The sequence below is a fragment of the Phyllostomus hastatus genome, unplaced genomic scaffold, assembly GCF_019186645.2.
Source record: "Phyllostomus hastatus isolate PE091 unplaced genomic scaffold, TTU_PhHast_1.1 phas_contig_16, whole genome shotgun sequence".
NCBI classification, from domain to species: domain Eukaryota; kingdom Metazoa; phylum Chordata; class Mammalia; order Chiroptera; family Phyllostomidae; genus Phyllostomus; species Phyllostomus hastatus.
The window spans coordinates 30597581-30719476 of NW_025333643.1; the positions used below are offsets into that span (position 1 = coordinate 30597581).

Consider the following 121896-nt stretch of genomic DNA (forward strand, 5'->3'; position numbering starts at 1 on the left):
GAGAGATCTTAGGGCCTGAAATTTTAGCACAGAGAGAAAGTAATGTGCTAATGTGCTGTGCTTCACAGAGATCACAAGAGCAGTTAGTTACCCCGAGGCCACTCTGGAACAGGCTGTGGCCTTCTGACTCCTTTCTTGGGGAACTTTCTAGGGGAAAATTTCTTCTGATTTCACAGTGGCAAAATCTTTGTTCTTCCTTTCTCTTTCCTACAGTGTCATGATGGTAGAGAGAGAAATGATCACAATGCTTTACTTATTACTTTTTTCATCAAGAGGTAAAGTCTATTTCCTTACTCTTAAATCAGGGCTTGTAAAGTGCTTTAATCAGTGGAAATGACAGATGTGATGACTTTCAGGACTGGCGATGTCTATTCATACTGCTACCTTCCCAACACACAAACAAGCCTGGGCTAGTCTGTTGGGTGATTAAAAAAACAAAACAAAACATGTGGAGAGAATACCATGCATTTTAGCCAAACCTTTATAAACCAGCAGCTACAGCTGATCGTGAGTGAGCCCAGTTGAAATCAGCCAAGTGCAGCCCAGACCAGAACTCAAATTGATGACTTGACAAAATTGAAAGCTAAATAAATAGCTGTTTTGAGTTGGTCAGCTTTGGAGTAGTTTGTTACACAGAAAAAGCCAACTGATACAGCCACTGAGCATATTTGAAATAGATTTAAGCACATCTGAGAGTACAAATATACTGATGAAGCTTGATAAGCCCCACAAAGGCAGGTGCCACATCTTTTTTCATCACTATGGTAGCTCCATGTCCACCACAGTGCTGGGCACATACTAGGTGGTGCCTAAACAATAATAATGACATATATTGAATGCTTACTATGTACCTGGCACACACTATGCTACATGATTTTACATTGATTATATTATTTTATTATAAAAAGAATAATGCTTCCAATACCACTTCACCAACCCCGCCCCACCCCAAAAAAGATGTTTACATCCTAATCCCCGAAACCTGTGGGTGTATTACCTATATGGCAAAGGGGTTTTGAAGATGTGATTGAGTTAAGGATCTTGAAATGGAGAAATTATCCTGGATTTTCTGGGTGAGTCCCAAGTAATGTCAAGGGCCTTAAAATAAAGAGGCAAGGGGACTGCACTCAGAGAAAAGAGATGTGACTATGGAACTAGAGGTTGGAGGAAGCTCCTTAACAATGGAGGAAGGGCCACAAGCTAAGGAATGTAGGCAATCCAGAAGCTGGAAAGCTCAGGGGATGGGCTCCTCCCCTGAAGACTCCAGAAGAAATGCAGCCCTCAAAATATATGTCAAACATATACAGATACCTTGAGCTCAGCCTTCAGGTCTCTAGAACTTCACAAGAATAAATGTGTGTTGTTTTAAACCATTAAATTTGTGTTCATTTGCTATTGTAGCAGTAGGAAATGCATACAGATTTAATCCTCACAATACCTTATAAAGCACTATAGTCATCATTTGCATTTGACATATGAGGACATTGAGGCTCATATATCAAATTGGAGGTTAAGTAATTTGCCCAGCTGCTAAATGGCAGAACTGGACCAAACCTGTTCTCCTAAAATTTACACTGTAGAGTTGAAACAGCATGCTGATTCTGCCCCCTTAAAACAGATTGATGATTAATACAATCCTTGGGTTATTTTATAGAGACAGAATTGCACATGCGCCACCCATTCTCAAGAATATTTAGTTCCTGGAACTCACATAACAGAGCCCTTTATAAAGCAAGAGTTCCTTCAATAAGGAAGATCAGGGGCCTAGACTGAATATGGAACTGACAAATAAAATCCTGCCAGATTGGAATTACTTTGTGCTTTCTCTTACCCTTTACCCTACACCATAATTGGACAACTTCCAAAACCCTCTAGTAAAATCTTGCTCTTCCAGCACTACCTCATGCCACCTGTTTTCCCTAACCCTTAAGACTGTCCAGACCCCAGATCCAGAAGGCAATTTCAGTAGTGCCTCCTGTCTCATGTGAGTCAACTCAGCAATAAAAGCCTTTTCTTTTCTCAAAAGCCAGTGACATAGTTTTGGCTCCTATTGTGTCAATGCAGTAGGCCCTTGCTTGGTGACAAGAGCCTCCCAGTGAGATAAGGAGGGAGCACTGGGTGTGGAGTCTAGATGGGTTGCACCTCTATAAAAAACAGGAATGAGGAATCAAATCACATGACTTTGAAACACCCCTTCCTCTGTTGATTTTCTGTGAATTTTAAATATTGAATTGGCATATTTTAATGATAGGCTCACAACTCATAAGAACCAAGCAAGACTCAAAGGGACTGAATCATGCCTAGAGAAGGAGTCAGAAGAAATATCTAGAAATACAGTGTGGACCATATCAGACTAGGACTTTTGAGAAATATGAGGTTGTCAAAATCCTCGTAAGTAGCACGTCTGGCCCCTGAAATTCATTGAGTGAGTACTTCATTTGCCTCCCTACAATCTATTCACCATCCTTGTGTGTGGTGGCTCCTGGCTACACTGATGCAGCCCCAGCCCCAGGATTGGCTATGATTGGACTAGCCCTTCAGTGTAATCTCCTCTCCCCTACCTCAATGACTGATGCAGATACTGATTAGTGTGATAACCAGGCTTTTGTTCAGTGATTAAAGAAAGAAAAGCTCTCTCTTGCTCTGAAGAGCATTGGATATGGGTTTGAGGCCTGGGGCTGCTGCGGCCATTTTGTTACAATGAGGAAGCCAGTTTGGAAACAAAGAACCCAGAGAAGGGCAGAGCTGAGAAAACTACAGAGAAACTTAGCCGGATCCTTGATTGAGCTATTCCCAAAATCTAACCCACCTCTGGACTTCTAATTTATAAAAACCTAGTAAACTCCTTTTGTGTGTTAAGACAGTTTTTGGTGTTTTTTAAAACATTTCTGTGTGATTTAAAGCAAAACTATCCTAACAGACACCAATCAGTCACTTCTGAGCTACCTATGTAGAAAAGGAGCAACAGCCATCTTTCATAAGATTTAGCTTCCTGGGAGAATCATTTGGTTCCAGGTCATCTCTTTTCGCACATCTGTCACCTTCCCTATAATCAACACCAGCTCCCTGTGTCCTTAATATCTACTATGAGTCTGGTCTGCTCATTTCAGAGATAGTTTTTCTGCTTTTTATCAGCACATATTTCTTTGCATTCTGCTGTACCACTGATGTCCACTTTTGTTTTGAATTTATTTATCATGAATCCTGGCTGATCTGACATGCCCATCCCAGCTCAGCTTGAAGCCTCTGCCTAGACACCACGTACTGGTGTTTACCTCTGAGCCCAAACTGTCTCTCAAAGCAGGACTGGGAAGGCCTGACATTCCCACTATTTGAACCCTCTGAGTGATGGAATAGCCCCACAATAGAGGATAATGCTTCACTGTCCACATTGGATGCAATGTCAAGCAAGCTAGAGTTATGAAGGGAGCAATCTGTGTTTCTGAACATCACCAAACAGAGGCTAGACTGGCCCAAATTCAGGATGCTATCAAAAGCAGCCCCATCTAGGGTAGAACCAGGGATGGATCTATGTTCTAGTCTCAGCACTTCCAGTAAAGACCTATGAGATCTCGGCCAGTTTATTTAAGTTCTCTTGGCCCTATACCAGGAATTTTTTGAGTCTGAAATTCATGTAGGAATTTCATAGAGCCAAAGTTTTCTAATGAGAGTGTCTGTTGTTTTTCATTATATTATCAAAAGAGTATATAACACTCAACTTTAAGAACCATAGACCTATTTATACATAGAAAGTTTCTTTTCAGCTTTGGCAGTCCGTGATTCTAGATGAGTTACTACAGTGGAATCCCTCTTAAGATCACATTCAAAGGCAAGATCACATTCATATGGTGCAAATCATAAAAGATAAGATCATTGAAGTTCTTAAATTTTATATAGAATTCAAAATTGTACGTAAATTCAGATTGCATGTATTATCCTGTATAGAAATTCTTAAGCATACCAGTTTTGGGAACCACTGAGCTAGGCTTGAAGAATGAGAAATTTGATATAAGAGTGTGCAAGTTTGTCCTGAGAAGAAGGGAGAGTATGAATAGAGACATGCAGACATGGATGTGGGATGCTGGGGGACTGGGGAACAGTCTGTGTGTGTAGAAAGGCAAATTGTTGGGAGATTGGAATGGAAAGAAAGGTGCACCTGAGTGTTCAAGGCTTTGTGAACTTTGTTAAGGGCTTAGAACCCATGCTGGGAGGAAGGGCAAAGGATGTGTACACACAGTTGGGGCATCCAATAAAGCTTCTCTGGGCAAACACAGCTCTGGGCCTCTGGGAAAGACTGCAGAACAGCTGGATCTCAGATGGCTTGGGGACAGCCTACCTACAAAATCCCTTTAGCTCTGTCCAGAGGATTGGTTGGAGAAAAGTAAAGCCTTTCAGAAGTTAAGCTTGCTCATCCAGGAGTGGCTTATTGAGTTAACAGTGTAGCCCTGTGAGAAATCAATGGAAACTCTTTTTATTCATGCATTTCTTATCTATTGCTGCACAACAAAGAATCTGAAACTTAGTGCCTTCAAATAACAAACATTTACTCTCTCACAGTTTCTCTGGAGCAGGAGTGTGGCTGCTGCTTAGCTGAGTGGCTCTGGCTCTGGGTCTCTCACGAGGTTGCAGTCAAGATATCACCTGGGGCTGCATCACCTGAATGCTTGACTGGGGCCTCCTGGTGGCTCTCTCACCTGGTTGTTGTCAAAAGGCCTCAGTTCTTCACATATGGGCCTCTCTTAAGGGTTGCTTGAGTGTCCTCATGATATGACAGCTGGCATCTCTCAGAGCAGGTGATTCAAGAGAAAGCAAGAAGGAGGCCAAAATGCTTTTTATGCCCTAATCTTGGATGTCACACACTGTCACATCCTCCATATTTCATGTCCCTAAATCCAGCTCACACTTAAGGGAGAGGAATTAGGCTTTACCTTTTGAAGGGAGGAATATTAAAGAATATTGGACATATTTTAAAACTGCCATAACCCAATCTAGAATAATAATTTTTAAGAATGTGCTTAGGTATGGCAGCCCAGGTGGGATTAATATTTCTAGGTTAATGGTTTTCAGATTTTGGTGTACACATGAATCATTTGGGGTGCTTGTTAAGACTAAAAATTCCTGTACCCACCTTCATGATGATTTATATTAGGAGTTCTGGAGTAGGGCCCAGAAACTGACATTTTTTGATAAGTCCCACAGGATATTCCAATGCAGGTTTCTGGGGTCTGGAAATCTGCATCTAACAAGTCCCCAGTGTTATTCTGATGCTGGTAATCTGTAAAATTGCAACCATTGAAATTGGAAGTAATCACCAATTGAAATGGCAGTGTCAGAAATTCTAGTACAATTGGGAATAACCATGTGGATATTCTGGTCAAAGGCTAAAGTAGAAATGGAAGAGCTCTTGGGCACTCCCTGTGCGTGTATGTGCCCATGACAGACAGAGCTCAGCAATCACAACAGGTTTCCATCTCTCCTGGACAGAATCCTACAAATTTTTTGACCCTTTACTCCAGATAAATACTCCTGTTATTCAGAGTTGACATGAGACTTGAGGCTGTTTACCATCCTGGATCTAAGGCCACCAACCAAGGAATCTGCTTAGTTCAGACATGTGACATTAGTTTGGAAAATTCTGGCAAGAAAGATTTCTCCAGCATGTTCTCAGAGGAGCTAAGCATAACTTTTATTCATTCCATAATTGAATGAGGATGATGGAGTGGAAAGGGACTGGCACTTGGTGGGCAGGGGTTTGGGGAAGCCTTGACAGAATTAGCCTGATATGACTCAAACACTAGAACACTTGAGTAAGGGTCTCACACAGAGACACATGATTCCCCCTTGATGAGACCAGCATTTATTACGTGACTCAGAAGGTGGCTTTTTGTTTAGCACTGTCTGGTTCTTCACCCAAGCTCTCAGGAAATTTGCCAGGAGTCCTTCTGAGTTCCCATCCATTGTCTTGGTCTCTCTTGCCCTCTTTTTATGGGATGGTTTATGTCTCTCCTTGGCCCTGGAAGGGAACCCACACAAGAGTTGCTAGGCAGCTGCTGGAGGCTTTCTGTTTTAAGCTGGGTCACTATCATCTCCATCGTTATTTCCCAGGAGAAGCCACGACTTTGGTGGTCACAGAGCTGCTGCCTAGCCTGAGACATTATTGTTCCATCAAAGGGCAAAGAGCAAACAGAGCCATCACACTGCATGAGGAGAGGTGAGAGTTAAAGGCCCACTGCTAATAACTGTGGCAGAGTCCTGTGTGCACATGCCTCCTACAGTTCACCTGCACAGTTCAGGGACCTGACCTCCCTGAGGGTGGCTGTGGCCATAGACACATTTCTCCACAGGTTTTGTGGTCTTCATGTGTCAAGTTTTTATGGAGCCTCAGAGTCAAGGAAGCCGTTCCTCACAAGGCCTGGCATTAGCAGCAGGAAACCTTCCCTGAACTTTCCTCCCTCTGCTGCTGCCTCTAACTAAACCGTTTCCAAGGCGATTGTAACTATATGATTTTCTTTTCTTCTCCTCCTACTTAGTCATGATCCTTGTTTTTAAGAAAAGTCAGAATAAAGATATGGAAAAAATTGAACCTACACCTAAGGTGACTATTAACATCGCAAAATATTTCTTCTAGATTTTTTTCCCTCCTTTCTCTGCATGTGTGTGTCTATGTGTGTGTACTTATAACTACTTACATTTTGAATGGGATAATTCTTTGCTGTGGGGGTGTCCTGTGTGTTGTGAGATATTTATCAGCACCCCTGGCCTCCATATTTGTGACAACCAAATATGCCTCCAGATGTTTCCCAATGTCCCCTGAGGGGTAAAATGACCTTAGTTTAAAATTATTGATTTTGTACACACACACAATTTATAAAATGAAATCATATTGCAAATACTGCCTTATCATCTTTTTAAAAAAACTTTAATGTCATGAACTTTTTCCATGTCAACTACTAGAAGTTTACAGCATGATTTGTAATGGTTGAAGAGTTGACCATCAGTTAGATTCACATATGAAGTAATTTATATCACCAATTCACCCACTATTGGACCTTGTATATAGAACTGAAATTATACTGCACATCTGCATTATGAGCTGCCTTTAAAATTTAAGATGTCATGCAAATACCATATGATTTCACTCATATGTGGAATCTAATGAACAAACTGAACTAAATAGCAAAATAGAGACAGATTCATATAGAAAGCAGGATGACAGGTCTGAGGTAGGGTAGGGTTAGAGGGTGGAAGGATTGAACAAAAAGGAGAAAAAACATGGACATGGACAACAGTGTGGTGACTGTGGCAGGGAGGGTATTCTAAGGGGTTAAGTGGTAATGGAAAAAATACAATGAAAAAGAAAGAAAAAAATTAAGATGTCATGAACAGCTTTCCATGTCACTGCTAAGGGTTCTTGACCAAATTAGCCAACTCTCTAAGCTTCTATCTCCCCATCTGTAGAATGGGAATGCACTGTGAGAATGTGGTACCAGAATGGGCACCTGTGCCCACCACAGAAAACTCCCTCAACAGAGGGATACAGCTATAGTTAGAGTCTTTGTTAGGATCACTATGCCCTGGTTCTTAAGTGGTTATTGGTGGCCATCCCTCATATGGAGACACTGAACATTGCATTAGTTCCTGTTGTTGGATTTTGGGTAGTTTCTGAATTTCCATCATCATGAATAATTCTGCCATTAATATTGTCAGTGTTGACCCTGACATTAGTATCTTTATAGTGTCCTCTGGAGTCCCAGGAAACCAGTAAAAGAAAATAAGCTAACTCACCTGTCATAACTTGGGACTGGGAAGCAAATGACAAATTATTTTCTCTAAAACTGGAGGCCCAGTTTTAGAAACATCTCTGAATGTTAGGCCCTACTCTCTCAGGCATTGCCGGGTACCAGCTTTTTGGTCCTGAGTCAAGGTGCTACCATAGGGCTCCTAGGTTAAACACTGGGTGCTTCTCTTTCCTGATTTTATATCAAGTCCAAGCTCCCTTTTTCCTACCTTGAGATAACTCCAGGATTCTAGTCAAACACCTGTGAAACTCCCCTTTTATTCTTTTCTATTTGTTTTTTAAGTTATGGGTATGCAATATTTGATGTATACAATATGTGTGTGTGGAAACATATTTGTACAATGTAAAGAGCAATATGAAATCAATTCCCCTGTATCTACCACCCATGCCAAAAAAACACAGAGCATTCCATACCCAGCCAGAAGCACCCACCTTCTGTAGGCAGCTTTCTGGGGGGCTATGGAGTAGAAGGGAAGGGTCCACAGGGAACAGTGGAGTCAGCAAATCAGACTGCACCCTGAGTTGCCCGTTCTTGCCTCTCCAGGTTCCATGGCCTGTGGCACATTAGTTAACCATGAGAACTGGGGTTCCTTGTCTTTGAAATGTAAGTTGGCTGTACAGATTGGATGAGATACCTCTTTTCATAAACCCTTGAGTCTGGTGTCTGGCACAAAGTGGGTGTCAAAGCACAGAGGCTATTGTTGTTATTATGGTGGAGAGTTTCTGGATAGATACTTTAGAAATGTGGTCCTCACCTGCCTCTTCCAGCTCTTGGTTCTGTAATTCCATGGGGCAAGTTGTGGGCCTTGGTTTCCTCAAGTGGAAAGTAAAGAGCACAGGTTTGCTACAAACTTGAAGATTTCCTTTCTATTTACCTCTAGCCCTTTGTTAATTATTAAGCCAAAGAAAATGGGTTATGATGAAACAAGAACTCAATTCAAGGCCTCAGTGAATAGTGCCCTTAGCTGAAACCTAGATAAAGATAATGTGATTGAGCCCTGGCTGGCGTAGCTCAGTGGATTGAGCACAGGCTGTGAACCAAAGTGTCGCAGGTTCGATTCCCAGCCAGGGTACATGCCTGGGTTGCAGGCTATAACCCCCAGCAACCGCACATTGATGTTTCTCTCTCTCTCTCTCTCTCTATCTCCCTCCCTTCCCTCTCTAAAAATAAATAAATAAAATCTTTAAAAAAATTTTTAAAAAGAATTAAAAAAAAAAGATAATGTGATTGATCCAAGGTCTGGTAGCTGCAGTAATAATCTGTTTGATAGTGGGGATATTTTAAGCACTTATTCTGGGGACCCTGTGTTACAAGCTGCACGTGGATCTTTGATTTCACTCTGAAGAAAAATTACTGAATACATTCTGTTCTTTGATGCCTATTTTATAAATGTGAAAACTGAGACTCAGAAAGGCTACACAACTTATCCACAGCCACACAGCACACTAGTTTTTTTCTAACAGTAAACCTGTGCTGGTTTACTGTTAGAAAGGAGCACATCACAGACTCAGACTTCACTGTGCATTCAAATCATGTACAGATCCTACTAAAGTGTGGATTCTGATTCAGCAAGTTGGAAATAGGACCTGAGATTCTGTATTTCTAACACATTCTCAGGTGATGTTCATGCTATTGGTGTTCTCACCACCCCCTTATTTATTTATTTACTTATTTATTTATTTTAAAAGATTTATTTATTTTTATAGAGAGGTGAAGGTAGGGAGATAGAGGTAGAAAAACATCGTTGTGTGAGAGATATGTCCATTGGTTGCCTCTCACACACCCCAGCTAGGTAGGGGCTTGGCTTGCCATCCAGGCATGTGCTCTGACTGGGAATCAAACCTTTCAGTTTGAAGGCAGCACTCAATCCATTTAGCCACACCAGCTAGGGCTTCATTTATTTTTTATTTTTTTTGCCTTTACATTTTTTTTCAGTAATAGTTAACATACAATATTATGTTAATTTCAGATATACAATCCAGTGATTAGACATTATATTACTTACTAAGTGATCATCTCAATAAATCTCGTACACACCTGGCCCCATACATAGTTATCACAATATTAACTATATTTCCCATGGCTGTAAAGTACATCTCCATGAATATTCTGTAACTACCAATTTGCACTTCTTAATTCCTTTACCTTTTTCACCCATCTCCACAGCCTCCCTCCCATTTGGCAACCATCAGAATATTCTCTGCATCTGTGACTCTGTTTCTATTTTGCTTGTTTGTTTATTTTGTTTTTAAATTTAAATTATGATAGATATGTATTTATTGCTGTTTTATTGTTTATATTTCTGAATTTTTTTTCTTACTCTTCTTAAAGAAGACCCTTTAACATTTCAAGTAGGACAGGTTTGCTAGTGATGAACTCTTTTAGCTTGTCTGGGAAGCTCTGTATCTCTCAATTCAAAAGGGTAGCTTTACTGGGTAGAGTAATCTTGACTGCAGGTCTTTGCTTTTCATCACTTTGAATATTTCTGACCAATCTCTCCTGACTTACAAAGTTCCTGTTGGGAAATGAACTGACAGACTTATGGAAGTTCCCTTGTAGATAACTGATTTTCCCTTGTTGTTTTTAAGATTCTCTCTTTGTCTTTAACCTTTGTTATTTTAATTATGACATGCCTCAGTGTGGGCCTCTTTGGGTTCATCTCATTTGGGATTCTCTGCCCATTCTAGACTTGTATGTGTATTCCCTTTACCAAGTTAAGAAAGTTTTCTGTCATTATGTTTTCAGACTGGTTTTCAGTTTCTTGCTCTCTATCTTCTTCTGCCAGCATCCCCATGTTGTGAATGCTGATACTCTTGAAGTTGTTCCAGAGGCTCCTTATACTATTCTCTCTCTCTCTCTCTCTTTTTTTTTTTAGATTCTTTTCTCTTTGTGCTGTTCTGATTGGGTGTTTTCTATTTCTTTATCTTTCAAATCTCTGATTTGTTCCTCTGCTTCACCTACTCCACTATTGATTCTCTGTAATGTATTTTTTATCTCAGTTAATATATCCTTTATTTCTGAAATTTTTTATTGTTTTTTAGTTCTGTTTTTATCTTTTCTACCTCTTCATCAATATTCTCACTAAGTTCATCTACTCTTCCCCCAAGTTAATTGAGCTTCATATAACCAGTGTTTTGAACTCTGCATCTAGTAGATTGTATCCGTTTTTTTTCTTTTTATAAATTTTTGTTCTCTTCTTTCATTTGGGACCTGTTTATCTCTTCATTTTGGCAGCTACACGGTATTTGTTTTTGTGTATTAGGTGAAGCTGCTACATTTCCTGGGCTTCTTATAATGGCCTAATGTAGTAGATGTCCTATAAGGTCCAGTAGCACAGCCCACCTTTTTACTTGAGCTGGGCATTCCAGGTCAACCTTCCCTACACCCCTCCCTGTGTATGCTGTGTATATCCTCCTGTTGTAGTTGAGCCTTGATTACTGTTGGCACGTCAATGGGAGGGAGTTACTCTCAGGCCAATTGGCTACAAGTACTGGCCGTGACCACCAACTACCTTGGAGGATCAGCTGTGCAGGGGCCCACCCCATGTAGCAGTACTTTCTTCATCATGGCTCTGGTGCCCACTGAGCCCATCCCTTGAGTGTGTTGCTTTTCGAGGTTGTTGGGTGGTGCTTTGACATGGTCTAAAGCTGCTTACCAGGTGTGCTGGCTCTTGGGCCTCCCATGATGTGCATGCCAAGTTTACTGATGACTGTGTTCTGCCCAAAGCCACTTGCCATGAGCTACAAAGTGATCTGGCTGCTACTTGTGCTGGTCTTGGAGGAGCTCAGGTGAGGCCAAGCAGCTAACCAAGACTGGCTGCTGCTATTGCTGGATCTGGAGCCACTTAGTGAGAGGGCCGGTGCACTCTGAGGCAAGATGTTGCTTGTCTGAGAGATTTTTGGAAAGTCTGAAGCATGAGTCAAGACAGGCCAGTCACATGGAAAAGTCACTGGAAACAGCTTGGGTGGGGCTGAAATTTGGGTCACTATTCCCATTTTTAATAAACAATTTATTTTTATTTTTAAAGTTTATTTTTAAGTACAGTTGACATACAATATTATATTAGCTTCATGTGGACAGTGTAGTGGTTAGACATTTGTGTACTTTACAAAGTGGTTACCCCAATAAATCTAGTACCCACCTGGCACCATACATATTTATTATAATATTATTGACTATATTCCCTATGCTGTACTTAATATCCCAAGACTATTTTTGTAACTACCAATTTGTACTTCTTAATCCCTTCACCTTTTTTATCCTAGTCCCCCTACCCACCTCCCACCTGGCAACTATCATTCTATTCTCTGTATCTATGTGTCTCTTTCTCTTGATTGTTCATTTATTTTGTTCTTTAGATTCCACATATAAGTGAAATCACATGGTATTTGTCTTTCTGTGTAACTTATTTCATTCAGCTTAATACCCTTTATGTTCATTCATGCTGTTACAAATGGTAATATTTCATTTTTTTTAATGGACAAGTAATATCTCTTTGTATGTATGCACCACCTCTTCTTTATCCATTCATCTATTTGTGGATACTTACATTGCTTCCACATCTTGGCAATTGTAAATTATGCTAAAGTGAACACATGGATGCATATATTTTTTAAAATTAGTGGTTTAGATTTCTTTGGGTAAATAATCAGGAATGGGGTTATATAGTAATTCTAATTTTTTGAGGAACCTACATACTGTTTTCTATACCAGTTGCACCAATCTGCATTCTCACTAATAGTGCATGAGGATTCCCTTTTCTCCACATCCTTGTGAATGCTCGTTTGTTGATGTATTGATAATAGCTATTCTGACAGGTGTGAGGTGATAGCTCATTGTTACCACCCTTTGGGTAGTAAGGCTAATCTGAGAAGGGGTGGGTCTTTAGACTCCTTGATTTCAGTGAACATAAACCTCATATTTTGGGATATGCTTCTCCTTGGTTACCTGAAAATACCAGGTGAAGAAGGAAAGAGGTTTGGGAATACATATATGGGTAGTAAAAACTAAAAACAAGACTAAAACCATGATTAACAAAACTGCAGGGGCCTTGTCCTCTAATTCTCCTGGTTTAGAACTTGCCCATCTCCAGCATTCAAGCACAGAGCATGTCCTTGGTGCCAGTCCAGGGAAAAAAAGGAATGTTTTCCAGTCACAGGCTTTGCCCCAAATGAACTCTGCTCCCAGGGCCCATCTGCCCCCACAACATGATAATCAGGCATGGCCTTTCTACACAGGTGAGATTAGAATACAGTAACCATTTTTTAATTTAAAATATTTATTATTTTAACATATTTAAATATATTTATCTATTTCCACACCCTCCATGCCTACCTACTGTCTCCAGGGCCGCACATAGTAGGTCAGTAAGTTTTTGATAACTGGCAGATTTCATGTTGGGCTTCATCTTTCATTTGATTTAGGCTGGCCTCCCTGCACATTCCCACAGCATAAGAACCTTGAAGGCAGTGGTTCTCTGAGTCTACCTTAGAGCATCCATATTGCCTTATAAGTACTTGGGAAACATATTGACTTTGTTGAATGTCACAGTTACACAGGTGGGAGTCCTGCAGCTCATCACTGGGCATGTGATCTTTTAGTAACATTCCTGACCCCCCCACCCCATCCTCTTTGCTCTCACCGTGGTCCTTGCTGCTCTCTAGGTCTTCAGAGCGCTGTTTGGTTTCTCACTGTTGGTGAGCATGCCTCTCCTTTTGTAGGATGGAATTGTCTTTCTTCTCTAGCCCTCAGAGTGTGTGTGGCCTCTTCTACCATAACCTTGGTATCACTCACTCATTAGCTACTAAACTTGTCTGCTCTCTCACTCCTCTGGGCTTAATCGCCCACCTTTCCTGAGGTCAACTGACTTTCAAAGGTAGTAGAAATCTGTTAGTGACCAGAAAACAACACTAGTAGACAGAGGCTCTGAAAGAGTCTGAAGTCCTGAAAAGATTTTGCTGTGGGTCCAAGTGATAATGTCCATTTGTCTCCCGATCTGTTTCTTTATTCCAAATCCCTGGAGCCCTCCTCTTCTCTGTTCCAAACACTAAGTGCTTCTAGTCCCAGGGAGAAAAACAACATATTGGAAATCTCCCTGCAATAGGGAACTAGCACAAGACATCCCTGCAAAGCCCCAGGTTGTAGTGTAGCAGAGTGGAATTTTGGTTCTCAGGTGATCTGAAGTCTAGCTTGCATTTCTCCCATTCCCTCAGACTAATAGCTCCTGCTACAGATATGCTAATTATTTGAGAAATTCTGCTTGAATCTTGAGGTTTTGGATGAATAGCCTTTTGCCAAAGGTTCTTCTCCCCAAGAAGTGGTGGAAGTTGTACAAAATAATGCCTGTTTATTAAAGATTTGCCAGAGCTTCAGGACTGGATTTAGATCTGTAGAGGTCAACAAACTGACTGGAAACAAAGAAATATAGAGATTTTGTGCTCTTCCTTGGATTCCTGTTTGCACCCACATATAAGCTGTTGTTAGTCACCTCTTGCCCTGCCCATTTCTCTTTCCTTTGACATAAAAGATGCCTGAATTCTGGGCTCTCTTAAGGTATATTTAAGGAAACTCTGAGGCCTCCATCTTCTTGAGTGGGTACTTTCTTGACAGTAAACATTTCCTTACAACAAAATTTGACATTTTGAATATTGGCTTTTTGAAGCATCAAGTAACACAATCTTTGAACTTGTGATAATAGCAGACCCAGCCCTGATCATTGCTCTGAGTAGTGCTGATAATATATGGAGGATGTGTTTTGACTCTTCAAGGCTGGGTAGGTCCATGGTATTCATGCAGACAGAATAATATTCATGGAGCCATTGGGATGTCTTGCATGCCTTTATTCATGGGTGGGTGAGACACACACACTGCAAGCTGTGTGTCTATCTGCATGTCTCATGTCATGGCTCCTGCTTCCTAGCTTGGCACCCATTGTGGCACCTGTCCCCTTGCATGTCTCTCATCATCATTGCCCCCAGCAGGGAGTCCCTACCTGTTTAAGTACAAGTGGGGAACAAAGCCAGCAAGATGCCAGAAATTACATAACATAACATAATTCTGTGCATGCAAGCCCACTTCATGTTATGGGAACAGTTTTTCAGTCCTAATCTCAAGGCTATGAGAACGTTAGTTGTCAGGCCCCTCCAAGGCTGTGGGAAAACTGCTTCCTTTAGCTACCCAGACACCTGGATGAAGAAGCCAGACTGCCTCCACTTACCCTACAGAGGACAAGGAATTTATTTACATCCAAGAAGGGCCATTTTTTATTACATCCCAGGAAAAGTAAAATTAGGGCTCCAGTCACTGCTTCCAACTGTGTCTAGGTCCTCAGTAACAAAAGAGAGCCATTTCCTGATGATAAAGATTAGTTTTGGCCCTGGCTGGTGTTGCTCAATGGATTGACCACTGGCCTGCAAATCAAAGTTTTGCTGTTTTGATTCCCGGTCAGGGCACATACCTGGGATGCAAACCAGGTCCCCCATAGGGGATGCTCAAGAGGCAATCACACATTGATGTTTCTCTCCCTTTCTTTCTCCCTCCCTTCCCCTTTGTTTAAAAATAAAAATAAATAAACCTGTAAAAATAATTAGTTTTGAATTTCTTCCTATGGCAATATTTACTTTTTCCATACTTTAGTTGAAACCTTTGCTTTGTATCTCTCGCTGCTGCAGACAGGGACTTGGGACACAAATTGGGATGCTACTTTTTAACCCTACCCCTTGGTGAGGTCCCTAAGCCCTCCACCAAAAGCAGATGATTAACACTTCTCCACCCCCTGGTCTTGGCTAATCTATCAAATTTTGTCTTTTGAGGCTGAATTTAGTGGCTACTTGCTGTATCCAGAGGGCATTGTTTTAGAGCCAGGTGTACTGTTGAATGTCAGTCATACACAGTGTTTACTGTGGCTGCCACCAAGGGCCTCTGCTTTATCTCTTCTTGTGCCCATCAAGTCTGGGGGGATTCCCATATAGACTATTACAAGAAGGAAGTCTTACAGTTAGATGTGTATGTGTGGAGTCCAGCAGAAGAGCAAGACATTTAGTTTGTGTTCCCAATAAGTCATCCTCTCATGCATAAAAATGGGCATTTGGAAGCCCATATTGCTCCAGTATCCCTGAATCCTTCTCTCCCTTATCCTCTTCTCCCAGTCCTGCCAAGGACCCTGTGTCAATATCCTCTTTCTGCTCTCCCCTCCCAGGGTCCTGGCTACAAGATGAAATAGTGACAGCAGTTCTGTCCTGTGGAGTGTTATTTTGCAAATGCGGACTCTGTAGCTTCCTTTTCTGGTAATTTTCATCAGTGTAGAAAAGAAAGGAGGAGGGATGGAAAACCTTGTCTTCCCCAATGCTGCTAATGCTGCTTCTGCTGTGTCCCATGCAGTGTGGAACTAAAGAGTGGGACATCATGGGACAGAATGGAAGAGACAAAAAGGAGAAATGGCCCAGTGTCATACCAGCACTAACTGTCTGATAAGTGTATAAATGAGCAGGGTTATGGCAGAAAATACCTCTCAGATCTGACATGTGTTACAAGTTGACAGAGTGATATGTGGTAACTGCAGGTGCATCTATAAGAACTATAGATACTGTATCCTAAGAAGCTCATGGGAATTAGTACTGCTGACTGGCCTTGGGTTAAGTCCTTTAGTTTTCATTCCTTTAACTGTGCCACAAGACCTCCAAGTGTTTGGTCAATATTCACTGCCCTTGGTAAACCTTCAAGCTTGAAAAGGCCATCAGTGAGCCAGGCCATACTCAAATGCCAACATGCTTCCACAGACATGTGACCTGTGTAGTCACCCAGGCTTACTCTCAGAAGGGCCCTACTCTGGGGCTAATACTCTGCTGTACCATTTGAAATTCATAATAAATTCTGAAGAAGGGAACTACATTTTCATTTTGAACTGGGCCCCACAAATTACATAGCCAGTCCTGAATACCAAGAATAGTCATTGGATTTTCTGAATCTTGTTTTGGGTTATGCTTTCTTTCCCTTCTAATTAAGACAAAACTCTGGTAATTAGCAGAACTACTAAAAATTAGGACCTGGAACAGTGGTGTAAGCTACTTCCTTATAATAAATTCCTTAATATACAAAAACAACAAACAAACAAACATAAAACAAATAGGAACTGGACTGACAGCTGCATGCTTAGTCATCACAGAGGGAGAAATCACTCCCCCCACACCTATTCCTGGGCTGTGTGGGAAAGGGGACTGAAAGGTGAGGGTGAGGGGTTGTCAGAGGATCCAGTTTTGTGACTTTAGCCATTTGTTCTAGGACTCAGAGATTCCTGCAATGCTCCACACTTGGTGACAATATCTATCCCTCCACCAAAAGCAGATGACTAAAACTTCTCCACCTCCCAGTCTTGGGGAATCTATCTCATTCTGACCTTTCAGCCTGAATTTAATGGCTATTTTCTGTGTCCAGAAGGCACTGTGTTATAACCAGGGGGAGGGGGGGGGACTACTGGCATGGTGTAAAGATTGTTCCACAGCTATAAAGGATGAAGTCATTGGGACAACTGGGAAATTTTGAGTATAGACTGTATAATAGTATTATTATGTCAGTGTTAAGTTTCTTGGGTGTGATCATGAAATTTCTGTTTATGTAGGAGAATGACTCTGGTTTTAGACACATACTAAAAGATTTACAGGTGAAATCTCATGAAATGTGCAACTTACTTTCATATGGTTAAAGAATATATGGGAGTTTTATATGGAGGAAGGCATGTTTATCTTACTAATGTTTCCCACTGAAGAATGTGTGTGTGTGTGTGTGTGTGTGTGTGTGTGTGTGTGTGTACACACTATATATATCTCCTGAATATAATGCATTATAAAATTATAAAATATAACAAAACTAAAATATATGTTATATAATCATAATATACCATTTATACAAATATATAGAGAGAGTTAGAGAGAGAAGGAGAATGGGGGAGAAGAAGGTAAAGCAATGGGAAAGTGCTATTGATTGATGAAACTAGCTGAAAGTACATATATTCTTTCAATTTTTCTTTGGTTTGAAATTTTCTAAATAAAACACTGGGAGGGAAGTACACTCTTTTTCCCAGTGAGGCTGTCATCACTGTGAGGCAAGATGTCCATTTGTCTTAGTTTGGTTTTCCCCAGAAGCAGATGCAGAGATAAAGATTCAAGTGCAAGTTAATTACTTGGGGAATGACCCTGGGAAACACCAGTAGGGAAGTGAGACAAGGGGTTGCTGCCAGTGAAGAGAGCATTACCAAGCCAGCTACCTCTGAGAGTAAAGGGAGCTTTGTCTTTTGAGGAACTCTGAAGTGATATAAAACAACCCAGAGGAGATCTAGGGTATTTCTAGATGTGCAGTCACAGGTTGGGGGCTGCTTTCACGGGTGTGGGCAGGGGAGACTATGGCAGCCAGAAAAGCCCGGACACAGCCATGGTAAGGTCTAGTGTCTGCTCCATCCATATCATCCATTCATTCTGCCATTCAACTGATTTCTACTGTGACTCCACATGGAGCCAGGCCTGGTGCTAGGTGCTGGGAAATAATACTCATCCAGACAGATATAATTCCTGCTCCCACAGAGAGTAAAAACAAAAAGAAAAACAAACCAAAGCCAGGTACACAGAACTTTTAATGTTGGGAGAATTACAATGATCTGTTCATTTTATCCTCAGGCTTATACTAAACACCTACTATGTGTTGGTCATAATTCTAGATATGGGGATACATAGATGACATGAGAAGTGGAGGCCCTCAGGCAATTCATAGTTGTTGTATTTTTTAAGGAAAAAAATTATAATTAAAGTCCTACTAATCCAGCTGGATGATGAAGCACTGAAATTCAGCTTCAGAGATGCTTAATGAATAGGCCCATCATTTATATTTAGTTGGAGAAGCCTCTCCTCCCTCTCTCATTACCCCACAGCCCCCAGGAAGCTAACTTTACCCATGGACTGACCCTGACAAACATCTTTCAATTAATTGAATTTGCTCCTAAAGCAACTGCATATGGACACATTCTGTTTGGCTCCCTACCTGAGACCCCAGCTCTTTTGGATTATGTGGCCCCTGTAAGAGCTCTGATGGGATGGAGGGGCCTCCAGAGGAAGGATGAGGACCGCCACACAGGGTCCACCCATAGAAATCACACTGCTTCCATCTCTGCCCAGTGACCTTTGATCTCAAATGTGGTCCCTTTAGTATGCAAAAATAGAGACATTAACAAACTGGTGCAATTCCTTCCCAAACGCCAAATGAATTATGTGTCCAAGATCTGTCATTTAACTGATGCCAGAATGTTGTATGATTTCAGCATCAAGCACAATGCTCTCTAGTTACAGCATCCATCAGGATGAAACACAGAAGCAGGGATGTGGCATGAGCTGCAGACATTAAACCCTGGACTGTAGCTGTTGTTCAGAAAAGCAAGTTATCACTTGGAGGCTAGCAGACCTATTATTCTGAGTTGGGGCAGCAGCAGGTGAAGGGGCAGCTCTGGGCAGCCCACGCCTAACACTGTTCAAGATGCTGAGAGCTCGGCAGACTTCTTTTCCTTCTCCTCTATAAAGAATCTGTCTCTAAGTCCTGTGAGACCTGCATCTATCTGTCCAGGCTTGCATCAGCTCTTGGGGCCAGACTGATGAAGCTGGCCCAAGACCCATCACCTCAAGACAAATGTCAGCAGCAGCCCTTAGCTTGTCTTGGGATTCAGGCCTTGCTTCTGTCTTGTGGAGCCTCCTAACATGCACATCTGCCCCTGGGGGCATCCTTGCCTGAGGCCTCCAGTACTCCTGTGATTTTCAGGATGAAACCTTTACTACTTGACAAAGCTTCAAAAACCCCCAAAGCTTTTGCTACCCACCTTGTGCCTCCCTTCCACCTCTACACCCAGCCAAACCCAACTGACTTCTGTTTTGAACACGCGAGTCATCTGCAAATGCCATTTCCCTGTACCTGGAAAGGACTTCTTTCTTCCAGTCCCTCTCACTTTCCCACATTCCTCTTTTCATTGAACCAATTTTTCCTCCTCTTTCTAGACTTGGTTTAGATGCCACCTCCTCCAGCTTGTCCCACTACTCCCTGCTACCCCATCACAGCCTCACCTCATCAGTGGGGCAGGCATGCTTCAGGTCAACTTCTACATGCGATGAGTTCCTTTTCTTATCTATAACTGGCACTGTTTCACAGATCTTCTGGTGTGGAGCCCAGGCTCAATAAATGTGTGCAGAAAAATGGGTGAGTAAATGAGTGAACATGTGTTAAAGCATGAAATGGGTTCTATATAATGCTTCCCACCACCTGGTTACCAGTTTGCAACAAATTAAGTATACAAATTGAGAGTAAGTGTTCAGAAACCTTTCTAAAAACTAACTAAGTACTTGACGCCTGTTCAATCTAATAATAAAAATGTTGAGCTTATATTTTATATGCCTTTGTTTTATATATTTATACATTTTTTCTATTAATTAATTTTCACTGTAGTTTATAAAAGTATTCTGCAGTGAATACTTCTATATTCAGTGAATTAGAATTCTAAAAAAGTGATTCTTTAGTCCAAATAATTTGAGAAGTACTGTTCTCTAGCCTCCCTAGTGTGACACAGAAGTGGGATGTGTGTGCAGGGTGCGGGTATTGGGAGATGAGGACAACAAGAAAGGGAAGCATTAGAAGCTAAACTTGGTTGAATCTATATTTGTAGGGAATGCTTTTCCATATGATGTCATCAGAAAACTTTCTTGGAATCAAACAATCCAGATGATAAACCACTCATAGAACAGTCTCATGAGCTCTGAGCCCCAAAAGGGAGAATAAATTGTGGCTATTAAGATCATTCTATTTGCCAAACTGACCCAGACAGCTCCATGTCACAGAGCCCACACCATCAAAATGTTTCCCTCTTAACCACACTGGAGACATAATTTTTAAATTTGTTTCCTCACTTTCCCCAAATCTGGCTTCCATTAGAGAACTATTTCCTAAATTAACCTCTGTGTCCTCTCAAGTAAAGAATGTGAGAAATTTCCACCAAATTTTTTCTTCTGTTTCTAACATGCCACATGTGTTTAAAAAGAGGCAGTAATTTCCAGGCTAGAATTGGTAGTGAAGTGATCATTTTGGCAACTCTGTTCTTTGAAAATCTGCACAAAGTTGTTTTTTTTTTAAAGATAGGCATCCTTTTGCTCCCCAAATGGTCACTCACATTGCCATCCTGAGGCCAATGTTTTATAGATGCTAAGGAATTTCACATTAAATCACCTTCCAAGTGTTGAGCAAGTGGAAAAGTGATGTCTATGGAGCCAAGAAGCTATGTGATAGGACACCAAGGTAACAGTTGAACCTTATCTGTATTCATGAGGAGAAATCAAATAAGTCAGTGGTAGCCCCAACAATATTGAGTTATCATTCTCCATACTTGTTAGGAAAAAGGTCAGGACATAGAGTGGTGACCATGCATTGAAGGTTCACATTCAGTCTCCCCAGAAAGGGCTTTCTTAGTCTAAATCAGATACATTGGGTTATTCCTCTATAGGTCAAACTAAATATATGTTGGTGAAAAAGTTCAGGACTCAAAGTGTAATTTCAGAAACCCTGGACCAAGTTGTTCACTCAAGCATTTAGTGAAATGTGCACAGACTATGACCTGAGAATGAGAATCACTTCTCTTCTGCATAGACTATTCCCATTCTTATGTCCCCACCCTTTCATATATTAACTGTGGGCTTGGCCATGAGACTTGATTTGACCAATGAGACAATAGCAAATGCTACCCAAGCAGAGATTTGGAAAGCACTTCTGCCTTGGCACTTGCACTTTTTTGCCGCTCTTTGGAACCCCTACATGAATAAGCCTTGACTTGCCTGCTGGAGGATGAGAAGTCACATGGAACCGAGACGAGCCGTACCAGCTGAGGTCCCTCAAGGCCAACTAACCTGCTTCATGCCAGATACGTGAGTGAGGCTGGGCTACCTCCAGCTGCTCCAGCTGTGCCTCCAGCTAACCACAGAGACCATCAGGCTAACCCAGACAAGAGTACCTACTTACCTGACCCACAGAATCATGAAAACAACCCAAAACAAAACAAGTATTTGTTGCTTTAAGCCAGTAAAGTAATTTGTTACATAGCAAAAGACTACTGATATTCATTCATTCATTCATTCACTCATCAGTTTGTTCATTTAACAAATGTTTGTTGAGTCACTGTGCTAAGTACAAAGGCAAGTGAGCCTCAGCACCTGGGACTTATGGATGTAGCTCATTTGTCTCTGTATCCCAGGCCTACTGCAGCCTGGCATGTAGTAGACACCAAACACTTTGCTTTATAGACACATGATTTGGATTAAATCCCAAGGGAGAATTATAGATTTCAAGTTTTGAGTGCATATTGCTTGATTCAGCAGTTTCACTTTTGAGAATTTAATTCAAGAACATATTTTCAGGATGTGTGCAAAGTTTAACTGCAAGACTGTCTTATAGCCCAGTTTACAGTGACTTTATTTGATTTGGTTGAAAACATATTAGTTGTAACAGCAATCTGGTGTTATGACAATTTGGTTGTAAATAATATTACCAATCATGGGTATGGGTAATTTTGATCCATGGTGGATCATGGTGGGGTAGCTTTATGACTTTTTTGTATCTTTAGGTACAAGTTAAGTAAATAGTTTTTAGAATTGTTGGAGTGTTTTGTCCCACCTTTAAAGTTTCTAATTCCCTTTCAGCTGATTAAGCATGCCTTGGGGATGCTAATAATAATAAGCAGAATACAAGTTTTATGTCTATTAGTAGGGAGTTGATTAAAAGGTAGCACAAGCATAAAATGGATACTTAGCATTATATGCATTATGGGAGAGATATGCTAGATATATGCCTCTACCTATATCAAAAGATGGTCAGGGTTCTCCAGAGAAACAGGAGAGAGAAATTTTTATAGAATTGTTCACATGACTTGTGGGGGCTGTCAAGTCTCAAATTGGTCAACCTCAAGTCTCAGGGTTGAAAAGACTGAAAACTGAGACAAGATTTCTATGCTACAGACTCAAGGCAGAATTCTTTCTTCTCAAGGAAAGCTCAATTTTTGTTCTCAATGTCTTCAAATTATTGGATAAACCCCACCCAAATTATTAAGTTTAATCTTTTCAAAGTCAAATTCTTATATATGTGAATCACAGTTACAACATACACTTACAACAGCATTTATAGTGTTTGATCAAACACCTGAGCACTGTAGCCTAGCCAAGTTACATAAAATATAATCATCATCATGATATAAGTTGAAAAATATTTGATTACAGAATAAAATAATTTGGTCTTATTTTTAAGATAAAAATAATAATATATATGTCCAGGAAAGAAATCAGAAAAGGTACACACTAATATGCTAACAATGGCTGCCTCTGGGAGGGTTATATATTTCTTGGTTGCTTTCTTTTCTGCTTATCTAGTTTTGCTGTATTGCCTGTAAAAAGAACTTTGTTATTGAAGGAAATAAATAAATAAAGGGAACACAGAATTAAAGAAAAGAATCTTGCCAATGCCTTTCAGCCAAAAACTATCAGGAACACACCTGTTATTGAAGAAGCTGTGTTTGTTGCTGCAGTGAGGAAGAATGCATACCATGGGTGTTAGAAACATCTAATATGGGATTTTGGCTTTAGCTGGGTAATTTTGGGTGAGGTTTAAGGAAGCAGGCTCAGACTAAATAGTAAGAAAGAAGGGGCAATTCTATGACTGGGTATCACAGTAAATCTTATCTATATGGAGGGCAGACTAAACCTATAATTGATACAACAGCAGCAGTCACTTGTGTTAGCCAAGACAGGGAAATGTTTGGTACTTTGTGGGTTGCATAGTGACTGTGTTGTTTTTATTCACTTTATCATGGTCACAGAAAGAACTTGCCTGATGTTGATGTTCTGTGAGATTGCATCTGTCCAATGGGAGAACAACATAGCCTCAGTGTTTATGAGCAGTTGCTGTATATCAGAGGTTGTTTTTTCACTTCCTCAACCTGGATAGGGATAAGAGTAGGATCTGCACTTGCATTTTTAAAAATCCATTTTATTTTTAGTAACTAATTATTTTTATTTTTTTACAATGTTTTACTGGAAGTTTTTATTTAGCAAGTGGCAATAAGATGAATTTTTAATCATTCATGCACATATCATAAATTTTGAGTGCTCTGTACAAGGCATGAAGTAACTAACCTGTTAGAGTGTTTCCATCACTTAGGTGATGGTAGTGTAAGTTTTCTCATTAAATAAATCCCAAACAGAGCATCATTAATTAGAAATATGAAAACATTTAACAGTAGAAAATAGAAAACAAACAAAACTATGCTGTACATACACTTGAAACAAATACAAAATGATATTAAATGTAAACTGTGATTAAAACAAATTTTTAAAAATTTAAAAAATGTTAAAACTATCTATTGAAGATTCAAATCAGTCTTTTCTTATTGACATTAAAAATCACTTCTTAAATATAGTCTTTGTCTTCAAAAATATAGTTTATGCCCTACCTGGGTCGCTCAGTTGGTTGGAGCAACATCCCATACTCCCAAATGTTGTGGGTTTGATTCCTGATCAAGGGCATATATCTAGTCTGTAGGTTTAATCCCCAGTTAGGGTGCATATGGGAGGCAACTGATTGATGTTTCTCTCCCACATTGCTGTTTCTCTCTCTCTCTCTCTCTCTCTCTCTCTCTCTCTCTCCCCCCCCCTTCCTCTCTCTCTAAAATGAATAAGCATATCCTCAGGTGAGGATTTAAATTATGTGTGTGTGTATACACATACATCTGTGTGCATATACATATATGCACACATAAACACACACAAACACATACAGATTTTGTTTAAAAATAAAAAATAAATGATATTGCTGAAGGATTCATAAAAACTTGCAAAACCATTCCAGGTAAAATTTCACCTTGGCACACAAAAAGCTGTTTTGTATGTATAAACATAGTGACTATAAATTTTCATTATCAACAAATTCAACATTCTGACTACACTGACAGCTGAATCAATTTCCTTTTGGCTAACTTGCTGTTGACCAAATTGTCTGCTCTCATGAGTGACAGTAAAACATTAGGAATAACCTAAACATCCAACAAGAAGTTTACTAAAGAAAGCTAAATGAGCCCTGGCTGGTGTAGCTCAGTGGACTGAGCGCGGGCTGCAAACCAAAGTGTCGCAGGTTCGATTCCCAGTCAGGGTACATGCCTGGGTTGCAGGCCATGACCTCCAGCAACCACACATTGATGTTTCTCTCTCTTTCTCCCTCCCTTCTCTCTCTAAAAATAAATAAATAAAATCTTAAAAAAAAAGAAAGCTAAATGAACCATGGTTTGTCAATGCAACAAATGCCATGTATTCATTTAAAGCAATGAATTTATGCTAAAGGAACACATTTACTTCTAAAAGAACAAATGAATTCCTCTAAATATCTTAGAAAAGAGTTACAGGTACAAGTAAGCCCAATTGAGTTGACCATGCAGCAATCTCTAGGAATTTAACCAGTAGCAATGGACACACTCTTTCTTTTAAAAATCACCCACACTTCACTGTTTATTCAGTTCATCAAACTTAATATTTCCTAAATTGTCTTTGCTGGATATTTCAGAACATAAGCATCAAATGGAAAGTAAGTCCACTCAGTTCTAAAATGGTAAGTGCTATACCAAGGACATACCATCTCTTCAAATCTCAGGAAGAAGAGGCTGAAACATCAACTGATGTCAATCCAGTGACAAAGTGCTTTTTCCTTGAGAGAGATTTTGCTTTTAATTATCATGCCTTTCTTCTCCTGGACTTTGGCTTAAAAATCTTTTTTGGAAAAGCTTTGTTGAGATGTAATGGACATACGACAAATCCACATTTGGTGAGTTTGATATATTCATGTAGCAAGTAACTAAAACCACATTTGAAAAGATGAGTATGTCCATTCCCTCCTGCTCTTTATTCTCTTTCCCACCCCTTCCCACCCACTGTTCAGGCAACCACAGATCTGCTCACTGTCATTAAAGTTTGCATTTCTTTTTTCTTTTTTAAATTATTTTATCGTTGTGCAAGTACAGTTGTCTGCATTTTCCCTCCACCACACCCCTGTGACTCCAACCATCCCCACCCCCCTCCTCTGATTCCACCCCTTCCTTGGTTTTGTCCACGTGTCCTTTATAGTTGTTCCTAAAAACCCTTCCTCCCTTTCCCCCATCATTCCCTCTCACTTTCCCTCTGGCTACTGTCAGATTATTCTTAATTTCACTGTCTCGGATTATATATCGTTGCTTGTTTGTTTCGTTGATTACATTCCACTTAAAGGTGAGATCATATGGTATTTGTATTTCACTGCCTGGCTTATTTCACTTAGCATAATGCTCCCCAGTTCCATCCATGCTGTTGCAAAGGGTAGGAGCTCCTTCTTTCTTTCTGATGCATAGTATTCCATTGTGTAAAAGTACCAGTTTCTCAATCCATTCATTTACTCATGGGCACTTAGGTTGCCTCCAGTACTTGGCTATCGTAAATTGTGCTGCTATGAACATTGGGGTTCATAGGTTCTTTTGGATTGGTGTTTTAGGGTTCTTAGGATATAAACCAGCAGTGGAATTGCTGGGCCAAAATGCAGTTCCAATTCTAGTTTCCTGAGGAAATACCATACCATTTTCCCCAGTGGTTGTACTACTCTTCACTCCCACCAACAGTGCACTATGGTTCCCTTATCTCCACAATCTCTCCAACACTTGCTGTGTGTTGATTTGTTTATGATGGTCATTCTCACCAGTATGAAGTTGTATCTCATTGTAGTTTGAATTTGCATCTCTCTGATGGCTAGTGATGCTGAGCATCTTTTCATATGTCTCTGGGCCCTCTGTATGTCTTCCTTGGAGAACTGTCTGTTCAAGACTTTTGCCCATTTTTTAATTGGGTTGTTTGTCTTCCTGGAGTGGAGTCATGTAAGTTCTTTCTATATTTTGGAGATCAAACCTTTGTCCGGGGTATCATTGGCAAGTGTGTTTTCCCATGTAGTTGGTTCTTTTTTCATTTTAATGCTACTCTCTTTAGCCATGCAGAAGCTCTTTAATTTGATGTGGTCCCATTTGTTTATTCTTGCCTTTATGTCCTTTGCTCTAGGGAACATATCAGTGAAATATTGCTATGTGGAATATTTGAGATTTTGCTGCTTATGTTTTCCTCTAGGACTTTTATGGTATCATGACTTATATTTAAGTCTTTTATCCATCTTGAATTTATTTTTGTATGTGGTGTAAGTTGGTGCTCAAGTTTCATTTTTTTTTTTGCATCTAGCTGTCCAGATCTCCCAACACCGTTTGTTGAAGGGGCTATTTTTACTCCATTTTATGCTCCTACCCTTTTTGTCAAATATTAATTGATCATAGAGACTTCAATTTATTTCTGGGCTGTCTTTTCTTCCCATTGGTCCAAGTGTCTGTTCTTATGCCAGTACCAGGCTGTTTTGATTATAGTGGCCTTGTAATATAGTTTGATATCAGGTATTGTGATCCTTCCCACTATGCTTTTCTTTCTCAAAATTGCTGTAGCTATTTGGGGTCATTTATGGTTCCATATAAATTTTTGAAATCTTTGCTCTATATCTGTGAAATATGTCATTGGTACTTTAATAGGGATTGCATTGAATCTATAAATTACTTTGGGTAGTATGGACATTTTGATGATGTTAATTCTTCCAATAATGAACATTGTACATGCTTCCATTTGTTTGTGTCTTCTTTAATTTCTTTCTTCAATGTTGTATAGTTTTCTGAGTACAGGTCTTTTACCTCTTTGGTTAGGTTTATTCCTAGATATTTTATTTTTCTTGTTGCTATATCAAGTGGGACTCTCTTCCTGCTTTCTGTTTCTGATTTTCATTGTTGATATACAAAAATGCCTTTGATTTCTGAATATTGGCTTTGTATCCCACTGTTTTGTCAAATTCACTTATTAGGTTGAGTAGTTTTTGGGGGGAATCTATAAAATTTTCTATGACACTATCATGTCATCTGCAAACAATGACAGTTTTGTTGCCTCCTTTCTAATTTGGATGCTTTTTATTTCTTTTTCTTATCTGATTGCTGTGGCTAGGACTTCCAGTACTGTGTTTAATAGGAGCAGTGAAAGCATACACTATGTCTTGTTCCTGATCTTAGTGGGAAAGTTTTTAGTTTTTGCCCATTGAGTATGATGTTGGCTGTAGGTCTCTTGTATATGGCCTCAATTATATTGAGGAATGCTTCCTTCTCTTTTCACTTTGCTGAGTATTTTTATCATAAATGGGTGCTGTACCTTATCAAATGCTTTTTTCACATCTATTGATATGATCATGGGATTTTGTCTTTTCTCTTGTTTATGTGATGTATTACATTTATTGATTTATGAATATTGTGCCATCCTTGCATCCCCAAGATGAATTCCACTTGACCATAGTGTATGATCTTTTTAATGCACAGTTTGAATTTCCTAGTAGCCTGTGTTAATAGGTTATCCATTTTGAGAGCTGAGTAGTTACTCTTCCTTGTATGGATGTACATATTTTGTTTATGTATTCACCAGTTGATGAACATCTGATTTGCTTGCAGTTTGAAGCTATTAGAAATAAAGCTCCTATTAACATTTGTGCATAGGTCTTTGTATGGATATACTCTTTCCTTTCTAAGGCAAATATCTAGGCATGGAATGACTGGGTTACATGGTCACATATATGTTTAACTTTTTAAGAAACTGCCAAATTTCTTTTATAAGTAATTGTAACATTTTACATTCTTATCAGCAGTGTGTGAGGGTCTGGACTTTGTTTTAAACCCAGAGAAGCTTGTTAGGAGGGCCATCTTTATATAAGCATCTTTAAGAGGAGGCCTGGGTGGAAGTAGGGGATACAACAATTATGCAGGAATTGGCAGTGCCATAAGGAAGTGGAGAAGGCCAATCCAATCAGACAGATGGTGTGCTCTTCCCCTTTGCTACACTTTTGTTCCTGCCTGGGAGTGGGTGTGGAAGTGAAGGGGTAAAGAATTCCAATGAGCTGCTTTGACTTGATGATTTTTTTTTTTTTTTTGCATCAACAACTAAATGAGTGCCAAGGGAGGCTTACAGGGAAGAGGTATAGTGCTCAGGTTCTGAAAAGGGAGACTGAAGAACTAGTGAGGAAGGAGAGTGGGGAGATTTGTCTGGGCTGATACAAGATTTGCATTTCACAAAATGCCTAGACTTGCCCTAGCAGGGTGCCTTAGTTGGTTGGAGCATTGTTCAATACACCAAAACTGGTGGTGGTTTTGATTTCTAGTCAGGTTACATATCTAGGTTGCAAGTTGGATTCCTGTCAGGGCATGTATGGGAGGCAACTGATCAATGTTTCTCTCACTCTCCGTACCCTTCCTTTCCTATAGAAAATCAATAAACATATCCTGAGGATCTTTTTTAAATGTGGGGCAATTTACCACTAATAACAAACAAATGACTTGGGGTTGCCCACCCTTTTCAGTGCTGGGGAGATGATGACCCTAAGGCTTGCATTCTGAATCCTGCAAAAACAAATCACAGATTTTAAATCTCACAGTTAAGGAGATATTTACTGTCTCCTAAGCATATGGCCAGAAGATTTTCTGTTGGGAATCCTTGACTGAGTGTTTCACAAAATAAGCCAGATGAGGAGGGGCTACCTAACAGGCTATCTTCTTATGGCCCTCTTCCTGCACTCTGATGTTCATTCCATTGTTATTTTTTTGGCCTTTCTCAATAACTGAAATAACTAACTATGGGATCCTTGCTGGCTTCCTAGTTGCTAAGTCCAATACCTTTCCAGGTCTTGTTTTCCTGGCCTCAAGGCAGCACATAAGCCTGAGGCCCACCTCCTGCCTCTGGATCTCTCTCTATCCAAGGCCTACAGGACACTCTTCTACTGCCACAGCTGATAACCCTCGGAAGACAACTCTGAGATAGAGATAATTAGGGAGTGCTCTCAACATCAATACTCATGGAAGGCAAGGGAATGAAGCTCAACTGGGTCAAGAGAAAACTTGAGCTGTGATTTAGTCTCAGCAAAGTCCTCAGTTAGCCCCACAGGGAGCTGGGACAGTGTCAAGCTACAGCAGAAAAGCCAGATATTTATGGTCCCTGCAGATGGGCCGTGGAATAAAGGTGCTTCCAGAAGGAGGGTCACTTTGAGTGAAGCATTGTTCCTCAGCTGGAAGACATCCCGGTGGCACTCCCAGCAGCTGGAGAAGGAAATTCTTCTGAGCATCCACTACACCCACCTTCTCTCCAACTGCTCCTTCCCAGTCATGGTTAACCCTTAACCATGGCCACAGGTTTTGTGCTATTTAAAATCTTCTTTTTGTAAAACACTAATGGGAAGGAGAACCAGACAGTAACTAACATTTATGAGTGCTTATTAAGACTATATGGTAGGTGCTGTGATAAACACCACTAATATATTATTTCATTTAAATTCACAGAAACTTAATGGTGTAAGTTACCTCCTAGCTTCAAGACTTTTGATGGCTGACAATTACGGTCAGAATAAAAGCTCACCCCCCTAAGTCAGCATCCAAGGCCCTCTACAGTCTTCCCTAAGCCTCCTTTTATACAAAACTTCCTTTTCCATTGCTGCTAAACTGGTCCCTTTGTTAAGATCTTAATCTGACCTTCTAGACTAGCTAGATTGAGCAGTCTGACTATGCCTATCCCTTAATTCTTCAATCATTTACTTACTCATTTGCTCATTTATTGTAGACCTAATATGTGAGGCAGTGTGCCAGGCTCAGGGGATACAGTGCTGACCAGACATGATGTTTGTGGAGCCTTATACTGTAATAATAATAAGAAACACAAATACTATTCAAATATTTGCCAAAACTTTGACTAGTGCTAAGGGGATGCCTCTAGGTTTGTTGAGAGCTTAAAAGACATCCAGCAAAGAAGTTCTGAGCACCTTCCAGGAACCAACCACTCTTCAAAGGCCATGCACGCAGCCTTTATCAATTTCCCCCACTTTCTTTACAGGGTCCATCTAAGCAGTGAAGCTTTTTAGGTCCTCCACTTCCTCATCTAGACATTTAAACAACTTGATCACATGCAGCCTTGCTTTCTTATTGTAAAGTGCCATCTCTCTCAGATAAATTTTAATAGTCTTGTTAGTAGTAGTTATCATTTATTTGAAGGTTCACTCTATGCCAGGTACTCTATATGTTGTAGCACAACTCAGTAATTACAAAACCCCACAGTGACCTTGTTTCCATATGATTGCCCCCATTGTCTTCTCTTCCCCTGAAGCCAGCCCTGAGACAGGTCCTTGAGTGCAACTAGTTTATTCAGAAATTGAAAGAAATACGGACAGGGTAGTGGGAAAGGTGGTCAATAAAAGGCTTGGTATCAAGCAAGTTGACCAGTAGGAAACTGGAGCTTAATCCAGATGGAAAAATTATGAGAAATGTTGTAGAATGTACTCACCTCAAAGTCATTGTGCCCAAATGAGGAGAGAGTTGGGCTACATATTCACCAACTCCCATCATACACTAGTTCAAAGCTTTGTGTGAGGTATGAGGTGTTAATTCCTGGGCACTTCTGGCCCCTGCAAGGGCAGGTAAAATGGATGTGGCCAGCCAGAGAAAGCTCCCAGGAGATGAAACACAGGTATTAGGTGCACTACAGTTGTAAGGACCTATTGCTCCCATAATACAGGTAAGGAAATGGAGGCTTGGAGAAGCTGGCTCGAGGTCATGTGGCTAGGAATTGTCAGCACCATGATGGACTGGAGTCTTTCTGGCTCTAACACAAGATGAAATGTCCCCTGAGAGGCATAGCTTGTCTTCTTCATCAGGAGCCCTTACAGCTGTGCTCACAAGTGGAGATTCCATACCTGCTTCCTGATTGATGAGGCTTATTGGTAAGGAATTTACACAATCACATAATAACAATCTTTTCCTTCATAGTAGCCAGTGTTACTTCTCAGTTTCTGAAGAAGCTCATGAACTTCTCAGGCCCTCTTTCACCATGTCACTTCTTGGACTTTGTCATTCAAAAAGAGAGAAACTGAGCCACACATTTATTGATGACATCCTCTCATAAAGTGGAGGCCAGAACTGGAGTTGCTATTGCTGGCCTCCAAAAAATTCTAAATGCCTATCCAATCCTTTTTCTCCCTCCTTGAAATTCTCCTAACTTGACTGAAGACAAAAGCTCAATCAATTTAGATGGGAACAGAAAAGGATTGGTCGCGTGTAAAATACCACCCCCCATAGAGGTATTTTAGGAAATAGAGGTACAAGGAAAGACTTACAGGCTTCGAGAACACAGCCAAAGATCCTGGGGATTTGCTTTTCTCTCCCTGACCCGGACTCTGATCTCTCACTTAACCTCTGACCTCTTCACTTCAGATAACTAGGGAACTGTGGCAGCTGGCGCTGGGGATCACGAGCTGGGGGTGGCTCAGAATGCTATGCCACCAGGCAGCTTGCCTGGGTTTATCCTGGCCATGGAGGTGAAACAAATGGCTTAGTGGGGGCCCCAAGGATGTATGTCAGAGTCTGTGAAGCTGGATCCCAGGCCTGTGTGGCCAGTCCTGTAGGGCCTCTACTCAGTAATCACTTCCCTACCAGGCCCCCCACTTTGTAGCACAGGAGGTGACCTCATTACAGCTAATGCCATTTAGAGCCTGCTTTGCACAGGGAAAAAAATAATAAAGGAACTCTATTTAAAAAATTCCGACTGAAACAGGCTTCAACAAAGACCCATGAACCCCGACAAATAGGTCTTTTTTTTCTACCTCAGGCCTCAGTTAAAACAGGGCCAGAGCCTGGATTTTTTAACAGCAGCTACTTAGAGGTGGGTGTGAGCCACTTGCTTGAAATTGAATCAGCTGTTTTTATTAAACCATAGATTTTCATTCTTGCCAGCAAAGCTGGGAGATGATTTTTCAGCCTCTCTGGTGAACTGCCCAGTGCATTTTCATTGGAATGATTGCTGCAAATCCAGATCTGCCACCTGATTGCCCCACTCCAAACCCACAATGCAGGGTCCACAACCAACTCTTTGTTGCAGCCCCAGAAATGATGCATTTGAGAGACCCCTCCCTAAAAAAATACCATTTCTAAATGAAGGGACTTTCATCCCCCATCTCCCAATGATCCCAGTTTTCCAGTATTGTAACTATGACTGGAGGCAACTTGCTGGTGATTTAGCAGCTCAGCATTGACTACCATGGTTGTGCCCCAGGGCTAGATGACTCCTTAATCTGTGCTGTGGCAAGAGGCTATTTGCTACTTGCTAGACAACTCAATATTTTAGGGACAAATATTTCTTTGGAGCCTCCAGTTCTCAGATGGGCCCTTTATTCATTCATTCATTCATTTACACATGAATTCACTCATTTATTCACTCATCTTAGAACAGTGCCTGGCATATAAGGACAGTGTTTCTGTAGTTTTTATTTGTATTCACAGCCAACATTCACTAGGGACCCCCTACCATGTGCAAGGGACTGGACCCTGCCTTACCGTTCACAAAGAAATCATACTATCAGAATGTAGTTTTCGACCAGACTACATATTGGAATCACCTGTGGGGCTTTGACGCGAAGTGGATGCTGGGCACCCCCAGCGATTCTGATTTAATTAGTTTCAATGGGGCCCATGTCTGTAGTTTGTAGAGGCCCCCAGTCATTTCCAACACACAATCAAGGCAGAGAACCACTGCTCATGAAGGAAGGACAGACAACAAAGAACTGTGCCTCAGGGTGGAAAGGGCAAGAGCAGGGCCCACAAGGAGGAGTGAGGTCTAACACCTACTTGAGCTGGGAAGACTTTCCAGGGAAGCTGAAATCTAAAAACAAGGAGCAGCATGGGCAGGGCCAAGGTATTGGGAGAAGAGAAATTGAGAGAAGATTCTAGGAGACAGGGAAAGCATAGGTATAGGCCTGAATTGAAGACAGGACAGGCAGTGGTTTGTATCATTCACTTAAATGGTTTTAACTTTGCTTAAGGACAACAGGGAGCAGAGGAGAAAAGTTATTCAGTTTGCATTTTTGAAAGCTCCCTTTGCTATAGATTGGATTGGAGAGCATCCAGACAGGAATCCAGGTGAGAAATGGCAGTGACTGGAACTAGGGGTATATCGGTATGACTTCAGTTGGGCTCCCCCAGGAGCAGACCATGAGAGATAGTGCAGGACAGATGTCGAAGTTATCCCACCCAAAGAATGAAGAAGCTGGCACTGGTATAGGGCTGCTCCTGCATTGGGGGGGTTAGCTTCCCAGCATTCTGGGCTTCTCTCCACCCCACCTCCAAGAATGTTCCTGGCCAAAGAAAGCTCTCTGGCTGAGTCCCAGGCACTTGCAATACAAAGCCAGCCTGTGGGAACGATGTGTGCCAAGAAGGTACCTGTGGGGCTTCAACAGACTGCAAATAAGTCTTTACCCAGGAGTTTAGGGAGTGAAAGATTGAGGCCAATTAATGACTCCTGGGAGAAGCTGCTAAGTGTGGCTTCACAGCATCATGAAAGATAGACATCTGGGCAGACAGTTCCTCTTCTTCCTTAGAAAAACTTCCTGCAATCAAAGACCTGTGAGATCTGGCTACTATCTCTTGTGTTTCCATTTGAATTGGCTGCTTCCCACTGGGCCCACTGTGGGAGCTCAGTTCTTTGACCCTGTCTACATGTCTCAGTGCGTTTAAAGTATATTCACAGGAGCTTATGCCTTGTGAGATCATGGCAATCATACAAGTTCTCCATTTCTCTTAGATAAAGGACTCCCTTGGCACCTGTGTTAGCTTGCTCTTGTGGAACAGGGTGTTGAGTGTTCTGTCCCAGGGCCTTGACTCACTCCTATGGGGCAGCAGGTACAACTGAGGTCCCTTCTTTCCTCTCACACTGCCTTCTTCCTCCCTGTATCAGCAGTCCCCCAGACCAATGACCCCTAGCTAACCCTTGCTACCTTCAGAGCCAGGAGACTTATTGATTTCTATGGCTTCCATGTGGGTCTGCCAGTGAGCAATGGAAATGTCTAAACTTTGTTCATTCTCTGCAAGATCCACCAAGAAGAACTTGCCATGCATTTCCCTTTGGCTCAAAGAAGAATCTGGAAGTAGGCATTGGAGTAGGAAGAATTGGAGATGAAAATGTCTGCCCAGAGATTCTGCCAGCACTGCCTGTGTTGGTCATCTTGATGACATCATTAGCACAGTTAATCAGGTGCTCCTGCAGCCCCAGTCCCTGCACCTGCTACTTCCTGTACTCCAGCATGCACAGATTGGCCTTGCTGTTGAGCAGCTCAATCAACTTCCTGTTATAGATCTCAAGGAATGTCACATAGACTTCCAAGCCCAGGCTGTGGTAGTAGGGCTGATTCTTTAGGAGGAAGACATCCTGGGAGACCATCTCATAGATCCCTGTGGATGCATTCTGGGCTTTCCCAGAGAGGCCTCTGCACATAGTATGTGTCTTGTAACTTCTCATTTGGCCATATGCAAAACAAGTTGATTTTCTGCCTTGGAAAATTGTGTGTATTGGTGGGCTTGCTGTGAACCTAAGATCACAGGAGGCAAACACAAGGCCCGTGGGCCAAATTTGGCCCTCCACCTTTTTATATCTGGCCCAGCACCTTGTTTCTACCCAGCGGCAGTACTGAACTCTTGCTTAACTGTTAAGAAGTAGTTACATTTATACAGTCCTAAAATTACATTCGGCCCTTTGAAGGCAACTGTGAGGCTGATGTGGCCTCCGGTGAAAATGAGTTTGACACCCCTGCTATAGATGACTTAACTTGAAGATGTTTCATCAAATGCAAAGTCATAGAAGAATGCCTGGTTCTCCAGATACTTTGTTAAGTCTCCTTTTAACTTGATCTCATGAATGAAGAGGATATACTTGTTGGGAATAAAAACCACATCAACTTCTCTCTTGGGCAATTTTTGTTTATTCATTGGGCATTTTTTAACACAAATCCATATCCTGTGCTCTTTCATAGAATCAGTCACAGTAAATTATGTGTAGGAGGATTGAGAACTCCCTGATGCTAAGGGAAATTAGAAATAAAGCTTGAACCCCAGGATAAGAACAGTACGAATATAGGCAGGTGCCAACCAACAACCCCTAGTGCCCTTGCATGGTAGGATTGTGAGGTGCTGGTTGTATGAACTTCTCAAATGTTTTGTTTCCAGGAGGGAGGAATTTGCATTATTTATAGCAGGCCAGGCTACAGGCTCCTGAAAAAGCTTAACTGGCTATTCAGAACCCAGCTTTATTTCTGGTTCACTCCTAGCTGTGCCTCCTTCCCTCTCTTCTCCCTATAGTACATTTGCTGATATCATCTTGGTTCATTTCGCTCATTTGGGACTCAGCTGCTGTGTTGGTTGTGATGCCACCCCTTCTGCCTACCCCCAAGAGCTCTGAACAAGGTTGTTTCTTGATGATGATGTGGAACCAAAGCTGTCACCACACCCTGATGTCAATTTTATCTGAGCAACCTCTCTGAAATCTGCCTCTGCATTTCCGTGCTCCAGGTCCCATGCAGGGCTGAATATCAGTACACAGCACAAATAGAACCATTAGCCTGATATTGCAGAATATGTTGCTAAGTATTTACTAGCCTGAGCACTCAGGCCCCTATCACACCACCTAGGTCCCTCTCCTATAACCCCCAGATTGTCACAGTTTAACAACTGAAGGGTTAATGCTAAGCACAGAGGGGCATCACAGCCTTCCTGAAGCCCCTTCTGATTGGTTGATCTAATGACCTACTAATTATTGCTCTGGTGCCAGTAATAGTCAAATATCACCTTGACTCAAACAACTGCTTCTTATCTGTTCTCCTTCACTTTACTCTGTCCCTCATGCACCACAATTAATCCTTCACACAGCCAGCAAGTAGACAGCTTGCTAAACTCTGGTCTTAGCTACTCAGTGGCCTCCTATCATTCTCCTGCATCAAGTCCTAACTCCTTTGTTGATCTCAGGCTGCCTACTCCTTGTGATCTGATCCCAAACACCTTTTTAGCCTCATCTTCCCAAACTGCTGGTCTTCCCATATGTGACTGCTTCATTATGCCTCCCTGCCCTCTACTAAACTACTTTCTCCATCTGATATTTGCAGAGGGCCTATGATGCTGTGAATTGTAGAGAAGCTCGACCATGGTGGCACTTGAACCTGGCCCAACAAGCTCCCAGAGAGAAGGTTCCTGGAGGTTGAAAAGGAGGTATGGGGCCCTGAAGCATGTCATGCCATGCTAGGATTCCAAATTCTGGAATCAGCCTCCAGCACACCTCTTATTTAATGAGTGTTTTCCACATGTTGGCACACACTGACCTTTCCATGCTTGATCTTATTTAGCCCTCACCTTCATCTGCAGAATGAGGCTGTACAGAAACTACTGCTCAGAGAGAGAGTCACACAGCCTGTGAGCAGCACAGTTGAAATCTCAGTTCAGGCTCCCAAGCACTGTTCACCACCACATGACCTTGTCTCCTGTTTTGGCAAGACTGACAGCTCCACACCAATCATTAGAAGATGGAAAGTTCTATTTGACAGTTGCCAGATTGGGAGGGCAGTTGGGAGACTAGGAGAAAAATGTGACAGGATTAAGAAGTACATATTGGCCATTATAAAAATAGTCATGGGGATGTAAAGTACAGCATAGGAAATATAATCAGTAATGTTGTGATAACTACGTATGTTGTTAGGTGAGTACTAGATTTATCAGGGTGATTACTTCATAAGTTATATAAATGTCCAAACACTGGGTTGTACATCTGAAACTAACATAAGTATATTGTATGTCAACTATAATAGAAAAATAAATTATTTTTAAACATAAGTAAAAGAAGATGGAAGGCTCTTGGAGGACTGGAATAAATGGTCTGGCTTCCCCACAAACCTGCAGGGGTAGCAGGTTGGTTCGTCTTTGGAGCCACTATCAACTGGAAGAAGGCTGAAGCTATATGCAGGTAAATACAGTAATCCCTCTATTCCCCCCTGCAAGAGCAGCAGCAGTAGCAGCAGGAATGCAAATTGATTGCCAGAAGCTGTTTAAGGGCCTGTGATTGAAAAGATGATCTGAGATAAGCTGCTCCAGTGAAATAAAGGCCAATAGCTGCCTGCTTCCCTGTCAACGTGAAGCTTTTCCCAGCAACAGCTCTGAGCTTGTCAGCACCACTCTACCCCACCCACAGGAGGTGGGGAGCCCTCTTCACACTTTGAGAGGAGTAAACGATGTTGGGGACTAAGCCTGAGGGTGTTGGAAAGTGCAACAGCTGAGGCTGAATATGTCACTTTCCTGTTCTCTGTGGACAGGATCTCCACTGTGAATAAGAATTTCATGGAAATCTCTGGATTAGAAGGAAGGAGGGACTGGGGGATAATCGACCTACCCCAAGCTAAAGCATGTGAATGTGCTAGCTTCATGTGGAGTATTTTACACAGAATCAGTATTTTTCTTCTGAAATGCCCATCCATCCAACCATCCACTCATTTACTTATTCATTCATTCAACAAATGCAAAATACATAAGAGCTTGGGCTTTGGCATTTGGCAGATGGGGTCAGTGGGTTTGGCCACTTATCAGGTATGACCTCAGGCAATTCACCTCACTTTTCTGAGCCTCTGGATACTAATACCTAGCTCACAATACTGAAGAATATTGAGATAAAGCCCACTAGCGACTGAACCCAGTGCCTGCCACACACAAGTGAGCTGTTATTACTACAGTGCTCTGGAGAGTGATAGAGCTACAGGTGTTTCAAAACAAAATCATAGAACTCCTTAAGAAACTCACAGTCTAGGGCAAAAATAACTATGCCATGAAAGAGAGGGTATTAGTGTTATAAGAAGCACAGAAAAACAAACATAGCAAGAGATTTCTTTCCATTGAAAGAAGGAGGAAGACTCAAGGGGTTTAGAAGTGACATTTGAACAAAACCTCAAGGGATGGATAAGGAGAAAGGGTCTTCTTGGAAGCAAGTGATGGTGCAAAGAAAAGCATATTAGAAATTTGCTATGCAAAGTATGGTTCATGGAGGGCCACCCCTGTCCCCACCATGGAAGCTTGTTTGAAATGTAGACTTTCAGGCCCACTGAAGACCCACTGGGTCAGAATCTGTATTTGAACAACCAAAAGATTCATGGGCAGAAAATAAAGTTTGAGGAGCTCAGGGACAAATAATTTCTGATTTCTCTGTGACCTGCTGTTCTAAGGAAAGTGAAAAGAAAGCAAATCTCCCTGCATGTTTAGACTGATGGGAGGGACATATAAATGAGTCCACACTGGGCCCTTGCCTGGGGCATGTGTTCCAGAGCCAGGGGTCCCCAATGTGTGGGGAGCAGAGCTCCAGAGGAACCTGGAGGTTTGTGGTTCAGGGCAGAATGTTCTTTGAAGCTACATATGAACCTGTTGGCTCAGGTGATGGGGGTAGCCCTGTCAATTCAACCCCTCACTTTCATTCCACAAGCATTGATTGGGCATTTTTATGTGCCTTGACAAGTTCTGCCCTAATGATGCTGTTAGCCTCAGGCAAGTGACTTTCCCTCTTGGCCCTCAGTTTCTCCATTCCTCAAATCCAGGTCAGTATGCCTGATACCTAAAGTCACCTTCACTGCAGACATTTCTGTGCCTGTTACCTTCCTTTCCCAGTGTTTGCTTCTTTCCTCCATGCACCGCTCCCCCTTCTGCATACTGATTTCCATCCTAACAGCATGGAAAATCTCTATACCTCTCTTAGACAGGGTTCCCAGAAGCAGACTGGTGAATTAAGGATTTACATGAAGGTGACTTTACTAGGAAGTGGAACATGGGACTGGGAACCAAGCAGCTCCATCCTGTAGGAGATGGTAGAGATGGTAAGGATCACACCAGGGTGAGGGGTGTGTGGGCCATGAATTCCACAGCTCTTCCAGCTCGAAGCTGGCCAGACCAAGCCTAGCTCTAGCAGCCTGAGCACAGCAGCTCCCTGAGGGCTGAGATGTGGAGCTGGTGCCACAACAACTATAAGAAGCTGGGGTATGGGTGAGCTGAAAGCATTTACCACACTCTCTAAATCACTGTGGACCAGGCTGAACTGAGGTTCTTAAGCAACGATGATGATGATGATGGACTAAACCCTCTCCTTTATGGAGCACTCACAATGGTCCAAGAGCTGCCCTACACACTGAATGCACAGCTTCTCATTTAAACTGTGGGGCAGTGCTCTGAGGGCTGCTCAACTTTCCTAATTTTTGCCCCACCAGCCAGCTGGCCCAGGAAAAACCACTATTTCTTTTAAACAAAATGGTCAACACATATTAAGACTGCAGAAGCTTACTAGGAAACAGAATGGAGAAAAGTCTTCAGGCAAGCCAGAGCACTGGAGAAATCATCATTCTACTCCTCCTTCCCTATAGGCCTCCATTCACTGCCAGGGGCCTGATAATTACCTGGAAGACAGGATGGCTTGACTTCCCACTTGGACTCAGAGTTTAGTGGGCCTGGAAAAGTCTATGTAGTACAGTAGATACCCAAAATCACATAGACAGAATCTTATGGTGATTTAAGGCACTTTGCAAGGGTATTTTGGACTAATGGTTTCCAGCTGACTTTAATACTTAACCCTGTGTTAAAATTCATACTTTAGGCCCTGGCTTTGGGTATAACCCTACAAAGCAAAAGGTCACCGGTTTCATTCTACATCAGGGCAGAAGCCTGGGTTGAGGGCCAGTCCTTGGATGAGGTGCATGAGAGAGACAACCAATTAATGTTTTACTCTCACATAGATGTTTCTCTCCCTCTCTCTAAAAATAAATAAAAGAAAATATTTAAAATCTGTCCTCAGCACAGTCAGTATTTCATCACACAGATAAGAGAGCAGAGGCACAGGGAGGAGATATAACCTGCGTAGGGTTACACAATGAGTCAGAGAATGGTAGGTACTAAGGCTCTGTTCCTGACTGAAGGGCTACCTACCCTGTGCTTGGAACTCAGTGTTTTTTTGGAAACTGAGGGGTTTGTCACTCATCACTCTGGACAGAACTCTGAGCAGCCCTCATCTCTGCCTTTCTTGGCTGCATGGAGAGAAGATACCCCTTGTCTACCTTCCCCCAGTCTCCTGGGCTCCCTACTGGGAGCAATAGCTTGACAAAACCTCTGAAAGATGCATAAGACTCTGCCAACTCAGTGTTTAATGCATGCAAAGCCTTTTCCAAAGAAGTCACTTAAAAAGATTAGAGAGGACAGAATTCCCCCTCCTGCCTCCAGCTAGAAAGTCTTTGCAGCTGGTATGCAGCTAAGCTAAGGAAGGAGAGTTTTGAGCAGTCTGAAAATAAAGCGAGGCTTTATTTGACAAATTACTCAGAATACCACCTGCAAGGGCTTAGTTTATTCATTCATTCACCAACCATTTGCTGTGAATCAAATCTACCAAGTGCAACCCCTGTTCCCAGCCCTGGGAATGGACTGGGAACATAGTATGGCCCTGCTGGAGCTTTACCTTCTAGGAGAAAGTTTCTGCTCTGTCAGAAATCCCTACCTGCTCATATGCTTCCCTGGGGGGTGAGAGTGGAAGTGGATTTTCTTCCCTGCTCTGGGAGAATAGCTCAGATGCCTCCTGACCCTGCAGCACTTTGAGGAAGCATACAAGGTTCATCAGGCCATGCAGAAGGGGCCATCCTGATTTCCTTTATTTTTCTCTTTAGTTTCTGCTCCCTACTCTTTCTGCACCCCTTCTTCCTATCTGAATAGAAGAAGAGGGGCCCTGGCCAGTGTGGCTCAGTGTATTGAGAGCCAGACTGCAAACCAAAGGGTCATTGGTTTGGTTCACAATCAGGGTACATGCCTGGATTGAAGGCCAGGCATGTGAGAGGCAACCACACACTGAAGTTTCTCTCCCTTTCTTTCTCCCTCCCTTCCCCTCTCTAAAAATAAATAAATACAATCTTTAAAAAAAAGCAGCAGCATAAGGGCAGAGAGGAGAGGAATAGAATGTCAGTGAGTGCAGAAAAGATGGAAGAAAGGGAAAAAAGTTGAGGGTGAGAGAGGACAGGCACAAGGAAAGGCTCAGGATGACAGCACTGTGGGCAGCTTAGTGATGAAGGGTGGGCTGAACATGGAGGCTCAGAGGACCTGAACCCTCTCCAGTCTGTCAGAGTTCTTCAGGCTCTGAAAGAACCAGGAAAGAAAGAGAGGACTGATGGAAAGCAGGAGGTTGAGGAGGAACACAACCTAACCTTGCAGCAATATTTCCCAAAGTCACCAGTCTGCTTAGATTTTTAAAAGATGCAAAACAATAAACAGTTCTCTCCCTACTTTACAGTGCCTTAATACAGGGGTTAGCAAGCTCCAGCTTGGGGGACAAATCTCACCTGCTGACTGATTTTATAAATCTAGTTTTATTGAAACATAGCCAAGCTCATCTGTGTATCATATATGGCAGCTTTCATGCTGCAATGGCAGAGTTGATTTGTCATAACAGAGACTGTGTGGTCTGCAAAGCCTAAAAAATTTATAAGCTGGCTCCTTACAGAAAAGTTTGCCAACCCCTGGGTGTTATTTCTAGGCTACCAGAGTTCTCACATTGCTTTCTCACAGCACTTTCTATAAATTTACTCATCATGTATTTATTAAAGCCTATTGTATTAGAATGTTCTCTTTTACTTGCAAGTGAAAAAAAATGGCTCTGGTGTGCTTAAGAAAGGGGGGGAGGATTACTGTCTACTGTGACTGAAAAGCCCAGGGATTTGAACATGTCAAGCATAGCTGAGCCCAGAAGCTCAAACAACGGCATCATGTCATGCTGGTTAGAGCAGCTTGCTTCTGACCAGCAGAACATGGCAAATGTGATACAATGTCAAGAGATAGTATCCTGTCTGACTAGTGAACTGTCTCTCTTGCATTCTTCACTTGCACACTGATGATGTAAGCTGCCATGTTTGGAGAGAATATTTCTTTCTTCACCTGTCAAGAAACTGAGGGAAGCCTTTGGCCAACATTCAGCAAGGAACTGAGATTCTCAATCAAATAGCTCTCCAAGGAACTTAATTCTGCCAACAACCACATGAGCTTGGAACCATGTCCTTGCCTAGTCAAACTCTCAGTTAAGACCCAGCTTTGACAGACATCTTGAGTGCAGCCTTGTAAAAGCCTCTGAAGCAAAGGACCCAGGTAAACTGCGTCGATTCCTCACCCACTGAAACTTTGAGATAATATCCTTGTGTCATTTTAAGCCATCAAGTTTGTGGTAATTTGTTAGTTTACCTTGTAGGGACTGTAGTTTTTACCTTGGTGTATTGCTACCACAAACTAAATTGAGGTTCTCTACAAAAGAAGAGAAGGCATATTGGTGGGAAAGTAGCAATTGTCTCACAGAAGCCATTGAAGTATTCCCAGGAGGAGAAGCTGGCATCTGGAATAAAGGGTAATGATTGGATTCCTAGTTCCTTATTTCTTTTAGAACTGACTTCCTTTCATTTAGTAACAATCATTTATTAGCAGTTTGCAAGGTTCTGTTAGCCCTCTCCTATGTAACTGGTTCCCAAGCAGAGTTCCTGAACAGAAGCTCAAATCTAAAACAAGCATAGCAGGCAAACAGACTGGACACGAAAGCCCCTGGCTACTTCAAAATCACACAGTTCCATTCTTTCCACCCTATTTACCTTGTTTCTTAAAGGATCTGGTGGCAAAGTGAAATTTATTTTCAGGAGAGAGTAGAATGTCTGTGATTTCAGATGCAGAAATAAAACTTACCCTTTAAGTGTCTGCAGAAATGAAAAGAAACCCAGGTCCCTTTGCAAACATTTTAAACATAAGCAGTACAGACTTGGGGGCTAGACATGAACTTTAAACTTAAAACTCCAGGTAGTCCAATGATTCTATCTTTACTTGAAGAGTTTGGAAAACACATAATTTTAATTATTGCAATTGAATTTATGACCATTGTAGTTATAGCAACAGACATTTCAGCTTCTGAGTGGCAGGTCCATGAGACTATTACATGAGTGAACTTCACAGTAAAGAATGCAGGAACACCAAGGCTGTGTGTGTGTATACACACACACACACACACACACACACATTTATACACATATATACACATATTTATTTATACGTACACATGTATATATATCTATATATGTGTGAGTATGTATGCACAAAGAAAAGGGAGATGTCAGGCAGGAGGAGAAAAATGAAGACTGGAAAGGCTTTTTCAGAGATGAACATGAATCTTTTTGTGAAAAAGAAGGAGCTTTGTTTTACAGGCTCACTGCTACCAGCTCAGGCATGTGGGAAGAAACTCATCAGAAAAATATGGATACAGCACTCTTGGGCCTGCCAAGCTGAGAATTAGGAAATAACAGAAAACACATGGATTGTGGAGGAAAGAGATGCCTTCAGAGGAATCCTTGGATCCAGGGAAGACTAAAATGAAGGCATTGGTCACTGCTGGGTGCTCCCAACCCTGCAGCAGGTTTTCCCCATGATTTCCCTGATTCTGAGTCAGTTCCTGCTACTGTGGTGAGCCTCTTCCTTGGGAGGAAAGGAATTCAAGAATTCAAATCTCCAAACTTTCGGAAATCATGCTCCCTGCCATTTGAGCCTGGTCTCCAAACTACCATGATATTGGAATTTCAGTGTTATTAGCATGAACAGAACAGTCTTTAGACTAAAGCAACAGAGTCTTGCCCCAGCCCCTGCTTTAAAGGGCCCCTCTAACCTTCCTCTGCCTCCCCATAGAGTCCATGAGACCAATGGGATGTGTCCTTCGGGGCCCTATGCTCTCTCTTTTTAGACTTTACTCTGGATACCTTGGGTTCCATAATTCCCTGCCCAAGTGGCCATGATTCTGTTTCCAGGATGTGAGTGCTTCCCTTATTTCTCAGGAGACCAAGTTGTCCCATCAGCATGCACACCCTATACCTGACAGTTGACTATGGGGCAGCTGTTTGCAGGGAGGTGGGAATGCAGCATGGAATTCAGGCTGGAGTGTCCATGAGCAAACATAAGAGTGAGTGAGAGTCTTCACGATGCAGAGTAGGGCAGGGTGGAATGGGAGACAAGTGGGCAAGGGCCAGTGGCTGGCTTTCCCCCAATTCCACATTTTGGCATGGAATGCCAAGGATCCTAAGAAATCTAAATTTAGTCCTGGTACTGCAGGGCATTGGGAAGGTATATTCGTCAAGATTAGAGAATAGAATGTATTTCACATACAATTTTGCTGGTGAAATATATCATTTTATAATACTTAGACATTTTATAATACTATATCAATATATAATACTATATACATTTTATAATACAGTGTATGTGAGCCTCCTCCATGCTCTTGCTCCAGGTTCTGCAAGGCTGGGGTGTCATGCACATGGAAGTTGTGGTGATGCTTTGCTCAGCTCCCATCACTCTGGCAGGAAAAGGAAGGGAAGCTGAAGGTTTCCAACTCTTTCCCATTGTGAAGCCAAACACTAAAGAATATTTCCACAAAATATAAAAAAAAAAAAAAACAACCCACTGAGCTCTTTGCTGAAATGTAATAGGGCAAGTTCTTCACAGCGATACCCTACTACACAAGATACATAATGGCTGCACAGAATCATTCTCTTGCTTCTGACACGCATCCTCTCATCTACTGTCTTCAGTCAGTAGACTGAAGGGCCGAGACTCTTGCAAAGGAGCCCTCCCACCTATCCCCTGACCCTTGTGCCTGAGCTGGCCCATGCAGTTGAAGCAAAAAGCAGTCTCCTGTCTTAGCTTCAGGCCCTAACAAGAAGAATCAATAGAAATTTGGCTCCTGTCCAGCCTCACACTACCCTGATGAAAGCCAGTCTTATTTGCCATCCACCAGAAGAAGCAGGGTGCTGGAGCCCTCAGACAGAAGGAAGTCCAAATCCACTTCCTGAATCATCCCTGCCTGGCCTGATTTGTAGCTTCCAGGATCTTCTCAAGCCTCAGGTGTCCCAGCCGAGCTGTATCCCCAAGCTGAGGGGTAACTAAACCCTGTGCATGTATTTAGCTGTCAGTGGGCATAGCCATGACCCCGCCAAGATTGAGTCCTATCCCGGTCCAGTAAATTTATGGGATTGGCCACTGGAAGTCTACTTGTAGGTGGGCTGAGAGTGTCTCTGGGAAAGAATCTACTCTAAAAGACAATGGAACTAGAAGCCTTGAGCTTGGTTCTGTTGTAGAGCTTTAATTGTCAATAAAGGTGCATAGACCATGAGCCTGTTCTTAGGTTTTATATTCCATGCTGGTGCCCTATGGACTTATGTGAGTACTAGAGTCAAAGGGAGAAGGGGGTTAAGACTGGGTAATGGGGGGTGAAAGCAGAAACAAGGTTTTAGTAAAAGTCTGTGAAGACTTTCTGAGAGAGAATCATTTCTAAGCCTTCTTTCTCATACCCACCACCTCAGGAAGTTACAAATTAATAATAACACTTATTATTCTTACTTTTGTTGGCACTGAGCTAAAAATTTAGTTCCATTTTCTCATTTAACTTTTACTACAACCTTAGAAAGAGTACTTTTTTTAATCAACCACATTTTATGCAGGAAAAAACCAAGGCATAAAGAATGTTTTGTAACCTCAATGGTGAAAAGTTCAAACCAGGGTTTAAACTTGGGCAGTCTGACAATAGCTTCTGGCTCTTAACAACTGAGTTGGTTCTAAAATGTGATCATACCAGTCTGCAGTAGAGTGGGGTTATAATGCATTAAAATATCAGGACATGATTGAATTCCTATCTTCCTTTACTTCCAAAATACAAACTATATGAGACTTAGGTACAAACAAACAGTGGGGATAATTAAAGGGAGCTGAGCTTACCAGTTGTTCTAGTTTGAAGTTGAACCAGTTTTAGTGGGTTGAAGAGTGTTCCCACCCCTCAAAAATTTTGTCCACCTAAAATATCAAAATGTGATCATATTTGGAAATAGGGTCTTTGTAGATATAATTAGTTAGCATGAGGTCATGCTGGATTAAGGTAGGCCCAAAACACAATAACAGGTGTTCTTGTAAGCAGAGAAGAGACACTCAAAGGTACACAGAGAAGAGAAGCCCACATGAAGGCAGAGGCAGAGATTACAGTGATGTGTCTGCAAGCCAAGAAATGTCAAGAATTGCCTACCACCCCAGGAACTAGGAGAACACAAGGGAGCAAGGAAAGATTTTTCCCTAGGACTCTCAGAGGGAGTGTGGCCTTATTGACACCTTGATTTCAGAATTTGACATCTAGACCCAGGAGTGAAAAAATTTCTGTTTTTTTAAACCATTAGTTAGTGAAAAGTTTTTAATTTTTTACAAAAGATTTTATTTAGAGAGGGAAGATGGTGGAGGAGTAAATTGAAGTCACACTGACCTCCTTCCAGGGCCAATCTGGAATTACAACTCAATCGTGGAGAAACCGCCTGGAACAAACAACTGAGCAATAGCCAGAGAGAAGCCATATAACCTCAGACAGACAGAAGAACCAGTTTTGGCACAATTTATTTGGTAAGGAGTGCGGTAGATACTGTCGAGAGCTGGTGGGGCGCCCACAGGCAGCAGTGCTAGTGGGATAATTAAGTAGCCAGTTGGATCCCCCTGAGAAGAATGGGGTATAAACCCTAAGCTAGGATTCTCAGCCTAGATCACCAGAGCCCTAAAATTGCACAGATAATCATCATAGAAAAGTGGCAGGGATGCAGAGACAAATGGCTGGAGACACAAGAGCCATTTCAAAAGCCAACACACAAATTTTCATTTGCAGCCACTTACCCTGGGTTCAGGCAAAGGCAGAGGCAGAGTGGGCTGGTGGTGCCTGAGGAGACTAATGACTGAAGCTTGGGGGAGAGAACTGAGAGAGTAGATTCTGGGATCCTAGTGCTGAGTCATACCCCAGATGGCATCAGCCAACATGCTCAGGCATACCATTCCCCTCCAAGTGGCAGTAGCATGAGGGGAAATGATAGCCCTAACCCCAAGAGGGTATCTGCACTGGCCCTATGGTGCTTAAGCCTGACTGCTGAGTGCAGAGTGACCAGATTAACAATTGAAGAAGACAGCCAGTGGCTGCAGATCACTGGAAGTATCAAAGAGGCTGCCTAAGGTCAGATGGGGTCAACATCTGACATCACCAGAGGGAGAAACAGAAAGAAAAAAATAGTGGTAAATACAAGAGGCTACTGTGACAAAAGCCACTGTGGACTTCATGATTTGCATTATTTTCTTTCCTGCAGAGCTTTATAAACATTCCTTTCTTGTCCAGCGAGTCTGTATATAATAAGTCACTAGATTTTATACTATAGTGTATTTCAATTCACATATTTTGCCCATCCCTTCTCTTAACCCATTTTACCTTCCTTTTTCCTTGCAGTATTTTTATTTCAAATTTGGTTTTCTCTATACCTACAACTTGTTTCCATTCCACACTCTTACTATTTCTCCCCTGTCCAGAAACTCAAAACAAAATCCCCTGTCAAGGGTCATTCCACATCCTTTTGCCCAGCTCTTAAAATACCTGCATTCTCTCTATACCTTTAACAAACTTTGCTAGTTGTTTATGGATAGGGTAGTTGTTGTTGCAAGCTTTTTCATGATTATCTTTAGAGCTTCACTAATTCTGTATCTCAAATAACAAATTTTACTAGACCCCTCTGCTACACTTTTTTTTTCAACTCAAATATTAATTCTGCTGTCTTAACCTGTTTTTTTCCTTTTTCTTTTTTGTTTTTCTTCTATTTCTCTTTCATCCTGCCATTTTATTTTTCTTTATTCCCTTTTTTCTTCTCTTTCTTTTACATACAAAATTTTAATTTTTCCCTCACTTAGTCTGTTTTTTTGTCCCTCACTCATAGTATTCCCTCTCCTTCTATCATTATAAAATCACTTCCCATTCCTCTAAACATCACTTGGAATTTTCTTTATTTTTAAGTATTTTTTATTGATTATGCTATTACAGTTTTCCCAATTTTTGCCCCTTTATGCCACCTTCATCCTGCCCCCCCAAACCTCCAGCATCCCCCCTTTAGTTCATGTCTATGGGTTGTACATATAAGTTCTTTGAGTCTTCTGTTTCCAATACCATTTTTATCTCCCCCCATCTATTTTATGCCTACTAATTATGCTTCTTCTTCCCTGTACATTTCCCCCACTATTCCTCCCTTCCTCCTCCCCACTGAGCTCCCTCTGTGTAATGTCTATTTTTCTGATTCTGTTTCTGTTCTGGTTGTTTGCTTAGTTTTTGTTTTCATTGATTTTCATTTCTTTTAGGTTCATTTGTTGATATTTGTTTGTTGTTATTTTATTGTTCATATTTTTTATCTTCTTTTTCTTAGATAAGTCCCTTTAATGTTTCATACAATAAGGGCTTGGTGATGATGAACTCCTTTAACGTGACCTTATCTAGGAAGCACTTTATCTGCCCTTTCATTCTAAATGAAAGCTTTGCTGGATAGAGCAATCTTGGATGTAGGTCCTTGCCTTTCATGACTTCAAATACTTCTTCCCAGCTCCTTCTTGCCTGTAAGGTTTCTTTTGAGAAATCAGCTGATAGCCTTATGGGAACTCCTTTGTAGGTAACTGTCTCCTTATCTCTTGCTGCTTTTAGGATTTTCTCTTTGTCTTTAGTCTTGGGGTAACTTAATGATGATGTGCCTTGGTGCGTTCCTCTTCAGGTCTAACTTCTTTGAAACTCTCTGGGCTTCCTGGCCTTCCTGGAAGTCTATTTCCTTTGCCAGACTGGGGAAGTTTTCCTTTATTATTTGTTGAAATAAGTCTTCAATTTCTTGCTGTTGTTCTTCCTCTTCTGGCACCCCTATAGGATTTTTTTGTTTCTTTTTTCCTCTTATTCCCATACCATCTATATTAACTTTAGCTTGTTTGTCATTGATAGTACTCTGGTGGATCTTTCTCTCCAATTTGGCTCTTGTATTTTTTATTAATTATTTAATAGTTTTCCTTCCTTTCTCTTTCTCTCTCTCACTTTATTTTACATGATTTTAATCTGTTCAAATCTAATATTATATGCTTCCCTTCTCATACTTCATTCCACACTCTTTATTCCCTTTCTTTATTCCTGATGTATACTTTACCTTCTCTCCTTCCATTGCTCCAACTCCCAACTCTTATTAGTGCTCCTCCCTCCACCTTTTCAAAATCATTTATCTTTCAGTAGGTCATCTCAAAGCTGCTTTCCTTTCTTATAATAGTCTTAATCTTATTATACCCTTATTAATACTGGTTCATTTGCTATTGAGAGTTGGATTTGGGGGGGTTATATTTGCAGGTGTGGGTTTGTTTCTTGAGCACTGTGGTTTTGTTCAGGCAGCACCTGCACAATAGCACAGAAAACATGGTGGACAAAGTGACTGTCAGTCAACCAGGGGCAGGGAAGGACCCATGAAGGAATGACCCAACAATAATCAAAACCCAATTACAACCAGAAAACCAACATAAAAGGCATAGAGGACATCCCAAGAACATCAAGTTCAGGTGATCAAGGAGACTGCACCACTGAGTCTCACAGGTCTTCTGTCATAGAAGATTGCAACACAAACCCAGGAAATCAAAACAGACCAATTTAAGAAACAGAAGCAAACAAAAAAAATCTCACAAACAATGGGAAAACAAAGAAACAACCCCCAATCAAAATGAAAAGGGGGAATCCTCAGAAAGAATGTTAAATGAAATGAATGCAAGTCAACTATCCGATATTGAGTTCAAAACAATGGTTCTAAGGAAGCTTAATGAACTCAGTGTGAACTACCAAAAACTACAGGGAAATTATGAGGAACTTACTACAAACTATATCAGCATAAAAAAGGACATAGAAACAATCAACAAGGTGCAAGAAGAAATGAAGAATACCTTTTCTGAATTAAGAAACACAGTAGAAGGAATCAAAAGCAAGCTCAGCGAAGCACAGGATCAAATCAGGGGGCAGGAGAACAAAGTAGGAACAAACTCTCAGAAAGAGCAAGGAAAGGGGAAAAGATTGAAAAAGAACAAAGAGGGGTTAAGGGAAATGCAGGACAACATGAAATGAAATAATATCCTTATAATAGAGATGTCAGCAGAAGAGAAAAAGCAAGGAATAGAAAACCTGTTAGAAAAAGTAATGATGGAAGAGTTCCCTGATTTGATGAGAGAAAAAGCTACAAAAGTCCAAGAAGTGCAGAGGGTCCCAATCAAGAAGAACAAAAAGAAGCCCACTTCAAGACACATCATAAGTAAAATGGCAAAATTCCAAGATAAAGAGAGAACCTTAAAGGCAGCAAGGGAGAAACAGAAGGTAACATACAAGGGAGCCCTGATAATGCTAGCAACTGACTTCTCAACAGAAACATTACAAGCCAGAAAGGAAAGGAAAGAAATATAACAAGTAGTGAAAAACAAAAGCCTGCAACCTAGACTACTCTATACAGCAATGCTCTCAATTAAAATGGAAGGCCAAAATAAGGAGCTTCTCAGACAAAGAAGTCTAAAAGAATACATTTCCACCAAACCATAACAGCAAAATATGCTAAAGGGACTGCTTTAAGAAGAGGAAGAAAAACAGTGCAAGAGAAAGGAATAAAGGTACAAAGGGAGAAAAATGGCAATGGATAAGTACCTATCAGTAATAACCTTAAATGTAAATTGATTAAATGCACCAATAAAAAGACATATGGTAGCTGAATGGATAATGAAACATGAGCTGCATGTATGCTTCCTAAAAAAAGGCATACCTCAGTACCAAAGACATACAGAGACTAAAAGTGAAGGGTTGGAAAAAAATATTCCAAGCAAATGGACAGGGGAAAAAAAAGCCAGGGTAGCAATACTTACATTGAAAAAAAGACTTCAAAAGAAAGGCCATAAAAAAGAGACTCAGAAATACACTTAATAATACTCAAGGGAAGAATCCATCAAGAAGACATAAATCTTATAAACACATGTTCACAAAACATAGGAGCACCCAAATATATAAGGAAAATCTTGGAGGACTACAGGAAAGATACAGATATCAACACACTTATCCTGTGGTATTTTAACACCCCACTGTCAAAAATGGATAGATCTTCAAAAAGAAAAAAAAGAAAAACAAGCATATGGTGGCATTGAACAATGCCCTAGATCAAAGGGACTTAACTGATATATATAGAACCTTTCATTGCAAAGAAGCAAAATACACATTTTTTTGAAATGCACATGGAACAATTTCAAAGATAGGCCACATGACAGGTCACAAAACAAGCCTCAACAAATTCTAGAAAATTGAAATCATATCAAGCAATTTCTCAGACCAGAAAGCCTTGAAGCTAGAAAACAACCTTAAGGAAAAAACTCAAAAACACTCAAACTCATGGAGATTGAGTTTGAACAGCATTCTATTAAACAATGAATTGATAAAGAATATGATTAAGGAAAAAATCAAAAAGTTCCTGGAAACAAATGAAAATGAACTCACAACAGTCCAAAATTTATGGGACACAGCAAAGGCAGTACTGTGAGGGAACTTCATAGCAATACAGGGCTACTAAAAAAGATGGAAACATTTAAAATAAACAACCTAATCCTATATCTACAAGTACTGGAAGAACAACAACAAAAAAAGCCAAGTGCAAGTAGAAGGAAGGAAATAGCAAGACCAGAGAAGAATTAAATGACATAGAGACTAAAAGAACAATTCTAAGGGTCAATAAATCCAGGAGCTGGTTCATTGAAAAGATAAACAAAATTGACAAGCCTTTAAGCAGATTCATTAAGAAAAAAAGACAGAGAACTCTAATAAACATAATCAAAAATGAAATAGGAGAGATTACAACTGATACCACAGAAATACAAAGCATTGTAAGAAATTACTGTGAACAATTATATGCCAAGAAATGTGAAAACCTAGGTGAAATGGACAAATTTCTAGAAAAATGTATTCTTCCAACACTTAATGAAGAAGAAGCAGAAAGCCTGAACAGACCAATAATAGCTGATGAAATTCATGCAGTGATGAAAAAATTCCCATCACACAAAAACCCTGGACTAGATGGTTTCACAGGAGAAATTTAAAAAATATTTAGGGAGCTCTAACCCCTATATTTCTCAGATTGTTCTAAAAATACAGAAAGAGGGAGCCTCCCAAACTCTTTTTATGAGGCTAGCATCATCTTAAACCACAAACTAGACAAAGAAAGAAAGCTACAGGCCAATATTGCTGATGAACATAGATGCTAAAATCCTCAACAAAGTACTGGCAAATTGCATCCAGCAATAACATCAAAAGTATAATACACCATGATGAAGTGGGATTTGTGCCAGGCTTGCAAGGATGGTACAACATTCATAAAACAATATACATAATACATCATATAAACAAAAGAGAGGAAAAAATAAAATGATCATATCAATAAGTGTGAAAAAAGCATTTGATAAGGTATACTACCCATGTTTGATAATAACACTCAGTGAACTGGGAGTAGAAGGAGCATACCTCTACATAATGAAGGCCATATATGAGAGTCCTACAGTCAACATCATACTAAATGGGCAAAATATAAAAGCTTTCCCACTAAGATCAAGAACAAGACAAGCATATCTACTTTCACCACTTTCAACATAGTATTGGACAGGCCATAGTATGTTCTAGCCACAGCAATCAGAAAAGAAAAAGAAATAAAAAGCATCCAAATGGGAAAGGAGGGACCAAAACTGTTATTGTTTGCAGATGCCATGATAGTGTACATAGAAAATCCTGTAGACTCCACCAAAAAACGACTCGACCTAATTAGTGAATTTGGCAAAACAGCAGGATACAAAGTCAGTATTTAGAAATCAAAGGCATTTTTGTACACCAACAATGAAATATCAGAAACAGAAATCAGGGAATAAATCCCATTTGATATAGCAACAGGAAAAATAAAATACCTAGGAATAAACCTAAAACCAAGGAGGTAAAAGACCTGTACTCAGAAAATGACACAACACTGAAGAAAGAAACTGAGGAAGACGCAAACAAATGCGAGCATATACCATGTTCATGGATTGTAAGAATTAACATCATCAAAATGTCCATACTACCCAAAGGAATTTATAGATTCAATGCAATACTTATTGAAGTACCAATGGCATATTTCACAGATAAAGAACAAACACTTCAAAAATTTCTATGAAACCATGAACAGCCTGGAATAGCTGGAACAATGTTGAGAAAGAAAATCAAACTAGGAGGGATCACAATACCTGATATAGACTGTATTACAAGGCCACTGTAATCAAAACAACATGGTATTGGCATAAGAACAAGCACAAGACCAATGGAAGAGAACAAAGAGCCCAGAAATAACCCCAAGTCTCTATGGTCAATTAATATTTGAAAAAGGTTCAGAAGCATAAAGTGGAGTAAAAATAGCCTCTTCAAAAAATGGTGTTGAGACATCTGGACAGCTACATGCAAAAAAATGAAACTTGATCACCAACTTACACCATACACAAAAACAAATTCAAGGTGGATAAAAGACTTAATTATAAGTCATGATACCATAAAAGTCCTAGAGGAATACACTGGCAGGAAAATGTCACATTCCACACAGCAATATTTTCACTGATATGTCCCCTAAAGCAAGGGACATAAAGGAAAGAATAAATAAATGGGACCTCATCAAATTAAAAAGTTTGTGTATGGCTAAAGAAAACAGCATTAAAATGAAAAGAGAAACAACTATATGGGAAAACATATTTGCCAATGATACCTCAGACAAGAGTTTGATCTACAAAATACAGAAAGAACTCATATGACTGCACTCTAAGAAGACAAGCAACCCAATTAAATAATGGGAAAAAGACTTGAACAGACACTTCTCCAAGAGAGACATACAAAGGGACCAGAGACATATGAAAAAGATGCTCAGCATCACTAGCCATCAGGAAGGTGCAAATTCAAGCCACAATGAGATGCCACTTCACACCATTGAGAATGGCCATCATAAACAAATCAACAAACAACAAGTGCTAGCGAGGTTGTGGAGAAAAGGGAACCCTGGTGCACTGTTGGTGTGAATGTAGACTTGTGTATAGCCACTGTGGAAAAGAGTATGGGATTTCCTCAGAAAACTAAAAATGAAACAGCCCTTTGACCTGGCAATTCCACTGCTGGGATTACATCCTAAGAACCCTGAAACACCAATCCAAAAGAACCTATGCACCTCAATGTTCATAGCAGCACAATTTGTAATAGCCAAGTGCTGGAAGCAGCCTAAATGCTCATCAGTAAATGAATGGATCAAAAAACTATGGTACATTTACACAATGGGATACTACACAGCAGAAAGAAAGAAGGAACTCCTACCCTTTGCAAAAGCATGAATGGAACTGGAGAGCATTATGCTAAATGAAATAAGTCAGGCAGTGAAGGACAAATACCATATGATCTCAGCTTTAACTGGAACCTAATCAACAAAAGAAAAAAGGAAAGAAAATATAACCAGAGACACTGAAATTAAGAATAATCTGACAGTAACCAGAGGTGGGGGGGAGGGATAATGGGGGGAAAGGATTTCAGGAACAGCTATAAGGGACACATGGACAATATCAAGGCATGGGGATGAAGCAAGGGAGGGAGTGGGTTTGGCCAGTTAAGTGGGGACAGTTGGGGGAGTCAAGGCAGACAACTGTAATTGAACAACAATAAAATAATTTAAAAATAAAATAAAAGTTAAATAAAGAATACAAAGAAATAAAAGGCATACAAATTGTAAAAGAGGAAGTAAACTGTCATTGTTTGCAGATGACATAATAGTGCATATAGAAAATCCTATAGACTCCCCCAAAAAAGTACTCAACCTAAGAAGTGAATTTGGCAAAACAGCAGGATATAAAGTCAATATTCATAAATCAAAAGCATTTTTCTACACCAACAGCAAAATATCAGAAACAGAAATCAGATTAAAAAAATCCCATTTGATATAGCTACAGGAAAAATAAAGCAGCTACGAATAAATATAACCAAGCTGGTAAAAGACCTGTATTCAAAAAACTACACAGCACTGAAGAAAGGAATTGAGGAAGACAGCCAGAATGGAGCATATACCATGTTGATGGATTGGAAAAATTAACATCAAAATATCCGTACTTCTCAAAACAATCCTATAGATTCAACACAATCCCTATTAAGACACCAAGGACTTATTTCACAGATACAGAACAAACATTTCAAAAATTTATATGGAACCATAAACAACCCTTAACAGCAACAACAATTTTGAGAAAGAACAAAGTAGAAGGGATCACCACATGTGAAATCAAATTATATTACAAGGTCACGGTCATCAAAGCACTTTGGTACATGCATGACAACAGACACATAGATCAGTGGGACAGAATGGAGAGCGCAGACATAAACCCAAGTCTCTATGGTCAGTTAATATTTGACGAAGGGAACAGAAGCATAAAATGGAATAAAAATAGCCTCTTCAGCAAAGGATGTTGGGAGATCTGAACAGATCCATGCAAAAAAAAAAAAACCCAAAAAACTTGATCACCAAATTTTACCATACACAAAAATAAACTCAAGATGGATAAAAGACTTAATTATAAGTCATGATACCATAAAAGTCCTAGAGGAAAACATAGGCAGGAAAATCTCAAATATTCCATGCAGAAATATTTTCAGATACATCCTGTAAAGCAAGGGACATAAAGGCAAGAATAAACAAATGGGACCTCATCAAAATAAAAAATTTCTGCATGGCTAAAGAAAACATTAGCTAAATGAAAAGGGAACAAACCATATGGGAAAATATATTTGCCAATGATATATCGGCAAGGGTTTGATCTCCAAAATATAGAAAGAAGTCACATGACTGCACTCCAGGAAGACAAATCATTTTATTTAAAAATGTGCAAAGGCGTTGAACAGACACTTCTCCAAGGAGGACATACAGAGGGCCCAGAGACATATGAAAGGATGCTCAGCATCACTAGCCATTAGAGATGCAAAGTAAAACCACAATGAGATACCACTTCACAGTGTTGAGAATGGCCATCATAAACAAATCAACAAACATCAAGTGCTGGCGAGGTTGTGGAGAAAAGGGAACCCTGGTGCACTGTTGATGGGAATGTAGACTTGTGTATAGCCACTGTGGAAAACAGTATGGGATTTCCTCACAAAACTAAAAATAGAACTGCCTTTTGATCCGGCAATTCCACTGCTGGGGTTACATCCTAAGAATCCTGAAACACTAATTCAAAAAAACCTATGCACCCCAATTTTCATAGCAGCACAATTTATAATAGCCAAGTGCTGGAAGCCCATTAGTAAATGAGTGGATAAAAAAAAAACTGTGGTACATTTACACAATGGAATACTGCACAGGAGAAAGAAGGAACTCCTGCCCTTTGTGACAGCATGGATGGAACTGGAGAGCATTATGCTAAGTGAAGTGATCCAGGCAGTGAAAGACAAATACTATATGATCTCACCTATAAGTCAAACCTAATGAACACAACAAACAAGCAAATAAAATATAAAGAGACATTTGAATTTAGAACAAACTGACATTAACCAGCGGGGTGGGAGAGGGAAATAACAGGGGAAAGAATGGAAAGGGTCATCAGTGAACATACATGAAAGACCCATGAACAAAAGCCAAAGGGCAAGTAGAATTGAGGATGGGATGCGGGGGTTGGTGAGGCAGGGGAAAATGTTGGTGGGAACATGGAGACAACTGTATTTGACATTAATTAAAAATGATTAAAAGGAAAAAAAGATTTTATTTATTTATATTTAGACAAAAGGAAAGGGAGGGAGAATGAGCAGGAGAGAAATATCAATGAGTTGCCTGTCATATACCCCCAGATGGGGACCTGGCCCTCAACATAGGCATATGCCCTGACTGGGAATCAAACCAACAACCCTAAGGTTTGCAGGCCCATGCTTAATGCACTGAGCCACACCAGCCAAGACCAGTTACTGACAATTTTTTAATGGTAGCCCTAGGAAACACCAGTTTGGAAAAAAAGAAGGTGCTTCATATGGTCTCGCTGAGCTGCTAGACTTGTCCTTGTTGCAGTTTAGTTGTCCAAGTCCCAGCTACCAAAAATTGTCACTGCTTTATCTTGACCATTATTTATTGTGTACATACCTCTCTCAGACTGGTGAATAGCCATCAGCGTTTTTTCTTCTCAGTATCCATTTTCCATTCCATCCCTACTTAGATTTTTGTGGGGAGAATTTCCTGTTTGTAAGGAAATTTTTGGTAACCACCTCCCACATCAGAACCTAAAGGAACAGCCATGATCCACCTACCCTCAGCAGACCAGAGAACAGGCTAACCACATACACTCAGTGCATTAAATTTTCCTTCTGCCCTGGCCAGTGTGACAGAGTGGATTTAGCAATGGCCTGAGAAGCAAAGGGTTGCAGGTTCGATTCTCAATCAGAGTACATGCCTAAGTTTTGGGCCAGGTCCCCTGTAGGTGGTGTGCAAGGGACAACCATACATTGATGCTTCTCTCCCTCTCTTTCTCCCTCCCTTCCCCTCTGTATAAAAATAAATAAATAAATAAAATCTTAAAAAATTTTTTTCCTTCTTAAACCACTGCATAAGAAGAGACCACAAGTGAGAGCATGTGATGTGCACTAGCATGCTAACATGATTCCTGCTAGGAGATGCTGCTCTCATTCATGCTGCCAGCCTTAAAAATTGTCCTGGTTCCTCCCCATACCCAAGTGCTTATTTATTTATTTTTTTTTGGCTCAGAATCCATTTCCAATTCTAACAACTTCCAGGTTTTCTTTCGGAGAATAACCTTTCATTATTCTGTGAGCATCTCCTATATATTAGCTAGTGTTGATTTCTGTTATTTGAAATACTCAAGATGCTGATGGAAGGAAATAGCTTGGTCTGGGGAAGAATTTAGATATGTTGAAGATGCCTGGACAAAAAATAAAAGGAAAAACCCTTAACACTATACAATTATTTAAAAATTTTCATCCCACTGAGGGGAATGTAAACTGATACATCCCTTTGGAAGCCTGTATGGCAATATCCATTGAAGCTGCATATATGTATGTATAGTTTATGACTGAGCAATTCCACTCATTCACACACACACATAAATATAAAAGTTCACTAACAAATATAAACATCAGAGCAGCACCATTTATAATAGTTCAAAATTGGAAACTATCCAATTATTCATGTATAATAGAATGAATAATGAAATTGTGCTATATTCATACAGAGGGGAAGGGAGGGAGAAAGAAATGGCATACAGAAATAGAATGATAAACTACAGCTATACTATTAATATACATATATCTTACAAGCATAGCATTAAAAGAAACACAACTTTTAAAAGTCTATAACCTATGGATGTTTTTTATATCAAGCTAAAAAAAAACAGGTGAAATGAATCTATAGTATTAGAAATCAGTATAGTGGTTACCCTTGGGGTGTGGTGGGTTATCTTTACTAACAGGAAGGGTGCACAAGGGAGATTTCATCATTCTGGTAATGTTCTGTTTCTTGATCTCAGTTCTGGCTACCTGGCAGGTTTATTTTATTAAAAATTCATGGAAGAGTAATGCATGCTGCCAGATCTGGAGAAGATGTTCCATCCGAGCCTGGAAAACATTGTCATGGCAAAAAGCAGTGAGGCTGTCCACACTGCTGGGCTGTGTCTGAAGGACTCCAAACAGACTTGAGGGGCTCCCAATAGCAAAATTAAATGTTTTTGGAACATCAAAAAGAATAATAACAGGACTTCCAGCCCAGATGGAGGCATAAATAGATATGCTTTGCTTCCTGGCACAACAAAAAGAAGGATAACAACCAATTTAAAAACAAAAAAACAACCAGAACTTCCAGAAAATCAAACTGTATGGAAGTCCGACAACCAAGGAGTTAAAGACGAAACATTCATCCACACTGGTAGGAGGGGCAGATGGGGAGCAGGGGTGGAGAGGACATGCAGCAAGGCAGTGGCTGGAGGACCAGGAGGCCCAACATTTGCATGTGGATAAACCAGGAGGACCAAGTGGGGAGCAAGACAGACCATGCAATCCAGGGTTCCAGCAAGGGGAAACAAAACTTTAAAAACCACTGGTGGTAAAAACCTTTCAGTGTTGCAGCGGCAGGAAAAACTCCCAATGTCACAGAAGAGTCCATTAGAGGAACCCATGGGTTTGTGTACTTTTCTGTATGCATGGTAAACTTTAGTAAGGTTTACCAAGAACATCTGACCTAGATTCTTCACACTGTTTGACAGATTATTGTACTATATGAGAATAAGGGTCATACTCCCCATTTCAGCTTGGCCCATTGAGAACTACCTAAAACACAGCAGTTTCAGCTTCATAGAGGATGTCCACAAACCAGAGATGAACAGTAAGAGTGTGCAGAAGAAAGCAATAATGGTACCTCATACATAGAGGATGCCCAGAAAAAGTGTACCAGAGCAGAAAAAAGTAAGTAAAATGGCTTAGGCTACAAGGAGCTGACTGGTCATATTTGTGAGTACATGCATGACACCCTGCTGACTTCTGTGAATACTTGTTAGGAGAAGATTCTGTAAGAACTCAGGGTCCTACATAGACAAAAGCAAGGGTGGGTAGGATCAAAGGTGGGAAATGGAGATGGCTGGGGTGGGTGGGGGTGGTAGGAGGATAATGGACACAACTGTACTTGAACAACAATAAAAAAAGGTTAAAAATAAAATAAATAAAATTTAAAAAGTTAAAAAAATTACAAAGAAAAATAATGAACTATTTGGTCACATCAAAATCTAAGAATTCTGGTGGGAGGAAGATGGCAGCAAAGTAGGTGGGAACGGAGCCCAGTTCTCCCAGTGCCCAGCTGGAACACCTAGCCAATCTTCTGAGGAACAGAGTGAACAACCAACGGGATCCCAGCTTATACGAAGTTTAGAGGCAAGAGACTGCAGAGGACATTGAAATATAGATGGTGAGGAGATTGAGTTGGGACAGTAAGGTCCCTGGGATCTGCACTGGGACTAAGGCTGCTATGGTCCCTTGCTATGGACCAACGCCTGCTGCAGGACACAGAGGGAAGAGTTAGAATACCAGCTCCCTCCCCTACCAGAGTAGGGACAGAAAAATGTCACCAGGAGGGACCTGGATGCTGGAAGTCGCTGAGGGGAATAGAGATGAAGTGGGAGACTCGCAGAGGTGGTACACATCCGCAGGGACTATAGATGCTGGCACCAGAGAAACCGGGGTCCCAGGAAACACCTGGAGAAGAGAGTAGCTGGGCCATGTCAGACCCTGACTCGGATAGTCTCCAGACTGGTTGGAGGGTGGGGCTGTGTGAAAAGCTGAGCGCTTGTATGAAACAGCTGCTTTGTAAGGAACTCTCCAGCAGTGGATAGTGTGCTCCAAGGGTAATTTCAGCTACAGGTGCCCTGAGGGAGTGGCTGAGGGGAACTGTGCACCCTGCGTGTCTGGCACTATGAACCCAGAGACAAGAGCAGAGGTGACCTGAGCACCCCGTCTGTCTTGCACTGCACACCCAGAGTGGGGGATTGGGCAGTACTGTGCTCCCCGATTGTCTCAGGATCCATGATGGAGATTGACTCACATTGTGAGCATCCAAGTGGCTGGTCTGAGCCCGGCAGCTCATGGAAGACCTGGGCTAGAGGGGGGGAAACTGTGAATATTGCTACCCAGACCTAGTCACCATCCTCTCAAAACTGAAGGAAGGGAGAAAAGTAAAGTCCAGCCCCCCTCTTCCTGTGGCATCTAGGAAGCCCAGCATAACTCCCAGAACAGGTTTAAAGTCAGCAGGAGGTTTATTATTTTTTTTTCTTTTTAATTCCTCTCTCTTTTTTTCCTTTTTTTTTTTTTGTTCCCTCAAGTGAGACAATAAGACTTGGAGTTACAAAGGGTCCAGAGACAGACCAAAAGGGGGAGCACAAGGATAAACCCCAAAACTGAGAAACTGAGACATGTCACTTTGCTATCCCACAGAGCTGGCATTTTAAGTGTATGTGTATTATTATTATCTTGTCATATTTTTTATACTTTTATTTTATTAGTATTTTTTTATTTCTCTTCCTTATGTTTAGTTTTTCTCATTTTAGTTCCCTGTTTAATTGCATTGTTTGACTGGTTTTTCTTATTCTCTCCTCATTGTATTTTAATTTTCCTTCTTTCACTTCACCCGTGTTCCAATAACACATAACTCTTGATTGGGTACTTTCTATTCTGGTTATCCAAATCATGTATTTCTTGTCATATTATTGTTGTTCCAGTACTACTGCAAATAATTCTTATTCCATACAATTGTACATACTACACAGTAACCATCTCTGATCTTAGCACACTTTACTTTGATCCTGAGCATTATTATTGCTGTTGTTAACTGTATTCTCTCTCAAACTATGCCTACTTTCTGTACTTTAATCTCAGTATATCTCATCATCTAACCTTGCACAAGTGCTCTGTTTTCTGGATTCAGCTCACAATCCTCCCCTCTAACAAGAGTCTTATTTCTCTTTCACATTTTATAAAAAGTGGCTGGTTGGGAGAAATAACACAGTTAATGCTATACTTACCAAAGAATCTCCTATCTCTTCTCTACTGGCTGGTATTTTAAATCCCATAGAATACTCTCCCACTGTCTTAATCCATTTTGTCTACCCCCTGCCACTAATCACATAGGTGGGAGCTCTGAACCTAAGTAAACCTGCTGGAGGAGAAAAACCACCAACAAAAGAACCACCTAAACATAAAAACCCAAGTACAACAAGAGAGAACACACAAACAGAAGAAAGGGAAAACCTAGAGAGTCTAGACAAGGAAATCAGAGCCCACACCACTGAACCTCATAGAATTCCTACCATAGAAGTTCACCCTACACAGACAGCTAGAAAAGTGAAACATCAGGAAGCACAGAAACAAACAAAAAAAGACTCACATAAAATGGGGAGAAAAAAAAGAACATGCAATCAAAAGGAATAGAAAACTCCCCACTAAAAGAGCTAAATGAAATGGAGGTAACCAAACTATCAGATATAGAATTCAAATTAATGATTATAAAGATGGTCAAAGAATTCACAAAGAACTATAGGGAACTGAGTGAGAACTATATCAGCATGAAAAAGGAAATAGAAACTATATAAAAAAGGAAGAAATGAACAATAAAACCTCAGAAACTTAAAAAGAACATTAAAAGGAATTAAAAGAAGATGGGATGAAGTACAGGATCAAACAGCGAGTTGGAGGACAAGGTAGGAAAAAACACTCAGATAGAGCAAGAAAAAGAAAAGAGACTCAGAAAGAATGAACAGGTGGTAAGAGAGCTACAAGACAACACAAAACATAACAATATCTGTGTAATAGGGATACCAGAAGGAGAAGAAGAACAAGGGATAGAAAACCTGTTTTAAAAAAGTAATTGACGTGGACCCCGGCTTGTGGGGTCCGAGACATTGTGGATGAGATATGAGAAATTCACATGGACTACCGAGCCCTGTAGAGAAAAAGGTATGGCATGGCTTCTCTCTCAAGAGAAGAAAAAGCCTCAGAGCGCTTCAGCCAATCTCTCAAAGGGAGAACGCCCCAACCCTTGCCTTGACAAGCTTTTATTGTTTTTCTGGGAACATTACATGATGGTCCTCATTTACTATGCACCAGTTTGCTTTAAGTGGTTACCTTTTACAGAAAACAAAGGAGATGATGCCTCTAATCACGTCACAGAAGAAGGATATTTGCAAATAAAAAGGGAAAAGTGGTTGAACTGGTTACACTTGTCCTTGGAATGTTTAGCATAGATTTTACGAAGCTACTTTAAAGATATGCAGTAAACATTTGCTGCCTCAATTCAGGGTGAGGGAGTTTTAGCAAATAGAAAGTTTCAAAGAGGCCTAGGTACAATGCAGGTCTGATTCCCCACAGGAGAACCTATCTGTGGGTGTGGGTCCTGTCTGGGCCCACACCACACAGAACAGTATCCTTTATTTCCCACCTTGTTTTTAGTTAGGACTGCTATAGATCCCACAAAGCTTGCTACTTGCTGGTCTTTCACATGAACCTGGGGAAATAATTCACAAATGTGTCAAAGGACACAGAGCATTCTTATAATCAGTAAGTAGCCAGAGGTTCCAAAGACCCACATTCTCAGATTAAGGCCATCAATCACTGTCAGGCAGTAATGACCAAATGGAAAACATTCAGAGTACTCTGAGGGCCTATTTTGAGTCAGGGTCAAATAGCTAAAGGGCCACAAAACTTTGGGGGAAACAAACTCATTTCAGGCTTTGAAATTTATCATTTAAATTGAGGGTATTAGCAAAGTAGGTTTCATAGAATTCTATGCATTCTTTCTTAGGCCTGATGGCCCTAGGAAACTCGTTCTTTCCAGCACAGGGTGGCACCCACCTCCAGCATTGTTTCAGGCTTAGGGCATTGTTTCAGGCTTAAGTCAGGCAGGGGAAGTAAGGAAGTCAAGAGATTAGGAGACTTCTTGCAGACAGAATGAGGACTCAGGCTATGTCAAAGCCGAGGGGTCTATCACCCCCTTTTCCTATAGACCCCCAAGTCCTTCCCTGGGGGCCTCCCATGATTGTGCCTGTCTTAGGTCATCTCTCCCTTGAGGAATTTTACCTGTCATTGGCTAACCAGTCAAGCATTGGGGGCCAGGCAGAGTGAAGTAAAAGGAGCAGAGGCGGCACCCCTGCCAGGGAGATACACTTTGTCTCCTTAGTGGCTTATGGTGCGAAGATCACTCACTCAGCCTTAGCCATGGGGGTGGGGGGTTACAGTTTCTTAAGCCAGGGAGGGCAGTTCCCAACAAGTAATGATGAACAATTTCCCTAATTTGATGAGATAAAAAGTCACACACATCCAGGAAAAATAGACAGTCCCAATCAGGAGAAACACAAAGAGGCCCCCTTCAAGACACATCATAGTTAAAATGGCAAAATTCCAAGACAAAGAGAGAATCTTAAAGGCAGCAAGGGAGAAACAGGAAGTAACATACAAGGGATCCCTGATAAGGTTAACAGCTGAATTCTAAATAGAAACACTTGAGAACAGAAGAGAATGGCAAAAATATTTCAAATAATGAAAGCCAGAGGTCTGCAACCAAGATTACTCTACCCAGCAAAGCTGTAAATTAAAATGGAAGGCAAAATAAGGAGCTTTCCAGACCAAAGAAATCTAAAAGCATATACCTCCACCAAACCAGCTCTGCAAGAGATGATAAAAGGTCTACTTTAAGGAAAAGAGTGAGAGAAGGGGAACCCAGGTATGAAAAAATGGCAATGAATAAGTACCTATCAATAATAACTCCAAGCCATAAATGGATTAAATGCTCCAATCAAAAGACACAGAGCAGCCGAATGGATAAGAAATCATGACCCACACATATGTTGCCTACAAAGGACCCACCTCAGCACAAAAGATATGCACAGATTAAAAGTGAAGGGTTTAAACCAATCATTTCAAGCAAGTGAACAGGAAAACAAAGCTGGGGTAGCAATACTCATATCAGACAAAGTAGACTTCAACAGAGGAGCCACAAAAAAGACACCCAGATGATCACTTCATAACACTCAAGGGAAGAAATCATCAAGAAGACATAAACATTGTAAATATATATGCATCCAACAAGGAGCAACCAAATACATAAAGAAAATCTTGGAGGACTTCAAGGAAGATATTGACAGAGACACAATTATAGTAGGGGATTTCAACACCCCACTGTGAAAAATGGATAGATCTTTCAAACAAAATATCAACAAAGATATTGCAGCATTGAACAATGGCCTAGATCAAATGGACTTAACTGATATATATATAGAGAGCCTTCCTCCCAAAGAATCAAAATACACATTTTTTTTCAAAAGCACATGGAACAGTTTCAAAGATAAACCACACAATAGGACACAAAACAAGACTCAACAAATTCAGGAAAATTGAAATTGTATCAGCATATTATCTGACCACAAGGGACTGAAACTGGAAACCAACCTCAAGGAAAATACTCAAAAACACTCACACTCATGGAGATTGAATAGCATGCTATTAAACAATGGATGAGTCAAGAAGGAGATCAAGGAGGAAATCAAAAAGTTTCTGGGAACAAATGAAAACGAACTCACAACAACCCAAAATTTATGGGACACTGTGAAGGCAGTCCTGAGAGGCAAGTTCATAGTGATGCAGGCCTATCTAAAAAAAAAAGAAACATTTCAAATAAACAACCTAACCCTACACTTACAAGACCTCGAAGAGCAACAACAGAGACAGACCAGAGCAAAAGCAGGAAGGAAATAACCAAGATGAGAACAGAATTAAATGACATAGGGACTAAAAGCACAATTCTAAGGATCAATGATTCCAGAAGATGGTTCTTTGAAAGGATAAACAAAACAACAAACCTTTAAGCAGACTCTTCAAGAAAAAAAGAGAGAGGACCCAAATAAACACATTCAGAAATGAAAGAGGAGAGATTACAACTGATACCACAGAAATACAAAGGATTGTTTAGAAATTACTATGAAGAACTATATGCCTAGAAATTTAAAAACCTAGGTGAAATGGACAAATTTCTAGAAAAATATAATCTTCTAAAACTGAATGAAGAAACAGAAAGCCTGAACAGACCAATAATAGCAAATGAAATGGAAGCAGTAATAAAAAAACTCACTTCCGACCAAGACGAAGGCATAGGTAGACACACTGTGCTGCCTTGCATAACCAAAATTAGGACAACAAAAATTTAGAAACAAAACAAACCACCAGTACTGACAGGAAATTGAACTGTATGGAAGTCTGACAACCAAGGAGTTAAAGAAACATTCATCCAGACCGGTAGGAGGGGCAGAGCTGGGTGACCAGGTGGAGAGGACTCTCAGCAAAGCGGTGGCTGGTGGACCACAGGCAGGCAGGCAGTGGTTGGCAGACCCTGGATGGGCAAGATGGCAGCAGGTGGGCCCAGTGAAATGGCAGATTGTGGACAGGCTTGGTGCACAAGACAGCTGGCAGACCTGGTGGTCCAACATTTGTGCGCAGATAAACCAGGCAAAACTGTGGAGCAAGACAGACCACACAACCCAGGGTTCCAGCACGAAGAAATAAAGCCTCAAACCACCTATTGAAAACACCTTTGGGTTTTGAGGTGCTGGGAGAGACTCCCAGTCTCACAGGAGAGTTTGTTGGAGAGACCCACAGGGTCCTAGAACGTACACAAACCCACCCACATGGGAATCAGCACCAGAAGGGCCCAGTTTGCTTGGAGGAAGTGGCAGAAGGGACTGAAATCCATCACAGAGTGGAGCAAGTGCCATTGTTTCCTGTTGGACCCATTCCCCACATACTGTGTCACAACCCAGCAACTGGGCTGCCCCACCCTGGTGAAAACCTAAGACTTCACCCCTCATACTTAACAGGCATGTCAAGACAAAAAAGAATGGACCAAATGAAAGGACAGATCAAAGCTCCAGAAACAATACAACTAAGCAACAAAAAGATAACCACCCTATCAGATGCACAGTTCAAAGCACTGGTGATCAGGATTCTCACAGAATTAGTTAAATTTCTCGCAAATTAGATGAGCAAATTAAGGCTGCACTAAGTGAAATAAAGGAAAATGTACCAGGAACCAATAGTGATGAAAAGGAAACTAGGACTCAAATCAATGGAATGGACCAGAAGGAAGAAAGAAACAACCAAACAGAAAAGAAGGAAGAAACAGGAATTCAAAAAAAATGAGGAGAGGCTTAGGAACCTCCAGGACATCTTTAAATGTTCCAACATCTGAATTATAGGGGTACCAGAAGGAGAAGAAGAAGAGAAACACATGCAAAAGTTATTTGAACAAATAATAAAGGAGAAGTTCCCCAATCTAGCAAAGGAAAGAGACCTCCAGGAAGCTCAGAGTCCCAAAGAAGCTGGGCCCAAGGAGGAACACATTAAGGCATATCGTAATTACATTAGCCAAGATTAAAATGAAGGAGAGTATCCTAGAAGCAGCAAGAGATAAGGAAACAGTTACCTACAAAGGAGTTCCCATCAGACTGTCAGCTGATTTCTCAAAAGAGACCTTGCAGGCAAGAAGGGATTGGAAAGAAGTATTCCAAGTCATGAAAGGCAAGGACCTACATCCCAGATTGCTCTATCCAGCAGAGCTTTCATTTAGAATGGAAGGGCAGATAAAGTGCTTCCCAGATAAGGTCAAGTTAAAGGAGTTCATCATCATCAAGACTTTATTATATGAAACATTAAAGGGACTTATCTAAGAAGATCAAAAACATGTACAGTAAAATGACAGCAAACTCACAATTATTAACAACCACACCTAAAACAGAAACAAAAGCAAACTAAGCAAACAACTAGAACAGGAACAGCACCACAGAAATGGAGATCACATGGAGGATTAGTAACAGGGGAGTGGGAAGAGGAGACGGGGGAAAAGGTACAGAGAATAAGTAGCATAGATGGTAGATAGAAAATAGACAGGGGAGGGCAAGAATAGTATGGGAAATGTAGAAGCTAAAGAACTTATGACACATGGACATGAACTAAAGTGGGGGAATGTGAGTGGGAGAGGATATGCAGGGTGGAGGGGAATGAAGGGGGGGAAATGGGACAACTATAATAGCATAATCAATAAAATATATTTTTTAAAAAATGGGCAAAGGACTTGAACAGGGACCTCTCCAAGGAGGACATACAGACGGTCCAGAGACATATGAAAAGATGTTCAGCGTCACTAGCAATCAGAGAGATGCAAATTCAAACCACAATGAGATACCACTTCACCCAGTGAGAATGGACATCATAAATAAAGCAGCCAACAACAAATTTTGGAGCATGTTGGGAACTTCCTTGCCTGGTTTCAGGAAGCTGCAACCCCCCATGGCTAAGGCTGAGTGGGAGACTTCTGGACCAGGAGACACTAAGGAGAGAAGCTTATCTCCCTGGCAGAAGTGCCACCTGCTCCTTGCCTGGCCCCCATTGCTTGTTCAGTTAGCCAGTGACGGGTAATATTCCTCAGAGGAGGATGGATGTAAGACAGGCACAATCACGTGGGAAGGCCCTCAAGGAAAGACTCAGGGAGCTATGGAAAAGAGGGGGTGTTCGACCCCTGCCCCTCGGCCTTGACAAACCCTTGTCCTCATTCTGCCTGTGAGCCAGATCTCCCGGCTGCATCTGTCTCCTCTGCCTGACTCAAGCCTGTGACAATAACAAGGGGTGGTGCAATCCACACTGGGGACAGCGGACTTCCTGGGATGATTAGACCTGAAAAAAGAATATGTAAAATCCTGTGAAACCTGCTTTGCTGAGGATACTCTTAATTAGATTATGAAGACCCGAGCAGGAAATGAATTTAGCCCCATGAGTTCTGTCATTTTTTAGGTGATAAGACCCCAATTCAGTGTGAGCCCTTTGAACGTTATCTATATTTGACCCTCACTGCTAGACAATGGTTAATAAGCTGTATCCATGTTCCTACCCAATACTACCTAATAAAAAGCCTGTTCAGGCAAGATGGCAGTGCGCTTTTCCCTTGAGAGAGTGACTGTGTCATCCCTATTCCTCCACAGGACTCGGTAGTCTGTGTGTATTTCTCTCGTATCTTGAGTATCTGCAGCAGCCGTGGATACTGCTGGCCGGTATCTGCCTCTGGAGAGGTTGTGGAGAAAAGGGAACCCTAGTGCAATGTTGGTGGGGATGCAGACTGGTGCAATTACTATGGAAAACAGTATGGAATTTCCTCAGAAAACTAAAAATGGAACTGCCTTTTGACCCAGCAATTCCACTGCTGGGATCATATTGTAAGAGCCCTGAAACACCAATCCAAAAGAACCTATCACCTCAATGTTCACAGAAGCACAATTTATAATAGCCAAGTGCTGGAAGCAACCTAAGTGCCCATCAGTAAATGAATGGATCAAAAAACGCAGTACATTTACATGATGGAATTCTACACAACAGAAAGAAAGAAGAAGCTCCTACCCATTTTGACAGCATGGATGGACCTGGAGAGCATTATGCTAAGCGAAATAAGCCAGGCAGTGAAAGACAGATACCATATGAGCTCACCTTTAACAGGAACCTAATCAACAAAATGAAAAAGCAAGCAAACCATAGCCAAAGACATTGAAATTGAGAACAGGCTGACATTGACCAGAGGGGTGACATTAATGGGAGAAAAGGATAAAGGTTTACAGGAACAATTATAAAAAACATGAACAATAAAAAGGTTGTGTGGATACAGGTGAGGGATGTGGCGAGGGTTGGGGTGGTGTGGAGGGGTGGGGGGGAAAGGCAGAAAACTGTACTTGAACAACAATAAAAAACCTAAGAATTCTGCCAAAAGTACCCTAAAAATGTTTTTTTAAAGCAGAGCTATATAGAGAAAATTTGCAATACACACAATAGACCAACAATTGAGTTCCAGTTAAAGAGAACTATCTCAATATGCAAAAGACATGAATGGACAGGAAAGGTAAATGATCAATAAACATACAAAAGTATCCAACCTCAATAATATTTGAAGAAATAAAATTAAAGCAAAAATATATCTTTTTATAGCTATCATATTGACAAAAGTTAAAAATGCTGACAACAGTAACTATTGAAGAACTCGGAAAAGGTCTGGAGAAAGGCAGCTGTTACGGTCATGTTTGGTGGCAACATCAGTATTTCCAAGCCCAGCAAGAACAATTCTGGAAATATAGTTTGTGAAAACTCTTGCAAAATGCTCAAAGAGACATGGACAAGGATGTTTATTGCAGCACTGTTTGCAGTAACAAAACTATGGGAAAAATTTAAATGTTCATGAAAACTATGGGAAAAACTTAAATGAAGAAATGTGGTGCATTCTATACAGTGGAAAAGTGTCCTGTACATTATTAAATCTCAAAGAGTTGCGTGGAGAAGCAAATTTCAAAACATCACATGCCCTAAAAGACACTATATATATAAATATATATATATATTTTATATATATATAAAATAAATAAATAAATATATATATATTTATTTATTTTAACTGCCTTAAGCCTTGCCTAGTATAGCTCAGTTGGCTAGGCATCATTCCACAAAGTGAAAGACCACCTGTTCAATTCCCAGTCAGGGCACATGCCTGGGTTGCTGTTCAGCCCCTGATTGGGGCACATAACAAGAGGCAAATGACCAATGTTTCCCTCTTACATCAATGTTTTTCTCCTTTTCTTTCTCCCTCCCTTCCCCTATTTCAAAAAATAAACAATATAATTATTTTTTTAAAGAAGAACTCTGGTTCCTGAGGGAGCCAGAGCTGACAAAAACCCTGGTAGCTATTACTAGTGCTGGTCTGGCAGTTCAACACACACATGAGCATCAGAGATCTCTGGCCATGCCATTACACATATAAGTTAAAGGTGATAGTCATAAAGAAAAAGAGTTTAGTCCAAATAAAACCCACAGCTTCTGGTGGGCTAACCCATGCAGGTAGAGAAGTATCTAATGTCTTCCTGCATATTAAAGTGTTTGATTCTCCCAGCATTCCTCTGAAACAGTTATGCTAGGTGAGCAGAAGATCCCATATTAAGTGGCAGGGTAGAATATTAATTTTTAACAATGTGTATATTGAAATCAGAGAAACCTGAGTTCAAATTCTGACTCTATTACTTATGTGGTCTTGAACTTGCCCTTTAATCTCATTATGCCTTAATTTCCTTATCTTTAGAATGGGAATAATATTACTTACCATGTTGTATGGTTGTGAAGATTAAACAAGATAATGCATATAAAGTACTTAGCAGAGTGCCAGGCACATATGAAATACACAATAAATGATAGCTATTGCTGTTTTTCTTTTTCTTATTGATAATCTTATTCTTTCTTCTAAAGAGAAAGTATAGAATATTAAAAATGATATTGATCTCTTATGAACTTTAAAATAAAATCTGCTAAGCACAATTTTCTGTGATGAATTTTTTTTAAAGATTTTATTTATTTATTTTTAGAGAGGGAAGAGAGAGAGAGAGAGAGAGAGAGAGAGAGAGAGAGAGAACATCAATGTGCGGTTGCTGGGGGCCATGGCCTGCAACCCAGGCATGTACCCTGACTGGGAATCGAACCTGCGACACTTTGGTTCGCAGCCCGCGCTCAATCCACTGAGCTACGCCAGCCAGGGCTGTGATGAATTTTTTGAGCATGCTTTTTTTCTCAAGTAACTGTTCAGAACAAATGTAAACAAAAACATTTTGTACATACCTGAGACATAATACAGGGTCTGGTAGATGTAACACTTGCTTGAGTGTGGTTGGTAGGGTAATAATAAGGGTGTAATAATTTATTGTTTTAATTTGAACATTTCACTTAAAATGTCACATGGTGTGCTTGAGTGTAACATTGTTACATTACAAAATTACATGCTTATGATTTTGTAATAAAAAAGGGGTGTTATTGTGTTGGACCCTGTATATTTTAAAGGACTGGTCACCTAGCCCCATTGCCTGGTAACTGCTGGATCTAAATTGCTTCTTTCTGTTGGGACCCCATGTGGACATTCACCCCTAAAGCAAGTTGGAAGGGGAAAGCATGGCCCTTTTCCCCATAGGTGCCATCTGTGATATAAGAAGAATGAAGACCCCTAGTTAAGTTTAACAAGTAGGCTAAAGGAGCACTCAGAATGAAATGGAAAAGTGAATAAGGATACTGTAGGGAAATGTGGAGTCTCATTATTGTGTCTCTTAAACATACATAAAACCTGGCAAAGTCTTTATCTCTTTCATAATAAAACCTCTAAGAAAATAGAATTTACCAAGAAAGGACAGTTGGATGTTTCAGTTAACTTTGTGATCTCAATTAATTTGGAGATTTTCTTCTCTTTGGTAACATCCCTTACTCTAATGATGTATTTCCAAAGAATAACAACCAGAAGGTATAATTATGCAGACATAATACACTACTCATATTTGTAAGATGTAGCATTTCTTAATATGTACTCTGCAGAAGTAACTCAGTAAAATGTTTTCTGAAAATGCTTCATCCATTCCACAATGAAATGTGTTATGACAATGAATCCTATCATTGAATACATTCTGTAGTTGTCTCCCCAGCAGCAATTTCCCCCTGTTCCACTTTTGATGGAAGACTTACCCTCCACTCCTGTCTGACCGTGAAGTTGAGGTGGGGTGTCATCCTTCCTTCTGGAATGAAGCTTGTGGTCTTGACCTCTGACAATCCTCCGCCTCCCTTCTAGGATGAACTCCTTTGGAAGGCAGTGTGGGGCAGTAGTTAAACAACAGCTCTGGAGTATTTCAATTCTAGCTGGGGCCCTTCCAGGCTGCATAGTTTTGGGCAGTTATCCTCCCCTAACCTCAATTTCTACAAATGTAAAGTTTTCTCAGTGTGCAGGGTTTTTATGAGGATTTAAAAAGAAAAACTCATTTATAGTACATTTTCTAAGAAATATTAGCTATTAATTGATATTAATGGCTACCAGAGATTGAGAGGTCATCTGCAGATGGGGCAAAGTGTCACCTGGCTCATTAGCAATGTCAGTCATGGACAGCTCATTTATTCTGTATCTGCTACCCCAAGAGCAGGCTTGGGTAAGATTAGTGCACACAACAAGAATGATGTTAACATGCCCTGTGAATGAATTCCAGGCTGCTTATTTGACTCACAGTATTTCACTTAATTCTCTCAAGTCAATGGCAAAGTAAGCATTTTTCCAGTTTTATGGTAGAGAAAATGGAAGCCTGAGAAGGTAAGTAGCTGGGATGGTAGTGAGGAAGCAGCAACTATGGGATTGTTCTCCTGTCAGCTCTTCCCTTTTTGGCTGGAGTTAGAGGTTGAAATGTTTACTCAGACTTCAGGGAAAATCTGGTTTGGTATTAGTGTAAATTATGTCATACATTTCCCAACTCTGTGGATACACCGCCAATTCAGGAAAAGTGGTTTCTGGCTGCTCCTGGAAATCTAGGAATCTAGGACTTCTCAGGCCCATTGCATTTCCTAGACTTGAGAAGAGCAGTTGAAGAGCTTTGGATGGTGCTTAACCCTTTGCCCTCTTTCTTTAAGCCAATGAGGACCTTGAGTGATTGCCTTTACCAAGACTTTGGAGTGGTGTTGTCACAGCTCCTAAGGATAATAAAATTAGCAGTCATTGAGAAAGTTGCAGAGGATGTTCACATCTCTACTTCTTAAAATTGTAAATAAATATAAAGCTCCCACAGACCACACAATGTGTCATTTATGACCCTTGCACTGAATCTCTGATTCCAGCCCCTTCCCACCTTTCCCAGCTTACCCAACAGTGTTCTCTGCCTGGCTTTTTCCTCTCTATTAATATTTAGCCACTCTGAATTACTTAATAGCCCACTATTTTTCATTTCTATGTGATTTTTCAAGATGCACTTCTCCATGCAGTGTCCCTTCCCATCTAGTAATCTGCTTTTCAACTCCATGCTAGGTATCCATTCTTAGATACTCTTCTCTTACAGTAATTTATTGTTGTGTAACAAACCACCCCAAACTTAGTGGCTCAAAGCAACAGTTTATTATGTTTGTTCATGGTTACTCAAGATCCTGTGGGTTGCATGAGCTCAGCTGACAGCTTCTCACTTGGGATCTCTTATGCAGTCACAGTCAGGTGACCAGGGCTGGGCTGAGCACCCAAGATTGCTCCTTTACAGCATCTGTCCATTGCTTGACTGAGGTGGGTGGAACACTGGCTGCTGAATGAGGTCTTCTCATGATGCCTTTCATGGCTTGGTTGGGCTTCCTCAGAGCGTGATGGTCTCAGCATACCTCAGAACATGTTTTCCAAGAGACCAAGGCAGAAGCTGTAAGCTTTTTTACAACTCAGTCTTAGAAGTCAGAGGGCCACTTCCCCTGACTTCTGTTTGTTACACAGACCAACCCACATTGAATATAGGGAGGACCTACAAAGAGTATGAATGCCAAGAGGTGTGCTTCATTGGGAAGTCATCTTTGCAGACTGGCTCCCACACCTTTTCTTCCTCCCTTCTCTATGCTCTCATGGAATTCATGCACACCATTACCTCAGAATTTGTTTCAGGGCATTACACTTACTTCTTTTTTGTTTCCCTGCTCCACTGTGAGTGCCTTTGGTTGACTGGTTGGTTGATTATTTTTGAATCCTCCATGCTTGGTCTAGTGCCTGGCCCTCACTAAACACAACCTCATTTTATGGAATTGAACCAAGCTGCAACTTACTGCTCCCCCAGCTTTAGATCTACTCAAGGCTCTAGTCAAATGGCTCCCTTACTTCCAAACTAAAGAAGAACCCCCTGAAACCTGGACATAATCCAGACTAGTTACCCTTCAGACAACACAAAACCAAGCATTTCCCCTTTTCCCTTCTGACAACAAGTTAATTCAGTTCTTGAAAAATGCCAACTGACAGCCCCACAGACTAGAGGATGTTTTCCTCCATAGGCACCTTTTTGCACAGAGAAGAATGGTGTATTCTGAAGAGGGCAGCTGATTGTGGGCCTGTGTGGAGATCCACTCACTGACTTCAGCTACCAGGCACCAATTCTACCCCCCTAGGAAGAGACAAGTATAAAGGATGTTTCTTTAACAAAGGTATTGTTACAGAACAGACAAGGGGGGCCTGGGACGATATACTATTATTGAAAGAAGGCCCCGGGTCTGTTATGTCCGCCGCCCTAGGAAAGACGTCTCTCAATGCCAGAGATTCATGAAAAGGAAAGGAAATGTTTATTTAATGCTATACAGACTTCAAGTAGTGACCTAATGTCTTTATTAAAAATCCCAAAGTCCCTAAAAACACCCACAAACACGCAGTCCTTCCTTCCTTCCCCCTTTGCCCAGTCCAGAGTACCATATTTCAGGAAAGAAAATAGAAGTCCATGGCTCAGGCAGTCCTCTGGTTCTTAGTTAGCTGAGGGAAGGGGAGAGTCCCCACTCTGCCAAAGCCGCGTGGTTCTCCCTCCTAATGGCCGCCAAGTCTGGGTTTTAAATCCCCACGGCCAATCTTCTTCTGCAGCCTCATTTCTGACTCCTCCCACACTCGGCTTCACATGCCAGAATTCATATCCTTCTAGCTTTACTGGGCTGCCATCTTGAGTCTTTACTGGGCAGGCATGGCCCCATGTCCAGGAGTCAATCATCTCCAAGCTCCCACGCAGGCACTGTAGCTTGGGGGATCTGCCCCCAGTCATGTCTTGGTGGGGAAGTTACTTCCATTCCCCTGGCTCAGAGATGATCACAGGTATTTAACATATCTAAGCGACCAGCCAAAGGCTATAGATAAGTTAAATGACCACGCCAGAGGGTAGCTGCAAGGTTGTTGCTATACAAAACAGATCTCATGGGCCCTGCTCCATTTGTCCCTTCCCCCAACCCACACTGTGGGGGGATGGAGACATCTTAAAATCTCCTGGACACCTTAAGTTCTGGACCCCATTTCAAATGCCCATTTTGGGTCCCCCCCCTCTTGGCTGCACCCTGTAACAGTATCACCTTTGGGCACAATCTGACAATCTGACAATCTGCCTGGCTTCAAGCTTCAGTTCTGCCTGAGTTCTGTCTTTACTATATTTGGAGAGGATTAGAGTAGGAAAAAGAGTGAAGAGAAAAATCTATCTTGATAGTGGAGAACAAGGGAAGAATTATGGGATGAAGTGAGAAAAAAGAGAAGTAAGAAAAAATGTCCTCCTTCAACAGGTTACAAGGGAAATAAATGCTAATTAGTTCATGCCTTTACAAGCCATACTCACCTTTGTTAAAACCATAACCCAAACTTTCTTCTTTATTAAAATTAATAAATATAACAAGATCTACCAACTAACAAGTGTTTACTATAGGCCAGGCACTGTGCTGAGCACTTTTTGTATATCACCCTATTGAACCTACACCATTCTGGGAGATGGTTGTCTTGCCTATTCTTCCCTTATACCCTCCTACCCCCCATTTTATAGAATAAACCATGGTTCAAAGAGATTAAGCAATTTGGACAAGATTACAGAGCTCATAAAAGGCAGAACCAAGATTTTTGCCATGGTCTGTCTGCCTCTAGAACCTTAATGCTCAAAATTGGTCTAGCAGCATCAGCATCACCTGGGAACTTGTTGGGAACCGCCCTGACTGGCATCAGAAGCTGAAACCCCCACCTAGGCTAAGGCTAAGGGAACACCCTTGGAACCGTAAGCCAGCAAGGAGACAAAAGCTTATCTCCCTGGCAGGAATGCTGCTTCTGCTGCTTTAATCATAACTGAACCCCAAAAAGCTTTGTCGGTTAGCCAAAGACGGGTAACATTCCCCAAGGGGGGAATGACCTAAGACAGGCACGATCACTTTGGGAGGCCCCCCAAAAGAAGGACTTGGGGGGCTGCAGCAAAAGGGGGTGATGGACCCTCGCTCCTCGGCTTTGACATAGCCTGAGTTCTCATTGTCTGGGAGAAAATCTTATCTCTTGGTTTCCTTAGTTCCCTTGCTCCACCTAAGCCTAAAACAATGACAGGGTGGTGCAGCTCTGTGCTGAAAAGGGCGGATTCCCCGGGTGATCAGGCCTAAGAAAGAACATGTAAATTACTGTGAAACCTTCTTTGTTTAGAATGCTCTCAGTTGAATGAGAGGGGTCCAAGGAGGAAGTTATGTTCCTCAAAGTCTTACAGCTCTTTGACCCCGACTCAAAATAGACCGGTAGAGTTCCTTGTTTTCTATGGTTCCTTACTTCCTCGTAATGAGTACTGTACTTGAATTATTATGCAAAATGAGCCCAATAAAAGCAGGTATGGGCGGTAAATCAGCGCACTCCCCACTAGAGGGGGTGGCCATTTCGTCCCTACTTCTCCACAGAAACTAGTTTGTCTCTGTGCATGTTTTTTCTCTTGTGTTTATCGTCGAGCCATCTGCAGCATTCTGTGGTCACTGCTGGCCGGTGACCCACGCATCAGGAACTTATTGGAAATGCAGATTCTCAGGCCCTGCCTAAGACCTACTGAATCAGAATCTGCATTTGAACACAGCTAGCTGATTTGCCTCTGTCCTTTTGGTAGAAATAGTCCTGAGGCCATTGGCTTGGCACATACCAGTGGTGACTGAGCCTTGGGTGACTATTACCTAGCACATGTAATAGCTACCTCCAAATGAGGCCTTAAAACATAATTAACCCCAGGTTGCCACTGTTAGGCATGGTCATTGGGATGGCTCATGCTGATGCAGCCCCTCAAGGCAACCCTACCAGTGGAAAAGAGCTCCCTTTTCTCTTTTTAAGTATTTTTCTATTAATGTATAATTTACATGTAGCTAAGTGCTCAAATCTTACTTGTGTATCCACTACCCAGATGAAGATATTAAACTCTTCCAGCATCCCAGATGGCCTTCTCATACCCTCTCCTAATCAACATACCCAATATTTACTGTTCTGACTTCTATCACCATAGATTCACTATACCTGTTCTTAAACTTCAAATAAATAGGATGACACAGAATGTTCTCTTGTGTCCATGTGGCTATGATATGCAGTCATGTTGCTGTATATTCAATATTTCACCTATTTTTCATGCTCAGTAGTGCTCTATTTGTGACAATACCACAGTTTATTCATCTATTCTAGTGTTGACAGACATTTTGGTTGTTTTCATTTTTTGGCTTATTATTAAAGCTGCTTTCAATGTTTTTGTAAGTGTATAGGTAGACATGTGCACTCATTTCTCTTAGATAAGTGCACAAGCATTGGATTGCTTTTATTTAGCATACCTTAAGTTTTATTAGCTTCTGTCAAACAATATCTCAATTTATACTCCTGCAAAAATTGTGAGAGTGAGGACTCCTTACTAATTCTAGATGTACAGTTAGCCAGGATTCCCTTACTTTGCATTGACTTGTTCTCCTTTGAACAGGGGAAAGTCTTGATCCTAATTTCCTCTCTAAGAGATGACAGCACTACCTCTCTTCTGAAATCAATAGATTGTTCATACATGTTTGTTTGACATCAGATATCAGATGCAGAACCCTTTTATGGCACAGTAGAAAAGACAGTTGATCCCAATGAGCTACAACAATTGAAACTTTACAGCTTCTCCTCACATTGGAAAAAGGCCCCAAAGATATAATCAACTTGTGCAAACATATAGGGCTAATTTCAGGGCAGCGCATGGGGAATTCAGGGTATAACTCATATTATTGATAACCTGAACTAATAGGAGCAATGTGGATTAGGCCTGCATTATAAGAGGAAATTATATCACTGAGGTCTTCTTCTCCACATCAGAGGCCATGATTAGCATATATACTTCCCTCCTGGGAGCCTGCAGTTTACTAGAAAGAGCCAAGACTTGGGTCTCAGGAGGAAAGGTTAGAAACACAAAGCCCTCGGTAATTTTTCACTGACCCTCAACCAGGCATTTGGCCTTTCCACATGTCAATGCCCCTTCCAATAAAATGAGCAGCTGAACTTCCAGACCTCTTACTTTATCCTCCATGACTCTTAGCCTACACTTTCTTTTTCTCCACTCATTTAAAAAAATCTTTTAATTTTAAATCATTTTAATCTTATAGGAGATTGCAAGACTAGAAGGAACTTCCTTAACCCCTTTTCCAGCTTCCATTTCTAACATTTTGCCATACTTGTTTTATCACTACCTCTGTCTAAATAAAATAGAATTTTTCTCTGAAACTTTAGAATTCACTGTAGACACCATACCTGTTTACCCTTAATATTTCAGTATGAATTTCATGAAAACAATGACATTCCCTTATATAAAAGAAAGAAGGATTTTATTTAACATCAATACAGCACTGTTATTTAACATAGAGTCCACACTTAAACTTTACCAATTATCTCAATAATGTATTTTATAGTGCTCTTGCTTCTCCCCATTCAGGATGAGTTCAGAGTCATGCATTGCATTTAGTTGTAATGTTTGTATAGTCTCTTTCATAATACTGACATTTTGAAGAGCATAGATCAGTGGTTCTATAGAGTGCCCTTGGAATTGTCACGCTATCTTCTTACCACAGTCAGACTTGCAAATTCCCAGAAATAAAATTATTTCTCTCCACCAGGCTTTTATGTTAAAGCTAGCCCCTCCACCTAAAATTCCCTTCCCTTTCTCTTTCACCTGGGCAATTTCCATTCAACCTCTGAGACCCTCTCCATGGCCCTCTAAGGCTTAGATGGAAGCTCCTCCTATGGGCACATGTAACACCTCAAGCTTAGTCCATTTGAGCATCTGCCAGACTGTACTATGTCATCTGTGTGATGAGGAATCACCAATAACCAGCCCACTCAGGGCTCTCACACCTACCCAGGTCAGGTTCCCCCTAACTAGTATAGGTATGAAAGATTTGCACAGCATCCCTCAATGCTCACATTGCCCACTATTTGCCCAGGGCCCCTCTTTGACTCCTGGGCTGATGAGGTCTGCAAGCAAAGAAGACTGAGCAAGGTACCAGTGGCCTCCTTCTCTTGTCCACCTACCATTGCCTGAACCCCTTTCATGACCTAACATCCATCCCAGGGCTTCTCTCTTTCATCCACATCCTCATTCTTCTTTTTTCTTTCCCACTAGATCTTGGAAACCATTAAAACTAGCACCCAAATTAGTAAGTTATCAGAAATCTATTCCTGTTCCCTTCCTACAACCCTTCTTTTGTTGAGGTGACAGTCACCTGTGCTCAATCGTGAGCAGATTTCTGGAGGACCACTAGCCTTCCTACCTAAAAGGCTACTTTCTTTGAAAGTAGTGAAGAAAAAGAAAAATGTAAGTGTGGTTTGCTGAAGGGCAGGGTGAATGACCATTATCCTAAGTTATCTTTCTCAGTAGACCCTTGGGGCTTACTTAGTCACCCTGTTATTTTAGGACCCGCCATGAAATTGGTCCTTTATTTATTTTATGAATGAATTGATAAGAACAAACAAATTTGGAAGGGTTACTCTGTACCAGGTACTGTCCTAAATGCTTCACAAGTATTAGTCCATTTAATTTTCACAAAACTTCCGTGAGGCAGGATATAATAATCCTATTATTATCTCCATTTTACATGTGGGGAAGTAGATACAAAGAATAAGTAATTTGTTTAAGATAACAAAGCTAGTAACTGGTAGAGTCAACTATATTACCTTTCTTGGCAGGAGGAAAGGAAAGAAAGGAGGGAGGGAGAGAAGAAAGGAGGCAGTGGAGGAAAAGAAGGAAGAGAGGGAAAACTATAATTTTTTTTTATCCCAGGCCAAGATACCCCCTGCTGAATTGTGAATGCTGCTATTTGAAGAGTCACTAAAAAATTTTCCCATCATAGTGTCTGAAATTCGTATTTTTACATTTATGTCTTTGTCCTTCAGTAGGATGTCATCAGACCTTAGCAAGCACTCATGCATTGAGTTAGATATGCATACCTGTTAGAGCCTCCTTTGGGCTCCAAAGCTCTGAGTCAAATTTGGTGAGAAGGAAGATAAACCAAAGTTGAAGAATATGGGCAGTGCTTTCTTTTCAAAAAAGAAAAATTTTCTCTGCTTAGTTGAGTTGTCACCTCAGACAACAGCTCAATAACAAAAAATTCTTTTCAGGGTGGATTGCAAGAAAAAGCAGGGCTTTTATAGTAGGGTAAAAAGAATCCCAAAACAAACTTCACTATATCACAGTGTAGGACCTCTTGCTTTCAGGCTAAGGCTAATGAGCAGAGGCTGGTAAAGATTTATTGAAACGGAATGCCCAAAGAGGAGATAGCATAACTGTGAGAGGATTCATTTCAGGGCAAAGTGACAAGAGGAAACATAAGGATTAGCCAACAGTGACAAATCAGCCTTCTTGAAATCTAGTATAAATTGGGTGGCAAAAGAAGCAACTTGGAGACCAAAATGTTGAGATGCCAAGCCTGGCTTCAGTAAATCAGCAAAGCCTTGACCTCTGGGTACCCCATATCAGGCAAGAGCCTTGTTACTGAGGAATGGTGTGCAAGTCAAACACTGGAAAAGGGAGGCATATTGTAAACCCAAAGCTGGTGTATCACTGTGTTGGTGTGGGTTCCCTGAGAAGAAGCCCCTGAGACAAAACTTCAAGCACAAGTGATTTATTTAGGAGGTAAAAGAGAAATGAGAAGGGAAGTGGAGAAATGAGACAGATAACAGTAGGATGTTAATAAAGGATGTTATTAGTCAGCTTCCAATGCAGGCAACTGAAGCCAAATTCCACAGGGATTTCTGCAGGTGCTGGAAGCCTGTAAAAAACTCTTAAATATCCAAAAGTAAAGGTTTATGTAAATAAGAGAAAGAATATGTCTTCAACAGAAAGTCATGGAGTCAGTGATTTAATAACAATTATTTACAAGTAATTTTTCACAGCAAACAAAACTTTTTTTTACCATCTGTTCTTTCTTAGATTTTTTAAATTAAAAAATTAAATTACAGTTGACATACAATATTATATTAGTTTCAGGTGTACAACACAGTGATTAAACATTTACATACCATACGAAGTGATCAGCCTGGTAAGTCTACTACTCATCTGACACCATACATAGTTACTACAATATTATTGGCTATATTCCCTATGCTGTAATTGACATCCCTGTGACTGTTTTTATAACTGGCAGTTTGTACTTTTTAAACCTTTTCATCTTTCTTTTTCTATCTTCCAAGCCCCCTCCCATCTGGGGACCATCAGTTTATTCTCTGTAGCTGAGTTTGTTTCTTTTCAGTTTGTTTATTTTGTTTTTTAGATCCCAAATATAAATGAAATCATATGGTATTTGTCTTCCTGTATCTGACATTTCACATAGCATAATACCTTCCAGTTTCATCCATGCTGTTACAAATGGCAAGATCCTATCCTTGTTTATGTATATTCCATTGTATATATGCACCACATCTTTATCCATTCATCTATTCATGGCTTCTTATGTGGCTTCCTTATCTTGGCTATAGTAAATAATGCTGCAATGAACATAGGGTGCATGTATCTTAATAGTGTTTTGGATTTCTTCAGATAAATACCCTGAAGTAGAATTGCTGGGTCATATGGTAGTTCTATCTTTAATATTTTGAGGAACCTCCATACTTTTTTCCACAGTGGCAGCACCAATTTACAATCCTACCAACAGTGTATGAGGTTTCCCTTTTCTCCACATTCTCACCAACACTTATTTATTGATTTATTGATAATAGCCATTCTGACAGGTGTGAAGTGATGTCATATTGTGGTTTTAATTTTCATTTTCCTAATGATTAGCAATGTTGAGCATCTTTCCACATGTCTATTGGTCATCTGTATGTCCTCACTGGAAAAATGTCTATTCAGGTACTCTGCCCATTTTTTCAATCAAATGGGTTTTCTTTTATGTTAAGTTGTATGAGTTTCTTATGTATTTTATATATTAACCTCTGAATGGATGTATCATTGGCAAATTTCTCCTCCCATTCAGTAGGTTATCTTTTCATTTTATTGATTTGTTTGTTGTGCCAACATTTTTAAATTTGATGCAGTCCATTTTTAATTTTTTTTTTGTTTTCCTTTCCTGAGGAGATATATCCAAAAACATATTGCTAAGAGTAATGTCAAAGAATTTACTGCCTATGTTTTCTTCTAAGAGTTTCTTAAAGGTTTTGGATCCATAATGGTTTGGGATCTTAGATTTAAGTCTTTAATTCATTTTGAGTTTATTCTCGTATATTAAGAAAGTGACCCAGTTTCATTCTTTTGCATGAGTCTATCCAGTTTTCCCAACACAATTCATTGAAGAGACTGTCTTTACCCCATTATATGTTCCTGTGTCAAAAATTAATTGAGCATATAGGTGTGGTTTTCTTTCTGGGCTCTCTGTTTTGTTCCATTAGTGTATGTTTGCTTTTTTGACAGTATCATACTGCTTTGAATACTATAGCCTTGTAGTATAGTTTGAAATCAGGTAGCATGATCAGGTAGTGTGATACCTCCAACTTTTTTTTTCTCTCAGGATTGCTGTGGCTATTTAGGATCTTTTGTGATTCCATATAAACTTTATGATTATTTATCCTAGGTCTGTGAAAAATGCCATGGGTATTTAGATAAGGATTGCATAGACTCTCTAGATTGCTTTGAGTAGTATAGACACTTTAATGATGTTAATTCTTCCTATCCATGAGCATGGTACAGCAACTCATTTATTTGTATCTTCTTCCATTTCTTTCTTCAGTGTCTTATATGAGTACAAGTCCTTTACTTCCTTGGTTACATTTCTTCTTTGGTATTTTATTTTTTCTGAGGCAATTAAAATGGGATTGTTTTCTTAATTTTCTTTTCTTATAATTTGGTATTGAAAAATGAAACCAGATGTCGCTGGTGTGGCTCAATGGATTGAGGGACAGTATGCAAACTGAAAGGTCAATGGTTCAATTCCCAATCAAGGCACTTACTTGTCTGGGTTGCAGGCCAGGTCCTCAGTTGGGGGTGTGTGAGAGACAATTGATAAATATTTCTCTTCCTCTCCTTCTCCCTCCCTTCTTCTCTTTCTAAAAATAAATAAATAAAATCTTTTAAAAATGCAACCAATTTCTAAATATTATATTTTATATGCTGATACTTTACTGAATTCATTTATTAGTACTAATAGCTTTTTGGTGAATTCTTCAAAGTTTCCTATATATCATATTATGACATCATCAAATAATGACAGCTTTATTTCTATGTATAAAGTTTGCATTCCTTCTAGTTCTTTTTCTTACCTGATTGTTGTGGCTAGAACACCCAATTCTATTATGAGTAGAAGTGGTGAAAATGGACATTCTTTTCTTGTTCCTCATCTTAAACAAAAGGCTTTCAATTTTTTTACCGTTGAGCATAATGTTAGCTGTGAGTTTGTCATGTATGACCCTGATTGTGCTGAGATTTGTTTCCTCAACTCCACTAAGCACAGAACTTCCATTATAAATATTGTTGGGTTTTCTAAAATGCTTTTGCTTTACCTATTGATATGATCATATAATTTTTATCCTTTATTTTGCTAAAGCAGTATATCATTTTAATTAATTTGTGGATATTGAGCCAACCTTGTATCCAAGGAGAGCAGCTCCCTTAAACATGGTTTATGATCTTTGAATGTATGCTGAATTCAATTTTATAATATTTTACAATGTTTTTTTATTGTTGTTGAACTCCAGTTGTCCCACATTTTAACCTGTTGCTCTCCCCTGCCCTGCGCACCACACCAACTGTTCCCACAGTCACTCCCTACCCCATTGTCTGTGTCTGTGAGTCCTCTACTCATGTACACTAACTTACCCCTTTTCCCTTCTTTCCTCCCTAATCCTCTGCCCTCTTCCCCTCTGGTCACTCTCAGTTTGTTCTTTATTTCCATGTCTCTTGCTCAGTTTTACTCACTTGTTTGTTTTGTTGATTAGGTTCCTGTTAAAGGTGAGATCATATGGTATTCATCTTTTATCACCTGGCTTATTTCACTTAGCATAATACTCTCCAGTTCCATCATGCTGTCCCAAAGGGTAGGCATTCCTTCTTTATTTCTGCTATGTAGTATTCCACTGTGTAAATATACCATAGTTTTTAGAATGACTCATTTACTGAAGGGCACTGAGGCTGTTTCCAGCACTTAGCTATTGTAAATAATGCTGCCATGAGCATTGGGGTGTATAGGTTCTTTTCAATTGGTGTTTCAGGATTATTTGGGGTATAATCCCAGCAGTGGAGCTGATGGGTCAAAAGGCAGTTCCATTTTTAGTTTTCTGAGGAAATGCCATACTGTTTCCCACAGTTGCTGCACCAGTTTGCATCCTCACCAACAGTAAACTAGGGCTCCCTTTTCTCCACAACCTTGTCAGCATTTGTTGTTTGTTGATTTGTATATGATGGCCATTCCAAACTGTGTGAAGTAGTATCTCCTTGTGTGTGTGTGTTTAAAGATTTTATTTATTTGTTTTTAGAGAAAGGGGAAGGGAAGGACAGGGAGGGAGAGAAACAGCAATTTGTGGTTGCCTCTTGCATGCCCCTGCTAGGGGCCTGGCCTGCAGCCCAGGCATGTGACCTGACTGGGAATCAAACCTGAGACCCTTTGGCTTGCAGCTTGCACTCAATCCACTGAGCTACACCAGCCAGGACTTCATTGTGGTTTTAATTTGCATCTCTCTCATGGCTAGTGATGTTGAGCATCCTTTCATGTGCCTCTGGGCCCTCTGTATGTCCTCCTTGGAAAAGTGTCTGTTCAGGTCCTTTGCCCATTTTTAAATTGGATTTTTTTGTCTTCCTGGTGTGGCATAATGTGAGTTCTTTATATATTCTGGAGGTCAAGGTATCATTGGCAAATGTTTTCCCATGCAGTTGATTCAATTTTGATTTTGTTGATGTTTTCTTTAACCATGCTGAGGCTTTGTAATTTCATGTAGTCTCATTTGTTTATTCTTTCCTTTATATACCTTGCTGTATGGGGCGTATCAGTGAAAACATTGCTGTGCAGGATATCTGAAATTATTTTTCCTATGTTCTCCTTGTAGGACTGTTATGGTGTCATGAGTTATATTTAAGTCTTTTATCCATCTTGAGTTTATTTTTGTGTATGGTGTAAGTTGGTGTTCTATAAAAAAATGAAGTTTCATTTTTTGCATGTGCTTGTCCAGATCTCCCAATACTACTTGGCTACTTTAACTCCATTTTATGATCCTGTCCTCTTTATCAACTATTAATTGAAAATAGTTTCATGGGTTTGTTTTTAGGTTCTGTATTCTGTTCTATATATCTGTTCTTATGCCAGTACCAGATTCTTTTGATTATAGTGGCCTTGTAATATAGTTTGATGTCAGGTATTGTGATCCTTCCTACTTTGTTCTTCTTTCACAAAATTGCTGAGGCTATTGAAGATCATTTATGGTTCCATATCCATTTTTTAAATATTTGTTCTATATCTGTGAAGTATGTCATTAATATTTTGATAGGGGTTGTGTTGAATCTATAGATTGCTTTGGGTATTGTGGATATTTTAATGATGGTAATTCCCCCAATTCTTAAAAAAGATATATGCTTCCATTTTTTTGTGTCTTCCTCAATTTCTTTCTTTAGTGTTCTCTAGTTTTCTCAGTATGGATTTTTTACCTCCTTGGTTAAGTTTATTCCTAGATATTTTATTTTTCTTGTTCATATAGTAAATGAGATTCTGCCAATTTCTGCTTCTGATATTTCATTGTTAGTGTATAAAAATGCCTTCAATGTCTAAATATTGACTTTGTATCCTACTATCTTGTCAAATTCACTTTTTATATCAAATAGTTTTTTGGTGGAGTGTATATGGTTTTCTATGTACACTATCATGTCATCTGCAAATAGTGACGATTTTACTTCCTCCTTTCCAATTTAGATGTGTTTTATTTCATTTTCTTGTCTCATTCCTGTGGCTAGAACTTCCAATGCTATGTTGAATAGAACTGCTGGAAGTGGTCATCCTTGTCTTGTTTCTGATCTTAGTGAGAAAGCTCTTTCTTTTTGCTTATTGATTATAATGTTGGGTGTAGGTTTCTTGTATATGACCTTTATTATGTTGAGGTATGCTCCCTCTACTCCCACATTGTTGAGTATTTTTACCATAAATGAGTAATCTACTTTATTAAATGTTTTTCAGCATGTATTTATATGATCAGGTGGTTTTGTGGCTTATGTGATGTATCACATTTATTGATTTGTGAATGTTTTACCAACCTTGCATCCCTGGGATGACTCCTATTTGATCATGGTGTATGATATTTTTAATGTATTCCAGTATTCATCAACCAATATTATGTTGAGGAATTTAGTATCTGTGTTCATCACTGATATTGGCCTGTAGTTTTCTTTCTTTGTTGTGTCTTTATCTGGTTTTGAAATTAGGATGATGCTAGCTTCAGAAAAAGAGTTTGGGAGTCTTCCCTCTTCTTGGTTTTTTTGGAATAGTTTGAGAAGCACCAAGGTTAGCTCTTCCCTAAATGTTTGGTAAAATTCTGCTGTGAAGCTGTCTGGTTCAGTGCCAGGAGCTTTTTTATTACTATTTCAATATCACTAGTTGTTATCCATCTATTCAGGCTTTCTTGTTCTTGATTCCCTTTTGGAATAATATATGTTTCTAGGAATTTGTCCATTTTGTCCATGTTTTCAAATTTCTGGGCATGTAGTTGTTTGTAGTAATTTCTGATGATCCTTTGTATTTTTGTGATATTGGTTGTATTTTCTCCTGTTTTACCTGATTTTATTTATTTGTGTTTTCTCTCTTTTTTTCTTGATTAACCTGGTTAAAGTGTTTTCAATTTTGTTTATCTCTTCAAATAACCAGCTCCTGGGTTTATTGATCAGTTGAGTTGTTCTTTTAGTCTCTATGTCATTTCATTCTGCTTTGATCTTGATTATTGGCCCCTTTTACTCACTCTGAGCTTTGTTTGGTGTTATTCTTCTCGTTTTTGTAGATGTAGGGTTAGACTGTTTATTTCAAATGTTTCTCTTTTTTTAGTTAGACTTTTATTGCTATGAACATCCTCTAAGGACTGCCTTTGTACTGTCTCATAGTTTTGGGGCTGTTCTGAGTTCATTTTCATTTGTTTCCAGGATCTTTTTGATTTCATCCTAGATCCCATTGTTTACCCTTCATTGTTTACTAACATGTTATTCAAGTCTCCATGAATTTGATTGTTTTTTAATTTCTTCTTTGAGGTTGGTTTCTACTTTCAAGACATTGTGATCTGAGAAAATGCTTGCTATGACTTTAATTTTCTTGAATTTATTGAGGCTTGTTTTGTGTCATGTGGTCTATCTTTAAAAATGTTCCATGTGCACTTGAAAAGAATGTGTATTTTGCTTCTTTGGGATGCAAGGTTATATATATATATATATATATATATATATATATATATATATATATATATATATATATATATTCTTTGTTTGGAAGATCTAATCATTGTTGACAAGTGGGGTGTTAAAATCCCCTACTATAAGTGTGTTTCTGTCTATATCCTTCTTGAAGTCCTCTAAGACTTTCCTTATATATTGGGTGATCCTATGTTGGGTACATATATATTTGCACATTTTCTATTTTCTTTTTCTTTCTTTTAATATATTTTATTGATGATGTTATTACAGTTGTGTCATTTCCCCCCTTCATTCCCCTCCACCCTGCACACCCCCTCCCATCCACATTCCCCCACTTTAGTTCATGTCCATGTATCATAAGTTCTTTAGCTTCTACATTTCCCATACTATTCTTGCCCTCCCCCTGTCTATTTTCTATCTATCATCTATGCTACTTATTCTCTGTACCTTTCCCCCGGTCTCCTCTTCCCACTCCCCTGTTACTAATCCTCCATGTGATCTCCATTTCTGTGGTGCTGTTCCTGTTCTAATTGTTTGCTTAGTTTGCTTTTGTTTCTGTTTTAGGTGTGGTTGTTAATAATTGTGAGTTTGCTGTCCTTTTACAGTACATGTTTTTGATCTTCTTAGATAAATCCCTTTAATGTTTCATATAATAAAGTCTTGATGATGATGAACTCCTTTAACTTGACCTTATCTGGGAAGCACTTTATCTGCCCTTCCATTCTAAATGAAAGCTCTGCTGGATAGAGCAATCTGGGATGTAGGTCCTTGCCTTTCATGACTTGGAATACTTCTTTCCAATCCCTTCTTGCCTGCAAGGTCTCTTTTGAGAAACCAGCTGACAGTCTGATGGGAACTCCTTTGTAGGTAACTGTTTCCTCATCTCTTGCTGCTCCCGGATACTATTTTTCATTTTAATCTTGGCTAATGTAATTATGATATGCCTTAGTGTGTTCCTCCTTGGGTCCAACTTCTTTGGGACTCTGAGCTTCCTGGACTTCCTGGAGGTCTCTTTCCTTTGCTAGATTGGGGAACTTTTCCTTTATTATTTGTTCAAATAACTTTTGCATGTGTTGCTCTTCTTCTTCCCCTTCTGGTACCCCTATAATTCAGATGTTGGAACATTTAAAAATGTCCTGGAGGCTCCTAAGCCTCTCCTCATTTTTCTGAATTCCTGTTTCTTCCTTCTTTTCTGTTTGATTGTTTCTTTCTTCCTTCTGGTCCACTCCATTGATTTGAGTCCTAGTTTCCTTCCCATCACTATTGGTTCTCTGTACATTTTCCTGTATTTCACTTAGCGTAGCCTTCATTTTTTTTTCATCTAATTTGTGACCAAATTCAACCAATTCTGTGAGCATCCTAATCACCAGTGCTTTGACGTGTGCATCTGGTAGGTTGGTTATCTTTTCTTTGCTTAGTTGTATTTGTTCTGGAGCTTTGATCTGTCCTTTCATTTGGGCCATTTTTTTATCTTGATACACCTGTTATACAGTGAGGGGCAGAGCCTTAGGTGTTCACCTGGGTGGGGCAACCCAGTTGCTGGGCTGTGACGCTGTATGTGGGGGAGAGTCGGAGAGGGAGTAATGATGCTTGCTACACTCTGTGTCAGATTTCATTCCCTTCCACCACTTCCCCCAAGAAAACTGGGCCCTTCTGGTGCTGATTTCCATGTGAGTGGGCTTGTGTAGGTTCTAGGACCCTATAGGTCTCTACAATGAACTCTCCTATGAGGCAGGGAGTCTTTTTGGCACCTCAACCCCCACCTCCAAGTGTTTTCAATTGGTGTTTTGAGGCTTTATTTCCCTGCACTGGAGCCCTGGGTTGCATGGTCTGTCTTGCTCCCCAGTTTTGCCTGGTTTATCTGTGCTGGAATGTGTGACTGCCCGGTCAGCCAGCCACCTTGGGCATTTCGCTGGGTCTGCCCATTGCCACCCTGTGCCCAGGGTCCGCTAATCAGCTCCTGTGCTCCCAGGGTACACCTGCTGCTGTCTTACCCTCCCGGGGTCTGTCCACTGCTGTCTTTCATGCCTAGGGTCTGCAAGCCACTTCTTTTTTTTGCTGCAACCCCTCTCCACCCCTACCAGTCTAGATGAATGTGTCTATTTTAACTCCGTGGTTGTCGGACTTCCATACAGTTCAATTTTCTGTCAGTTCTGGTTGTTTTTTTGTTTCTAAATTTTTGTTGTCCTTATTTTGTTTGCGCGAGGAGGCAATGTGTGTTTACCTATGCCTCCATCTTGGCCAGCAGTCCTATATTTTCTTGATGGGTTCTACCCATAAGGATTATGAAGTGACCTTCTCTGTGTCTTTTTATGTCCTTTGTTTTGAAATCTATTTTGTCTGATATAAGTATAGCTACCCTGGCTTTTTTTCCCTGTCCATTTGCTTGGAATATTTTCCCCCAGCCCTTCACTTTCAGTCTGTGTAGGTGTTTTGTTCTGAGGTGGCTCTCTTATAGATAGCATATGTGCAGGTTATGTTTTTTATTTATTCAGCTACCCTATATCTTTTGATTAGAACATTTAATCTATTTACATTGAAGGTTATTACTGATAGGTACTTATTCATTACCATCTTTTCCCTTTGTATCTAGGTTCCCCTTTTTCTCTCTTCCTTCATCTTCTTAAAGTAGTACCTTTAGCTTGTCTTACAATGCTAGTTTGGTGGAGTTGTATTCTTTTAGCCTTCTTTTGTATGGGAAATTTCCTTATCTCACCCTCCATTTTAAATGACAACCTTGCTGGGTAGAGTAGTGTTGGTTGAAGGCCTTTCTTCTCCTTATTTGGAATATTTCTTGTCATTCCCTTCTGGCTTGTAGTGTTTCTGTTGAGAAATCAGCTGCTAGCCTTACTGGAGTTCCCTTGTATGTTACTATCTCTTTCACCCTTGTCACCTTTATTTTTTTTTAATATTTTGTTTATTTCTTTTTAGAGCAAGGGGAAGGGAGGGAGGAAGAGAGAGAAACATCAGTGTGTGCTTGCCTCTTGTATGCCCCCTATCAGGGACCTAGCCTGCAACCCAGGCATGTGCCCTGACTGGGAATCAAACTGGTGACACTTTGGTTCACAGTCCAGTGCTCAATCCACTGAGCCACACCAGCCAGTTCCCTTGCTGCCTTTAATATTCTCTCTTTGTCTTTAACATTTGGCATTTTAATTATGATGTGTCTAGGAGTAGGCCTCTTTGGGTTCATCTTGAGTGGGACCCTCTGTGCTTCATGAACTTGCATGCCTTTTCCCCTTAGCAAGTTAAGGAAGTTTTCTGTCACTATTTTTTAACACAAGTTTTCTATCTCTTGCTCCTTTTTTCTCCTTCCTGTATTCCTATGATGTGAATGTTGTTATGTTGCATGTTATCCTCAAGTTTCCTTAAACTGTTTTTGTACTGTTTGAATCTTTTTTTCATTTTGTTGCTCTGCCTGTGTATTTCTTCTTACCTTGTCTTCTAGCTCGTGATTTGGTCTTTTCCTTCATCTAGCCTGCTTGTAATTCCTTCTAGTGTATTTTTTATTTCATATATTGTATTCTTTATTTCTTCCTGGTTCTTGTTTATAGTTACTATTTCCTTTTTCATGCTATTGTAGTTTTCCATTCAGTTTATTGTAGTTGTCACTGAGTTCCTTGAGAATCCTTATAATCATTTTTTTAAAATTCTACATCTGATAGATTGCTTGCATCCATTTCATTTAGCTCTTTTTTTCCCCAGGAATTCCTCATTCCTTTTGACTGAGGAGTCGTTCCTTGTCTCTCCATTTTAGGCAACTCCTTTTGTTTATTTCTGCATCTCAGGAACTCTGTTTTGCCTGCCTGTCTTCATGGTGTGGACTACTGTGGTAGGAGTTCTGTGGGACTCAGTGGTGCAGTCTCATTGATCTCCTTGTCTGGATGCTCTAGGATTGCCCTTTCTTCCATTAGTTTAGGCTCTTTTGTTGTACCTGGGCTTTGCTTGTTGGTGGCTCATTCATAGGTCAGTTCTCCCCTCCAGCTGGCTTACTAGTGGTCACAAGTCTCACTTCATCTTGCATGCTGTTGTACAGGTGTTTGGTAAGCAAGCAGTATTACCAAAAAACCAAACCCACACCAGCAAAAAACGAACAAAAAAAAACAAAACAAACAAAAACAAACCCAACCACATCAGCAATCTCAACCTCAGTTGAGCAAAGATTAATAAAGGTGAGGAGAATATTATAAAATAGAAAAAAAGGGAATGTGAGATAACTAAAAGAGGGAAAAGTGTTTTTGAGTGGGGAGAGAGGAGAATTAATAAAAGTAATGATAGAACCAAGGTGAAGAAAGGGAGAGGACAAAATTTAAGTAAAACATAAGTAAAACACATAATGGTGATGACAAAAATAGAGGAAGAAAAGGGAAGAGTGTACTATGAAGTTTGAAGTAAAATTTAAAAAGTATTGGACCAACAGGAACAAAATTGCAGTGAAACCACAACAGGGTCAATAGCAACAAGAGCTGAGTGAAGATTTATAAAGTTGGAATGGGAATAAAATATTGTACAAAAGAGAAAAGTGAATAGGAGATATCTACAATAAGGAAAAAATGATTCTGAAAGGATGGGGAGGAAAACCAATAAGAGTAAGAAGTAAAGCCTAGGCTAAGAGAGGGGAAACAATTAAAATAAAATTCCTCACTAAACTGATCAAGGGTGGGGAGAAGGCAAAATAGACTAAGACGGGAGAGAGTATCCTATGGGATTTAAGTACAAAGAAATAGTGAAAAAATAGGAGCTCTGTTGGAGAAGAACAGCAATGACTGTGATATTCTTGCCCAACTAGTCACAATGTATAAAAGTGGTAAGGAAATAAGACTATTATAAGAGTAGAAAAGAATATGAGCTGACTTATGGAAGGAAGAGTGCTTATGTGAGGTTAGATGGAGAAGAAATAGTAATAGTAAGGAATACAAAAATGATATAGCATGAGAGAAAAATAAAATTTGCAACAGTAAGAAAGGTCAGAGAGATGGCAAAATGGAGTAAGACCAGGGAGGGTGTTGTTTGGGATTTGGAATAATGATAATATGAAAAATATATAATCTGAATAAAAAGAATAAAATATAAAAGATCAAGAGTAGTTAGTTGGATAATGAATAAAGGAAAAGAAGAAATACTAAAATATTATATGAAAAAAATAAGAAGAAAGAGAAGAGAACGTATAAGTTCTGAAGAATAGCGAGGTGAAATTTATTTCAGCTGTTGGTGTTCACCTCACTTCTTTCTGAATCTGTCCTTGTTTGTTTGGTTTTTTTCTTTTAAATTATTTTATTGTTCTTCAATTACATTTCTCTGCATTTTCTCCCCACCACTTCCCCCCACACCAGCCAAACCTTGCTTCCTTGTTTCCTCTCCCCCTTGGTTTTATTTATGTGTCCTTTATAGTAGTTCCTGAAAACCCTTCCCCCCATTGTGCCCTCCCACCTCCTCTCTGGCTATTGTTAGATTGTTCTTAGTTTCAGTGTCTCTGGTAATATTTTATTTGCTTTTTTCTGTTGTAGATTATGTTCCAGTTAAAGGTGAGATCATATGGTATTTGTCACTCACCGCCTGGCTTATTTCACTTACTATAATGCTCTCCAGGTCCATCCATGCTGTTGCAAAGGGTAGGAGCTCCTTCTTTCTTTCTGATGCATAGAATTCCATTGTGCAAATGTACCATAGTTTTTTGATCCATTCATTTACTGATGGGCACTTAGGTTGTTTCCAGCACTGGCCTATTGTAAATTGTGCTGCTATGAACATTGGGGTGCATAGGTTCTTCTGGATTAGTGTTTCAGGACTTTTAGGATAGTGGCTACTCCAGTCTGCATTCCCACCAACAGTGCACTAGGATTCCCTTTTTTCCACATCCTCTCCAACATTTGTTTGTTGATTTGTTTATGATGGCCATTCTCAATGGTGTGAAGTGGTATCTCATTGTGGTTTGAATTTGCCTCTCTCTGGTGGCTAGTGATGCCGAGCATCTTTTCATACATCTCTGGGCCCTCTGTATGTCCTCCTTGGAGAAGTGTCTGTTCAAGTCTTTTGCCCATTTTTTGTTTGGGTTGTTTGTCTTCCTGGAGTGGAGTCGTGTAAGTTCTTTATATATTTGGGAGATCAAACCCTTGTCTGAGGTATTATGGGCAAATATTTTTTCCAAATAATTGGTTCTCTTTTCATTTTAATGCTGTTTTCTTTAGCCATGCAGAAACTTTTTAATTTGATGAGACCACATTTGTTTATTCTTTCTTTTATGTCCCCTGCTTTAGGGGTCATATCAGTGAAGATGTTGCTGCATGGAATGTCTGAGATTTTCCTGCTGATGTTTTTGTCCTTGTTTTTTTATCAGCTGAGGGTCCCAGGGTGGGTCATCCAAATTCTGACAACACCACATGTATCTCCTTTCACAGAGGGAGCCTCTGTTGTGATCAAGAGGGTGAGGTCTCTGTATCTCCCCTGGGAGGTACTGTTCAGTCTTATGGGAAAATTGTGGGTACATTCCCCCTGCCCCTATGCCTCCCAATTTAGCCTGCCCCTGATTATTTCCAATAATGTATGATTTCTGATTAAATAGCTGTCTGTTTCATGGGGAATGGGGGGCAATCTGTGTAAGAGTGTCAACTCTCCCCTGGTTGGTGTAGCTCAGTGGATTGAGCGCGGGCTGGGAACCAAAGTGTCCCAGGTTCAATTCCCAGCCAGGGTACATTCCTGGGTTGCAGGCCATAACCCCCAGCAACCGCACATTGAATTTTCTCTCCCTCTCTCTCTCTCTCTCTCTATCTATCTTCCTCCCTTCCTCTCTAAAAATAAATATAAATAAATAAAATCTTTTAGAAAAAAAGAGTGTCAACTCTCTTCTGTTTGGCATAGACTGCAGCTCTGTGTGTGAAGCAGGGCTGGGTGGTGCCCTGAATCCCTGTTGTTGCACTGTTTCTTAACTTCCTGTTTTGATGCCTGAATGAAATAGCACTCTAAGGCCCCCTGTACCTTGTCTCCCTGTGGGGAGTTCAAAATGGGCCCTTTCAGGCCTTAGTCTTGCTGTCTTTCTCTTGAGGAGCTTGAAATAACTTCAGTTTTCTCAAATTTGTTGAGTCTTGTTTTGTTTCCTATCATGTGGTCTATCTTTGAAAATATTCCATGTGCATTTGAAAAGAACGTGTATTTTGCTTCTTTGGCATGGAAGGCTCTCTCTATATATATCAGTTAAGTTCATTTGATCTAGGACGTTGTTCAATGCCACAATAAATTTGTTGATATTTTATTTGGAAGATCTATCCTTTTTTGAAAGCGGGTTGTTGAATTCTCCTACTATAATTGTGTTGCTGTCAATATCTTTCTTGTAGTCCTCCAAGATCTTTATGTATTTGAGTGCTCCAATGTTGGGTGCATATATATTTACAATGTTTATGTCTTCTCGATGGATTCTTCCCTTGAGTATCATGAAGTGACCTTCTGGGTCATTTCTTATGGCCCTTCTTTTGAAGTCTATTTGTCTCATATGAATATTGCTACCCTGGCTTTTTTTTTTTCTGTTTGTTTGGAAAATTTGTTTCCAGCCCTTTAGTTGCATCTGTGTAGGTCTTTTGTCCTGATGTGGGTCTCTTGTACGTAGTATATATGTGGGTCATGATTTCTTACCCATTCAGCTATTCTATGTCTTTTGATTGGAACATTTAATCTGTTTACCTTTAAGATTATTATTGATAGGTACTTAATTCATTGCCATTTTTTTGTACCTGTGTTCTTCTCTCTCTCTCTCTCTCTCTCACTGTTTTCCTTCCTTTTCTTAAAGCAGTCCCTTTAGCATCTCTTGCAGAGCTGGCATGGTGGAGCTGTATTCTTTGGGTATTCTTTTGTCTGGGATAATGAGAATAGAAAGTACCCAATCAAGAGTTGTGTGTATTGGAACATGGCTGAAGTTTCAAAAGTTGGAAAATTAAAATACAATAAAGAGAGAATAATGAAAATCAGTCAAACTCCATTTCTTACTGTCTCACTTGGGGGAAGAAAAAAAAAGCCTCCTCTTGACTTTAAACTTGTTCAGCGAATTCTGCTCATCTTCCCTAGATGCCACAGGAAGAGGGGTACTGGGTTTTGCTTTTCTCCCTTCCTATGGTTTTGAGAGGAATGGGAGTAGGTCTGGGTTGCAATTTCCCAGCCTCAGCTTGCCCAGGTCCTGTGTATTAGACTCAAATTAGCCACTCAATTTCTGGGCACACAACATGAGTCAATCTCCAGCACAAAGCCTGAGGTAAGCTGAGTGTGAGTAGTTCTGCTCAGCTATTCAGTCTCTGTGCATGTGCAGCTGAAATCTCCCTCCAGTTGAGTCAGCTGCTGCTGGAGAATTCCTTACATAGCACCTGCCTGCCATTCTTAATGAGTGTACAACTTTTCACACAGCCCAACTTTCCAATCCGTCCAGAGACTATCCAAGTCAGGGTCTGAGAGGGCCCAACTCCTCCCTTCTCTAGGTGTCGCCTGGCACCTCAATCTCTCTGGTGCCGGCATCGACAGTCCCAGCGGATTTGTACCACCTTTGTGTGTCCCATTTTGTCTCTATTTCCCCCAGCAACTTCCAGCATCCAGGTCCCTCCTTGTGCTGGGCTGCCCTCCCTGCTCTGGTAGGGGAGGGAGGTGGTGATCTAACTCTCCTCCCCATATCCTGTGGCAGGTGCCAGGTCAAGGGCTGCAGCAGCCTTGGTCCTGGGACAGATCTCAGGGACCTTACTGTCCCAGCACAATCTCCTAACTGTCTTTTTTTCAATGTCCTCTGCAATTTTTGGCCTCCAAACTTCATGTAAGCTGGGATTCCACTGGCTGTTCACTCTGTTCCTCAGAACATCAGTTAGGTGTTCCAGCTGCGCACAGGGAGAACTGGGCTCTGCTCCCAATACTTCACCACCATCTTCTCCTTGAAGAAATAGAAAATTCTGTTCATTGATCCAAATGACTAGGGGAACTTTAGGAGTTACAGTACAGAAAAATGTAGCAAGGTGAAGAATAATTGTTAAACTGGAAATTCAATCTGTTCATAGGCACTCAGACAGAAATCAAAGGAAAGAAACAAATTGCAGATGCAAGTTTATGCTTGAAAAGTTACATTGTTTCAAAAGAGCCAGAGAGAGATGGTTAGGTGACTACGTCTGCTTTGTAAAATATAGTCTCATATTCTTGTGAGAGCAGATTTTCTTGTCTATTCTGATCTGTTTCACCCTTCAGTGGCTTCAATTTGTAGCCTATATGCCTTTTCTACACAGTATTTGAAGACATTCACCAATGGACTATGGTATAATGTTAATTTTTATTTATCTATTATAGGCAGTGGTTTGGTGGAAATTGTTGTGCATTCATCTGTGCCTATTTATCTGATTTCTTAATTTGTTAGCAATAAAACCTGTTGGGCCAAATGTATGCACCATTAAAATTTTTGTTAATATTATGTTGTCAAGAAATAGTATACCAGTTTTCACTTCCAGTTATCATGTAGGAAAAGGTGCATTTCCTCAAACTCTGGCCTGACTAGTTTGTCAATTTTTTAATCTCTTCTAATGTACTAGTCTACTGTTATTTTGCATTTATTTAATAATTAATGATACAGTTCTTAAGTATGTATGTATGGTAATATTTGCCATTTGCACTTTTATTTGTCCATCCATTGTGAAATTATCTACTGGGTTATAGAAATGTTGTAAACTTTGAAGGTTTCCGAGTATGCATTTGGTTTTAACTTTAACTTCATAGCTAATGTTTTCTCCCACATTGATGCTTCATATACTATATAGTAATCCAGGAAAGAAAAAAGACTTTTTTCATCAATGTTCATTATGGATATTGGTCTATAATTTTAATATTTTGTAGTATCTTTGTCTGGTATTGCTATTAGGGTAATATGAGCCTTTTATAATGAGTTTGGGATCCTTCCCTTCTCTTTAATTTTTTGGAATAATTTGAGAAAAATAGGTATCAATTCTTCTTTTGAGTATTTGGTAAAATTCATCCTTGAAACCTTCTGGTCCAGAACTTTTGTTGCTGGAGGTGTTTCATTACTAATTCAATTTTACTAGCAATTATTGGTCTCTTCAGATTTTTTTGTTTCTTCCTGATTCAGTCTTGGAAGACTGAATATTTCTAGCAATTTATGCATTTCTTTCAGGTTGTCCCACTTGTTGGCATATAGTTATTTCCTTATAGTCTTTGTATTTCTGTGGCATCATTTGTAACTTTTTTCATTTCTGATTTTATTTACTTGGGCCCTCTCTTTTTTTCTTTATTAGTCTAGCTAACAATTTATGAATTTTGTTTATCTTTTCAAAGAACCAACTCTTGGTTTCATTGATATTTTCTATTTTTTTAGACTATTTTATTATTCCCTCTCTAATTTTTATTATTTTCTTCCTTCCACTTTCTTTGGGCTTTGTTCTGTTTCTAGTTCCTTTAGGTGGAATATTAAATTGTTAATTTGAGATTTCTCTTTTTTTTCTTAATGTGGGCATTCATTGCTATGAATTTCTGTCTTAGAAATGTTTTTTCTGTGTTCCATAGATTTGGGGTCATTGTGCTTTTATTTTCATTTGTCTCAAGGTATCTTTTGATTTCTACCTTGATCTCATTGTTAACCCATTCATTGTTTAGTTGCATGTTATTTAACCTCCATGTATTTATGTGATTTTCAGTTTTCATGTTATAATTGATTTTTAGTTTCATATCATTGAGCCTGGGAAGTCCAAGTTCAAGGTGTTGGACAATTTGATTCCTGGTAAAGGTCCTCTTTCTGGCTTGCAGATGGCCACCTTCTCACTGTGTTTTCACATGGTAGAGAGAAGAGTGCTCTGGCCTCTGCTCCTTTTCTTATAAGGACACCAGTCTTATCATGGTGCCACATCCTAATGACCTCATCTAAACCTATCTCCCAAAGGCCTCACACTCAATTATCATCACACTAGGAGTTAGGTCTTCAACATATGAATTTGTTGGACATGACACTATAACATATACAGACCCTACTGGAAGCATTAATTATAGTCAACTTCTTCAGTGAGATTAGCATAAATAGGAAACCTCCTAAGGGTTACAATAAAGGGAGGTCAGGATACTGGAGAACTAAAAGTCCAGTGTGATGATTGGGGATTGGAGATTGTGTCCATTTGTTCTTCTTCACAGTATTTTGATGGGAAGGTCAGTTATTCATCAAAGCCAATCTGGACTCATAAGAGTAAACTACATTATCTGATTAGGAAAAGACTTTAACCAATGAAATGAAGGGTCAAACTACAAACCTATCTTGTGTTTCATTCTATGCTTTGTGGATGACAAAACAATAGCAGCGATGTGAGGCTCTATCCTAGGTCTTGCCTCTGAATCAATTAGTCAAGACCAGTATAAGCAGAGGGCAAATGGAAGCTTTGAGGAGAATTTAATAGAGAGACCATTTGCAAAGGCATGGGTGAGATACAGAGAAAAAAGAGGGAGAGTACACAACCTGGGGGTCAGTAACTAGGGGCTCTCACTGCTCTCCCTGTGACCTGAAGCCAGAGGGGGCAGAACAGTCAGCACAGCCTGTAGAGAGGGTCACCTGGCAGGAGTCAGGGCCCTGATAGCAGGATACAACCAGCTCATGCTGATCATACAAGACTGAGCCAACCTCACTCATCTGCTACTCCAAACTCATGCTTACAATGGGCTGAAAACTTCAAGAAATCAGAAACTAGTGTTGCCCATGACTATAGCCCATTCAAGTCACCCCACCAGGCACAGCATGGTGGAGGAGGGTGGAGTGTGAATCTGAAAAGGCCATGACCTTATTCTTTTAATCATAAATAGCCACTTTATGGGGTTGATACTATTTTTGTCTCTACTTTACAGATGAGGAAACTGAGGCCCAGAGAGAGAGAGAGAGAGAGAGAGAGAGTAAACCATTTACACATTTACATGATGTAATTTTGTAAAGATGTACAAAATACATAGATTCTCTAGAATGAGATGTTGTGCTCCTGTTCCTCAAGCTATTCAAAATAAGGTATTTCTGACTTCCAGCCAAGATGGAGGTATAGGTAGATACACTTTGCCTCCTTGAACAACCAAAGGAGGACAGATTTAAAAACAAAAAACCAACCAGAGCTGCCAGAAAACTGAACTGTATGGAAATCTGACAATCAAGGATTTAAACAAGAAACATTCGTCCAGACAGGTAGAGGGGTAGAGATGGGCAGCCAAGCAGAGAGGACTGGTAGCAAGGCAGCAGCTGGAGGACCAGGGTGGGCAAGGTGGCACCTAGAGGACCAGATGAGGTGGTGGCTAGCAGACCAGGTGCCTGCACACTTGCATGTGAATAAACTGGCAGGAACAACTGGGGAATGAGACAGATGGAGCAACCCAGGGTTCCAGTGCAGGGAAATAAAGCCTCAAAACCTCTGACTGAAAACACCTTAAGGTTGGCAGTGGCAGGAGAAACTCCCAGCCTCACAGGAGAGTTTGCTGGAGAGACCCACAGGGTCCTAGAATGTACACAAATTCGCTCACCTGGGCATCAGCACTAGAAGGGCCTGATTTGCTTGTGGGTAGCAGGGTAAGTGACTGAAAGCTGGAGGAGAGCCAAGCAAGTAGTATTGTTCCCTTTCTGACCCTTACGCCACATACAGCACCACAACTCAATACTGAGGGTTGCCCCACCCTGAAGAATACCTAAGGCCCCACCTCTTACTACATAACAGGTACACCAAGACAAAAAAAAATAACCCACATGAAAGAACTGACCAAAGCTCCAAAACTAAAACTGAGCGATGAAGAGATAGCCAACCTAGCAAATGCAGAGTTCAAAACACTGGTAATCAAAATGCTCACAGAAATGGTTGAATATGGTCACAAAATAGAGGAAAAAGTGAAGGCAATACAAAATGAAGTGAAGAGAAATGTACAGGGAACCAACAGTGAAGGGAGAGAAACTGGGATTTAATGATTTGGAACAGAAGGAAGAAATGAGCATTCGACCAGAACAGAATAAAGAAACAAGAATTCAAAATAAAATGAAGAGAGGCTTAGGAACCTCTAGGACAACTTTAAACATTCCAACATTAGACTCATCGGGATACCAGAAGAGCAAGAGCAAAAAATTGAAAACTTATTTGAAAAAATAATGAAGGAGAACTGCCCCAATCTGTCAAAAGAAATAGACTTCTAGGAAGTCCAGGAAGTCAGAGCGTCCCAAAGAAGTTGGACCCAAGCAAGGCACACCAAGGCAAGATACATCATAATTACATTACCCAAGATTAAAGATAAGGAGAGAATCTTAAAGGCAGCAAGAGAAAAGGACACAGTTACCTACAAAGGAGTTCCCATTAAGACTATCAGCTGATTTCTCAAAAGAAACCTTACAGGCAAGAAAGGGCTGGAAAGAAGTATTCAAAATCATGCAAGGCAAGGATCTATATCCAAGAATACTCTATCCAGAAAAGCTATCATTTAGAATGGAAGGGCAGACAGAGTGCTTCCCAGATAAGGTCAAGTTAAAAGAGTTCATCATCACCAAACTCTTATTATATGAAATGTTAGAGGGACTTACCTAAGAAAAAGAAGATCAAAACTATGAACAGTAAAACACAACAGATTCACAACTATCTACAAGAGAACCTAAAACAAAACCAAACTAAGCAAACAACTAGAACAGGAACAGAATCGCAAAAGTACAGATCACATGGAAGGCTATCAGTGGAGAGGGAGATGAGAGAGAATGAGGGAAAAAGCATAGGGAATAAGAGCATAAATGGTAGGTACTAAATAGACAAGGGGAGGTTAAGAATGGTAGGGGAAATGGAGAAGCCAAAGAACTTATATGTACAACCTGTGAACATGAACTAAGGTGGAGGAATGCTGGTGGGAGGAGGGTGCAGTGCAGAGAGGAGTAAAGGGGAAAAAAAAACATGGGAAAACTGTAATAGCATAAGTAACAAAATATATTTAAAAAAACAAAATAAGGTATTTCTACTGAAATATAGGCAGGTCTATGTTATAGCTTAGCAGACATGATGGCTCACACTCTGATCATCTGTATTAAAGAAGCAGAAGGTAAGCATGAACCACACATATGCTGCCTACAAAGACACACCTCAGAACAAAAGACCTGCACAGACCAAAAGTGAAAGGCTGGAAACAAATATTCCAAGCAAACTGACAAGGGAAAAAAAGCCAGGGTAGCAATACTCATATTAGACAAAATAGACTTCAAAAACAGGGCCATAAAGAGAGACCCAGAAGATCACTACATAATACTTGGGAGAAGAAACCAACAAGAACACATAAACATTGTAAATGTATGTGCACCCAACATAGGAGCACCCAAATACATAAAGAAAATCTTAGAGGACTTCAACGAAGATATTGAGAACAGCACAATTACAGTAGGGGATTTAACACCCCACTGTCAGAAATGGACAGATCTTCCAAACAAAATATCAACAAAGATAGTGTGACATTTAACAATGCCTAGATGAAAGGAACTTAACTGATATATAGAGAGAGCCTTTCATCCTGAAAAAGCTAAATACACATTCTTTTCAAATGCACATGGAACATTTTCAAAGATAGATCACATAATAAGACATAAAACAAGACTCAACAAATTCAAGAAAATTGAAATCATACCAAGCATTTTCTTGGACCACAAGGGACTGAAACTAGAAACCAACCCCAAGGAAAGAAACCCGAACATTCAAAATCATGGAGATTGAGTAGCATGCTATTAAACAATGAATAGGTCAAGAGTGAAATTAGGGAAGAAATCAAAAGGTTTCTGGAAACAACAAAAATTAACTCACAATAACCCAAAACTTATGGGACACAATGAAGGCAGTCCTGAAAGGAAAATTCATAGTAATATAGGCCTACCTAAAAAAGATAGAAATATTTCAAACAAACAACCTAACCCTACATCTACAAGAACTTGAGGAACAACAACAAAGGCAGCCCAGAGCAAGAAGAAGGAAGGAAATAATGAAGATCAGAGGAGAATTAAATGACATAGAGACTAAAAGCACAATTCTAAGGATCAAAAATCCAGGAACTGGTTCTTTGAAAGATAAACAAAATCAACAAGCCTTTAAGCAGGCTCATCAAGAAAAAAAGAGAGAGGATACAAATAAACACAATCAGAAATGAAAGAGGACAGATTACAACTAACACCACAGAAATACAAAGGATTGTAAGAAATTACTATGAAGAACTGTATGCCAAGAAATTTGAAAACCTAGGTGAAATGGACAAATTTCTAGAAAAATATAATCTTCCAAAGCTCACTAAAGAAGCAGCACAAAGCCTGAATGGACCAATAACAGCAGATGAAATTGAAGCACTAATCAAAAAACTCCCGACACACAAAAGTCTGGGTCCAGATGGTTTCACAGGAGAAGTCTACAAAGCATTTAAGGAAGAGCTAACCCCTATCCTTCACAGACTATTCCAAAAAAACCAAAATGATGGAAGACTCTCAAACTCTTTTTATGAAGCCAGCATCACCCTAATCCCAAATCCACATAAAGACACAACAAAGAAAGAAAACTTCAGTCCAATATCACTGATGAACATAGACACTAAAATCCTCAACAAAATATTGTCAAACCACATCCAACAATACATTAAAAAGATCATACACCATGAGCAAGTGGGATTCATCCCAGGGATGCAAGGATAGCACAATATTCACAAATCAGTAAATGTAATACATCACATAAAAAAAGCAAAGACAAAAATCATATGATCATATTAATAGATGTGGAAAAAACATTTGATAAGGTACAGTACCCATTTATGACAAAAACAATCAGCAAAGTAGGAATAGAAGGAGCATTCCTCAACATAATAAAGGCCATATATGAGAGACCTACAGCCAACATCATACTCAATGGGCAAAAGCTAAAAGCTTTTCCACTAAGATCAGAAACAAGACAAGATTGTCTAGTTTCACCCCTTCTATTCAATATAGTATTGGAAGTTTTAGCCACAGTGATCAGACAAGAAAAGAAAATAAAAGGTACCCAAATCAGAAAGGAGGAAACAAAACTGTCATTGTTTGCAAATGACATAATAGTGTACGTAGAAAATCCTATAGACTCCGCCAAAAAGCTGCTCAACCTAATAAATGAATTTGGCAAAACAGTGGAATACAAAATCAATATCCAGAAATCAAAAGCATTTTTGTATACCAACCATGAAACAGCAGAAGCAGAAATCAAGAAAAAAATCCCATTTGGTATAGCAAAAAGAAAAATAAAATACCTAGGAATAAACCTAAACAAGGAGGTAAAAGACCTGTATGCAGAAAACTACATAACCCTAAAGAGGGAAGTTAAGGAAGACACAAACAAATGGAAACATATACCATGTTCACGGATTGGAAGAATTAGCATCATCAAAATGTCCACACTACCGAAAGCAATTTACAAATTCAATGCAATACCTATTAAAGTACCAATGGCATATTTCACAGACATAGAACACTTCAAAAATTTAAATGGAACCATAAGCAACCCCAAATAGCTGCTGCAATTTTGAGAAAGAAAAGCAAAGTAGGAGGGATCACAATACCTGGTATCAAACTGTATTGCACGGCTACTGTAATCAAAACAGCCTGGTACTGGCATAAAAACAGGCACATGGACCAATGGAACAGAACAGAGAGCCCAGAAATAAGCCCAAGTCTCTATGGTCAATTAATATTTGACAAAGGGGACAGCAAAATAAAATGGGGTAACAATAGCCTCTTCAACAAATGGTGTTGGGAGAACTGGATAGCTATGTGCAAAAAAATAAAAGTTGAGCACCAACTTACACCATACACAAAAATAAATTCAAGGTGGATAAAAGATTTAAATATAAACCATGACACTATTAAAGTCCTAGAGGAGAACATAGGCAGGAAAATCTCAGATATTTCACACAGCAACATTTTTACTGATATGTACCCTAGAGCAAGGGACATAAAGGAAAGAATAAACAAATGGGATTTCATCAAAATAAAAAGCTTCTGCACAGCTAAAGAAAACAGTATTAAGCCCTGGCTGGTGTAGCTCAGTGAATTGAGCGCAGGCTGCGAACCAAAGTGTCACAGGTTCAATTCCCAGTCAGGGTACATGCCTGGGTTGCAGGCTATAACTCCCAGCAACCGCACATTGATGTTTCTTTCTCTCCCTCCCTTCCCTCTCTAAAAATAAATAAATAAAGTCTAAAAATTTAAAAAAAAAACAGTATTAAAATAAAAAGAGAATCAACTGTATGGGAAAACATATTTGCCAATGATACCTCAGACAATGGTTTAACCTCCAAAATATATAAAGAACTTACATGTCTCCACTCTAAGAAGACAAGCAACCCAATTAAAAAATGGGCAAAGGACTTGAACAGGCACTTCTCCAAGGAGGACATAGGGAGGATCCAGAGACACATGAAAAGATGCTCAATATCACTAGCTATCAGAGAGATGCAAATTAAAACCACAATGAGATACCACTTTACACTAGTCAGAATGGTCATCATAAACAAAGCAACAAACAACAAGTGTTGGAGAGGTTCTGGAGAAAAAGGGACTCTAGTGCACTGTTGGTGGGATTGCAGACTGCTACAACCACTATGGAAAACAGTATGGAATTTTCTCAGAAAACTGAAAATAGATCTGCCTTTTGACCCAGCTATTCCACTGCTGGGATTACATCCTAAGAATGCCAAAACACTGATCCAAAAGAACCTATGCACCCCAATATTCATAGCAGCACAATTTACAATAGCCAAGTGTTGGAAGCAACCTAGGTGCCCATCAGTAAATAAATGGATCAAAAAAACTATGGTACACTTGCACAATGGAATTCTATGCATCAGAAAGAAAGAAGGAGCTCCTACTCTTTGAGACAGCATGAATGGAACTGGAAAGCATTATGCTAAGCAGAATAAGCAAGGCGGTGAAAGACAAATACCATATGATCTCACCTTTAACAAGAACCTAAACAACGAAACAAAGAAACAAGCAAAATATAACCAAACACATTGAAATAGAGAATAGGCTGACAGTATCCAGAAGGGAGAGGGGAGGGAATTTCAGAGGAATTTCAGGAGAAAAGGGGAAAGGTTTACAGGAACAAGTATAAAGGACACGTGGACAAAAACTGGGGGTGGGTGGAAATGGGAGGGAGGTGGGGAGGGCTGGGTGGGTGGACTGGGATGAGAGTAAAAGAAGGAAAATTGTACTTGAACAACAATTAAAATAAAATTTAAAAAATAAATAAAAGTGGAAAAATAAAATAAAATTTGTCTTTAAAAAAAAAGAGAAGAAGGAGAAGGTTAATGAGGTTGAACTAGGTGACCTGTAGGATTCTTCAAAATCAAAGTAGTCTCTAATCAGTGACTACTTGAACTATTAGTTTTGATCTTTATAAAGATAACCATAAAGAAATCTTCAACACCAACAACAAAAATTTGTCCTGAAAATATAAGACTCTTCCCAGTGAAATATACCACTACAAAAAAATCCTTCCATTCAGGGATACAGATGTGGTTGACATTAGTGAGAACAATAGAGATAATCTAAAATCAGGGCATCTATATTCTACCCCTCTCAATTGTATTCTTGACATCATGCCTGAAATTCAACCTTTCAACTCTCCTTTGTATGCCAAGATAATTTTTCTTGGGGTTAGGTTTTCCTAAAGCTATAACATTTTATATAGTATTATTGGCCATAGTATTATTTGGGATTCTGTTGATGCAAGCTACAGGAAATCCAACTCAAACTGGCTAAAACTGAAAAGGAAATATATTGGCACATGCCTTAGGATAAAGTTGTCTTTGGGTATCAGTTGATTCAGGATCCAAAAGAAATCACAAGGAACCAGTTTCCCTCTCCATATCAGCTCTATTCCTTGGTGTGGGCCCCATTCTAAGCCATCTGACTGCCCACAGCTCTGCAGACCACACCCTTTCAGCATCAAATCCAGCAGAAAAGCAGAATTTCAATTCTTTAGTAATTCAAGTGAAAATCCTAGAATTGAGCCTCTTGGATCCTGACTGGCATGGCATGAATCATATAGTCACTCTGACCAAAGGAATGTAGTCTTCCAATCAAATGGGCTGGGGTTGGTCCTTCCTGCAACTTGTATACTGAGGCTGGGCAAAAGATTATCCCACAGAAACATCAGGGCTGACTCTCAAAGTATGGGAAAAGGTAAGTGGAAAATAGCCCCTGTCCAAAGCCATGAATGCTATCTTCAGAAAGATGACCAGAAACTGGGCTGCAGAAATTCCATAGTTCCCCAAGTCACAGCAGGACTTGTGGACATGTCTGTAACCTCCTCCCTCCACCTTCCATCAGCAGCCCCCATCAGTCCCAGCCTTCTTTCTTGAGGAAGGACACAAAGGTGAAAAAAAGTGGCTGCAACACAATTACCTTCAGTTTTCCACTTGGTACCTGGAGAATTCCTTCCCTGTTCAATGTCTGGGTTAGAATGCTGTCTTCTCCCTGTAGTTATCCCTAATAAAACCCACACCTCTCCGACTTTCTCAATCCTCCTCTTTTACAAACTCATAATACTTTGTACATACATTATCTTCATAAGAGTATTTTTAATACATAAAATTATTTACACATCAGACTCTCATATTCTATAATCACAGCACACTCAAACCTAACCAGATTGGAAGCTATTTGCGAGCAGAGATTTGCTCTGAGTCCCTAACATGTTGCATAACATCTGGAATGATATGTAAAAATGTTGGATCAATGAATGAGTGAATGAATGAATGAAAGCTTTCTAGAGCTCTTGACCATTGAATGGAAAGCAGCAGTATTCATTTGTGTATTTAATAAATCAATAGCATTTAGTGAATTCCTATTGCTTATACAGTAGACACAAGCAAAATGTGGAAATAAAATTACATCAGTAAAGAGAAAAGCAATAGTATGCTTATTCTGCTTGTTTTAAAGTAGAAAAGCACTGAAATAAGGAGAATGTGCATTGTCTGTGGATTCATGTGAAGGAGTTATACTGTCAGGTAGGGGAAAATAGACCCCAAAAAGCCTAAGAAGCCACAGTGATAGCTGAAAAAAAAAACATGTTATGCCCAGGATGGTCTAAAAGCATAACAATGAGTTGTGAAAACACCGTTAAAAAATCAGATCTAAGAGGCAGAAAGCCCTGGGCTCCAGTCTCCACTCTGTCCCTTACTATGGAATTTCAGTCAGGGGATTAAACTCTTATGGGCCTCTGCTGACCACCCCCTGAGATGGTTGCATGGCTAAAGCCATAACCTGCCTGTCATCCTTGATTCCTCCCAAGAGCAAGCCCACTTGCAAAATATATCTGAATTCACTGCCTCTCTCCCATTTCCCTGAGGGCACATCTGTCTGAATAATCATTACAGAGACGAGTACATTCAGTGTCCAGAAGGCTAAGTTCCTGCTGTGCCAGCACAGTGAGCCCGATTGTGAGCAATTGTCCAAATCTGTTATGTTCATGAATCTGGAGGGGAGGGAGACCCATATTCTGATGTCAGCTGTAACTCTTCCTCACTTTCTTTTCCCTGCCTTGGCCCTTCTAGCCTCCCTACCACCTAGCACAGGGTCCAGAAAGCCCTCTACACCTAACTCAGCCTTTTTTCCCCCACCAAGGTAATTCTTTGCCTGGTGCATTCCGCTGCCCCAGTGTGCTGACCTTCTATCTGCTCTCCAGATGTGCTAAACGTGTTCACAACTTCAGGACTTTGCCCCTGTCCTTCTCTTTGTAGGAAAGCCACATTCCCACATCTTTGCAGCTGAATCCTCAGTGTCTTTCAGATCTTAGCTCAATGAGGCCTTCCCTGACCATCCAGGCAAATTAAACAGGATTCAGTGATCTGCCACCTGTTTTATTTTCTTCATAACACAGATTAATACTTGAAAGTATCTTATTCGCTTGCTTAATTGAACCTGAAGTAGAATGTGTGGCCCAGAAATGGACATGTGTTTGTGTTATTAACTACTGTGTCTCCAGACTCTGGAATAGTGTCTGACACACAATAAACAGTCAATAAACATTCAATGTATGAAAGAATGAGTGAAAGAAGGGAGGAAAGGAGGGAAAGAGGGAGGGAACACATCCCTCAAAAGGTGATTATAAATATTCAATTAGAAAATTCTCATAAATTGTTTAGCACAGTTCCCAGCACTCAAGAACTCCTTAACACACTGTAATTATTATTTACTGAGTTATTAGGATAGAAGAGTGAATCACACATACACACACACCCCACATGAGAAAGGAAAGCAAAGCAAGTACCATGCCTCTCCCCACTCGCCTCCTTGCTTGGATTCACCTAACTATGAAAAGAATATTTGAGGACCTGACTGAGCAGTGTCCCCTGGCTCTCCTGGAACTAATGCTTGAACCACTTTAGACCCCAAGGGTTTGGAGTTCATTTTCTTTTGGAAACTATTGGCTTTTCTTTTCTAAGGGAAAAAATAAAACATAAAAAAGACACTCATATAACATCTTGTAGATCAAATGACTCTTGAAAAACTGCATTTTGATGAGTAAAGGAATCAAAACCATATGTATTAAATTCTCCTCAGATCTCTTAGGGAAGATGGGAGTGGGGGAAGTATAAGGGCAGGGATGGCAGATGGTCCAAGATGTCTCAGGTCCTTCAAAGCAGTTTGCTGATCACATGCCAGCTGATTCAAAAGAGACGGAAGTGTAAAAGTTTTTTTTTTTAATCACCCATGTTTCTTTTCTTCTGATTCCCTTTCCCCATGGGGCTGACTTTTGGGGCTTGTTAGTGAACCCCCCTCAAAAAAAAAGGGTACTGGCTGGCTGGAAAGGTAAGTTTGCATAATTTCTCCCAGAAAACAATTTCCAAGTCTCTCCCTGAGGAAAGGGCCTGAAATATCTGCTGCAGCCAAATATTTGTAATCAGGTACTTAGATAAGTGTCTTCCACTTTTTTAATGATTGGGTTTCCCTCTGAATTTTGCCAATCTGAGCAAATTGCTAAAAGCAGACCCTGACTCAACATAAATCATGATTCACACTCCCATTTCTGTGAGAGGAAATCAAGAGAAACAAGCACTTCCCACTTTTTTACCTAAAGCACAGAAAAACCTCAAAAGCTGCTTCCTCTGTTCTCCTCCTGATCTCCTGTGTAATGTACTAAACATAGTAAACACTGACTATTTGCATTATATGGTGCCCTGAGTATCATTTAATTTTATTCTCCCAAAGCACATCATTGTTCTCATTTTAAAAAGGAGACTGAGGCACAGAGAAATTAAGCAACTTAACCAAGGTCACACAGCTAGGAATTGGCAGAGCTGGAATTTGAACCAAGGTTTTGCCAGTGCCAAAGCCAGTACTCCTCAGTTACTTCTCTCAGTATATCCTGTGCTTTTGAAATCTGTATTTGCCTTTGCTGTTCTAGTCATCTAAAAGACCATTCTTGTTGTTCCTACCTTTTCTCCCAGCCACATGACAAAAACTTCCCCTGCCCTCCAAGTTGTGTCTCATATGAAGGCTTTTTGAAACCCCCAATTGGTGGAACTTCTCCCACCTCTGAACTCTAAGACACTTAGTGCTCTCTGCTGCTGTCCAGCACATTCAATGTTATAAAACCAGCTCAGCAGGATGGTTAGATGTCCTGGCTTTAAAGGAGACACATCACATTTAATCCATGGTGGGACACTTTAAATTTACAAACCACTCCAAGACTCAGATTCCTCACCTGCAAAAGAGGCAAAATAAAACAAACAACTCTGTATAGTGAGCAAGCAATGTGATAATACAGGTTCCCCCAACTACCTAGAGATTTCCCATGAAACCCTTCATAAACTGAAGTGGCGTAAAGTGAAAATCCATCATTTTATGATAATATTGCTAATAATGCACAAAATAAATGGAGATAAAGCACAAATGTCCACAGATAGTTCAAAACTCTGGTGGCTGAATGCAGAGATGCTGAGTACGGTTCCAAGAAAGGAGCTTGGCAGAGCCCCTGTCTGCCCAGAGTGCATGCTGCCTCTATAATGGCTGCAGTAAAACAAACACTGAAAGTTATTTCAATTTTTGCCTTTCCTTCTAAAAGTGAAAATCCTCTTCAGATTTCTTATGAAATGTAGGTACTTATGTAGGTCTTTTGTAAAAGCAAGTGGCTTACGGAAACTTTCCATAACCAGGGCTATCTGAACATATAAGGCACAGGGAAAACCCAATCTATGACAGCTGCTGTTTCCAAGTTGGTTTGAGGCTGCTTGTTTGCACCCTCCTATATAAGTGTAACTTCTCCAATTTAGGAAGTTATTGGCAGATAGAGGGCTGCCCAGATAAGGTCAAGTTAAAGGAGATCATCATCACCAAGCTCTTATTATATGAAATGTTAGAGGGACTTACCTAAGAAAAAGAAGATCAAAACTATGAATAGTAAAATACCAACAAACTGCAACTCTCAACTGAACCTAAACAAAACCAAAACCAAACAAAGCAAACAACTAGAACAGGAACAGAATAACATAGAGATAACATGCAGGGTTATCAGTGGGAAGGGGAAGGAGGACAATGGGGGAAATAATACAGGAATAAGAAGCATAAATGGTAAGTACACAATAGACAGGGGGAGGTTAAGGATAATGTAGGAAATGGAGAAGCCAAAGAACTTATATGTACGACCCATGAACATGAATTAAGGTGGGAGGGGGGGCAATGCTGGTAGGAGGGAAGTCCAGGGCAGAGGAGAATAAAGGGGGTAAAAAAAATTGGACAACAGCAATAACATAATCAATAAAATATACTTTAAAAAAAAGAAAATAGGGAGGTAGTCAGGAGAGGCTGAGATCAGACTGTAATGCAGGTCTGCCCCATGGAAAGTAAAAAGGAAGGAAGGAAGGAAGGAAGGAAGGAAGGAAGGAAGGAAGGAAGGAAGGAAGGAAGGAAGGAAGGAAGGATGGAAGGGAAGGGAGGGAGGGAGGGAGGGAGGGAGGGAGGGAGGGAGGGAGGGAGGGAGGGAGGGAGGGAGGAATGGATCAAAGGGGTATGGAAATGTCCTAGACGACGGTGCATTTCTAAGGGAGCTTGACCAGGCCATTGAGAAGTTCTTGAGCCAAAATTGCCTGTCAGAGTAATTCCCCATCTCCCAGGAATGAGACTATCATGTGAAGTCAACAGTGAGAGCAATCTGTAAAAAGCAGCCTCCCGCAGACATGATGACAGGTTTCAGAGCTCAGCATACTTAGTTGTAGGTCAGTCCCTGCAGTCAAAGATCAAGAGATGCATTTTTATGGCAACATTGAACACTTCCAAACATGAAGGTTAAAAACAGGCAAAATCAATATTCAGTGATAAATGTCAGAATAGTGGTTACTTCTCAAATGGGTAGGGTTGGGGATATAACTGAGAGAGGGTAAGAGAAAGCCTTCTGAGGTGGCTAGAAATGTTCACTATCTTTTATTTTTCATCCTAGAGTATTGCTTTATTTCTCAATTGCTTCTTCTTTCTTTTTTTATTATTTTTATTGAATTTATTGGGTTGACATTGGTTAATAAAATTATATAGGTTTCAAGTCTACAATTCTACAATATAGCATCTATATATTGTATTATATGTTCACCAACTTCTGTCACTATTTATCCCCCTGTGCTCTCTTCTACCTTCCCCAACCCCTTTTTTCTTTGGTATCACCATACTGTTGTCTGTGTCTATGAGTTTTTGTGGGTTTTTTTGTTTAATCCCTTCACCTTTATCTCCTTCCCCCATCCCCTCTCCTCTCTGACTGCTGAGAGTCTGTTCTATGAGGCTGTTTCTATTTTGTTTGTTACTTTATTTGTTCATTAGATTCCACATGTAAGTGAAATCATGGTATTTGTCTTTCTCTAACAGGCTTATTTAATCATAATACCCTCCAGGTCCATCCATTCTGTTGCAAAAGGTAAGATTTCCTTTCTTACGAATAAATAGTATTCCACTGAGTAAAGGTACTACACTTCTTTATTCACTCAAAACTGATGGGCACTTGGGATGCTACCAAGTCTTGACTGTTGTAAGTAACTCTGCAGGGAACATGGAGGTGCATATATTTTTTTGAATTAGTGGTTCATGTTTTTTTGGATATATTCCAGAAGTGAAATCACTGAGTCATAAGGCAGTTTCATTTTTAAGTTTCTGAGGTAACTCCATATTGCTTTCCACAGTGGCAGCACCAATTTGTATTTCCCTCAACAGTTTTGCACAAGGGTTCCCTTTTCTCCACATTCTTGCCAGCTCTTACTTCTTGATTTATTGGTAATAGCGATATCTCATTGTGGTTTTAATTTGCATTTCCCTGGTGATTAGTGATGTTAAGATTTTAAATGTTTTGTTGTTTGTTTGTTGATTTATTGATGGTGGCCATTCTGACAGATGTGAAATGATACATCATTGCAGTTTTAATCTGCATTTCTCTGATGATTAGTGACACTGGGGAACTTTTCATATGTCTATTGGCCATCTGTATGTCCTCTTTGAGGAAGTGTCTGTTCAGGTCCTGTTTTCATTTTTTAATTGGGTTGTTTATCTTGTTTGGGTAGTGATGTAAGGTGGATAAAAATCTTTCAAGACATCATGTAAGATTTGATGTACCTCCATCACTTTGTGTACCTCCACAGAAAAAACTAAGAAGTATTTGCTGACTGAGTGCTTAGCCCTGAGCAAACAGGGGGGACTAAAGCCTGACAGGGATGCTGCCCCCAAGGAGCATGTAGCAGGAGTAAGGTCTGGAACACAATACCAAGACAGGGAGGTGCATTATCACTGCTGGGGACATTAGTGGCAGTGAGCCTGAGTTGTGTGAGACTTCAGGCAGTCCAGTCCAAGAAACAATTAGTCAAAGACTGTTGAAAAGAGAATAGAGAAAAACAACTGACTTGTAAGAAATGGGAACTACAGGTATAAAAGCAACTTAGAAACCATTGAAACTTCTTACAAAGGAAAATGCTTTTGGAAAGATCAAGTTCAGGAAAACCACCTGTGACTATCCACACTCACATTCTTCAGGGAACCCTGCATCCTGGGAATTGCATCCTTTCTGGGGTCAGGTTTATCTCCCTGCCCCCAGCAATCATTTCATTTGGTTTAGAGAGATCCACTGGGGTATTATTTCTGATATTTTTCAAAGCCAGGAAATGATTTCACATCAGCTGGGAGGCAGGTAGAGGAATATAGCCTCTGGGGCAAATGGGCGCCATTCAGAGTCAATTAGAACTAAATTGACCTGTCATTTACCAATAATGCATAATGGAACTTCTGCTGTTCTAGAAAACTGAGGCTTTGTCCTGTGAGTTCATTTGCTCACAGGAAGTTCTTATGGAAAAGTGCTTGTATGATCGTTACTTCAGAAAAAATTTTTAAAAATAAACTCATCCCAAATTACTGTATTTTGCCAATGTATTTGCCAGTACTATCAGTACTTAATTTCAAAACATTTTCATATTAAAACAGTGATGTTGACTTCCAGGCTCCGAATCAAAACATATATGTAGCCCTGGCTGCTGTGGCTCAGTGGATTGAGTACAGGCCTGCAGACTAAAGGGTCACTGGTTGATTCCCAGTCAGAGCACATGCCTGGGTTGCTGGGTCTAGTCCCCAGTAGAGAGGCACTTAAGAGGCAACCATACATTGTTGTTTCTCTCTCTCTCTTTAAAAAAAAAAAACATATATACAGAGTGGGGCAAAAGTAGGTTTACAGTTGTTCATATGGAGAATACTGTCATACAATAATTGAAAATAATAATACAAGAAAAAATAATAATACAAGAAAAACTCTGTGCTTTGCATACTTACAACTATAAATCCACTTTTGCCCTACCTTGTACATTGCAAATCAGTCTGCCCTCCAAATGTGTGTTCTCTGCAGCTTTCCAGATGGAAAAATTATAAATAGAACATTTTACACTTAGCTAACTTTTCCTAGACTTTTAAAAGAAACTCTCCCATCTTTGCAGTCTGTGAGAAATGCAAAAAATGTATTTGTCCAATAATTGACTGTGCCAAGATGGCAGCATAACTGAGTAACCCCAGGCAAACACTTTAGGAAAATTTCCACCAGGTACCATTGTCACAGGTGGGCACAGGTAACCAGGTTCTTGGTGATCGGGATAAAGAATTGAACCAAATGCTCAGAGTTTATAGCAGAGAACATGATAGCAAGCCGAGATTGACCTCATGGGCTAGAGGGATTCTATTCTTATAGGGTGGATCCTTCCTGGCTAGTTTTGGAGGGTTTTTACTGTGCATGTGCAAGTAGTTGTATTACTTTAAAGCTACTGTGCATGTGGTCTCCTAAGATTTTCCCTGATTGGCCACCAGGGAAGGGGGTCCCACAATGTTACTGAATGGACCTCCCCTTCTCCTGGAGTCCCCTGTACTAGGTATGCCTTGACCCTCACCAGAGAATTATAACTCTCCATGTTAGAGATTGGTGAAAAAGATAGGAATTATTTATTCAAAAGTTATACAGACTTAAGAGTAATGACTTAATGTCTTCATTAAAATCCCAAAGCCCCTTAAAATACCCACAAACACACACAGTTCTTCCTTTTCACCTTTGCCTAGTCTGGGGTACCATATCTCAGGAAAAGAAATAGAAGTCCATGGTTCAGGTAGCCCTGGCTCTTCCCAGTAACCAGCTGGTAGGCCTCCCTTGGTTCCTGGCACCATTAGCTGTGTCACTGGGATCTCCAGTTCTTATCCCAAAATCACATGGCTCCTTCTCATGGCTCACCAGGAAGAGTCCTTTCACCTCTTTCCTTCCTGCAGTGTGTCTCCTGCATTCTTTCGAACTGCTAAGAGAGAGCTCTGCATCACTGCTACATCTTGCTTTCTGGCTTCCTAAGCTGCATGGTAAAGGGAGACCCAAGGCCATGTGGTTCTCCTCTGCTAAAACAGCATGGTTCTTCTCTGCTAAAGCTGAATGGCTATTCTTGTCATGGAATGACAAGTGCTACCGCGCCTGGGTTTAAATCCTAGTGCCAATCTTCCTCTGCAGCCCCATTTCCAACTCCTCCCACAACTGGCTACACTTGCCAGCATTCCCATATTTTTCCAGCTCTTCTGGGCTGCCATAGTAAGTCTGGGCAGGCATGGCCCTGTGGTGTGGAGCCAATCATCTCCAAGCTCTCACACAAGCACCATAACCAGGGGGAGTTGCCTCCCAGTTACATCCTGGGTGGAAGTCAGTCCCTTCTCCCTGGCTCAAAGCAAGGCCACAGTTATTTAACACATCTATGAAACCAGTTAAAGGCTGTAGATATGTTAAATAACCATTTTAGAGGTTATCTGCAAAACTATTGCTATGCAAAACAACTCAATGGTCCTGCTTCATGTGTCCCATCCCCTAGTTTAGAATTGTGGGGGTGAGGACATCCCATATTTTTAGTATTTCCTGGACACCCTGAGTTCTGGATCCCATTACAAAACCTTCTTTTGGGGGCCCTGTGGCTGCACCCTCTTACACCAACCTTGCTCTTCAAGCTTTATTTAAACTCATTGGATCAGTTTGAATCAATTTGGCATGTTCACACTTCAGGGCATAGTTAGTTTTAAATCAATTAAATTCCTTATGATTTTTTGATTAAGAACCCAGTGTTATAAAACATTGATATAAAAATCACAAATTATAAAGTGAAAAGTAAAATCACCTAACATTTTATAAAAATTACTAGAATCATTATGTAAGCTTCATTAAACAAATAAGATAAGAATAATTAGGTGGTAAATTGAGTACAGTAGTTGCAAAAGACTCTAACTGAGACAGACCAAATAGCTTAATGAAAATAAGAAAGCTGGGGTCCAGAAGGCCTTCCACAGGATCTGAATCTGAAATGAACCTTCACAGAGAGGTCTAGTGGCCTTGCAGCAGGAGTTGCTGTGGAAAATATACAGTGGGCTCTAGACCTTCTGGCCCTTCCCTCCTGACCTGGATAGGCCTGTGTTCCACCACCAGACACAAGATAAGGAAATACTCTTGGCTGGAGCCAGTGGGCACCATGTGAAAGCATGTTAAGGATGCAATGAAATGTGATTCCTGCCTTCTAAAGTTAAAGTGGAATTTTTCTCTACTAGTTTTGGAGCTCAGGGAAAGGAAGTAAAGAGGAAGGAGTCAACTGCACTTTACATTAAAATAATAATGAGTGCTTCCCTAGTGCCAAACCCTTTGACAAGTCTGATCATTCTCATCAGTCTACACTTCCCCTGGGATGATGAGATGGGATCCATAATTCTTACTCTGTGTTAGAGACTGAAGCACAGAGAAGTTAGATAATTTCCTGCATGGTCAAACAAGGAGGGGGCAGAACCCAGGCCTGTGTGATCAGAGGATGGGTTCTTTACCTCCACAAGGGAAGAGGCCTCTTGGACTCATTTATTCAAGATGTATTGACTGGATGCCTTTGTCTGCTCTGTACCAGGTGTTGTAGGAGCTAAAGATACAGTGTAAACTACACAGACAGGTTCCTGCCCTTACAGAGCTTTTATTCCAGTGCAAAGAGACAAGTGATAAGTAATAAACAAATGAACAAAGTCAAGAGCAATTGTGTGGTGGTGACTAATGGGGGTAGGGAGAGAAAGAGAGGGAGTAAGGAGTTAGGTGATAATTGTGAGAATGCCAGCAAGAGACAATGGCAAACTGGCCCAAGGTGGTGGCAATGGAAATTCAGCGTTTTCCATTTATGTTCTGTTTTAAAAATAAGGTAAAAAATATCTTGTCTCGATGGTGTTGCTAGATAGAATGTGTGTTGGGACTAACTGAGGACAACTGTTTGATCTTTGGCTTGAGGAGCTCAGCTGATGGTACACTGTTCTCTAAGATGGAGAAGATTGAGGAATGGGAGCAGGTTTGGACAACAGAGTTGTCTTACTCATGCTAAATTTGAGGCATCGATAAGATATCCAAGTGGAAATATCAAATGGTAATTTGACTATAAAGGTATGGGGTGTCATGGGAAAGTATGGTTCTTAAAGCTATGGATCTGAAGAGAACATTTATATAGATGAGAAAAGGGGCCCTCTTGACTGAGCCCCAGGGTACTCTGACATTTGGAGATGAGAGAAGCAGATGATTTAGCCACAAAGGCAGAAAAGGAGCAGTATTGAGGTTGGAGGAAAACCCAGAGTCTGTGAGGGTCACAGAAGCCAGGAGAACAAAGCTGTTAAAGGTAGAGGGAGAATTCAAGTGAAGTAAAATAGGATAACAGGCATGACCATTGGTTCATGGAACTAATGGAAGTCACTGGTGACTCATGAATGAACTATCCAGAAGGATTATACATTTCAGAAGAATTTCAGAAAATACGGCATAGAACAGAAACTGGTTCCTACCCTTCCTTAATCAATCCCAGGATGGTATTTAAATACTTAAATCTTTTATCAACACAGGCTATACAAAAGAGAATATAGGATCCTGAATTGCCTAAATTTAAGCTTTAAAAGAAGGAGTTTCCCCACAGGCATCATCAAAAAGAAGGAAGGTTCAAAGGGAAGTATATAGAAATGAGTTATAGGAATGGGGAATAGAAATATAAAGTAAGTTAAATTTGATATGAAATTTGAATGCATGGCTCAAAAACACTGGGCCTGCTGCATCAGTATCCCTACCCTCCCAGAAGAGTGATCAACCTAGGCCTTGTTCAAGCAATGGTACACAACTGGGGATGGCTCTCGCCTCCCCAGCGGACTTTGGTGATGTCTAGAGATATCTGAGTTTGTCACAATGAGGGTGGTACTGGTATCTAGCAAGGAAAGCTGCTAACCATCATACAATACACATGATAGTCCCCACCACAGAGAATTATCTGGCCCCAAATGTCAAAAGTGCTGAGGGTAAAAACCCTAGACTATAGGAAAACCCAATTGTATAGAAAGTAATCTATCATAAGATGACACTAGCTAAAAAAAATAAGTTGAATTCCTTGTAGTTAAATCACCTTCAGCTTGCTTTCCTCTGTTGACCAGACTGGTATTAAGAAGGCCAGATGTCCTGGTTCAGCCTCTTTATGAAAATTTGTCTGTGTTCTCTCCGGGATCACAGCCTCTACCCCAGCTCAATAGATCTCTTACCAACCACAAGAAGAGGCTGTGAGCAGCACAGTCAGGGACCTGGTTTCAAAGTTTTCAAATACAAAGAACCCCTTTTAACTTAAAGCATTTTTATAGACCCTTACATCTTAGTCATTGTACTTTTAGCTTTTACTGGCTCAGGAAACACAAGAAACTACCTTATTTTCAGTACTACTTTTAAAACAATTTTTATTGATAGCACTATGCTTAATGTAATAGATGGTGTTAATGATTAGTAGAATTTTTCCTGAAATTGCTGCTAAGGGCCAAAGCTGATGAAAAGGACATTAATGCCCATTTTACATGTTTAGAGATCTGCCCACTGAAAATCAAAAGGACCCACCACCTCCCCTCAGAGCTGTCTTTGGGGTAATTGTTCAGGAAAATCACCATCTCTACCATTACCATCACTTCTACCATCACCTCCCCCACACTTCCTCTATTACCATTATTACCATCAGTATCAGTATCACCTCCATCACAATCATCACATCCACCACCAACCACAACTACCACTTCTATCACTACCATCACCTCTACTACCACTATTGTCATCACCATCACTACCTCCAACACCATAATTACAATCACCATCATCACCTCAGTGACCACAATCACCAATACCGCCATCTCCAACATCACCATCACCTTCAACATCACTATCACCTCTATCATCACTATCACCACTACTACGACCACTACCATCATCACCACTAATTCCAACACCTTAACTACCACCACACCATCACCCCCAATATCATCACCCCTACTATCATCATCTCCACTACTATCACCAGTGCCACCAACTCCATTGCCACTGCCACCACCACCATTATTACCAGCACTGTGTAGAGAGAAAGTAACTTTTTGGGGAAATGCAGCATTTCTATAGAGAAGCCCTTTCCTTTCCTTTTTTTTCCCCATGATGAAAAAGTGTGTTCCCAGCTCCAAAGTCAGGAGAGGGAGGCCCAGAGAGAATACTTCCTAATGACTGGGGGTACCTGTAGGCAAAAGAGACTAAAATTCCACTTTCTAACTAGAGGGCATGCTGACTTTTTTCTGTCCTCTAAAACTGAGGTAGGCTGGCTGGTGGAGTTCACCAGGAAGAAAGAGGGTGAGGAACACCCATACTCTAAGTACCTACTTCTTGAAAGGTACAGAAGTTGGATCTCATACATGCCCAGAGGCTCTGAGTTGGTCATGGGTGGTGAATGAGTAAGGACACTTCACCAGATTGTTACAGAATACACCCACACACAGGGCCAAGGGGGGGGTTACTATTACCCTCTATTACCAAAAGGACCCCCCGCAATTCATTATGTCTGCCGCCAGAGGAAAGACATCTCTCAACGCCAGAGATTTGTGGAAAGGAGAAGAAATGTTTATTTAAAGCTATACAGACTTAAAGTAGTGACCTAATGTCTTCATTAAAATATCAAAGTCCTTTTGGATACCCACAGATGCCCACATTGCTTCCTTCTCCCCCTGCTCTAATTTGGGGTACCGTACTCAGGAAAAGAAGCAAACGTTCGTGATTCAGGCTCCTGACACCATCAGCTGTGTCACCTTCCAGGCAGAATCTCCAATTAATCCAAAGCTATGTGGTACCTTCTCATGGCCTACTGGCAAGAGTTCTTTGTACCCATTTTCCAGGCAAAGTCTCTCCTGCTCTCAGTACACGTGGCCAAAGGGAGCACCCCAAAACCTCATGGTCCTCTTCTACAAAGCTGCAGGGGTCCCCACTCTGGCCAAAACCACATGGTTCTTCTCAGCAAATATGTGGGGAAGGGGGAGTCACCACTCTGCCAGAGCCAAGTGAGTGGCGGTTCTCTGCTAAAGTCACATAGTGATTCTCCCTCACAGGGCCGCAGGGGTCTGCACTCTGGTGGAACTGCATGGATCTCCCCCTTACATGGCTGCAGGGGTCCCTACTCTGCCAGAAGCACGTGGCTCTCCCCTTCCTATTGCCACAGCCACATGTACCCTCTGCACTGCCACAGCCACAGGGTCCTCTCTTTAATGGCTGCCGAGTCTTGGTTTAAATCCCCACACCAATCTTCTTCTGCAGCCCCATTTCCGACTCCTTCTACAGGAGTACACTTCTACAGTTGGGTACACTTGCCAGCATTCCCGTATCCTTCCAGCTTTACTGGGCTGCCATAGTGAGTCTGGGCAGGCATGTCCCCATGTGATGGAGCCAATCATCTCCAAGCTCTCATGCAGGTGCTGTAACTTGGGGGACCTGCCCCCCAGTTACATCTTGGGTGGAAGTCCCTCCCTTCTCCCTGGCTCAAAGCATGGCCACAGCTGTTTAGCACATCTATGAAACCAGTTAAAGGTTACAG

The 121896-nt window shown here is 40.4% G+C and overlaps 1 pseudogene; it reads right to left on the reverse strand.

Moving 5' to 3' along the window:
• Positions 1 to 34257: 34257 nt before the first annotated feature.
• Positions 34258 to 120475, reverse strand: LOC123814352 (annotated as a pseudogene).
• Positions 120476 to 121896: the final 1421 nt, after the last annotated feature.